The following is a 134899-nucleotide window of genomic DNA, read 5'->3' on the forward strand; positions in this document are numbered from 1 at the left end:
CTTTTAAAACAGGGTCTCTCTCTCTCTCTCTCTCTCTCTCTCTCTCACAGTTCTTATCCACATTGACTATTCTAGGTTTTAAAAGGTGGTAGAAGAATAGTATGTATCAATTACATACTATTACATTTTTTTTTTTGATGTGATAAAATATCATGTCCATGTCCAACTTAGAGATGAAAGTGTTTATTTTGTCTTATGGTTCTAGAAGGCAAGAGTCCAAAATGGCCGAGACCAATAGCAGCAGTTAGCCATAGCAGCAGCTTATCACATTTCTTTGGCATACAAGCAAACAGTGAACTTGGAGTAAGGGAGTTGTAAACTCCGGCTCATAGCGACTATATTGTCCAGTAAGGTGCCGTATTCTAAAAGTTCCATAAACTTCTCAAGCAATGCTATCAATTTGGGACCAAGTACTTAAATACACAAAACTGTGCAGGACAGTTTTCATTCAAAACCAGCACAACAGATGAGTAAACTCTCAGGTTTGGTTTATGAGTCTTCCTCCTTAGCACATGCTAGGCATATTGCATATTCAACCCAGACTTTGTTGTCCCTGGAGTCCCTGTCTCCTTTCTTGGCAATTTCTCATATTTCTATGTGCACACGGTCATTAACCTTTGAGGCCCACTTTGGCAGTGTATTTTTGAGCCACCACCTTCGTAGGGCGGATGGCTCTTGTCTCCACTCTGGCGAACCATTTTGCCCAGATTGGAAAGAAGTATACTTAGGGTTTGTGGGAAAGCGACACATTTTTTTAAGTGTGTGGTTGAATTATGTTAAGTTACATATACCTTATACAGACAATTTGCAAGTTTATTTTTGGCCCTGGACTCACTTGTAGGCCAGGATGGCCTCCAACTCACAGCAGTCTACTTGCCCCTGCCTCCCTGAGTGCTGGGATTAAAGTCATGCACCACTACTCCCAGCTCCAGAGTATGAGTATTCTGGTTGCCTTACATTAGAATCATAAAATAATTGGATCTTACATGTTTAATTAATATAATTTTAAGGTTTACCAGAATGGTATCATTGCACGTCACAGATTACATTTTAAAGCATTCATCCGTCAGCGGTAACTGGCTTTACTTTTTGGCACTTGTGTATAAACCTGTAAGCATGAGTATATGATTGACTGTTGAAATCTCTGCTTTCATTTCTCTGACTTTCTTTTCAGGAGTAGAATAGCTGGATCATATATTAACTCTTTAATTTTTTAAGGAACTTTTATGCTGTTTATACTAACAGTGAATGAGAGTTAAAGTTCCTATACATCTTTACCAGCAACTGTTTCTGTTTTTGATTTGTTTTGATAGGAGCTCTCTTTTCATATATTAATTTTTTTTCCCTTTTCTTCTCATAAAGAAGACAGGGTCTTTCTGTGTAACCCAGGCTGTCCTAGAACTTACTATATAGATAAACCAGGCTGGCCTGGAACAAAGAGATCCACTTTCCTCTGCCTCCCGAGTACCTGTGCCACCATTCTCAGCCTTCTGGGACTGATAATATTGTTTTGCCTTTCCTTAATGATAGTATTTTTCATGTGCCTAATAGGTATTTTACTTAGCTTTGGAGAAATGCCCCCAAAAGGCACAGATAACATGATCTGCAAAATCCTGTATTATGGTTCACACTTGTAGGAGCCTGAGGCAGGAAGATCAGGAGTTCACAGTCATCCTCATCTACATAGGGAGTAAGTTTTAAAGCTCTCTTAGTTTATATGAGTCTATCTCAAAACAATATAAACAATATAAATAGAGGGGTTTCCCATGTTTGGGTTGCATTTTAACTGTTGTGTTAATTTTGATGTGTTCGTAGTCAATTTTCTCAATTCTCTTTCACTCTTTTTGGTCCTTGTACTTCTGTTATATCAAGTAAAGCATTGTCAAAGCCAATGTCATGAACACTCTTAGAGTTTTCTTCTAAGTTTTGGTTAGGTCTTTAATTATTTTCTGTTAATATATATGGTTTTGCATGTTTTTATATTTGCATTGCAACTTAACAGTTACCATGAGCTCAATTGTTTTGATATGAGATTCTTTCTTTCTGTCTGTCTGTCTCTCTCACTCCATCTTTTTGGTTTTGGTGTTTTGAGACAGGGTTTCTCTGTGTAGCCCTAGCTGTCCTGGAACTCACTGTGTAGACCAGGCTAGCCTGAAATTCATAGAGATTCACCTGCTTTTGCCTTCTGAATGCTGGGATTAACTGCATGTGCCACCACTGACTGGCTGATAGGAGATTCTTCTTTTTAATTAAGTTTAATTTAATTTCTGTATGAGTGCTCTATCTGCGTGTACACCTGCATGCCAGAAGAGAGATCCCAGTATAGATGGTTGTGAGCCATCATGTGGTTGCCAGAAATTGAACTCAGGACCTCTTCAAGAGGAGACAGTGCTCTTATCCCCTGAGCCATCTCTTCAGCCTCCTGATAGGATATTCTTATATTTAGATTTTTCTTTGCTATTCAAACTTAGCTTTTTAAAAGAAGTAATTTGGGGGGCTGGAGAGATGTCTCAGTGATTGAGAGCACTGTGTGCTCTTCCAGAGGACCCAGGTTCATTTCCCAGCTCCGACATTGCAGCTCATATGGATGTAACTCTTGCCCAAGGGGACCCCCCCCCCCCCACATATATACATGTGTATCTGCATGTATAAACTGTTTTCTGTTTAATGTTCTTTCTCCTTTGAGGATTGTTTATGGTCCAGAGTTCATATCCCCTAATAAAGCTGCTTTCTTTTTTTAATATAATTTTTTTAATATTAGTTACAGGTTATTTACTTTCTATCCCAGCTGTAGCCCCTCCCACCCAATCCTACCCTCCCCCCTCATCTCCTCCCTGCCCCAATCTAAGTCCACTGATAGGGGAAGGTCTTCCTCCCTTTCCATCTGACCCTAGCTTATCAGCTCTCATCAGGAGTGTCTGCAATGTATAAAGCTGCTTTCTAAAGGGTAATTTTGTTTTTGCTTCTCCTGGACCAAGTGATACTTTATCACCTCTACCCCCCCCCCCCCCCCCAAGACAGGGTCTCTCTATAACAGTCTTTGCTGTCCTGGAACTTAATATGCAGGTCAGGCTGGCCTGGAGCTCATATAGATCCCTCTGTCTCCTGCCTCCTGCCTGGATTAAAGGTGTGTACCACCGCGACTGGCTTATCACTACTTTTTAACAGACCTTGTCTCCAAAAATTAAAACAAAAATGCTTTTTCAAAGAACACAAATTATTATGTTTTTAAAAATATATGAATTACTGATACCCCAACTAAGGGCAATGCATGGAGAGGACCTAAAACCTCGGCCTAGATGTAGCCCATAGACTCAGTCTCCAGGTGGGTTCCCTAATAAGGGGAGCAGGGGCTTTCTCTGGCATGAACTCAGTGACAGGCTCTCTGATCACCTACCCCTGGAGGGGGATGCAGCCTTGCCAGGCCACAGAGGAAGACAATACAACCAGTCCTGATGAGACCTCATAGGCTAGGGTCAGATAGAAGGGGAGGAAGACCTCACCTGTCACTGGACTAGGGGAGGGGCATAGGGTGAGAAGAGGGAGGGAGAGTGGGATGGGGAGGAGACGAGGGAGGGGGACACAGCCAGGATACAAATTGAACAAATTGTAATAAATGATAATGTTTTTAAAAAAACATATGAATTAAACATGGTGACCCACACCTGTTACTCTAGTATGAGTTCAAGGCCTTGCTGGGACACAAAGTGACATTATTTCTCAATGCTTACCAAAAAACAAGCATGGGTGAAAGTTCTTGTTAGGTTTGGGCTTTAGCTCAGTTAGCTCCACATCTGAGTGCTTGGCTTGGTTTAGTTTTTGCATGATAAAAAGCAAGGTCCATTCGAGTAACCAGGTTGTGTTTTATGTTCAAATTTTGTGAAGTTATTGTATTTGTTTTGCTATTTTAAGTCATCTTTTTGCTGATAAATCTAGGCTACCTTTAAATGTGCATGTGCCTTTAAACATAGCCTTCAGAATTTCTTTTTCTTAAAGATATGTTTATTTCATGTATTTGCCCTTTTGGCTGCATGTATGTGTGTACCATGTACATAGAGTCTGGAGTCCATAGAATGTTAATACCTCTGTAACTGTAGTTATAGACAGATATAAGCTATAGACATATAAGCTGTCACGGGCTGCTGGGAACTGTACCTGTGTCCTCTACAAGAACAGCAAGTACTCTTAGTTACTAACCATCTATCCTGAAATTTCTGAAATATTAAATTTAGAATAATATGCTCTTCTTAATTAATTTCCATCTTTTTGTGGTAATAGAAAAAACGTTATAAGTGAATATTTAAGGGTGAATTTTGGTTATGTTTTAACTTTCATTTATTTAAAAGCTTATTTATTATATGTGTTTATGATTGGAAGTTTGAAAGTCATAGGCCACCACTGTGGAATCTTTTTTTCTCTTTGAACCTTCATCTCGGTTCTAGGGATAAACTTAGTTTTCAGGCTGGTCTCACAAGTATTTTTTTTTTTTAATCTAGTTAGTTATCTCATCATACTTGGTTGAAAATTAACTTTGAAGCTCTTAAGAAATTGGACACTTAGACCTAGGAAAGAATAGTGTCTGCTTTGTCATCTAGGATATAGAGCTGTTTGAAAAGGTTTTCTTTTGTTTTAAGACAGGGTCTTTGTAGTTGAGGTTTTTACGAAACTGTACAGCAGGCTAGCCTCTGCCTCTCATGCTCTTGGGCATTAAAGGCTTACACCACCAAACTGTGCTTTAAAAATGCTTTAAAAAGTACTCTTGTATTTTAAGTGCTGCTTCAGTGTGTTAGCTTATTTTATTTATTCCAGTCTGTTTTTGTTTTTTTGAGACAGGGCTCAGTTTAGCCCAATGTAGCCGACACCTTTTTACCTAAATGAGCCTTCGTTTGAGATCTTGCTTTTTTTTTTGTACCAAGTGCTAGTGTGAAGGTTTTACAGCACTGTGCCTGGTGGTGTCAGCTCCTTTGTAAGCATGATGCTAGGTTTCCCCGATTGCTTTAGTTTCTCTAGAATTCTAAATTGATGAACCAGCAAGTTCCATTCTAAATTGCTTTATATTAGGCCAAATTTGGCCTCCTGACTTTGTCTCCCAAGTAGTAGGATTATAGATCTATGCTGCCATGTCTGCCTTCCTAAGTTCATTTTAGAGAACTATGCATAGTGGTTATTTTAACACAAGAGACACAGACCAATATTGTATTTACTTCATTGGTGTAGAACAGTTGTTGTCAGTTAGCTTAAGTTGTAAATTACAATATTTTTCAAATACTATCTTTTGTCATTGGAACATTTGTTCAAACATTTGTAGCTTCTAATGAGCAGGTCTGCAATGAGGAGAACTTTCATTTCTTTTGTTTCTAAGTCATTAGCTGAGCATAAGTAATAAAGTAATCTGTGCCCTTGGGAAGGTGAGACACGAGAATCCAATTCTTTATCTGTCTAAGGTGAAATAGTAGACATTGTCCCAAAAAAAACAAGTTCCTCAGTCTTGCTAATGCCACTTATCAGGGGAAGAAAATTTATTGAAATTCAGTGCTTTAAAATATGCTGTTTCTAATAAAATATCTTTTTTGCCTAAACATTTAGGATTATCTTTTTATGTATTGTATTATTCATGGAAACTGAAAGTAGTCACTAGGTTTTTATTTGTTTGTTTGTTTTTAGCAATCAGGAATTCTACCAGAAAATGCTGGTTTAAAATAATCATTTGTAATAATAAAAATAAAAGAATATCTTTAAAAAAAAATTGAGCACAATAGGCCTAGAGGCTCAGTAGCAGAGTGCCTTTATGAGGCCCTGGATGACAGACAGCCCAATACCTCAGAAAGAGTGTGGTCTTAGATTCTTCACTATATATTAGCATTATGTTCATTTTTATTTCATTTATTCATTATTTTTTTGAGACAGGGTTTCTTTGTGTGGCTCTGGCTGTCCTGGAACGAGCTCTGTAGACCAGGCTGGCCTTGAACTCACAGAGATCCACCTGCCTCTGCCTCCCAGTGTCATGTTTCACCACTGCTTAGCTGTCATTGTAAATATTTCAATCATAGTGAAGGAAATTTTAAACAAATAATTGCTTTATACAGAAAAAGGTTTTTGTTGTAAACATATTTAGGAGCATTATTTAAGTGATAACATTTATTTTTATCTCTAAGTATGTATATTTATTGGTGCAGGCGTATATGTAGTCCATGTGGATGCCTGCAGACCCCAGACAGCATCAGAGCCCCTGGAGTTACAGGCAGTTGTTAGCTGCCCAGCTTGGGTGGTGGGACCTAAACTCAAGTCCTTTACAAAAGCAGTACACATACATAATGGTGAGCCTCTCGCCAACCTCAAGTGTAATAGTTTGAATAAAAATTTGTCCTATTTTGGAATATGATGGCCTGATTATAGAACCTTTAAAAGGCAGTTTATTAGCTTGCTTTATTTATTATGCCATTAAAAGAGTTGTAGGGGCTGATTTGTGGTTAAGGCATGTACTGCTGTTTGAAGAGTCCAAGTGGAATTCCCAGCACCCATGTTGGGTGGCTTACAACTGTAACTCCAGCTGGAGTAGATCAGCTGCTTTCTGGCCTCTGTCGACACCTGTACTCACTCATGTGCACATGTGCACATACACAAACATGTTTCTAATTAGAGATAATAAAAATCTGTTAAATCCCACAGATTATTATATTATTAGTAATAACTTTAACCCTTTATTATGAAATATGGGTAAGGGGCTGGAGAGGTGTTTAGTGGTTAAGAGCATGTGTTGCAGAGTTTTTGGCTTTGCTTCCCTGCAGCCATAATAGTGGCTTAGAATCATCTTTAATTCCAGTTCTGAGCTTTCTGGGCACCAGGTATTCAGGTGCCGACATGGAAACAGAAACTCACACGCATAAGTAATAAAAACATGAATATTTTGTTTAAGAAGGAAATTAGTTAAGAATGAAGTCAGTAGATAAAGCTTACAGGATAGGTAAACATAACAAGTGGAGAAAAGCAAGGCCAGATCAGGGTGAGGTGATTTGAATTGTCTCATTGTAATAATAAAAATTGAGCTGTGTGGTGGTGGTGCATGCCTTTGACCCCAGCAGAGGCTAGTCTGGTGTACAAAGTAAGTTCCAGGACAGCCAAGGCTACACAGAAGGAACCCTGTCTTAGATCACCCCCCTCCCCCAAAATCCCACAAAAAATTGGCAATTATTCATACATATTTGCTAGCTATTTAAATTTTAGTTCCAGTATATTTTTATTTCTGCTCAGAAAACATACACGTTTATGTCCTTCAGAGTCCTCTTTAAGTGGGGTATTTTCCTATTTTGAAATTTAGGGCAGCAGCAATGACTCTGCGCACGGTATTATTGTCATTGCAAGCACTGTTGGCAGCTGCAGAACCCGATGACCCCCAAGATGCAGTAGTAGCAAATCAGGTAAGAAAGCAGCTTTTTGAAGGACTTTCTTAGACTTGTGTATTGGGACTAAATTTGGAAATGGTTTCTTTTAATAAAATAATTTTGTCACACATAAAACAAATCATGTCACTTATAATAAAACAGATGAGCAAGCAAACAAATAAAAATTAGGTAGGAACTCTACTATCACTGATGTCCAAATGCTTCATGATTTGAGCTCTTGAACACTTTCTCTTACATGTTATTCTTTGAGCTCATTAATTTTTGAGATTATTTGTCATTTTTCTGTCATTTCATCTTGTTTTCCTTGCTTCCTCTTTGAAGAAACATTTATCAACTACTGTTAAAAATTTTTTACATGTGCTTTTTTGGATGGAGAGATGGCTCAGTGGTTAAGAGCACTGACTACTCTTCCAGAAGTTTTGAGTTCAATTCCCAGGAACCACATAGTGGCCCACAACCATCCGTGTTGTGATCTGATGCCTTCTTTTGTCATACAAGTGTATATGCAGATAAAGCACACACACATATAAATAAACAAACAAATAAATATGTTTTTTATATGCTTTCTTGATGTTTAAGTGTGGGCAGGAGTTTCTCACAGCATGCATGTGTGGGTCAAAGGACAACTGTTACCTCCTTCCTTGTTACCCTGTGTGTCAGGCAATTACTTTAGCCAGGCCGTGGTGGCACATGCCTGTAATTCCAGCACTCAGAAAGGTAGAGGCAGGTGGAGCTCTTTGAGTTCAAGGACAAGCGTGGTCTATTGAGTGAGTCTAGGAGAGGAGAACCAAGGCTACACAGAAACCGTGTTTCAGAAAAACTAAACGTAAGACTTACTTTTAAATTATGTGTCTTATGGATCTTCAGGAACATGTACTTGAGTACCAGTCCTTGTAGAGGTATGAGGAAGGTTTTGGATATACTTTAGTTGAAACTATAGGCTCCCAATTGTTGGGAATTCTGGTTCTGGAAGAGCAGCAAGTATTTGGAGCCACCTCTCCAGGCCTCCTTTATGGCTTTAATTTACATATATTTTCTTATTCCTCTTTTGCGTGCTTCCTTAGTTCTACTGCTAGACTTAAAAGTGCTTGGAATTACAGCTTTTCTCAGTTTTCACATTTCTGCTTTTTGTTAAGGTTTGGTAGCAGAAGTCCTTTTGAGAAGTTTAGCTTTGATTTTCGTACAAATTGAGATTTCACATCAAAGGTGACTTTTAACACCTAAAATAATTTTGTTGTTTGAAAAGTATTGCTTGAAATTCATTTTGCTATGTAATAGATTATCGACCTTGTACTTTGATAAGAGCTCATTATTAAGCGGTACTTAATCCCAGCATTCTAGTTCAGCCAGGGCAGCATAGTGAGAACTTGTTTTAGAGAAAGGAAGGAGAGACGGAAGGAAAGGATGAATTTACTGGCCTTATGCCTTTGGACTGGAGAGCTGGATGGCTCAGTGAGAGTTCCCGAGGCTCATGCAGAAGACCAGAGGTTAGGGCCCAGCACCCACACTGGACAGCTTACTACTGCCCTCTTCTTGGCTTTCCTGGGCACTTCCACACATATACTCCTAACACAAACATAATATGTACTTATGTAAATAAAATTGTAAAGATCTTTAAAAATAGTATTGCTAAATATTAAAATGAATTTACATTGTTAGTTTATACTTTGTTTTACATTATTTTCACAAATGAATTTACTCCATCTTTCTAATTCATGTGGCAAATCTTACTGTCTAAAAGGGCTCTTCTTCGAGTTTTTAAATTACGAAGTGGTAAGTTAAATTTTTGAGTTTTGGGTTTACTTGGATTACTGTGCAGTACATCTCTAAGAGAATCTAGCTGTGTCTCCTTTTGAGCTCGGCCTAGTAGCATGATTGATTGTATTTATCAGCTGATGTTAGTTACATTTATCAGCTATGTTATATTTATGTAACTTTACATATTACTCATTTTGTTTAGTTATGTAATTTCCTGTACAATGATTAGACCATTTCGATAATAGTTCATTTAATAATAGATGCTTGCTTAAAGTATATTAACTTTGTCTTTTATTTTCACAAAGCTTCAGTTCTTGAGTAATAATACATCTGCAGTGGAAAATGAATCACCTTTGTGTTTTCGCACACAGGGTGCTGGTGGTTGAACTTCTGACTTCGGGCTTACTGAGCTAACACTACCATTGATCTCCACAGCTCAGCCCAAATGATTACATCTTAAATATACATTTATTTTCTTTGGATAAAGCAGATTCTTATTTGAGCTGTTATGGTAACTATCACTGTATTGTCTTATTGATTGTTTTTTTCCCCTCCTTATAGTACAAACAAAATCCTGAAATGTTCAAGCAGACAGCTCGACTTTGGGCACACGTGTATGCTGGAGCTCCAGTTTCTAGTCCAGAATACACCAAAAAAATAGAAAACCTGTGTGCTATGGGCTTTGATAGGGTAAGTACAGGATTTGATTTAAATACTCATTTTAAGCTTCTGTTCCCTGTCCTTGGGACAAGTGGGCTAGCAATTTTTTAAAAATCTAGTTTGGGTTAATAGTGTTTTGTTATTGAAATCAGTGATGTTTATCTCTTTCTGTTGATCGCAGTCACTGGTAGAGGACGGAATCCATGATTCTCATGCAGAGAGAGGATTCCATTTCCTTGGGATGTGATTGCTCTTGTTCTCTTCTTTACAGAATGCAGTAATAGTGGCCTTGTCTTCAAAATCATGGGATGTAGAGACTGCAACAGAACTGCTTCTGAGTAACTGAGGCCGGGGAATTGCTGCCAGCTACACTCGCCTCTCCTCAAGGAGCACCAACACCTGTTATTTTTAGGATTCTGCATAAATTCCTTTTAAACTGGCATTCTTGCCTAATGATGTTATCTAGGCACCATTGGAGACTGCAAAAAAAAAAAAAAAAAATCCCTGCTCTGTAAATAAAGCTAATTAAACGTCTGTGTAAATTTAAAAAGGGGAAATACTTTAGTTTTTTTCTTAATAGTGTAAAAATTCTTTGAGCTAAGCTAAAACTATGGAAAAAAACATGCTACTTTAGTGTTTAGCAGTGTAACAAGACTAGCGAGTTTGCTTCAGGGTTCTGTTGACTAACTAGGACAACACTCGAGTGTCGGCCGCTCACATTGTGGTGTTGCATCACAGCTACCTTAAGCGTTTGAACGTGGATCCTCTGTGCCTGTGAATTTACTTGCATGCTTGTACTTGACTTCTTAGAAAGGGTAGCTGAAAAGACCACCCCCTCTTAAGCATTAGGAAATTCTTGAATTAGGAGATTTATCCAGATTTAAAGATGGTGACCCAATCAGAGCCTTTCGGTCCCCGAGAACAGGTAGTGACACTTTTTTTTCCCCCTTGTCACCATCCATAGCTGAGATTCTTATGGTAAATTTTTCTGTGTTTGGTGGGAAACGTGCTGAGGAACAGTGTCCCTTGTTCCGTTTTTAGCTCGTAGGTTTAGAATGTTTTTTTCCAGGTTCTTTACTTTGTAAGTAGTAATGTAAAAATGGGGCTGCCGAATTCTCATTTCTCTACAAAGAAGTAAATACTTAAATGTTCCCAGAGTTAATAAAAGGACCACATTTAGTTTTTCAGTGAATTTAACATTAATTTTTAAACTGATGAAGTCTTTGGGAGCTTGAAGGGTGCAGCCATCTCTTTCCAGTAGTGTTGGGTCTGACTGGGGCTTCATAGTTTGCTTTTGCCAGCCAGAATCACTTTTCTTGCACTCTCCATGTTGACACATGGAAGATGTTAGCGTCTCACTGTACATACCAGATGCACATAGGAATGGGGTGTGTTCTAAAAATCTAGCTTTCTTTATGATGCTTCAGATACTGTGAGAATTGAAACTTTACTTTCTCTGTACATAGATTTCCTGTTCTTACTGTCACATCTTTCTAAGTTCCAAAGTTTGAAAACTCTTAGTTTTGCAAACTCATTTAATTCAACCATCTTTATTAAGGGTCATGTGAATTTATGTAGGCAGTTGTTACAGAGTAGATACAGTTCTAAAATTTGAGGACCAATGCACAAATTGCAGAAATGTAATGGTATCAGACTGAATTAAAGAAAGGCTGTATATTGAAAGTCATTCTAAAAGGTTTGTTTTCTTGAAGTGTTATTCATCTTATAGTCATGAAGTGTTTGGAAAATACTTTTGAACCTATTAACTCAGCACAACTTCATTTGACTTTTCCATAATTTTGATGCTACAAGCAATAAAAGAACCATTTAAATATATTGTAACATTAAAGATGTGAAGGTTCTTCCAGCAACGTGTAAGGCTTTCACGTTCATAGTGGCTCTTAGGGTCGCTATACCTGCACACTAAACTCAAGCTGCTATGTTGTATGTGTTTGCGGATGTACACATTTCCTGTTGCAGCCACATCCTTTTATTCCTGTAGTTTATTTTCTAAAGATGCCAAAGGAAACAAGTTTTTATTTATTTTAAATAGCTAAAACTTTGTACTTTTCTTTATATTCTGAGATAAGATGGAATTGTGTGAAATTATGGATGGTTTAGCTACATTGTAGATTAGAAAGTTTTTTAAATGGAGGTTGGCTTGGTAACAATATTTGAATATTTAAAAGTATAAAATACATTCTTGGAGTTTACTCTTTGCCTATATTGTCAGGGTATATTGTCTGGTTAGAGGTAGATGAAAAATAACTCAGATGTCAAAAGTCAAGTATTATCTACTTTCCTCTTTGAGGCAGCTATTTCCTGCCTTGATTGTCATTATTTTTTTGCATATTGCCTCAGACTGGCTCCATCCTGTATGTACGGAACACACTTACTTGCCCCTAGCACCCAGGAAGCTGGAGAAGTATGACGTTTCATACATTTATGTGGTTATACCATCATAAAAATTTTCAGCTAGGCATATTGGCAAGTTCTCTTGTGATCCCAGCACTTGAGTACCAGAACCATTCATTCAAGGATCCCTGGGTTACACAATCAAGACTCCTTGGGATTTCTCATTTTCCCTTAATGTAATAATAGTCTTTCTAGGATATTTCCTCACTTGGGCTCTGAGTTTTCTCTTTTTATTTCCTGTCTGGTAGGTTTAGTTCAGCAAAAAATGATGCGCAGGCTTTTTGTTTTGCTTTTAAATACATTTAGGAAAACAATCCTAAAAGTTGAGGCATAGTAAAAGTACCCCTATGTAAATTTTTATAATTCTGCTTTTGAGAATTTGTCATTTTAAAAAACTTCTAAAAGAAAATTTACTGTTTTGGTCTGGGAGTGGTGGAACATGCTTTTGGTACCCAGGGTCTTTAGCTGCTAAGGCAGACAGATTCTGTGAGACAATTTGTGGGAGGTGTGTCCCCGCTCAGTCATTTTAGTGAAATCCCACTTAGAGCAGGCAGATTCACTAGAATTTATTGATCCTCTAATAGGCATTTACATAGCCTGTGCCTGACTTTCAGTAGAAAACTTAGTTATAGAGCATGTTGGAAAGGTCGACTCAATGTCCAGGGTCTAGAAACTTAAGGCACACTGGTATAAATAAGATGCCCCGAGTTTGCACTCTCAAATGTTTTAGTTTACTTAAACACACACCACCTTCAAAAACGTGTTTGGAATGAGATTAAAACATTAAAAAATTTAAATATTCCTGATTGTTAGTGGCATTTAACACTATGCAAAAAATCTTTCTAAGTATCTGCAGGAAGGAATTAGCAGTAGGTTTTGCTCATACACCACAGAATGCAGTAGATCATATATGAGGATTAGGCTGCTGAGTAAGTCTATCAGTGAAAAGCAGAGCTTGGGTAATTGAATGTGAACCTCATACAGCTTTTTAACACTGCAGTAGAGGTAGGGTGTTTTTGCAATCCAGTGTAGCTGCACCAGAAATCAAGTTTTGGTGAGGTAAGGGTTTAAGATGAATTTTCGCAGAGAACAGTGGAGTCAGACATATTGTACATAGCTGGAATCAGTGCTTAGATAGGAAAAAGTAAGGTGTTTGTTCACTTACCTTTATTTCATAGACCTCGATAAAGTGGTTATGTATTAAGTGCTTTTTCTAGTTCCAAGGAGTTGATGTTTCAAAGTTATATTTCCATCTTTCAGTACCTTTTTAAGTAAATGCGTGCCCATCAGCCTGTTGGTGTCACTGAGAAGGCGACTTGAAGCTCTCACTGTTGAATAGCCTTTTCTGAAGCATGACTTCATGTCTACACATGTGATATACTGTTGGTACTGTTCTAATAGAGTACAAACCCATGGCCTAAGGTAGGGGAGTGTTGCTGTCTCCCTTGCCTATCTTGTTCTGTTACTGCTTTCTTACATTGCTAGAACCTCTGAAGCCTACAATCATCACCAGAAGGTGTCATGATTGTGTTACCTTTGGCTTGGTAAATCCCACCATGCTGCTGTGATCAGGTGTGGCACAGATGTGTTTGGTTCTGAGGCAAGCGGATCAAGTCATTGCACTGTGCCCTTACTGCTCGTGTCTGCTTACTGTCACCTACTTTTTACAGGCATCATAATAAAAGCTAGACAATTTCTTTGGGGGAAAAGAGACTTATTTAATGTAATTTAAAGACTTTTCCAATAGAAAATGAAATATTATTGAAAATAATATCTATTTTTTAGCTTTCAGCAATTGATGGTGCTTTGTTGTGGTGTCTGCTGGAAGTTACTGCCATTATAGGAATTTTCATTAACCTCACTGGGAAAGAACCTTGCTTGTTAGCTTCTTTAGATCTCTAAACAGTTTGTTAGTGATGGTAAATTCCGTAGGAGGCTCTATTCTGAGCCATTAACTTCCTGTAAGGGGAAAATGGGCTGGTTACCAGAAACACCATTGAAGCAGGGTGGGCTGTGGGTGTTGGGTCGGGTGTTTGTCTTGAGAATTAAAACTACGAAACACTTTTGTATACAACTGAATTTTTAAAAAAAATAAACACATTTTTAAAGATGTTGAATTTTCCCCCTTATTGGGAATTTAAAAATAAATGCATGCATGTTTCCCCCCTGGCACATGTTTTATATCTTATTTCGGGGTCTTATGTCTGGACAAGGAATTAAGCCTTCACATCAAAGAATCAGGTAGATGTCCTCAACATTTATCATAGTGATGTATGTGCTAATAGATTTTGTGAATTGTGTAAGAATTCAAGGTCAGGATGGATTTAGGTTTAGAGCTCTAGTTCACTTTAGTTGGTTAAGGCAACACTATTCAGGTTCCATACATGCACACATTGTCTTCAGAGGTTCATGGCATGAAGACTGGATGGTCTTGGTATGTCCTGGATTCTCCGCTTAAGTTGACTGAGCTTGTGCCAAATTTGTTGGTGCACTTTTTTTTCTTTTTTCTTTTTTTTTAAATTTCAGCACCTATGAGGCAGAGACAGGGAGATATCTGAGGCTACCCTGGTCTAAATGTCCAGCTCCAGGTCTTGCCAGACTACAAAGACCCTATCATAAAAAGCCAGGGCTTTTCTGATCCTGTTCATCTAGGTAAGTATTTAGTGTTTTGCCTCATTTATAAAAATAAGATGAGATGGTCTAGCTAGCTAGCAGTTACGGTGGTACACTGTTCAATATCAGCACTTGGGATGTAGAGCCAGCAGGATTGGGAATTCCAGGCCATCCTGGGGCTACATGAGAGCATGCCTCAATAGAGTAAAGTGTTAGGTAGGCAAAGAGCTTCCTACAGACCTTAATTTTAACACCAATTCTTCGCCAAACATTCCTTTGGGTTCAAGCCTAACACAGCAAGAGTGGCTTATTTGAAAGTTGGTTTGGCAAAATAGATGTCATTGATAACATTTGTCCAGGGTGTGAGCCCCAAAGTTAGGTTCTCTGCAGTACTCTGGAGCACCCATGGAATCACTGGAGCTTACTCTTTCTGCCAGTGACTGACCTAATTACATGATAAAACATTGTAGGATAAGGAATTTAGCTCACTTTCCTAGGTAAGTTTCAACACACAGGACTACAAAAACACCAGCAGTGCCAAATAGGATTTTTAAAACTAGTACACACAGGGCTGTTTCTGTTGCTTGAAGATGGACTGGAGTGAGGAGTATGAGGTGTTTTTTTCATAGAATAAGGCTGTTTAAGTGTGACAAAGCAAGCTCGAGCAGAGTAAAGTGGTCAAATTAAAAGGCCAGGGAACATTTGGTGTTTTGATTATTAGAAAATAAGCGAGTAATAAGACAGGGTTATAGTATGTGAACGTACTCAGCCCAGTGGTGGAGCACTTGAATCCCTAGGACTGACTTTGAAAGGGAAGCAAACAGAATAGTGGTGCACACCTGTACCTCAGGCACTCGGGAGGCTGAGGCAAGAGGATTGCTGTGAGTTGGGGTTGATGAGCTAATACTCTATAGGGTGACATTAAAAGGAAATGCAAGCTGCAGTTCAGATCGAATGGCCTGCTTACATGATACTAGGATGATTATATTAAATTGTTGCAAATGTTCATTGTATTTTTTTTTTTTAAATCTGTAATAGGGAGCCAGTGTTGTATACTCAAGAGGCCTGAAGCAAGAGGATCTTTTGTCAACTAAAGGAAGATTTGAGATACTTTTTTCCGTGCTACTGATATAACTAGTTTTGTGTTTGATATAAGGGCATGTGAGTGCACCTGTGGAAATCAGAGGATTCTCTTTGGTCTCCCCCTTACGTTTTTTGTTTTGTTTTGGAGACAGGTTTTCTTTTTGTTCTGGCTGTCCTGAAACTCCCTCTAGACCAGACTGGACTTGAACTCACAGAACTCTACCTGACTGCTTCCTGGGAGTGCTGGGATTAAAGACCATGGGCAGTTCTGGCACAAACCTATAAGCCCAGCACTTTGAGTTCGAAGTCAACCTAGTCTAGAGAGAAAGGGTGTCATGTTAACTCATGTCCCAAATGCTGGAATTACAGGTGTGTGCGTGCATGGGACCCAAGCTCAGACCTCCTGTTCATCAAGCAAGCATGCTAAAGCATGCACTACCTGAACTGTCCCCAGTGTCTCCATAGCTTTGTCTTCACTCTGTAAAGGAGGGCTGTTGTAAAGTGGGACTGAAGTAGAGCAAAGGACAATAACTTCAACTGGAACAAGGGTAAATTAGACAGGATAGGCAAGGAGATGGTGCAAAGGGAGGGGCAGGCACTGAGTCTGTCAGCATTGGGAACACAAGGAAACTTTTGGGCTGTTTTTAATTATAAATTTGAGAATCCTCCCTTTTGTCCTTATCCCAGTTTTGATGAAAGCAAGCTGGCACAGGAGCTCAGTTGTAGCATGTGCAAGGACCTGGGTTTTATTCCCAGTACTGTGCACCCCAGCCCACACCAAGACCAAAGCCTGTCTTCACTGAGCACCTCTTACTACCCTTGATACTTCTTTTCTATTGGTCGTTGTGTTTCTACTTAGCTATCCTTTTTGTGTTTTTTTTTAAATTTGCTTGTTTTGTCTTCAATGACCCCCACCTGAATTACTGCAGCCACGTATTCAAGCGGCTGAGGGAAGAGGATCACCAGGAATTCTAGGCTAGAGAGATGTATAGCATAAGTCTATATGAAAAGTAAAACACCAGACCACCACCACAAGATGGACCCAAAAGTGCTTTTTGGTTGTCTATCTTATCCTTTCTCACAATTGAGTCTGGCCTCCATCTTTATGCTAATATTGATGTGAAAATCTGTAGCCTTTCAAGTTAGACAAAAAACATGAAAGAAAAAAAAATCAGCATCAGCTGTTGTTCTGGGTTGGATATGGCTACCCAACAATTGTTCGTATGCCTGCCCTCAGTGTGACAATAATGGAGCCACTGAGCCTTTGAAGAGGTCGTTGTTACGAAGAAGCACTTTCCAGGAGCAATGATGGAGCCCTAGTGTAGGTCTTACAGGAAGCCACACTTTGTACCTGGCCCATTTGTGGTGTAGCCAGTGGTGTCCTTGCCAGGGACAAGCATCATGCTCTTTAGACAAATTTTAACAATGGAAAAGTGCGCAAGCTGGGCATGCTGGCACACACCTTCAATTCCAGCACTCCGGGAGGCAGAGGCAGGTGCATGTATTTGAGTTTGAAGCCAGCCTGGTCTACAAGTCTAGGACAACCAAGACTACCTTGAAACAAAATAAAACAAAACAAAGATGCGCTCAATTAAATAAACATATGTCCTAGAACTTGCCAGCATGGCTTTATTTTGAGCTGTATAGTTGTGATTTTTTTTTTTTTTTTTCCGTTTAACACAGGGTTTCACTTCATAGTCTAGGGTGGTCTGGAACTTACTCTAATAACCAGACTGGTTTCAAACATGCGGAACATTTTCTCCTAGAACCAGGATTACGTCTATGTGACCCATCCCATGCCTCACCACTGTTATGCCTTAGAGGAATACTTGGATAGTTATGACCCGACCAGTGAGCAGGGCTGTCATATAACTGGTTAGGTGTGCAGATTGATTTCACTCTTGTAAAGGACAGCATGGATTTTTAACTCCAGATGTGGTGGTCTCAGGGCCACAGAGAGTTTTTCTCAAAACAAAACCAAAAGCTGATACTCTGAGATGTCCTCACCAGGGAGAGAACTGATGGGTCATAAGCTTGAGGCAGCTGTTGCAGGATGCAGGGCTGTGAAAGAGATTTGGCTGAAAGCCCAGGTAGGATTTAGTTCTTATGGAAGGAAATTCCACTTGAGACACATCTTCAGAGATCACAATAACAGTATGAAAATGACCAAGGCGTCAAGTTTCCTGGTTAGTACACATGTGTGGGTGTGTATTTTGTCCAAGGGGCCAGAAATTAACCTTGAATGTTCCTCAGGAACCATCCCCCTTGTTTGTAGAGACAGGGTCTCTTACCGGAACCTGGGGCATGAAGGCTGGCCATCAGCTCGGTGACCATCAGCTAGCTAGCCTTCCTCAGCCTTTTAGATGGTGCTGGGTATTGAACTATGCCCTCACAATTGGGAGGCAATTCCTTTGCCATCTGAGCTATCTCTTCATAGTTTCTACACTGCTAGCAGTTAAGCCTCAGGGAGATCATCTTTTACTGAAAGGGGTTCAGTGAGAAAATTAAGTTCATACATGTGAACTTCGGAATATTAAAGACTCCAGAATCAGCAGAGGACTGGGACTCAGTGGTAGAGCACTTGCCCAGGGCTTAAAAGGCCCAGGGTGTGACAGCACCAGTAGAAAACAAACACAGACACCACTAGGGATGTGCTGCTAAGTTGGCAAGCATTTGTAAAGCCCTGATCTCAGTCTTCATTTCAAGAAGAGGAAAGGTAAAGAAAGTTATGTAAAAGATTTATGCCAAAGAAATGCTCACCAGGACTTCTGAAAATGGCACCAAGCATTAATGACCATGGTCATCAGTACAGTGAGAAGAAAACCTGAAATTGTAACTTCCCTGAAATATACCTGCATCCAAAGCCAGGCATAGTGGTAGATGCCTGTAACCCTGGAGTTTGGGAGGAGAGCCTGGGCTCTCTGGGCTACAGAGAGTGAACCATCCAAGAATAAAGTACTGAGCACAGGGCAGCCTGAGCCACATAACAACAGTGAAAGTCTGTCTGAAGCAAATAAAAGGTTGTTTTACCAGTGTAATGTTTGTAAGCGCATTTTGTTTCACAATATTAGTTAACAGTAACCCGGAAACAACTTGGAATTTGGGGAAAATTTTGAAAATAAAACACCATTTCTTGCTTGTGGAAACGTCCAAGTTTTGAACGCAGTGTACCTCTTTTTTTTGTTTTGAAAGATAGCTGAGTTGTTTGTTGCCTCTTGTCCAAAGTGCTGGGATTCCATATCTGTGTCCAAGACCGGCTTGATTAAAAGCATCCTAACTATGACTTATATTCCCAGCTGAAGTGCCAGCACAAAATATTTCTAGATGTTCAAGGCCTCAAACTTAGTCTTCCATTTGGATTTTTTGAGGAATATTAACAATATGGAGAAATCATGTAAAGGAAAGATGAGTTAGATAGAACACGGTTATTTCTGGTAGTAGTGAAGAAGTCTACAATGGCAGCTGTTCAGCAGCCCTGAGTGCTGCCCTCCAGTGTGAGTCTGGACCAGACATCACTTCTTATGAGAGAGCAAGAGATTGCTAGGTAGACTTAGGCAGGTACAGTGCTACACTATCATCAGCTGGAGTGGAAGCTAAGAACTAGCAGTAGAAAGTGTATTCTATCTTATTTAACAAAAACAGAAAACCAAAGAGGTAACAATTAGAGGAAAACCTAAAAAAGAAAAAAAATCTTACTTGAGGTATTAGGGAACCAATAATACAGTTAAAATGCAAACTTCTTGTTCTCATGAATTGCCAATGGGGGAAAAAAAAAAACTAGCAAGGACACACGCGATAAAAACTTAAATGTTTTTAAACATCAAGTGTAACCAGACCACAACATAAGCAAATGTTTTCCAATTTGTCTCTAAAGAAGAAATGTGGGTTTGTGTGTTGACATTTGCTGTGTGAAGGCTAGGGTGTAGCTCAGGAACAGAGTATGCCTAACATGCAGATTTCCCCCTCTACCACAATCAATTTAAAAAGACTTTGTTCATTACAGAAAATATGGCCGCCAGGAGTCATGGTACTTATTGTCATGACATGATCTCATGAAGCCCAGTTTGGATTAGAAGTAGCTGTGCCTCCATACCCCATGATATGGGGTATGCTAGTGCAAGAATACAATCACAGCACTAGGGATGTAGGGGCAGGCGGATCCAGGAAGTTTAAGGTCGTGTAAGGTATGTAGCTAGTTCAGTATCAGTTCAAGACACAAGAGAGCCTGTATTGAATAAGAGTGGTCATATTCCTGCTACCTCCTCACCCACACTACTGTGCCCCCACGGACTCAGAAGTGTGCCTATTTCTGCTCTTTAGTAAGTCTGTTGGTTCTCTTATAAAGCAGTCGTGTTAAGCTTGCACAAAATACTTTTAACCAAATCGAGAATAAACTTCCCATGTTATTAAATACAAGACTTTACTATCCCATCAGCTCCCAGCTCCCTTCCTCCTCTTTTTGTAATAAGGACTCCACTATGTAGCCCTGGCTGGCCAGGATGGTTTTAACATTGAGAATCAGCCTCCTGGGGTTGATGGCATGAGGTACTATGTGCACTGGATGCCCCCGATCCTAACCTTATAATAAACTGCCCCTTTTCTAGTTAGTTCTCTCTCAAACTCCTTCAAAAACAATGAATATATAGCACTGTTTACAAAGAGAATGGATTTTGTTTGGAATACATTTTTTGCACAGGTGTCAAGGGGAGAAAGGCAGATTTTAGCAACAGGCTTTGATAAGGAAACAGACCACCTGAAATCCTGATCATCCCCATGGTCCAACAACCTGAGAAATGAGACATTGTGTCTAAGAAGAATTTGAGGCAAGACAAAAAAGACAACCAGGTTATTATTCTTATTTTACTTAAGGGGCATGCAAACTTGAAGTTCTGATTTCCAGGTGTGGGGTTAGCAATCCCAGCTCTCTAGAGGTAGAGGCAGGAAGATTAGTTGTTCAAAGTCCATCCTCAACTACATAATGAGTTCAAGGACAATTTGGGCATAAGACTCTCCATTAAAAAACAATGGTAACTACACTAGGGTGGGGGTGTTGTTAGAGAACATTTAGAAATTAAGAGCACTTATTCTTGTACAGGACTTGGGTTTGATTCCTAGGACTCATCTGGGGGGGAGGGAGGTCACAACCAACTCCAGTTACAGGGGATCCAACACTCCTTTCTGGTCTCCCAGGGCACCAGACATGCATGTGGTGCACAGGGATGCATGCAAACACAACACTTATAAATTTGGCATCCTGATGGCCACATTAACTGAGCAGGCAGCAAGTGCACTTGTCAGAGCTGGTAGAGACATCTGGAGATTGATTGAGGCCTATCCTACTAAGCCCCTTTGTGATGTTCAAGACCCATATGAAAGGCAGCAATGGTCACATAAGACTGACATCAGTTCTCCCTCACTCATAATTCATCCTAACAAATTGTTGTCAAAAAAAAAAAAAAAAGTGCCACATGGCATATACTGTATTGTTTAGAGACTAATGATAAAAAAATAGCACAACTTCACCCCCCCCTCCCAAATATTTTTCACCCTTAGTGTTTTTGACCAAGTTACAGAAATAATAACTTGCCAAGGGGTCAACTATAGGGAATATCAGATATAGAATAACAAACATATTAAAGGTAAACCATAAAGCCAGGCGGATGTCTCCTCTCAGTTCTCATTCTGTCCATCTCTCATTCCATCCACCGTGTCATCTACTCACTCTCCATTATTAAACTAGTACATAATGACTACATTATGTGAAATTTGTGACAGATTTACCACAGAACAGTAGGAAACAAAGATCATTTTTAAGTTCTTTGGTTAAACAAGATTTGAAAATTTCCCAAACATCCATCAGAATCGGTCCTCATGTACTGCTTCAGTCACTCTAAGCGTTATCAGAGGCTTGAATGTTGTGTGTGCAATGAAGCTTCACCAACCTTTGATATGGGGGCACATGAATATTCAGGTTTCCACACTTCTGTATAATGCTGCATTTCTTGGTTTTATTTGAAACTGCATATTTTTAAGCATTTTATGGAAGGATTTTACACTTGTCATTTACACAAATTACAAGGTTCTGCTTAAAGTCTTTAAAAAAATTCTAAAAATCCAGCCCGTGTGCAGCACAAGAATATGCAAAACTACTTTACATTATACACACTTTTATCAAAGGAGATACAAAATTCTGGCTTGTAGTTTTAGACAAATACAAGAAGCTTCAAACTAGACACAAAGGGTTAACATTGATTCTCAAATATAAGTCTGCACTTTTGTGTTGTATTTCTCTGAGATGTAAATACCAAACTCCTAAGAGATTTTACATTTTCTTTTTCAAAGAAAACCTGACACATTTCCAGTAAACAAGTCCCTTTCCATTTGCGTAATCCTTGACCAGTTTATACTCTCCTCCCTTAGTGCCAGAGACCCCGTACCAATGAGGAACAGACCCTGACCCTAACCATTCCACCGCAAAATTCCAAAGAGCCCTAACGGAATGTGAATGCTTCTGCACCTAGGAACCTTCTTTCTTCTTAATGACTAACTGCTATATAGTTCACTGGATTCCAGCAGTGAAGGTTTGGTGGTGACCAAGTGGTGGCCCTAAGTCAAACTTCTAAGTAGAATACAGCACTGATTGAGTGAGGGACCTGACTGACCTGTATGCATAGATGCTCTGTCGGCAGACTGGAGGCAACAGTTTATATTTGTTAAGGGTTATGAAGAGGCAGAGTAGAGCTTTTGTGCCCTTTCAAGAAATATTGTTTCTATCATTGGTATCCATTGTTTTTAGCCATCTTCTGACACAGAAACATGTATATGTAAAATGTATACTTAAAAGAAGCCCACCTTTCTTTCACACAGAGTCAATTTATAGCCAACTCTCAATTATCTATGAGAACCTAGGTGATGTATACTATCCATGAATTTCATTCTGGAGAAATCTGACACTTCAATGATTTTTGAGACCAAGTCATAATGCAAATATAGCAGCAAATCCCGCTAGCACTTTGGTGACAAGCCAAGTAAAAACAGCAAAAATTCTGAGGATATAGACAAAAAATAATTTCAAGCTTTTCCTTGTTCTTGCATGTGCCTTCATTATCCGTGTTGAGGCACAATCACTACTTTACATAGATAAAGGAGAGCTGGTTCTAGTCATGTCCTCCTCTGTGATTTTAGCCCTTTCACATAAAAATTTCTAAGAAAGTAAATCATGATAAAAAGATAAGACTTCCATAAGACATCTAGAAGCATTTATTTTATGCAAAAATTAAATATGATCACGTGCACACAAATAGTGTACACGCTACCTATGCTGAACAATGAATGCCAAGGAACATAATATGGATGTAACAGTTGCCTGTAAAATAAAAATTGAGCCCCAATTATCAGACAAAAATAAAATGCTTATTTCCCAACAGCATGATGCTAGAAGTTGACCCTACACATCTCAGTTTCCTTATAAAGCTGCCAGTGTCCATCTACTTCTATTACTAAAAAACAAAACCAACCTTTTTTTACATTAATAATAAAAATCTGATGATGACAAAAATTATAAACCAAATCCTGGACAGTCTTTACTCCCTTAAAATCCCAAATATTCCAACATAATCATAGGAGTTAAAATCATTTTAAAGTGATACGCATTATGAAACAATATGTACATTTATTGCAAATTATATTAAACTAAAATGGGAGAAATCATAATATGAAGTGTTTACTACTTGAAAAATCAATAAATTTTAATTATTTTCTCATTCTGATAAAAATCAGAAAGCAACATTTATAAAATTGCCACATTACTTTTCATAGCAGGGAACAGAAATCTGTACATCTCATTTTTTGCAGAAAAGTAGACAGGCAGAAAGAATAATACATAAGTTTCCAAAAGGAAAACAAAGAAATATGCCATCAGCTCTCTTGTAAAGACTCAGTTCAGTAGACACCTGCTCTCCTGTGTGGCGTGGGGTTCCTGGCTCTAGGATAGATGAGTTCTCAGTTAGTGTAAGGACAGCCTGCTCCGCTCTCTAAAATGAAGACTGCAGCATGGAAACAATGGGTGTTATGCCTTAAGCTCCAGATATGCAGGAACTGGAACCACGTGTTAAGCAATTTGCTTAATTATTGACTTTTCAGAGGAAAAGTCTGGGGGAGGGGAGAACAGAGATGCTCTTAGCCTCTCTCGAGTCTTTGCTGTACATTTCCACCAAAGGACTACGACTGTGTAAAAAGGAAGGCTAGCTTCTTTCAGTTTTCAAGGCAGAAAGTGTGTATTTGAAGTGAGCTTCATATTCTGTTTGGGGACATTTGAATCCAGGTTTTTACAGAACCAGGAATCTGCTTCTGTTTGGCCATCATTTTCTCCTTTTACCTTAGGAACAGAAGAATACAAAGTTAGAAGATATGGAAGGACCAGCCCAACAGAACCATCTTCATTATGTAAACTCGTAAAATAAAATTTTCCTTTTCTTACCTGGAACTTCACTAAGTTTAGGGAAATTGACTCCAAAGCTACATTAAATCCAAGATGCCAACCTGGAAGTTTCTGCCCTACTGTCCAGTGCTGTAGTCAGTGCTGATCTGTTTGCAATGCTAAAGCCTTCATCTTAAATAACTTCAGGTTTTCAATCAGTTCTTTCAAAAATGAAATTATAAGACAAAGACTACCAGACCTTAGACAGTAAATTTACAAATAACAAAGTAAGTCTTGTTTTCTGGCCTGTGTAAACAAACACAATTCAGAATCTAGTACACTAAACAAGCAACCCTCCCAAAACAGAAACCACCCCCACAACCCCAACAGTAGTTGAGGTTTCTTGGCAGTAATCCCTTTCTGACAGGTGGATGACTATGCTTTGGGGATTTGTTCTTTTTCCCTGAGAGGAGCAACTACTTTCTGTTCGGTGATGGCTGTTTAATTTAGAGGCAAGGCATTCATTTGTAGCTGACACAGATGGATAGGCAGTGCAAGCGATGGAACACAGAGATTTGTACATGCTTAACCAATGCTCTCATATTTTTCCATATTCTTGATCAGTTTAATCAGTATTAAGAAGACTATGCCTCCTTTACAGTTCACCTTGGGAATACGATAGAGTCCTAAACCCATTAATTTTACAAAGATGGAATGGTAAAAGTCACTACCAGAATTCCCAGAGTCTTCCAGATTAAATGTCATGCTGTTCAGGAGCTTTGTTCAAGCTGCCCATTGCTTCCAAATGTACAGAGCTCCTGGCTGCTCTAACACTGGCCTATGAGATGAATCATGGCAAGAACTGGCTAGACTCCATCCAAAAGAAAAATGTTCATGCTATTTTGATTAAAAAAAAAAAAATTACTTGTTACTGAAAGTATATTTATATCAAACTAATAATGTAAGTCTGGCATGGTGACACAAGCCTATAATCTGCATATTCAGGAGGCTGAGGCTAGATAGTAACTTCAAAGCCCAACTGTTTCCAATAAACAGTTGCTTCACAGGAGGTTATATCATCTTCTCATTGGAAAGTAAATCAGTAAATCAACCCTTCTGCTTGAGAAAGACAAAAATTCCAGATCTTTAAACTTCTAAGATCCTATACAAAGCATGACAAGTCAGACATGGATCTAAAGAAAACTGCCATCTATTATTAAAAATATATTCTTTTTAGGTTAAAATTTCCTGCAAACCCTAAATCTGAAGACTTTTTGCTTACCGTCTTGCCTGCTTGTTATACAGATTCTCACATAGCTCAAGACAGCCTCAAAATCCATTCAAAGCCAAGGATGACCTTGAACTGCTGAAACTCTGCCTTCATCTTGGGAGGATTAAGGTATGTGCCATCATGTGTAATTATTTAATGCTGGGGATCAAATCCAGATCTCTGTGAATGCCAGGCAAGCATCCATCAACCAAGCTATATCCCAACCACAGCCACTGATGTTTACCAATAATTTCTTCATTAATGGAAAAATCTAGACTTCAGTGTAAGCAAACCATTTTAAGAATCAATGATATTTACTAGTATTTCTTATTTATGCTTTCTTCTTAATTTTTTAAAAATATTTTATTTTCTTTTGGTTTTTCAAGACAGGGTTTCTCTGTGTAGCCTTGGCTGTTCTGGACTCACTATGCAGATCAGGCTGGCATCAACTCAAGAGATCCACTCACTTCTGGCTCCCTGAGTGCTGGGATTACATGTGTGTGCTGCCACGCCTAGTTTTGTCTTTTAATTTTGTATTTTTTAAATTTATTATAAGGGCTGGAAAAATGGCTCAGTGAATAAAAGCACTGACTATTCCGAGGACCCACCATGTTTAATTCTCAGAATCGAAATGGCAGTTCAAAACTAACTATAGCTCTAGTCCCAGAGGTTACAATACCCTCTTTTGGCCTCTGCAAAAACCAAGCATGCATGTGGTACACAGACATACATGCACGTAAAACCACCATACACATAAAAAAAAAAAATGAATAAAATCTACAATGTATTACATTTGCTGTTGGAGTACATCTGTGCAGGCTCCAACATCACACTTAGTTCTCTTTCCACTATGAGGGATTTGGAACTCAGTTGTCAGAGTTGGCAGCACGTACCTTTATAGGCTGAATCATCCTCACTAGGTTCCTTGTATCTGAATTTTTTTTTTTTTAAGTTTGAGTACTAGCTGCCTTTGAACTTACAGACATAGGCCTACCTCTACATCTTAGGTGCTGAGATTAAAGGTGTGTATGGCACCTCCACTGGTCTTTGAGGTTGGTTTTTTGAGACAGGGTTTTGCCATGTAGCTCAGGCTAACATCAAACCCACAACACTACTTTCTTTCTGTTTAATTTTTATTTTATTATTTTTTACAATTTATTCACTTTGTAACTCAATTGTAGCCCCCTCCCTCATCTCCTTCCGGTCCCATTCTCCCTCCCTCTTCCACTCCTAGTTCACTTAAAAGGGGGAGGTCCTCCTCTCCCCTACTATCTGACCCTAGCTTATCATGTCTAATCAGGACTGCCTGGACCTTCTTCCTACTCTCTGTTTTTCCCTTTCTTTTGAGACAGGTTTCCTTTGTGTATCCTCCGGCTGTCCTCGACTCAATTCAGGTTGGCTTAACTCACAGCAATCTGCCTGCCTCTGCCTCCCTCATTGCTGGGATTAAAGCAGGTAACACCGGCTACACTACTTTCAATGCAGAACCTAGTTTGCCTTTAGCTAACAGTTCCAGTACACAATGGAAAAGTAATTGAAATAAACTAAAGAAACATGCTTCAAGCAACAAAATTTAGAGCCAAGACAAACACCCAGCTATTAAGATACTGCTGCCCTATCTGACAACCTTGCTAACGGCTAATTTTAGGCAATTGGAAAGTGCTTTCTCAAAGTACAAACTATTCTAAATTTGCACTAAAACAAGAACAGGGCACTTACTGGTGCTCATTTACAGAGCTGCTGGAAAACTCTCTTCTGACAAACACAAGCACACATGTATGCACTCATGCACAAGAATGTGGAGATAACGCACATATTATGGGCAATTCTTGCTCCTCCAGAGGACCCACGTTCAGTTCCCCACATCCACATTAGACAGCTAACAAATGCCTGCAATTTCAGCTCCAGAGCATTGGATACTCTTTTCTGACCTCTTTAGGCACCCCCACATACATGGCATAGAGACACATGCACACAAAATGAAGACTAGAAAATAACAGAAATAATAAGTGAAAGGTCATTCTTGAGCTCAAGGCCAGCTCAGGCAATAAGAAAGTCCTAAAAATAACATTAAATAAAAAGAAGAAAAAGAAAAGAAACCTTCTTTTAGGTGAGCCTGGTGGCATGTGCATGTACACTCAGTACTTGGGGTACAGGGGTGTGAAAGGTGAGAAATGGGTACAAAATGAGCTGAGGGCATATTCTTTTTTCCCCAAGTAGAAAATTGGACATGTTTAGTCATGTCTGAAAGTCTAGCACTTGACAGGTAGAGAAAGGCAAACTGCTGTGAATTAAAAGCTAGCTTGTCTATACAGTGGTTTCCACTCTAGCCATTGCTACAAAATAAGACATGTTTCAAGAAAAATGAAGGAGTGGGGAACACCAACAAAGGGAGAAGTAATAGGCTACTGAATGCCTACAGGATAAAAACATTCCCAAATAACTAATTTAGAAAAGAAAATCTGCAGTGGTTAGTGTTACCAGGCTACTAAGGTAGACATGAGGATGTATTTGAAGCAATGGCCACACTTCCACACTCCTAAGGTAGCACTGGCCTAATATACCATCTTTCCGCATTACTAGCATTGTTACTAATTATATATGTATATAAAATCAGCCATTATGCCATGTACCCTTTACACCATTGGTTCTAAACTTTCCTAATGCTACAACTCTTTAATAGAGTTCTTCATGTTGTGGTGATGCCCCATAAAATCATTTTTGTTGCTACTTTATAATTATAATTTTCCTATTGTTATGAATTATAATGCTAATATTTTGGAGATACAGGGTCCTCAAAGGGGTCATGATCCACAGGTTGAGAATCACTGCTTTATGGGTAAATCTAAAAAACTTTCACCACTGTTTGTTTGTTATCATTGGGTGTTTTCAACTACTCTAAGTTTGCCACTTCCCATTTTTTTCTTTAAGTGGGGGCTTTTCTCTGAATGTATTCTGAAGGAAGTTGGCAACATATTTAGAGTCTAGCTTAAAATGTGATTATGTTAAATTCTTGATGTTTACTTAACAGTTATTAAATGAAAACATTCCATTTCATGAGAAGGATCACACAGGTGAACTGCAATAGCTAACATGTAAATTAATGTATTCAAAGCATTTATAATAACAAACATAAACAGCAGTAGAATTAACCCAATTTAATATTCAAAGCACAGTATTTTAGCATTATAACACTAGAATCATACCGTGATAATTTAATCATTCATATAAGCAAAGAGATGGAAGGCTACACTGGCCCTCTTAGCATGGGACAAGGACAGCACATGCCCACATAGAATTGCTTTGAGTTCCATGCATGAACACATATATGGGGCTTAGCACCAAGCTTGGTTTGCAGGAGAACTGTATTAGCATTAGCTATTCTAATAGGTTACTTGGCCCTCATCAGAAAACCATGAAATGCTACAAAAAGGCTGACTTGCAGCAGTAGTGGAAAATTACATACCTGACTTCAAATGATAACATGTAGTAAAGAATATATACTAAAATTACCAAAGGAAATTTTCTTCATTCCTTTCTTATTTTGAGTCTTGTTTATCAAGAGTGATCTTGAATTTCTATGCCACCACACCCAAGTTTAAAAGGTACTGAGACCAAAGCCCCAGCATGTCAGATGAACAATATCAACTAAGATACATTATCAGCTCATTATTTTCAGGATGTGTGTATAAATACATAAACAGTCAGATAAACAGTAAGCACTTGAGAAGCCAAAGCAGGAAGACTGCCAAGAGTTAAAAAGGTCAGCTTGGTGTATAAGGTGAGCCCCAGGACAGCCTGGTCTACAGTGAGATTGTGCCAAAAGAGGAGGGGAGTGGAGGGGAGGGAAGAAGAGAAGAAAGGAAGAAACTAACAAGGAAGCAAGTAAACAAACAAAAAAAGTGCAGGCATCATAGCACAAGCCTTTAATCTTTAATTCCAGCATTTGGGAAGGAGAGGTAGGTAGATTTCTGAGTTTGAGGCCAGTATAGTCTAAAAAATGAGTTCTAGGACAGGCAGGGCTATACAGAGAAACCCTGTCTCAAATACAAAAACAAACAAAAAACCAACAAAATAATCCACCCACCCACACACCCAAACATACAACGCCCCCCAACCAAACAAGCTGAATAAAAAAAACCTGTAAATTTATGAAACTCAAAATCTGAAATGATTTTGCTTCCAGCATCAGAGAATAAACAGTCAACCTAGATTTTTATGCAGCAAACATTTTCAGTATACAATTCCGTGGAGTTACATATATTCACACCATAATGTAACAACCATCAGCAACCATTTCTAGAACCTTCTTGGCACCCTCAACTGAAACTTTATAAGCATTCCTAAGAGCTGTTACCTTAGTGTTCCAGAGTTACTCCTGTAGAAATCTCAGAGGCTGCTAATCCCCAGGTGCAGGCATAGTGGTTCAGACCTGCAACCCCAATACTCAAGAGGCTAAATTCAAGGCTTGCTAACAACAATACAACACACACCCTGAATCTTGTCCTTTCAAGACAAGATAATGCCTTCAAGGCTCATCAATTTCATAGTTCATTCAGAAAGGTATTTCAGTAGTAATTTAAAAACAAGTTTAATTCCCATGCCACTTCTGTTTTTTTGAGACAAGGTCATGCCCACATTGGTTTCAAACTGATGAGCCCCTTCTGAGTCCAAGGGCTAGGATTACAGGTGTGCACCATCATACTCAGTCAAGTTTTATACATTTATTTTGCCAATACACATAGTGAAAATGTTTTCTATGTCCTATGAAATGGGTAACCTGGGGAAGAATGCTCTTTCAGAGCAAGAATCTATCCCACTTTGAATACTTTGGTATTACCAACACTGTACAAGGTGGGGATGAATGGGGTACATTACCTTTGTAAGTCAATCTGTCTCTCTGCTGGTGCTGCCTTTTTGGCTCCATCTTGTAGCTTGGGTGCTTTGGCATTACCTGCTTCCAGACCCCCAGGACTCTCCTGGCTGCCTGCAGCTCTCTTCCTTCCCTTGCTAATGGGTTTATTTAGATCATCATTTTTGGTTGCATTGCCCTGAGATTCAGATTTGGGGCGACGTCCTCTCCTGGGTTTGGAAGGGGCAGGAGGTCCTGACTCATCTACTTTTTCATCTGTTTTTTGCTGGATATTCTCAGCACCAGCTGCCGTTACAATTCTTTTCTTTCCTCGGTCACTGCTGATGTTGCCTTGGGTAGGCTGATCAGAATTAATTTCCTAAAAGAGTATAAAAACAAATTTGTACACATAAATTCCTTAAATGTCTGAGCATACTAGAAAAAGATTATGAATTAAAACAAACTGATATAATTTTGTGTTTGTATGTGTAGAGCCTTATTTGTGTGTGTGTAGAGCCTTAAGTGTAATAGGTATCCTCTTCAATTCTCAACCTTATTCCAGGTCTCTTCCTGGACCTGGAGCCTGTGATTTTCTGATCAGTTGGTAGGTAGCAAATCCCAGTAGTCCTACTGTCTTTCCCCTTGACCCCCTGGCTGGGGTTACAGATGTACATGCAACCACACCTATATGAGCGCCTGGGTATTGCTCAGGTTTTTTGTTGTGCAGCAAATGCTTTTTACCACTGATTCATCTTTCTAGCTCCTAGAAAGCACTTTAAACATGTTACTACATTTTACTTGTCTGTTGTGTGTGCAGACTTCAATCCTATGGCACTTGTCTCAGGTCAGAGAACCACTTACAGGAGTCAATTCTGTCACTGACCATGTGGGACCTAGGGATTGAACTCAGATTATCAGGCTAAATGGCAAACATCTTTATGAATGGAACCATGTCCACAGACCCCTTGAAAGCATTTTGAAGAAGTTAGAATGCCAGGGTTTCTGACTGCTCCCAGAAGACAAGGACTGTGCCTGGAGCCTACCACCAAGGTTAAGGGCTCCATCACAGAAGAGGAGGGAGAAATAATGTATGTACTGAAGGGTGGGGAGAAGTGCTTTCAACTCTTGAACTCACTGCAATTCTGAGTTACTGCACATGATCAAGTGAACAAGATGTGGGAAGATTCCAAAGAGCAGCACTAATTTGACTGAGAAGGTTACAAACACACAAAAAAGCTCCAACTCCATGAAAGCCCACATCCTTTCTTCTCTCCTCCTCTGGCAGCCACACACACACACATACACACCTTAAAGAAAATCTACTTGGTTATCCCATCATATCTGATAGTTCCTTTTTTACTACGAGCATTCTGTAAATGTATCACTTTTTATGGAAGGGACATTTTTATAATTCAACGTAGCTTTATTATGTTGCCTCTGGGTAATAATTTTTGTTCTAATTTCCTTAGTTTCTGACCCCATTCACTGAAGTTTTTTTCCCCTTTAATGTGAAATCAATCATTAGCCCACTTTTGCTATTAAAAAAAACCCCCAAAACATTAATTCATGTAAAATGTTACAAGTAATAAGATCCCATTTCATCAGGTTTAATGGGCTTTGGAAGAAGCAATGATAGGCAGAAAGAAATTGGCCTTCTCATAGATGGTACTAAAGAAGCAAATTATGATTTTAATTGTTATAATTCTAATCAATTAAAAGAAAAGAGAAGCTTGGCTTGACACACACTATAATCCCTGTATGTGAGAGGTTGGGGTAGGGAATGATTGTTAGTTTGAGGTCAGTACTGGTTGGTTACAAAACAAGTACCAGATAAGCCTGAATTACATACATAAAGCAAAACAAATGAACCAACAAACAAATAAAATCAACAACCAACAAACAAAACACCAAATAGAAGAAAATGACTATGCCAAAAAAAAAAAAGCCAAAAAACCCCCACAAACCCAAACTTTTCTACAATTTTCATTGTTCCCAGAAAAATAATTCCAGAATGAATGGGGACATATTAGAAGTCTTCATGCTTATGGCAACATCCAGAAATCACTGTTACACCCTATGCTTTATTTCAAGTCTTCTTTTGAAAGTATCGGTAATCCAAAGTGCTGGCCTAAAGTAGTACACATGAACTGCAACCCAGCAACGCCTAACAGATTAGAACAGGATAAATCTGCCAGGTCATTTTGAAGAAACAATGTGTCAGTCACACAGCCACTGTTTGTTGACTGGCTCAGGGCCTTGTCCAGGGCCAAGCCCTCTATTACTGAGATAAGCCCCAAACCAACCAAAATGTAGGTGCATGTGTGTGAACCTAACATTAGGGAGGCTGATGCACAAAGATTTCAAGTTTGAAGTCAACCTGAGCTATAAAGCAAATTGCCCATAAGGTCACACTCACTTATGAGAATTATGTACATATATATATGCAAGTGTAAGGAAAAGCAAGTAAAAAGCTAAATGTGGAGGGAGGCAGTTCTGATAAGGTCCCTCATCTGAATCCATGCAACTTGGTTCTTTGAATACATCCTGTATTCATTCTTTATATTACAGTGCACCCAACAGAACAAATAAAAATAGCAAATACACTGATTTATAAATATACATATCTGAGTTGGGTGTGGTGGCACATACCTATAATCCTAGCATTTGAGAGAGTGAAGCGAGAAGATGGCCTTGATTTCAAGGGTTTAAATAATAAGTACCAGGGCAGTTGGGACTATGGATTAAGACCCTGTCTCAAAAAGAAAAACAAAACAAAACAAAACAAACAAAAAAAACCTTCACCAAAACAAATAACAAAACAGTAACAAATACACACTTTATATATCAAATTTCCTGGAAAAACTGGTTAGCAAGAAATACTCCCTTTACATCTCTAATTACAGAAATATAGTAAGCCTAGAGGTATGAAGGTCAAACCTGAGGAAAACCTGAGATTTACAGTATCAATTTAAAAATACCTGATTGAAGCCAGGGGAGGTGGCACACTGTAATCCAAACACTCAGAGAAAGAGGCAGGCGGATCTCTGGGGGTTCAAGGCCAGTCTGGTCTACAAAGTGAGCCCAGGAGAGACAAGGCTACACAGAGAAACCCTGTCTCAAGAAAAGAAAACAAACAAAACAAAAAACCACCCCCCTACCCCTTCAAAAAAAACCTAACTGAAGCTGTTACATTTTTTTGAAAATTCAACCCTGTCATATCAATCTTAAGAACATTCTTTCGAAGTGTAAAAAGTTGAATGAAGGGTTCAGTCTGCTATTTCAATTCAACCAGAGTAAAGTTTTGACCTTTCAGAAATTAGAATTTACATGTTCAACTTGCCTAGGGTTGTAGCACAGGTATAGGTAGAGGACAGTGACTACAAGCCCATGAATGCACTACATCTAATTATTCTAAGCATATGCAACTCAATGTCTGTAGCAGTATATGTACATTAAGTTTCTTTATGCCCAACCTAAATTGTGTACAGGATACCATAATAAGCAAATGTATTGGTTTCTACATTGCAAGAATTTTGGCAGTGAGATGTTTTCTGTCTAGATTCTGTTTTAAGACATTCTTACTTACATGAACTAATAATTTCATTAAACTAGTGAGTGGCAGAGCCAGAATTAAAGCCAGATCTGACATGTCTGCTCAAAAACTGGTAAGAAAATGGGAGGGGGCTCGACGTGTTTGCTTAGTGCTTAAGAGCACTTATTACTCTTGCAGATGAACTGTGTTCAGACCTAGAACCCACACTGTAGCTTACAACCACCTGAAATTCCAGTTCCAGAGAATACAATACCCTCTTCTGACCTCTGTGGGCACTTGGCACACTGACATATACAAAGCAAAATAGCCATACACATAAAACAAGATTAAGTCTTTAAACAAGAAAGAAAGCTGGGAGGTAGGAATTACTGTTCTTGCACAGGACTCAACTTCATTCCCAGAACCCACATGACAGCTCACAACTTTAAATTCAAGCCCCTATGAATTTATCTCCATTTCCTGGCTTCCACAGTCACTACCACACACATATACTCAATAAATAAGTCCACCTTCTCCACAGAGGAAGACTAGGGAGATAACTCAGCACATAAATGTGCTTGCTGGGAATGGGCCCAGTCCCCAGAAAATATGCATGACAAGCCATATTTAATGGCAAGCATTTGTAACAGTGGATTGGGACATGGAGATAGGTGAACAGGATAGAGCTCAGAGGCCAGCCAGCCTGGAGTAAGCTGAGCAGCACAAATAAAAAGAGACTTTGCCTTAACAAGGTAGAAGTTGAGAAATGATTCTTGAATGTTACCCTCTGTCATGTAGAAAACTGAACTTGTAGCCTCTAAAAGATCAGCTGGTACTTAATTGCTCAGCCATCTTTCTAGTGCCAGCCTCAATCCCCAGGCACTACAAACAAATGAATAACAATTACCTTATTCTTTACAGTATCAATATTCTTTACAGGTGTGACAGAAATTATTCTCACAGGATTTTCCTCATTTTCACTAACTCCAGTTTCGGATGCCTCTGAACTCTGTTCCCTAGTGGAAAAACAGACAAATAAACAAACAAATAAACAAACAAAAATAAAATCAAGGTCTTTTCATTTCATCTACTTTATTACACATTTCTATTCAATATTAACAGTGTAAGAACTAAATCACTGCCTAAAACCAGCTGACAATAAAAAACAAAAACAAAACAAAAAAAAAAAAAAAAAAAAACCTCAAGAAACGGCTCTAAGCATTTTCTTCTCGGGAAAGGAGAACCCAAAGTGAAAATAGTCAATCTTATTTATTCATTGACTATATTGGCTATGAATCCACTTGCCTGGGAGGTATTAAGTCCCTATTTGTTTAAACCATAGCTGTTCTAAAATTTACTTTATATTTTTGGGGTGTACTATGTTATGTAGTATTTTGGTTTGTAATTCCAGTACTCCAGAGGCTGAGACAAGAGGTTTGCTACAAGTTTATAGCACACAGCCTGACTATCTAACAAGAAGACACTGTGTCAAAAAGCACTCTTTAAGCCAGATGTGGGGATACACACCTTTAATCCCAGCATCTGGAAAGCAGATGCAGAGGCAGGTAAGTCTGAGGCCAACCTAGCCTACCTATCAAATTCCAGACTAGAAAGTACATGGTGAGACCCTGTCTAATTATTTAAAAAAAAAAAAAAAAAAAATTCCTAAAACACATGAGTATTATTTTATGCCACTTCTACAGAAGCCCATTGTATGATTCAATGCCTTGGAAGTAAGTTAAAATGTAAGCCAAGCAGTGAGCCAGAGAACAAAATGTATTCAGAGAAAATAAATTGCCTTGAACGACTGCCGGCCGAAGGACTCAGCTCTGAATTGGCGTTAATACTGCTTCCAGTCTCGGTGCCGGTGCTTCTAACATAAGGCTTTCTTCCTGTAGCTGATAAAGGCTTGTTTACTGTACCTAGTACTCCAGTAGGCTTTGGCTGCAAAAAAACAACACACATGTTAGTTCACACTGTAGGGAAAGGAATACATAAAAATTTAAAAACAGCTATAATGTATGCTTTAGCTGTTAAGGCAAGGGTTGCCATTCTCTTGGAATGTTAATAGAAAAGATAATTCTAAAAACTTGTTTGGCTCTTTTAATAAAAGCAAAAGCGTATGAATTACCTTCAGTTAATAATGAGGCAGTATGTATTATGTGCTTTTTTAAATCTCATTTCTTACAACAACACTACCTCTAAAATACATGGGAAGTAATGATGCATTTAGCTTTGAAGTAGCATAATCTACATCACCTTATTTTTATGAAATATAATTTACCTATCACATTAGTGCTTTGAATTATTTGCCTTTATTATCTATTGTTCTATTACTTAGGAAAATATGCTCTGATTTTTTTTTATAAATTGGAGCTTTTCATCACTGCTAGAAATATGTGGCAATGATTCTGAACAGTGGTTAATTGCAGAAAAATATCTGAGAACTCAGATGCTATACAAACTCATAAGTCTTCCCTATAAATCTGGAGGCTTATAGCAGAAATAATACAAATTAAACAAAAATCTGAAGCGAAAAGTTTAATACCTTTCCTGTTAATAGAAGTACTCTTGTCTCTTCTGAAATATAGCTTTTGTCATTACAGAAGTCCTATTAAAAACAAAAACAAAAAGAACAACACTATTGTTGCTTAGTAATGGAACACTATTAACATCTAAATAACATTTCCAGGCTCTACCTCGAAACAGCAACTATAATTGTGTTAATACGTACTTATTGTATGTGACTTGGGCTAATGCAGAAGGTGTATTTTCCCACTTCTGCACCAGAGAACTGCACATAGTAGACAAGAACTTTCCATGACAATCTTTCAGCATCTTAATTTTTTAGTTTGCTCGTTTTGAGACAGGGTCTTTTTACATTGCCCTGGCTGTCCTAGAACTGACTTTGTAGCCAAGGCTGGCCTCAAATTCATTGAGATCCTGCTGCCCCAGCCTTCAGAGTAATGAGAATAAAGGTGTGGGATACCAAAGCCAGCAACAAATATTTTGTTTTCATATGTATGAGTGTTTTGCTTGCATTTGCATTAAGTGTACCGTGTGTATGGAGTGACTGTGAAAATTACTTCAGCAAGTTAAACTTCATTCCTAGTTTTTCCATACTGTTCAAAGTATTATGCTGGTAAAGTAGACAATACTTATTTGTTGGCATCTTAAATTTTTATTTTTAAGACAGTCTCATGTAAGAGTAGCCATTGGGTCTCTGATCCTCTTGCTACACCACACCAGGCGTATCCTAGGCACTTATATTCATTAAAGAACTCCATACTCTTCAATTATATTGGAAAAAAGAGTACCTGGCATCTTAACTAAAAATATTTTGATCTGGGTAGAGTCATACATGGTTATATTTCCAGTACTGGGAGGTGGAAGAAAGAGGATCTCAAGTATGAGGCTAGCCTGCACTATAATGACCTTGTGTAAAAAGCAGGTTATTTACTTTATATAACTGTAAGACCTGTGTTCAAATCATGTATAAAAACTCACCATGTAGCTCAATAACCAATTGGTTTCCCATAGTAAGGGGAACAGGGACTATCTCTGACAGGAACTCAATGGCAGGCTCTTTGACCTCCCCACCCCCCAAGGGAGGAGCAGTCCTGCTAGGCCACAGAGGAGGATTTTGCAGCCAGCCCTGAAGATACCTGATAAAACAGGGCCAGACGAAAGGGGAGGAGGTCCTCCCCAATCCGTGGACTTGGAAAGGGGCAGGGAGAAGCTGAGGGATGGAGGGAGGGTGGGATTGGGAGGGAATAAGGGAGCGAGATACAGCTGGGATACAGAGTTAATAAAATGTAACTAATAATAATAAACAATAAAAAAAACCTCACCATGATACTATAAATGTAACAGTAGTGATACTAATTAGTTAATAAGTTAATTCAACTGTCAACACTGATATTTTCCTGAATTATGTCTGTATCTAAGTTTTTTGGGGGTGGAGAAAAAGAACCTGGTGGACCTGGAGCTAGGCATGTAGACGAGGCTAGTGGTGGACTCACAAGAAGACTACCTGACTCCCAGTGCTGGGATTAAAGTTGTGTGCCACTATGACCGTGATGATTCTCTTTATTAAATATTCTGTAATTAAAAAATTAAGTACAATAGTGTCACTAAATCAACAAATATCTGTAGCAATACAGAGGCCGAAGCAGGATGCTCACTTGCCATCAGGAGTACGAGAGCTTGGGCAATTAGCAAGACCTAATCCAGGAATAAAAACAGGTGGGCGGTAGGGGTGCAGAGAACTCTCTGATTCTATTTAAAAACACATTTAACGCACACTGCACACTTGCATGAAAATGGCCTTATACAACACGGTGTAATTTAAAAATACATTTTTCTTTTAGAAAATGTACCCGCACATAGTTGTATGATAGATCTTCACACAGGGCTTAAATGCATATTTCTGTGCTTGGTTCCCTGCACACCAAGGGTCTTGTGCTATTTATTTAGCCTCAGTTCCTTAGTGTAAGTTAGGACTATAAGTGTTTGCTACCATGCCCACCTCAGCTGTGCCATTTCTTAAAAAAAAAAAAAAAAAAAAAAGCCTTAAAGGTAGCTAAAATAAATTCTAAAAATTCCAGATACCAAAATTTTCTTACTTTGCTTATCAAGAAATATTACAACCTCAACATACTTACAAGAACTTGGTGTTCTAATATTTGACATTACCAGAGTAAAAGCATTATATAAGAAGAGAGAAGAGAGAAAGTGGCATTTAAAAACAGAAAAGCTGGCAGGCAAGATGGCTCAGTGGGTGAGGTTGCTTGTTAGAGGTCTTCAATCTGAGTCTGAGTCCTAAAACCCGCACAGTGGAAGAAAAAGAGTATTGACTCAAGTTGCTCATTAACACTTTATTTTATATTTAGATGTACTTGTCCTGCCTCAGACTTCTGTGTGCTGTCATTCCAACAGTGCACATCTTGCCTGACAACACTGTTCAGTCTGTACAAATCTCTTCAGCTGGGAACAGAGTTTACTGCAGAGCTTCTTGCCTAGCATGGACAAGGTCCTAGGTGTAATTCCCAGAACACACACACACCTAGTATTTTAATAAAAAAATAATTTAAAGTTTCTTCTTGTGCCCAGAATGAACATCAGAGCAATAACAGAGAGCCTACCTAGAAAAGAATGACAATCTTTCATTCATCAATAAGTTTAGAAGCTTTTTTTTAAACCCTGACCTTAACTATCTAATATTTGCCACTGAATTTGATGATTGAAATTTATATCCATTAGTGTGCTAGAAAAACAAAGTGAGGAAAATTACCTTTTCAGGCTGTGTAAAGAATTTCATTGGGAGGACTGGGTCCTTTGGTGAGTCTGCATTGCACAAAGCACTCTTACTATTGATAACACACAGAGCCACGTCACAAACTGTATAAAGTTTCTAGAGAGTAAGAAAAAACAAAACATAACAAAAAACAGAACAATTAGATATCTTCCACAGTTGCATAATAAGTACAGTTCTATCAGATGTATAAATTCAAGTTGAAAAAAACATGTGGCCACTTGTTCCTTGAACAAGTTTCTGCTCAGTATTCTTTAGACTCCCTATAAAGACGTCGAACCAGAGTGTATCCGTTTTCTCTCTCTAGAAGGAGGTTTCTTCTACAAGACTGCTGTAGGTTTTATCAGTTTGTATTTTTCCAGTCTAAGCATTAATATCTTTTTAGATAGTTAGAAGTTTCCCCCCAAAAAACCAAAACAAAACAAAACAAATTTTGTGATTATAGGCATTAAAAATAAAGTCCAAATCTGGGCTGGAGAGAAGGTTCAGGAATTAACAGCATTCGTTGCTCCCATAAATAACATGAGTTTGGTTACCAACAACTACATGATAACTCACAACCAACCCTAACTCCAGTTCCAGGGGACCTGGTCTTTCTTCTGATCTCCATGGGCACCAGGCACACTGGTACACATTCATACATGTAAACCACTCATACACACTGAAATAATTTGAAGCAACTATAAATATATTTTAATAAACTAATTATCAAGAAAAAGAAGAGTCAGTTGGTGTAAACTCCTGTAACAACCATCACCTAGCACTCATCTTACCTCATTTGTTTTGGATTCATCTGGAGATTGGGCATCTCTGGTCAGCTTGATGTTCTCTGCCATCTTTTTCATAAATGCATGGCTGTTGTTTTCATTCTTGGTCATTAACACTTCAAGCATAAACCACAGGCACCTATGTGGAAAATATATTAAAGAGAATAAATTTTTATATTTTGCTTAATAGATTAAGCAGTTACTTAAAAGTTTGTCAGTAGAAAAAAATAGTATATAATTTTACTAATGTTACCAATTCAAGTGGATTTTTTTTGAGACAGGATTTCCTGCAACCCAAGCTTGCCTCCAACTCACTATGTAGCTTAGATAGCTTTGAACACATCTTCTCTCTCTCTATTTTATGACTGCTGAGTGTTGGGATTATAAGTATAAGCACCATGTCTGGCTCAAAAGAAAAATTAAGTTACAAAAACATTTAAAATAAAACAGCTTACTCTGAGATTGTCTGACAGTTTCACAAGGTACATAAAGAAAATAGAGGTTCTCAGTAAACATTTAGACTGTGATGTGTTTCAAACCACAGTGGAGAAGAACATATCAACATACTGCATACCACTGGCACTGTGCAAGCTATGCAGAAGGTCTGTTACTGGTATGTAACTTGTGATGAGATGTGTCAACTTTCATGTATTATGAGAATGTTATGTGTGATAACCAGCCATGTAGCAAAGTGGTCCCTTATAAAACCATACTTGCAACTGGTCAGTAGTGGCACACATCTTTAATCCCAGCACACGGGAGGCAGAGGCAGGTGGAATTCTGTGAGTTCAAGGCCACCTGGAGTACAAAGTGAGTCCAGGATAGCCACAGGTACACAGAGAAACCGTGTGTGTGTGTGTGTGTGTGTGTGTGTGTGTGTGTGTGTGTGTGAGAGAGAGAGAGAGAGAGAGAGACATCTAATAAAGCCCTAACCATTTTTGTTTTTTAGTATTAGAAGTTGAATCAAGGGCCTCACGCGCATTGGTCAAGCGTTCTGTTACTGAGCTATGCTACCCCCCTCAACTCCCTCTATTCTTTTTGAATTTTTTTTTTCATTTGAGAAACAAAAGGGTCCAGATATGCCTTGAACTTGTGATCTTCCTGTTTCAGTCTCAAGAAGCTGCTCGCATCATAGGCCTGTAGCTACAACCCGCCAAAGCTATTTTTTCTTTTCTTTTCACATAGGCTTCATTTCCAGTATTTCACATCTAGAAGCACTGTCACTGCAGCAGTGTTCACAAGTAACAGGTTAGTGTTTAAAGGGAACACCGAACAATATAAAGGGAACACCGAACAGTATAAAGCAACTCTTCTAATTTCTAAAAGTTTGATACCATTTAAGTAGCCAAAGTGATGAGACAGCGAAATGTTGAGTTCATTTTTGCAATAAAACTTACTGATTTGGTATAGAAAACTGTAATATTTTAAATGCAAACAAATGGTACTAATTTAAGAATGCAAAACAAAAACAGCAATGCAGGTTTGGAGAAATGGCCCAGTGGTTACGAGCAATGGCTGTTCTTCCTAAGGATCCAGGTTCCATTCCCAGCTTCCACATCAGCTCACAACCATGTAGTTCCAGGGAACCCAGGACCCTCTTTTAACATCCACAAGCACTAGGAACACACATGGTAAACAAATATACAGGTAGGCAAAACACTCAAACATACAAAAATAAGTAAACACACATGCATGCACGCCAATCAAGTATGTATTGCTTCAAAGTATCTTAGAGTTCCATATGTACAATTCTCAGCCTCCTTTAATCCATTCATCCTATAATATATGAAACTGTATTTTATAAATAATACTTCAATCAAGTGTTTTGCAATTATGTATAGACTTGCCTCAGAGCACTTCATATAAGGCACAAAGTTCTTGAGGTTTTTTTTCTTTTGTTTTTAAATTTGAGTTTTTATTTATATCTACTTAGAAATGAAAAGTTGAATAAGGAACACATTTTTAGTTAATTTATTTTTTATTGATTACAGTTTATTCACTTTGTATCCCAGCTATGCCTCCTCCCTCATCCCCTCCCAATCCCATCCTCTCTTCCATGCCCCTCCCCAAATCCATTGATAAGGGAGGTCCTCCTCCCCTTCCATCTGTCTCTAGCCTATCAGGTCTCATCAGGATTGGCTGCACTGTCTTTCTTGGTGGCCTGGTAAGGCTGCTCCTCCCCCAGGGGGAGGTGATCAAAGAACCAGCTACTAAGTTTATGTCAGAGACAGTCCCTATTCCCATTTTCTAGGGAACCCACTTGGATACTGAGCTGCCATGGGCTACATCTGTGCAGGGGTTCTAGGTTATCTTGATGCATGGTCCTTGTTTGGAGTATCAGTCTCAGAAAAGACCCCTTTGCCCAAATTTTTTGGTTCTGTTGCTCTCCTTGTGGAGCTCCTATCCCCTCCATGGCTTTCATCTCCCCTTTCTTTCATAAGATTCCCTGCACTTTGCCCAAAGTTTGGCTATGAGTTTCAGCCTCTGCTTTGATACCTTGCTGGGTAGAGTCTTTCAGAGGACCTCTGTGGTAGGCTCCTGTCCTGTTCCCTGTTTTCTCCTCCTTACTATGTCCTCCCCATTTGTCTTTCTGAGTGAGGACTGATCATCTTACCAAGGGTCCTCCTTCTTGCTTAGCTTCTTTAGGTGTACAGATTTTAGTATGTTTATCCTATATTATATTTCTAATATCCACTTATAAGTGAAGTGAGTATATACCATGTGTTTCTTTCTGCTTCTGAGATACCTCACTCAAGATGATCTTTTCTAGTTTCCACCATTTGCCAGCAAATTTCATTCTTTTTAAGATTATCCTCTCTTCAACTCCTCCTAAGTACTTAGTACTCCTTGTTCTCTTTCAAATTTATTGCCTCTTTTTGGAGATAATTATGTTTTTTATCGTGAATGTAAAAAGATTACTTGTTCTACCCCCTTAGATTTTTGAGTTAGGGTCTCAAGTCATCCAGCCTAGCTTGAATCTGCTAAGGAAGTGAAGACTTCCTGGAACTTCTGACCCTTCTGTCTCTACTTTCAAGTGGTAGGATCACAGGTCTATGCTACCATGCTTGGTTTATGTGGGGATGGGCTCTATCAAAGCTTCATGCATACTAGGCAATATATTCTACCAACTGAGCCATAACCACAGTCCTAAGATACTTTTAAGGAAAGTTGTGGGTCTATGTGTGTATGCATGGACATGTGTGTGTGGACACATGCTGTTAGGAACTACCACAATCCAAGAAAAATGTTATAGAAATAAGTTAAAAAATTCCTAGGCCATGAGGAGATATTTTCATCACATACACTTATAAGTTACCAAACTGAAGACCATTGTAATATAAAGCAAATAACATAATATAAAACCCAAATAAATTATTAATCTATTTCAAGACAGAAAGTTAAGTATCTAGAAATAGAAATCAAATAAAAGGGTAGGAAAGGGATGGTTAAGTGGGAATAGTCCTGAAAAAATTTTTTTAAACTTACAACAATAGTAAATTAGGAAAATTCAGAATTATAATAAAAATTCCAATGAGAATAATAACTAAAAAAAAATTATGAACACAATTTGTAGAACTCCTGATACACGACTTACTCTTTAATATCACGAAGTTGATCAACATCTTGTGATCTTGTAAAATCAGGATCATGGGCCAGCAGGTGAATCATGTATGGAACCACATACTCAGGCAGCAATGATAATAATTTCTCTAAAATGAAAACATCATGGTTAGCAAGAATAGCTTTTATAAATGCCATCTGCGTTTGAGTTCTAATCATTTGCTTCTATTTTCCTCTCAGTTATTTACAAACAGAAGGGAACATGTGTTCAGATGACACTGTAATGCTTTTACTTCTATCCTAAAAGAAATCAAATCCAAAGGACAAACAAATTATACAGCAGATGACTGGAAAAGTTAGAAAAAAGTATAAACTCTAACATCTGAGCAATGTGTGCAAATTAAACCACATTGATGATTGCATAAGAATTAAGCTAAATAAATATGACTTCAATACAAGATTTCAGTTTCTACACATACTGCAACTATAATGATAGCACTCTATAAAATTAACACTTTTAGTACAAACTATGGTGAAAACATGGTTCCCTTCTCTGACATACATACCAGTAGCTATAGGGTTCTGTTTAATGTATTCCCTTCGTATGCTGATGTTCTTTAGTAAACACTGGCGTGCATGTGCTCTTCTTTCTTTCACAGGGTCTTTGGCACACAAAGCAAAGATTGCCATATACTCCAACGGGAGCAGTAATTTCACAAGTGCTTTATGAAGCTTCTGAGCAAATATCTGCCTGACTTGGTAGCACTCATCCTATATCAGTAGAAAAACAAAGATACACAAGATGGGTAAACATTTACACACACACACATACACATACACACACACAAGCACTTTAAAAGTATTTTGTCTTTGTTAAAAAATTAAAATGATTGGTTATATTGAAGCAATGGACATAACAATCTCTTCTGTGTATATATCCATACAGCAAATGCATCTGTATTCAAAGAAAAGTACATGCATTCAAATTGAAGACAAAAATTTGAAGTAAGTTTTCCACTTACATTAATAACAAGCGCACAGAGCTGAAACTGTTCTGGGGTAATAATTTCATGGTAACAAGGTTCCTGAGCAAGCTTCATTATGGCACTACCAGCAGCTAATCGCAAGCGAGACATATCAGATTTACTATAAATAAACAAAAAGAAATAAACATTTCCTATAACCATTATTAATTGCTTTTTTGAGTGAGATTGGTAGTAGGTTACTAAATGTGCAAATAAAGGCAGTTACTTTGTGTTTATAAACTCAACCCAGGAGAAAAAGGCTCAAGTTACTGTGGCTTCTAGCCATGCTCTACTTCCAACTTTTCACCCAACCAAGTGATTCTTCTTATTTTACCTATCAAACTACTTGGAGTGCTAAGAAAAGCCAGTTTCATTACAATCTGTATCCCTTATGTAAAGAATACATATTCATTGTGAAACTTGATTTAAACAAACCAATCATTATTTTAAATTCACTTGCTACATCACATATATTTATACATATAATTAAGATTCTACATTAATTCCACACATAAATGGAAGTGAAACAATTATAAAGGATGAACCAAATACAGGAAAGGATATAGAGATTAGAATATGTTTATATGTATATTTTGTGTGATTATTTCATTAAAAGGGCAGATATAAAATGTTTCACAGTCCTACAAGGATGGAACAACCAACTCATAATGAGAATAAGAACAGAACTCATTTTCTTAATTCCCAGTGAGCAAAAATTCCTTAATTTTCAATTTGGTAGGGAAAAATTATTAATTGGGTCTAGAGCATGTAAGTATAGATGACTTAGTTTAGAAGTACAAAGAATTAAACATTTTTTTCCAGGTCACCTGGTAATATTCAGCTATCAATTACATTGTGGATTGTGGGTATGTATCACCAAGTTGTAAGATCTCATACAAGGAACTTCAGTACGCTATAAAGGTAACCCAGATATGAAGTTTTCACTATTGGCAACCCAGCTCTACTCATTCTGTTGATATAAAACTCCTGTTAGTTTACTCACCATAAAAAAGTTGGGTTTTATTTATTTTTGTATATTGCTTCAATTTATTAAAGCGTTAAGTATAATGAACTATAATTGCCTATATAGTTTTTCAAGCAGGTCTTACATTTTTTAGAAGAAATAATTAATGTTATCTTTAAGTAACACAGCAGGACCTAGTATCTAACAATGTTCAGTAAATATTTGAATGCATAAAAGAAAAAAAAAAACAAAAAAACAAACGTGTCCTCTCACACAAATTTAAGTAGAAATCATGAGTTATCACAGTGTTGGTGCTCTTGATGGCAAGCATTTAAAAGAAACAAGGGAATTCACAATTTCTTCATATGAGGAACAAAAAGGAGACAGTAATTTCACTACATTGAAGAGTGGGAATGAATTTATCCATTTTTTTCTTTTTGCATATATAAACTTTTCTTGAAATCACCAGAAGGCTTTTACTCTCCCTTTTTTGAGCCACCACTGTAAGTCATTCCACTTGTTCAATCATACTATATGGTTACCTGTCTTTCCTACACTTCTCATAATGTTACAAAGTACAAATTTCACAAACAATTGTTCGATTATCCACCAAATATGGATGTTTAGTAACTCTGAGCTTATTATAACTAAAAATTTATTAGCAGAAGTTCACAGTTTTTCAGAAATGATAAAAACATACATTCTTCAATGCATTCAAGAGAGGTCAATCCAAAGCTTCAGTGCAATTACAATACTTAATATCAGTCAGGGAAAGAACTCTATGACACGTTTACCCAGTATAGGGGACAAAGAAATTAGAAAGAAGAAAGCTCACCTGATCCTCTTCTGCTCTGTCAGGTCACCCTCACTAACCAACATTGCTGATAATAACCGAAGAGTTGAGTTGGCAGATTTAGATTGGTTGTTTTTCATACCCAACAGCCACCTTACCAGAAGTTTAATTGCCTGTACCTATAAAATATTAACATGCTAAAAAAGAAAGCAACTTAACATAACAATTAAAGGGAAGATTATTTTAAACTAAATTAATGACATTACTTACCATAATCAGTGGATACTTATTACCCAAAGCAATGGGATAAGAAGAATAACAATAAGGATACTACTCTGTTCAATCTATACTATGCACTTTCCCCAGCTGTACATGCTTTTATACCAACAGAAAGGACAAATGACACATTTACTCTGGCTCATAACTCATTCAAGTCTGGCTCCCCAGGTTTTTAACACTATTTATCTAAGCTTTTTAAATTACTTTAAAAATATAATTTAAAAATAAATATTTAAAACTGGTTACTAGCGATTAGGCAGGCGGGAGAAGGTGGATGCTAATTGGTACAACAATGTACTTGTATAGATGTAGTAACTATTTATTCATTTCTTGTTTTGTTTGCTTGTTTTTTTAAACTCAGGATTCTCTACAAAGCCCTGGCTTTCCAGAAACTCACTATGTAGACCAGGCTGGCCAAACTCAGAGCTCCACCTGCCTGTGCCTCCTGAAAGCTGTGATTAAAGATACCCGCCATCAGACAAGCCGAAATATTAACTTTAAATATAATCACAAATAATTATGTTTAACAATGATAATTGGACATTTTAATGTACCTAGTAGAGGGCTATAGACATTCTCAATACAAAGAAATGATGTGCTAACTATCCTGATATAACCATTATATATTATGATGTAACTCCATAAAAAGTAGACTAAAAATTAAAAAATCTTCAAAAAATTAAAAACATCCACTATGCTGATTAAAATGATTATTTAGAAGATTTCATACTATTGTATTATCAGAAAATCTTTGAATAAGTCAAGTTTGGTTTATCTTAAACATCTTGACTAAAATGTTGGAGTTTACATAATTATTTGTAGTATTAATTATCTGAAAGATTATTACCAATATATATAAAGAGCCAGCTAAAGATCTAAGTATTATTTTGTATATTTACTGACAATGTAACAAAAATCAGACAAAAATATTTGACTAAAAAACCAATACTGGCTCATATATAAAGGGCAGAAGTGTATTCAGTTTTGGAACACTGGCCCAGCATAGGATAGTGTTATACTCATTAGAACACTGACCCACATAGGATAAGGGTATGCTCAGTGTTGGAACAGTGACCCAGCACAGACTAAGGTATACTCAATGTTGGAACACTAACCCACATAGGATAGGGGTGTACTCAGTGGTGGAACTCTGACTCAGCATAGGACATGGGCATACTCAGTGGTGAAGCACTGACCCAGTATGTATTGTTAAATCCCCAGCACCAATTCAAACCTCCAAACCTCCAAACCTCCAAACAAACAAAAAAAAAATCAACAAACAATAGCAACTACAATTTTTTAAGAAGTGTTCTTTTACAATGACTTTTAAAATTAAGCACCTTGAGGCTGGAGATAGGGCTCAGGAGTTCTGAGCACTACCTTAATCTTCCTAGGACCCAAGTTTATTCCCACCCACATAGGCTAAGTTAAAACCACCTGTAACTCTAGCTTTAGAGGGATCCGACTACCTTTGATCTTGAGAGAACCTGTACTCATACGTACACATGCTTTCATGTGCACGCATGCATACATGAGCACACACACACTTAGCCCTTAATAAATCAATAAAGCAGCCCACTAGACAATGCTTGCTAACTATTATATTAAAAGGCTCAGGATACCCATAAGCATTCCTTTTTTTCAACATAAAGGTAATTAAAGACCTATCTGAATTTACCTTTGCTAGTACTTCAGGAGAAACCTCCTCATCTGGAGACCATAATTTTCCATTCTTCTCACCTGTTGACTATAGACAATTGATGAAATTTAGTTTTTGATACTGAGTAATACACAGTGTGAAAATATATAGGTAAAAAAAACCTTAGAACCAAAAAACAAATTTGGAAAAGTCACTTTCTAATTTTAAAATATACTATAGACTTATAGTAACCAACACCATGAAACAAGACTAGAGATATAGAACAATGGAACAGAAGAGGAAAATAACCCTTCTTATTAAAAAGCCCTTTTATTATATGGGTCAATTCATTTTGACAAGGGCAGAAATATTATGTTTGGGGGAAAGAACAGTTTTTCAACAAGTGGTGCTGAGAAAACTGGGTGCCAACAAATTAACAATGACACTAGACTGTCATACCGTCTACAAACATTACCTAAAAAGGAAAACAATACGAAGCTAAAACTATAAACTTTCAGCAGACAACACAGTAAGAAATCTTTGTTACCTTGCATTTAGCAAATACCCAGTGTTTAATATCCAGAATGCATAAATAAACTCTGTTGTTACAGTGTTGAATGCCTTTAACCCCAAAATTTGGGAGGGAGGCCAGCCTGTTATATATAGAGAGTTTGAGCCCAACTTGGCTACATAATTTTGGAACCAACAAAACTTACACCTCAAAAATATCAAAGTACTATAGGACCTGACCATACCACTCTCCAAGACACAAAAATACCAAATAAGAACATAGAAATGATTCTAAATACCCTTAAAAAAAGAGAAAACCACAGCCATAATAAAATACCACTTTATTATATTTATTCTCTCATAAAGATGTGGAGAAACTGGAACCTTCACACTTAATTGGTAAAAAGGTCAAAAGGGGACAGAGGGTATGGTAACCAGTTTGGTGGAATCCAAAAATGTTCAATAATAATCACACGACTCAGAAATCTTATGCTCAGTACACATTAGCATTAATTACAATTGTATAAGGTAGGAACAATCCAAACTGTTAGTTAACAGACAAAATGTGGAATATGCAAGTAAGTATTTTTAAGCAGGAAAAAAATATATAAAATTTTGATCAATAATATAATAAAAAGAATCTTGGAAACACACCAAAATAAAATAAGCTAGATTATAAAAGACCAAGTTTTATTGGACAATAAGATATCTAGAATAAATCCATAGTCAGTGGTTTTGAGGGGCTATGTTTAGGAAATTTGAGTACATTGCTTAATAGATAAAAGAATGTTTCTATTTGGGAATATATCTATCTTGAGTGCCAGACAAAACACCTTGGGAGAAAAAGAATAGCTGCCAAACCTAACAAGTTGAGTTCAAGCTCCAGGACCCACGTGGTGGAAAAATGACTGACTTCATCAGATGCCCTCTGACCCTCACCAGTAAACTGTGATTCACTCCCTTGACTAAATAAATAAATGTAATAAAAACTTTTAAAAAGATCAGGTATAGTAGTACATACCTTTAATATAGCACTCAGGAGGAAGAGGTAGGCAGATCTCTGTAAGGTTAAGGCCAGACTGATCTACACAGTGAGTTCCAGATCAGCCATGCCTATAAACAACAAAGCCTTGCCTCAACAACAACAAATCTCTTACTTTAATCTTAGCATGTGGGAGGCAGAGGTGGTCACTACTAAGTTAGAGGCCAGCCTGTCTTGAAAAACAAAATGGAAAAAAAAAAGCCAAGGAGCAGGATGAAGAATGGAAGTGACAAAGCAACAATGATGGAAACATGAGTTAAGTTTTATGTCAAATATTTATCAAGCCATGTGTGGTAGCTTAGGTCCTATCCTGAACAAGAACACAAACCACACTTAATATGGTGGATCACTTTGAATGATTTGTTGTTAATTAACCCCCAATTTCTCTAATTTCATGAGAAGTTGGAGAGCTCAATGTTACACTAAAGACATTTCTAAATGTGCCTTGGTGCTTGTACCCTCTCTAATTCTAGATTATTAGATCCTTAAAAATACAATGTAGATGCTACAAAGATGGGTCCGTGGTTAAGAACAATTGCTGCTCTTGTAGACAAACTAGGTGCTATTCTCAGCATTTACACTGAATTTTTCTAGTCTGCAAGGCATTACATACACATGGTACACAGACGTACATACAACCAAAACATCCATACACCATATACGTTAAAAAAAACCTACAAATTTAAATTGACAGTTATATCAGTAACTTGTACATAATGAGTTAGATCCTATTAGGTATACTAGTCACCTCAGATCTAACGTGAAACTCAACAAACACTCCCCCTAGATATTGAAAAAAAGTTATTTCTATGATAAAAATAAAGACAGTCTTAAACTCAAGACTCTAAATTTAATTAAATTAGATACTTACCCTGTCATTCATTAGAAGGTCTTTAACAATAAAGTTTGCCACTACAGATTTCATTGGGGAAGCAAACTGATCTGGTGCTAACATGGAAATGTGGCCCAGTGAAACTAATGGTGTTATAAGTTGTTCTGGTACATCAGCATTCAGACTCCTACTAAGCGGCTATGGAAATAAAACAAAAAATTACTCATTGGTGTTACAAGGATTTAGATATTCTACAGCCCTCATAATTTTACCATGTCCAAGTCAATCTGTTTTACTGATATGATCATAATTAATTTTAACCATCTTAGACATTAGGTTATTTCACCTACTGAAATAGGTGGCGATTCAAATGAGAATGGCCCCCACTGGTTCGCATGTTTGACCAGTCCCCAGTTACTGGAGCTGCTTGGGAAGATTAGAAGGTATAGCCCTACTGGAAGATGCAAGTCAATGGGAATGGGCTTTGAGGTTTCAAAAGCCCACATCAAGCCGTGTTTCTCTGCTACTTTTGTCTGCCAGCTGCCATGTTCCCCACCATGACCCTCTAAAACTGTAGTGCTCAATTAAATGCTTTCTTTTGTAAGTTGCTTTTTTCATGGTGTCTAATCACAGTTTTGAGAGTAGATAAAACAGTAATAAAATTGAAAAAATACAGAAAAAAGATAAAGCCTAAGTAAAAGTATTATTCTCCATCCCTCTTCATCTAATTTTATGTTGGTGGATTTTTTTATGCTAAGACAGTTTAAACAACCTTGAATTATAAAAAGTAAGAGTCTGTGGAGTCATATCTCCAATTTATAACAATAGGAATGGCATTTAGGAAACAGTCTCTCCAAGGACCATACACAGAGAACTGACAAGAGGTGTAGCGTTCAGGTATTGTTGTACGTACTTAAAGCAAAGGCAGTTCAGACATCCATTAAGAGTCTATGAGGATAAGCCAGAGCAGACAAGACTAAAGATAAGGAGAATGTTCTCACATATAAAACATCTGTCTGTATGAAATGTGTGTACCTGGACTAACAGCTGAAAATATAGTGCTGAGCAGATAAGTACTGAACAAAGTTACACTTTAAGAATATAAAAAGCCTTAAAAACCTAGATTCTCGCTTTGCCAAACAAGAAACTGACACAAACAAATGGAAGCATATTTTATTATTATGTATACCTCAAAAATCTGTGCAAGCTGGACCTCCTTATTTGAGAAGATGGCATGGATACAGTGCACAGCCTGTTTTGCTTGGTGTGGAGTACCCCTCTTTGCTTTTTGATGTAAAATGGGAATTAAGGTTCTGTAAAAAATAGTAACACAGTTGTATTTTCTGAAGCATACAAATCCCTAAGCTTCTTCTTATTCCTCATTTCCCCTATGTGGTCAGATGTGTGCCAGCAGAAAAGCTTTGTTAGAAATTATTTGACTGGAACCAGGCGTGGTGGTGTACAGCATTAATCCCAGCACTTGGGAGGCAGAGACAGGTGATCTCCCGTTAGTTCAAGGCTGGCCTGGTCTACTAAGCGAGTACAGCACAGCCGAGGCTTACACATACACTCCAGTATTTATTTGGAGGTGGGGTGTATATGTGAATCTGAAAATAAAAGTTGTTTTCTGTTACACAGAAAAACCCTGTCTTGAAAAATCTAAAGAAAGAAATAAATTAAATAAAAATACTTAACTGATAGAAAGATTTAAAGTTCCTTCTTTGTCTCGAGACATAAAATAGCAACAATTTCATTTTAAAGCTAATTCATGAATCTAAAAGAGTAACAAACTGGCCACTCTTAATTGATAATCAACAACTTGCTCTAGGATATATATTCACATTTTACTTCTAAATAGACATTTTTAATTTTCCAGTTTCCCTTTTATAATTCTCTTCAGTTATTCCAACGTAGCCAAAGGAAAAAAGTCACAAAAGGCCAAGTTTTATTAAACTGCTGAAATGATACCAGCGAAAGTGAATAAACAGATATATTTATACAGTTTGGTAAAATGAAACTAAAGGTTTCTAATAATCACTCAGTACATGTGTAGCTACCATTTGAGGTATTTTTAACATGGATTAATTCAACTAATGAATATTAACACCTGAAAAGAAGTATTACAGCACAGCAAAGGTAAGAAAGCTGAAACATAAGAATGTACTGAAACTGCTAAAGGTTACACAAATAAGAAAAGGTGAAGCTGGATTTTGAAGGTAAAAATTTTTAAAGAAAGGGCCAATGCATTTAATCAATACACTAACATGAAAGATAGAAGTATTTCTATAGAACCATATGAAAACAAATATAAGAAAGCAGTAAGTGTTGACCATATAGCAAAATATGTATATGAAGAAAATATGTTCATATGAGCCCACAAAATATGCACATATGAAGGAAAAGCATCCATAAAACATTAGTAACAACTCTCTTCCTTTTCTTTTCCTAGGCTCACCCATATACCCAACCTCAAAATGCTGGAGTGTGTGGGTGAGCCTAGGAAATGCTGTGGACTCACGGGCCTTAGGCATACTGTATAAAGACTACCATGAAGCCAAATACTCAGCCTTAGTTTAAGCTTTTAATGATAAACATATACTTTAATAATCAGATAATTACAGCAACAAAACTCTATAGCAAATGCTATATTTTCAATACAAATAGAAAAGGTCCTATTTTATAAGCCAAAAGTTGATGTCATCAAATGCAAAAGCCTGTAATAAAACACTTTTTTAAAAGTCTAAGAATAGCTAGAATTTAATAGCAATATTCAAGACCACAAGCATACACTAATACCTTTCTCCAGGAAGAGCTGAACTGTGGGAAAGGGATTTCTATGTCTAACTATCCTTGCTAGTTTGAGCACCATGTGGTCTTTTGTTCTTAAGCTCACTACTATTAATACTAGTGAATAACTAAAGAAAATACACTTAAATATACTTTATTCTCATCATCGTCACTATCTCTTACCAAACAACTAGTAAATATTTTATGATGAACAGTATTTAATTGCTTTGTTTGTCTTTGTTGGGACAGGAAGGTGGTAGCTACTGAATTTATAACCAAATTGCAAGAAAAAAATTCATAGGCTACATGGACATATTAATCATAAATATTTAATTATATTTATAGGCCTGTAATGGCATGTACACTTGTGTGTAGATGCCTGTGAAGGCCAGGTCTCAAATCCCCCAGAGCTAGAATTACGGCTTCTGGGAACAAAACCTGGGTCTTCTGCCAAGTTTGGTTCCCTGCAAAAGCAGGGCATTGTGCACTCTTAGCTGCTGAGCCACATCACCAGACCCAAAAGATAAGTTTTGATCAAGCTGTAGGTATATGTAATATTAACTTTTTAAGCAATGCTGAAATGATTCAAAAAATAAAGTAACATTTCTCTGTTTTTGTCTAGTGTGCTATAATCCAAAGGCACTATTTGCGTTGTTATTAAAGTCTTCGGTGTGTTTTTGCTTTTCTGTGATTGTTTCTTTTATCCTCCACTATTCTAAGAACAAAAGGTTTTCTTCTTTGATTCTAAAGTTAACTATTTCACCTATATCTATTTTTCTAGTGCTTTTGATACAGCATTCTTTTAAAAATAGGACTCTTGCCTTAAAATATATCTAAGCTTGGAAGAAGATGGCATAAACTTTATCCTACTGCGTTAATGACCTTTTTTCCTTTTCCGTACACAAGGGTTTGAACCAAACAAGTATTCTCTCACTGAGCTATATCCTTATCCCTTAACCCCCATCCCTGCAGCTCCCTGTTAAAAAAAAAAATTTTTTTTTGAGAGCTGGACAGTGGTGATGAACACCTATAATCCCAGCACTCAGGAGGCAGAGGCAGGTGGATCTCTGAGTTTGAGGCTAGCCTGGTACAGAATGAGTTCCAGGACAACCGAGGCTACACAGAAACACTGTCTTGAAACACTGTCACCCCTGCCCCCCAAGAGAGAGGGACAATGTCTTCTTGCCTAGAGTTGTAACCTACGCCACCAAGCCTGGGCCAGATAATCTTTTTGATTGTATGTACAGATATATAAACAATTTAATTTTTAGTCCACAGCTCTTTGAAGACAGACTATGTAATCCTTTTGTACCACATAAAGTTTAACGGAACCTCCAGGAGTCCATTTGTTCTATTATTATTGCATTATGAAACAAATCTTGCTTGTATTTGCCATGAACTATTTACACATACAATGAACATCTGATCCAACAGACAATATCAATGCGTTCTTCCATGTATCCCACCATTTCCACAAGGGTAATATCAAAATTTCAAATGAAAATATAAAATGTACTTTAATTTTATGATATTGTCACCATTATCATTACAAAGCAACTAATAAATATTTACGATGAGCACTATCTAATTGCCCTATTTTTCTTGGAACAGGAAGGTGATAGCTATTGAGTTTATAGTCTATTTGAAAGAAAAAAATACATAAATTAGAAAGATAGACTAATTCTGTGTAACTATTGATTTCCAAAACTTTCAATCAGTTTTACAGTTTCAGTTTTGTTCCTTTACATTTACCCTAATTGTGGTAGGGTTAGAGAAGGAACAGAGAGACTAATGGAGACATAAAAGTAGCATGAAAGTAAAAGTTTTCTTTCTGCTTCCATCTTCTTCCATGAAAGAGAAATCATGATTCTATCACTCCCACATATGGAAACTTTTGGATTTACCATGTAAAAAAAATATACTCACGATCGTATCTGGGGAAGGTCTGTTTCTATTTTGTGGCCTGTGTTTCTAAAAATTTGTATTGCAGCTTCTGCTACCTTGTCATCCTCCATTCTTAGGCACTGTAACAAGGACTCATATGTCTCTGCAGAGTGGAACGAGGTAGGATGTGTGAAAGACAGAACCTGGAGGAACAGATACACCTTTAGAAATATAGACAACAGTTCTAATGTATTAAAAACAAGATTTCTTCAACAACAATAACAAAAAAAGTAAAGTTCTGGGCACATATGCTAGCTACACACATGGACTATAGATAACGTATGTTAGCCACCATTGCAATTACTTTTTCTCATGAGACATTAACAGGACTACTGTGTGGTAGCTTCCAGTCACTTCTCCAAGACAGTTGATATGCCACCTTTGCCCTAATCATTTCACACCTCTTAGTGTATGTTATTACTTAGAGTAAAGAACATCTTTTCAAAAATTAGTCATTTATTTTAATTTTTTGTGCACTGGTGTTGCCTGCGTTATGTCTGTAATGGTGTAGGAGGATCCTTTGAAGCTGGAGTTACAGGTAGTGGTAAGCTGCCATGTGGATGCTGGGAAATCAATGTGGGTCCTCTGGAAAAGCAGCCTAACTGCTGAGCCATCTCTCCAGCACCACCTTTAAAAAATCATGTCAGTGTATGCGCATGTGTGTGTAGGTACATGTGTGCACTCATGCCTGTGAAGGACCAAGCACAACTTTGGTTGTCATCTTCAGGAACAGAGTTCAGTTCAAAATAGGACTTCTTATAGCTTTGGAACTCACTAACTAAGGTAGTGAGACTCTGTGATCCTCCCCTGTCTAGGTTCCTGGCACTGGAATTACAAGCATGCTATCAAGCCAGGTATTTTTATTTGGGTAGTGGGGATCAAACTCAGGTGCTCATATTTCCAAGCCGACTGAAATAGCACATTTCTTATTGAGAGTGATCTTACAATAACAATAACTACTCTCGGTTTATACATGTGTTTAAGTATGAGGATTTTTGTTTGAAATAAAAGTTTCAGGTTTATTGATTCAACTTTTATATGATGTAAACAAAAAAATACAGATTTGGCTATCAAAACGATACCCTATGTAGGAATGTCAAGTGAATCCATCACAGAAAGTGCATATATCATAACCACCAACAATGAAGACATCACTGTGAATTTTAAATGATGAACATATAATTGTTAGCTTGTTTTGGACATGAGTCCTACCCAGTCTAGCATTACAAAACTTATACCAGCTTATATAAGAAATCGCTACAAATTCTGTGTTTATAATGTGGGCTAGCCTCTATCAGATATAAAAGCCAAGGAAAGAGGTAAAAACTGAATATTCCATCTTCGTGTTCTTAAAAAGTAAACTGCTTATATCATAAAGCACAGAAATGGGCTCAGTGAGGTTTTTTTTTTTATTTACAAAAAAACCCCAGAGAACTCTATTTTTAAAATGAACAAAAAGTAGTAGATTAAAACCATTTACCTCTGGGCTGGCTATGTAGCCTAGAGGTTGAACACCTGCTTATACGTCTAGGGCCCTGGGTTTGATCCCTGACACCCCCAACATTCTCACTTACACCAGGTTTGTCTCTTCTTCAGTTTGTCTTGCTGTGACATCAATGTATTTTTGCCACTCTTTTTACTCGATTCAATGAGAGCTATATCCAATATTGTGGTTGGACAAAGGCACACTTAAAAGCCCCTACAACAATGTCCTGCTCCCATGTCAATCTGTTACTTGTAACCGATTATCCCTTTCCCTACTCCTGAAAGCAACCCCTCCCTGAAGTCATATGGCAAAGTCTTGACTTACATCTTGCTCTTTTTATAAGTAATTTTAATTATTTTGCATTTATTAAGATCATGAATAGCTTTAAAATGTCCCAATCATACAGACAATGTTATAAAACAACTTCAGTTGTCAGTCAACTGCCTCAGATACAACTGCCTCAGCTTCTTTTAAAGATAAGACTGGATTATCTAGCATACATAGTCAAAAGTATAGCAGAATACAAATGGTGATCAGAAATAGAATTTATTTAAAAAAATGCAACTGTATAACAAAATAGTTAGATTGTGATACAAAAATTGTTTTTTATAAGTTCTTATTTCTAGCCATGCATGGTACCAGACATCTGTAATCATAGTACTTGGCAGACAGAGAGGCAGGATTAGAGTTCCATGCCAGTCTGTACTATAGAATGAGACTCTGTTTAAAAACAAAACAAAACAAAAAAAAAACAAAAAAAAAAAAACAAAAGAAAAACCCCACAACACTAAAAAGATGTAATTCCTACCAGAAAAATGTAATCTTTTGACTAAAGTAAGATAAACCTGCTTATGCACACCACAAAGAGATGCCTTTATATCTTCAGAAATAAATGAAGATGAAATTGTTTTTAAAAATACCTTAAGAAGTTCAAGTCCTGAGCGAATTGCTGCATCTGGACTTACACCCTCCTCTTCATCATCTGCTGTCCCTTCTATTGATTTATTCATCAGTTTTACTAGTGCACTATTAACAGAAAAAAAAAGTAAGTTAAACACTGCTTAGACTAGTAACTGTAATCCCAACTAAAATATGATAAACAGTCTAAAAAAAACATGGCCAAAGAAAATCTGTGTAGTAAGAGGATCAGTGTTTACTACTCGACAGGAAAGCTTACTTTTTATGTTACTCTCCCCTAAAACTTAATGTGTAATACTAACAACAATCTGACTGAAAAATAAGCACTGTAATATTAATATTAGCTATTTCAATGTCCACATATAAAGAGACTAATGTACTTTAATACAAACAATATAAGACTAGTTGATAATTGGGGAAACGGCCATCCAGAACAAAATTCAGTTAGCAGGGGCAGGCAAGTTAGCTCAGTGGGCAAAGGTGCCTGCTGCCAAGCTTTATGCACTGAGTTTGATCCCTGGAACCTATATAATGGAAGACAAGGCTTTCTGAAAGTTGTTCACTGACCTCCAAATATGTGCCACATGTACGTGTGCAAACACACAATGAATACATGGAATTCAAAGACCCAGAGGTAAACATATACAGGGAAAGTAGTATTAATTGTATTAGCAATTTAATTCTAAGAAATTATTAACAGAGAAGCAATTAACCAGAAACAAGCTTTATGAAACATGAAACATTATATATTTATAAACAGATGCAATTAGAAACTTGTGTAACTTAAGAAAGTTATCTTTTCAACATATTTACCACCATAAAAAGGAACATTACCTGATCAATAAATATCAAATTATCTTATCTAACAGAATAGACCTATTTTTTTGTTTCTGAGACAAGATCTCACATGTATCCCAGACTGAACCTCTTGGTTCTTCTTGACTCAATCCTTGAGCGATAGGATTGGACAGGACTAGGATTACAGGAATCTACTTAACTAAACTGGTAGCATTTAAAATAAAAACAAATATGAGACTGGGAATGTAGTTCTCAAGTAGAACTGCCCAGTTTGTCACGCTCTGGGTTTGATCCTCTGTGCCAAAAGTGGGTGTGGCAGAGGATGCCTGTAAGTTTGGCATAAGAGAAGTTAAAGTGGGACGGTCATGAGTTCAAGGCCTGACTACCAAGTCAGCTAGGGTTATATAGCAAGATGCAGTCTTAAAAAACAGGGAAGGTGTGTGTTGGGGGGGGTGAGAGACAGGGTGAGACAAATTCTTTTCATTTGATGTCATGATTTCTTCAATCAAATTAGTATGATTTGTTTTAAAAGACAGGATCTTTGCATATTGCCCAGACTCTCCTTTAACTCAAGTCTTAGAAGCTGGGCTTAACATATGCCACTTGTGGCAATCAAGAAATTTTTGTTGTTGCTGAGACAGAATCTCACCAGCTGGCCTTAAATTCAATGTATAGCAGAGGGATAACTTTGTCTCTATATGCTAAGAGCCAGAATCATAAGCAATGTTACTATTTCTAGCTCTAATAAAGATTAAAAAAAAAAAAACCCACAAAGAACGAACCTGAATTATGTGGTAGACAAGTGCAATATTAGCACTTGGGGAGCTGACCGAAGAAAATCCAAATTCAAAAAGCCAGAATGTACTACATAAAAAAATGAAATCATGAGGGTTTGGAAGGATGGCTCAAGTGAGATCACAAATGATATGTAGAAGAGCAAGGTTTGATGTGCAGCACCTTGATCAGGTGGCTCAAGACCGCCTACAACTAACACTAACTCAAAGGATCTGACATCCTCTTCTGGCTGCATAGGGCACTATTCAACTGCACAAATCCAACACAGACACACAATTAAAATTAAACAAAATCTTTTATTATTTAAAAGGCTTCCATTAAAAAAAAGGTCAAGTTTCTTCAAGCCTACTCACTTGCCATAACTCACTTTCTCTTTTACCTGAAGTGTCTATACTTGTTGTCTTACATTCCATTACATTTAGAATTGTGAAAAAACCATATATTCCTTTGATTTCTCAAACTTCAGTGCAGCTGAGGGGAACCACAGTTCTGCATTCTTCTGTGCTCAAATTCTACCATTTGTTTTACCATTTGTTTTATGTAGCACACTGCAGCTGCTCCTGAGTCTCTGTGACTCAACAAAGGTCTAGATTCACCTTTGATATCCCAGAGTCCTTTCCCTTCTTTCTAAAGCTATCAGAGACTTTTAGTACTTATTTGACCCCTAGGTAGCCTGTGAGCTCTCCGTCTTTTAGTCTCTTTAAAGGTTGATTTTTATTTTTGTGTGTATGTATGGTGGCTGCAGAGGCCAGAAGGTGGCATTAAATGTCCTTGAGGTAGAGTTACAGGTGATTATTGGCTGTCTGACATGGGGACTAAGAACTGAACATGAGTCTCCTGCAAGGCCAGAGTATCCTCAAAGTCTGGCATGAGAGCGCTCACCTTCAACCCCAGCACTTAGGAAGCAGAATAGGTAAATCTCTCTGTGAGCTGGAGGCCAGTCTGGTCTACAAAGTGAGTGTCTGGTAATGTAGACAGACCTTTTGTGGGGAGGGAGAAAAGGAGGAAAGAAAAAGAAAATGGTATATGCTCTTAACTGCAGAATCATCTTTCCAACTTCCTTGACTTTTACATGTATTTATCATATATCTCTGTGTTTACACACATATACCATGGCACATGTAAAGAGGACTTGGTTCCCTTTCTACCATGTGGGTTCTGATGATCAAGCTACATCAGGGTTAGTGGTAAACACTTGTGTGTGCTCAGCCATCATGTTAACCTAAACTTTATTGCTTCCATAAAAATAATTTTCTAATTTTTGCCATTCCTGCTACAAAATGTTTTCACAAGATAACATCATTTCCTCAGGATTCAGCTCTTCCTCCTCACCTCTACCCACTTTAATGTTATCCTCATTCATTCCTGGGTTTCAACCATTATCACAATGACTATTGCAGTTTTAACATTTTAAAATTATTTCAGTGTGGATAATTTTCTGCTACTCTTAAATCTTTTCTTTTTCTTTCTTTCTTTTTGGTTGTTCTGAGACAGGTCTACGTAGCCCACGCTAGCCCGGAGCTCATGCAGATCAAGTTAAGCCCCAAGGTCACATAGGTCCACCTGCCTCTGCTCCCAAGTGCTGGTATTAAAGGAGGGCAAAAACCATGCCTGACACCAACGTTTTCTTTTAAAATCCTACATTATAAGCTGTTCGTGATGGGTGGTCGGACACACACACACTTTCTACTACTCAGTTATAGCTCTGGCCTATCTAAACATCTATTAATTCCTTTGTCCTTTTTTCTTTGACTGCTATTTTCCCCTAAAACAATTACTAATATCAGCACATAATACATGAGGCATGTTACCTGTATTCAATTTTGTTTTATGTATTATTTAATATGAATGATTTAAACTCCTCCATAACTTCAAAAAGTAGTAATCATTATTCCTGTAATTTTATAGAACTGGAAACTGAAGCTCAAGGCACCTAACTGACCCTTTAAACTCCTGCATAACTTCAAAAAGTAGTAATCATTATTCCTGTAATTTTATAGAACTGGAAACTGAAGCTCAAGGCACCTAACTGACCCACAGACTCAAGCCTAGTGACCTGGACTGTATTCCCAGAATTCCTCACTTTGTTAATTCCTGTAATTTCTACTTCCTTTTAATACTCATCAGATGTGCAGCTTATTTTTGGAGACTTCTATAACAACGCACCCACACACACACTTTGGGTTATGTAATTTATTCTTCACTAGGCACACAATGTGCTTTATACATAGCTTTAAAAAAAAACAAACCACTACCTTTCAATAATAAACCTTTATTTATATTATAGTATTATATGAAGATTTAAATAATATAAGGAATGTGGCTTTTTCTTTTTGGAGACAGTTTCTCTATATATCCCTGGTTGGTCTGGATATCACTATGTAGATCAGGTTAGCCATGATCTAAGAGATCCATTTGCTTTTTACTTTTTAAGTGCTGAGATTATAGGCCACAACTCCAAACTATAAAAATTAATAAACACTGGCAATCTTACAAAATTAGTCTGCTAGAAATCTCAACCATGATGTTCTTCTTTGAGATCAAATAACTTATGAGTTTTTCAGAAGATTCTGAACACTGGGAATCAAACAGTAGTAATTTGCTGACATAATGAGCCCCTGTGAGATTTCCTGATGCCACTGCACATCCCTTTCAAAGTTAATATGCAGAGTCAAGAGTTCGTATTTCTACTACATTGTATCTTTAATCTAACTAATTATAATGTGATGCTACAGAGGCAGGGGTGACCTGATTGATAAGATCATGCACTTGGCATATGAAAGGCCCGGAATTCAATCTCCAGCACTTGGGCGCCCGCATACACACAACTGAACAGAAGGCAGGGGAGGTAGAAAGTAAATGGTACAGATCAAAGGATACTAACAAGAAATAATGTCTACATTTTTGAAACTAATAATGGACAAACATATTTTGATCCAGCCCTTTTTTTTTAAATTTTTTCAAAGAAGAAAATTAGATCAGAAAATCCTAATGTAAAAATAGTAGAACTCATGTTAGTGGCTAAACTGTTCCTCTATAACTCGTAGATTCTAGGCACCAATAATTCAGAATGTTATCTGGATTTAGGGCATTAAAGAATATACAAAGTAAAATCAAATAGATGAGCTTAATCTGGGATGATCGCCATTTTCAAAAGAAAAGAAGAATAGGACCTTTATCTTAGGCATGTAGATTTATCTTAAGCATGCAGAGAAAAGATCTTTGAAAATACAGTGAGAAGCTGGTAGCTGTCTAAAAGACAAGAAAAACTTCAGAGGGAAAAAAAATGTTGATGACTTACTAGGACTAGGTCTCCAAATCAGGGTATATTTGGCCTAAGAATCAATCAGTGCTACAAATTATTCCAACGTGGAAAAAAAATTATCACTACAAGAAAAAAAATCATCCAAAAAAATTAACAATAGTAAATCATTAGAAATAAAATGCATGGTGGCACATGGTTGTAATCCCAGAAATCAGGAAGGCAGAGGCAGGTGGATCTCTGTGAGTTTGAAGCCAGCCTAGTCTACAAAGCAAGTGCTGGACAGCCAAAGCTACACAGAGTAACCCTGTCTCAAAACAGTCCTCTTTTTCAGTGTGCCATTCTGTTCTCACATAGCCAGTGAACAGAGATAAAACAGATGTCACAGAATGTCATGTGAATGCTAAAATGTTTAAGAAAACTCAGCTGTTAGTAGATAATCATACAGAACTAAAATTTTCTTTCTTTCATTTTTGGCATGTACCTCTATACTGAGTGTTTCTGGGGTGTATGTGTACTGAGGGATTTTTAATATTAGCATATACAAAATAAATCTAAATGTAAGGACTCTTAAAAAATAGATACTAAATAAAACCATGCCCATCCTTCTACTGGAATGATAGGTACACTTCTGTCATTAAAGAAAGCTAAAGGGATGGTTACTACATCTCGATGGGTCCAGCACTTAAGCTCACAACTATGCACTTTGGATGAGAATCTATTTATTTTATATACACTTCCTAGCTTACCTTATGGCTTCTGAATCAATATGCACGGGAGCAATTCTTTCCAACAGAAATTTGACCATCTCTAGAAAAGGGTTGGTCGGCTGCTTAGGATTTGCAAGTTTCCGAGCTATTTCTCTCTATAAAAGAAAAATGTTTTACTGTCACTTAAGTTTTGAACAATAAGAATGATTATAGGTAGAGGAATCACTGAAAAATTCAAAACCCCAAAGTGAAACCAATTTCTGTTTTAGGCCCTGACTCAAAGTTATTTAAACAAACAATTATTGTAAAATCCAGACAGTGAAGAGAGATTAAATGGTTTTAAATGATTTCTGATGTTTGCCTTACACTTTTGCTATAGAATTTTAATTTAGTGTAATAACATAATTCTTTATTTAAAAAACTTTTTTCACAAGTATGGATAAATGGCTTTATTATTTTATAATTTAATAGAATACTGGCTTTCAGCCAGGTGTGGTGGATCTCTGCGAGTTCGAGGACAGCCTGGTCTACAAAGTGAGTCCAGGACAGGTAAGAGAACCCTGTCTTGAAAAAAATAAAACAAAACAAAAAAAGAAAAAATACAGGCTTTTCTTTTAGTTAATCTCCTTTAATAATATTATATTCTTAACATTATGTGTATATCTGTGTATGGGTTTGGGTACATGAGTATAATGCCCACAGGTAAGAAAACAGTATCAGAGCTATTTATCTCCACAAAGGAAAAACATTACAGGAACTGATGTTGTGAGCTGCTCTCAGTGGGTTCTGGGAGCTGAACTTGAGTCCTCTTCAACAGCTTTATGAACTCATAAACAATACAGCCCTAATTTCTTTTTTTAAAAGGAAAGGGGCTCAGAAGATAAAGGGGCTTGCTGCCAAACATAATGACCTGAGTTTGACCCACAGGATCCATATCTTGGGAGAAAAAAACTCACTCCTCTGACCTACATGTCTCCCCTGCACCCAAGCAAAACAAAACAAACAAAAACGCTGAAAAGAGAAGGGATGTGCAGCAAGGTACAATAGCACATGCATAAATGTGGGCTACTATGGAAATATCAAGCCCAGAAACTTCAGGTCAGCCTGGTCCAGGGAGACCTGGTCTTAGAAAGCAACCCACAAAATGGGGAGGCATGGGCTATATTAAAAAGTAGATGAATGTCTGGCAGTGTTTTTCAATTCTAGAAAAATACAAGAGAGAAAAAAAAAGTAGTCTCCCAGAATGTTAATAATGTGGGCATAGAGCTACACTATTCTGAATCCATGAATAAAAGCAATTGTCTCTAATTAAGCTCAAATATGGCAGTATTATATCAGAGAGCTCTGCCAAAGAATGGCTCTCTTGCTGGAATATCTCCTTGTTTCTTCTAGGTCTTCCAGGTGATATAACTGTGCTAATACTTATCAACCAGGTCCAAATCTCAGATTTCCAACCACAAGTAATATAGCACATGCAGGTATCTTCTGTTTTATTTATTTATTATTACTAGCATATATGTTTTATGTGGCTACATGTGGAGGACAGAGCACAAAGGACAGTCTTCAGCAGTCAGTTCTCTCCTTCCACTATAAGTTTTAGGACTGAACTCAGGGGAGAGCTTGCCACTGAGAACCTACTTATCGTCTGTTACACAGAAGAGTTCATTCCCCCAAACTAGAAATGCAATAGCTATTCCTGACACAATGCTCTAATTCCAGCATATTCTTTAAGACTCAACTCAGGAGTCACTTATTCTAGAATAAGTCATTCTCTGGCCTGTTTTCTATCCCTGCCTGAGATGAGTGGTGCCTCTTCTGTATATGGTTTTACTAGAACACTTAGCACATTGTGCTCACTATCAAAATAGTCATCTATTTCTGTCATCTACAAATTGGATAAAAGAGAATATATATAATACAAATTACTAAAATTGGGAGTAAACTAGCAGTGTAAACTTGATCAAGGGACAAAATAACATTTAGACTTTGAAGACACAATGTATAAATGGATAACCCTTTGCAGAAATCTTTTGCTGTTTTTTTGTTTCTGAATTGTTGAGAAAGGGTCTGAAGAGATGGTCTCCCAAGTACTAGGGTTGGAAGCAACATTCTGTACAACACAGTTGATGCCAGCCTCTAACAACTCTCCTCTCTCTCCAGTGCCACATAAGCACCACCCTTAGCCCCACCCCTCTCCAATTTACAAGGTCTTGTGCTTCTACTTTAAATAAAGAGCTGAAGTAATTTAAGTTAATATATACAAGTTACATGATACTTGCTAATAGAAAGCCGAGAAAAGCAAAAACTATTAGCATCCTCTTAAAATTACATTTATTTTGTAATGTGTATGCATATAGGCACATGCCATGGATGGCTTGTGAAGTAAGCGGATAATTTAAGGGATTCTGTTTTCTCTTTCAATCACATGGGTAAAGGAGCAAACTCTAGTTTTCTGATTGGCTCTGTTTTGTCTTGTTACCTTACTTACTTAATTCAAGAAAGCAGGATAGCACTATGGATTGCAGATTGGTCATGAACTCATGATTTTCTTGCCCTCACCTCTTAAAGGCTAGGATTACAGACAAGCACTACCATGCCTAGCTATCAAGCTCTTTTTCAGTACAAATACAGTCTTTATCTCCATCTTCCTGATTCATAAAACCAGAAGCACGGATTGCATTTCTTGCTTATTGTATTCATTCCAGAATATTTCAATTATAAATATCTGGGATTTATTTTTAAGATTTACATTTATTTATTCACTCTTTATCTATTTGTGTACTTGTGTGCTCTCAAGGTATGTCAAGTCATTGCACTGTATCAATCCAATTACATCAGTAGATTATCTGCAACGTACAACACTTAAATTCTAAGTATCAAAGTGGTACATGTAATCTTTAAAGCAGCAAACTATTCAGCTGAATGCAAAGGTGATGAATAAGCCTAAGCAAAGTTCTCTTCTGTAAGTGGGTCTTGCAACACATCCTCTTATATATTGATCTCTTTAGATTCCCCAGAGTGAATAAAAACTATTTTATGCTCCCATACCACTGTGTAAGAACATCTATTATAATCTTTAATCCCTCATTACATATTTAAATTATCAACTCTAATCCTTTTCAGAACAAAAGTAAAAATAAATAGCCCAAATGCTTATCTTTTATTCATGTTAAGCATCGTCTTAGCATTATGTATCACATCTGCATAATAGCATTAAATACAGAAGACAGGAACAAAACAAGTTTCTTCCCTACGTTTCTGTAATGATATTGGTTTCTTAGAAAATAAAGAGTGCAAGAAGACAGAAATCTACATTGGAATTTACTTCTTCTATAAATGAAATCCCATACATGATATGACAACTAAATTATTGGCAGGCTTTGTTCCTATGCTCAGAGACAAAAGAAGGAAACACATGCATACAAAACACTTCTTATATAAGGAAACACACATTAAATAAAAAGTATTCTATCCTTGTAATTTACTAGTGCCAGTCTCTCTGGCATAGATCTGAATTTTTCTTTCTTCTTCTTTTTCTTTTTTTTCTTGGAATATGGCTGGAGAGTGTTAGAAAAAGAGAATTTAGTTCCATTTGAATATAGTCCTAAGTCCTATAATAGCTATAAGAGCCACACAATAATATATATAATAAAATACAGATTTCTGCTGGTTGTTATGGTAGAAAGAAGGAAGAAAGAGAGCGAGAAAAAGTCAGAGAGAGAGAAAGAGAGAGAAAGAGCAAGAAAGAGAAAAGACAGAGAGAGAAAAAAGAAAGAAAGAAAAAAAGAAAAGAAAGAAAAGGAAGAAAGGAAATACAGATTTCTGCAAGTTATTAGAAAGAAAATATAGAAGCATAATTCACTAACCACACAAATGTCAGCTTGCTTGCATGAACAGGTTGGGCTGATTAATAATTCCAACTGAGACCGCAGTTTCTCATCATCACCAAGAACCTGGTTAAATTTCTTTACAAAATCTTGTGCTTTCCCAGGGTCAGGCAAATTTTCTATGAAATAAAAAAAATAAACATTAGATAAGAAAGGTTAACTACACTAAAAGTCTCTGTAAAACATTGGCAAGGAGCTTGAGAGATGGCTTAGCAGTTAAATGCTTACTGCTCCTACAAAGGACCTAATATCCACACAGGTGGTTCACAACTGCCTGTAACAATAGCTCCAGGGGATCTGACATCTCTGGACCCCACAGGTACATGTACCCACCCACCCACCCACCTACCCACACATGTGTACACATAATTAAAAATAAAACAAAATATTATAAAGTAAAAAAATATTGGTAAACCACATGGTACACATAAACAAGATTAACATAAGGATTGTCCTTTACTACTATATATCCATAGTATCACTGGCTAAATTAATAACCTGTTTTGAGTGGGCTGGAGAGATAGCTTGGTAGGTGAGAGCACTTAGTGCTCTCAACAAGGACCCAGGTTTGATTTCCTAGTACCTCTTTGTGGGCTCACAAGCGTCTGTAAGTAACTCTAATTCCAGGGAACTGAACATCACATATATCATGTTAATATATACATGCAGGCAAACCATTCATACAAATAAAATAAAACATATATGAAAAAGATCTATCTTCATATTTATTAAATGCTCATTGGGTAAATAAACAAACATACTTACTTGCTATGGTCATCAGTTTCCCAAACATGGCAGAACAGTTAGCCTCTGACTGAAATTTAAAAGATAAACAAAAAAATTAGTCATCCACATTAAAAAATTTCTTTGGGAGAAATTAATACTCACAATGGAGTATTAATCATAAACTTACTGTGGGCTGCTTGTGTAAATCCAACAGTTCACGTACATGGCTCCGAAGCATGTTCTGACATTTCCACATTTCATTCAGAGCTCTGTACACAGTTATAAAAGCTAATGTGTTCCTTAGCTTTATATAAATCAGAATCTAACTACTAAAACATGGCTAACCTCCCCTCTCTGGCATGTCTGGTATATTGAATGAGTGGGAGAGTGTGTGTGTGTGTGTATGTAAGAGAGATAGATTAGCAAAGAACAGTGGAAAAGCAGTCAAAAAATGGTAGTAGGAGAGCCTCAAAAGACCAAACAGCACAGTGTGGTAGCATGTTACCTTATCACTAAGGCATTACTTGAGCCCAGGAATTCACTCACAGTCAGCCTAGGCAACATGACTAGCCAGCTTAAGCTCCTGCTACAGTGCCTTCCTGGTTTGTTGGGACTGTACCCTAAAACTGTGGGCCAAAACAACCCTTCCTTAAGTTCTTTTGATCTTATCAGCTATTCTGTCACAATAGTAAAGAACTAATGTACAACTAAAATCTCAGCTAGCAAATGCTGAAAAACAAAGGCTGTCGGGAGTTTAAGGTTAACCTGGGCAACACCACAATTTCTAAAGCAGCTTGAGCTATAAACAACAACAAAAACAAATTAACCAATGAACCAAAAAAACACCTAAGAAAAGAAACTAACAAAAAAGGCAATTTATCTCTGAAAATTGCTTAACTGATACTTGGAAAATAAAACACCTTAAGATACTTTAATTACATAGTACTATAGAAAAAGTAAACATGGTTTTGCAATCTGTGAATTAAGACAAAAATCATAAACTTACTGTGGGCTGCTTGTGTAAATCCAACAGTTCACGTACATGGCTCCGAAGCATGTTCTGACATTTCCACATTTCATTCAGAGCTCTGTACACAGTTATAAACATAAAAAGATACATTATTTAACAACACTGCAAACTTTATGACTTTTTAAGTGTGGTATTTCTACATTCAGAAATAAAAATTTTAAGCAAGATTTTATTCGAATTTAAGAAAGTTTAATATAAGGGCTTTCAAATGAAAAATTAAAAAATGTTTTGAAATGCTTGATAAAATCTGGGCTCTTAAGCATGACAGGTACTTTATCACTCAGAGGGATTAATGTTTAGGTTCCAAAAGGTCAATCTTTCCAGGGAGGTGAAATAAGTCTAAACAGAGGTAGCTAGAGTTCTGTTCTAATAAAAGATAAAATGTCTGAGTATACAAACACACAGATATTTGTAACAGGATTTGCTACTTTATGGGTTCTTCTTTCTTCCACCTTTCTGCACCCTTTTAACCCCCTAACACTAGAAAAAAGGAAAGAGAAGAAAGGTAACAGATCCCTGAATAAAGTCAAAGGTTGGAAAATGGGCAACGTTAAAATTAGACTACTTCCTGCTGATTAGGGGTGTCAAGTTCCTTAGGGCAAGTTTGATCTTCACTCTCAGAAGATCTAATTTCTTGTTTCTTCTTCGCACACAACTACCTAAAACAAGCCGAAACCCCCCGGCCCCCAAACGACCAATATCCACCAATCCCACCTATCAGGGGCTCTAGCATTTATATTCCCTCTGAAAAGTTTCCAGAATTCCAAAAGTCATGCAATTGCAGAAATTATCTGCAGCTGACAAAACCACACGTCTGTCGGGGCATGAGACAAATCAGTCAGCTGCTGCAGACAGCCTGAAGCAGCCCCAAATTCCCACACCTGGTATTAAAATAAAAACATTTTTATAATAGTTCTGTATTTTAAACAAAACTAAAATTCCAAAATTCTCACATTTCCCCTCTTCTGTTTGAAGCCATTAATTATGCCAGGAGCAATGGGAAATTATAAACAGATATTTTCAAAGAACTAAGTGCTTTTCTGGTTAGTAGCCAGTTTTCACGAGAGCTCTGCTGCTCAATTTTAATCTTTATCAGTATTGATGGTACCCACAACTTTTCATTTCCTGTGGAAATATAAATAAATCCACATCCCCAGTGCAAAACTTGGTGAGCTTCCATTCTGATGTTAACACATTCTTTTAGTACATAGGCAAATTTAATTTCACAGTTTTTCCTATAACCTAGTGACTCTCAGCTGCTGTTATCTGAAAACAGCTCATGATTTTTGCAAGGCCTTGAGGTAGGGCTCCCATTTTGATTGCTGATGGCAAGAAATTACCTTAAATGATCTCTTTTAGATCTCTCAGTGGCAACTCTTTCCACATCACCTATACACCCTTGGAAGCCTAGATCTTTTTTCTGGTTTATATTTAGAAAAACTATTGCCCTTAGAGATGGCTCGTTTGCAAATTTGTTGCAAATGACCAAATTTCCCCCACAATTAAAATATGGAGCATTTTGAAATATGAGACCTTTAGCAGCTTGGTCACAGTCTCTTTGCAAAAGTCTGTAATTGAAGCACCAGGTATTTTGTTATCGAAGACCTTGAGTTATAATGACATATGTTATCAACATGGTACCAGTTAGTAACAATATTAGTCATATCCCTTAATGCTGCTCACACCCCTAATGATCTAGTAATATTTTACATTAGCTATTCACATTTTCCTACACCATGGTCTCTATCAACACCTGTCTGTGTCAGGGTCTGATACAGGTTTGTTCACAGCTGAGACTAATCAGAAAAGAAAGAAGGAAGGAAGGAAGGAAGGAAGGAAGGAAGGAAGGAAGGAAGGAAGGAAGGAAGGAAGGGAAAGAAAGAAAGAAAGAAGGGAGGGAGGGAGGGAGGGAAAGAAGGAAGGAAGGAAGGGAGGGAGGGAGGGAGGGAGGGAGGGAAGGAAGGAAGGAAAGAAAGAAAGAAAGAAAGAAAGAAAGAAAGAAAGAAAGAAAGAAAGAAAGAAAGAAAGAAAGAAAAAAACAGTGAAGGCTTCACCAGAATGTTGTATAATCTTTGTAAAACAAGGTGAACTTTTTCCCCGGCCTCCTCAACTTTGTCCCAAGTGCTTAAAGCCACTAAACAACATTGTTCTATAGTAGTGTAATCAAATTGAATGTGTTCTTGTAGATCAAAGTTAACACCCTTCAATCAACAACAGATCTTTTACTATATTCATTCCCCTCACTCTATTTTGCTGTTTAATATTTGCAGCTTCTTCCTTCCACCATGTTAACCACTGCAACTGTGGATTGGTCTCTAGTACAGCTGTCACTAATCCCTTCCAGTCTTGGGAAATAATTCTTTTTGAGTAGCCCAATTATTTAAAATGTTTCACATAAGGCAAGTGTACCTCAATATGAAACCACAGCCTGTTTAGACTGCCTTGGACCTATCATTTCTATAGGACGCTATCCTCTCTCATCATAACCTTGTTCCACATCAGCAGCAGGCATATGCTGTATGACTACTGGGAAAGCTGATGGTGGTGATCTCATAAACCACACTCTGGCAGTGCAGTTGGTTAACCCGTTCTCTCTAATGGGGTGTTCTGCTTTTTCAGCTTTTTTTTTTTCTGATCTTACAGCCTTCCAGCGCAGTTTCGTTCCTTCTCCTCCTGCAGGGAAACTCCCACTCTCTTGCCCAGTCACCAATACTTTCCTGTGCTCCCAATGCTTCCACCTCCACCCTCAAACTCTCCATTTTCCCTGACAATTTTGCAAAAGAGAGAGTAGAGTGACCCTTTTATTTTCCCATTTCAGCCATGTTTTGTTTCTCAGTCCCCTCCATTTTCAGTCGCAAATTTTCAAACTGCTCAGCCATTCTCCCAACCTTTTTTTGAAAACAGAATATAGGAAGAAAAAGAAAAAAACCGAAAATCCCCTATGGGAGCAAAGCGGAAGTATCCCAGTGGTAGCAGCCCCAAAAATTTTTTTGCTAATTGTCTTGGGGGGAAAAATCGACCCCTTCATTCCCTGACTTTTCTCTATGACATCTGAAACCAAATTTCCCATTCTGCCTAGCTCCATCACTGGATGACACTTGTAACTAGACTTTTTATACTTTTTGGGTTCTTTTTTTCCTGCTATTCTCCTCCCACACCTGGGATTAAAAGAAAACATATCTTTATAATAATGTTTTTTTGGTTTTAAAAAAAACCCAAATTCAAAAATTCTCACTACAGGTATAAAGACCTGGAATACAGAATATAAGTATGTGTTTGGGAGGTAATACAAATTGGAGTACACTATAGATAAATAAATAACAAAGGATATTTTTTTGAAAAAAATCTCACAGATTTATTCATTCATTCATTTATTATGTGGCATTCTGCCTGCAGATCTCATTATAGATGGTTGTGAACCACCATTTGGCTGCTGGGAATTGAACTCAGGACCAGTGTTCTTAACCTCTGAGTCATCTCTCCAGTCTCACAAAGGATTATTAAATGCCAGAAAAACAGATCTATGAGGAATGAAGACAGCTAAGTGTCAGCTGAAAGCTTCCTCCCTAAAAACTAGCTTTCATACTACCAGAAAATGCTACATAAGCTCCCAAAAGAAGGAAGCAACCAATAGTCCTAACCAGCTGTGATGCCTATAACTAGCATGGCACAATAACCCTAAGGGTTTAATAGTTGCATTCATATCTTGGTGGTAACCAACAGCTCTGTAATTATCACTATCCTTCAACAGGAGGGACAATCTTGACTGGCACTAGAAACTTAACCAACACCCAGGGCTAATTAGGTTATGAATCTTAGAGGCGTATCTATCACCACTTTATTAAAAACTGGTATAATTCCTAACTATACTCTAAATATTTATTTCACAGGTTAACATAGCTGTCACCCTTCACCAAAGAAGCTTCTCTTTGCAACAGATGGAGACCATTACAGAAAATAACAACAATCAAAATGCAGAGGACAAGTGACCCCGTTGTGACCATCTCAATTCACATATCTACAATACAGCCACAGCAACTAAGAACATCAATTAGGGAACATCATAGACAAGAGACCAGAAATATTTTAGGAACCAAAGCACCAAGAACTCTGGTGAGACTGTATCTCTTGGAAAAGACAGAGAAATTGTACCAATGCTACCTCAACATTATGACTGCCTAAACAACACCTGAACAAAGACAATACCAACAGACATGCTAACATGGAAGAACACCCCTAGACAAAACTATAAGCAACTAAGAAAATGCTGAAGAAAAGAAGTAGTCTTCCCTAGGGATGAGGTGCCTAATTCGTTATCTAATACCAAGTAGTCAACCCTAAAACCATTTCCATATACATAACACTAAACAAACTCAGCTGTATGTATCTATTTAGGCACAGGTGTGCACGTGCACATACTATCCTTCCCCCATTAAGATATAAAGAAAATAGCCATAAATTCAAGAGGGAGTAAAGAGAATGAGGCACATGAAAGGTTGGAGGGAGGGAAAAAATCATGTAATATTAACTTAAAAAAATTAAATGCTAGGCTAGAGAAATGCTCAGTGGCAAAGCATTTGCTATATAAAAATGAAGACCTGCTTTCATATCCCAGTACTCATGAAAAGCATTAATCCACGTCAGTAATCCCAGTGTTCCTATGAGGCAGAGACAGGAGAATCCTTGGAACCTTGAGGGCTAGCTAGCCTGGCATATACAAAAAATCCTGTCTCAAACAAGGTAGACAGCAGGGACTGACACCTGATATTGTCTGTTGGCGCTTACATAGATACTAGTGGACATGCATACTGGAACTCACACACATGCACACAGACAATCAGACAACAAAAAATGAAGAGTTTGTTATCAGGCATGGTGGACATGCCTGTAATCCTAGCACTTGATAGCCAAAGCAAGAATATCACTATTTGTCCATGGGAGCCTGACCTACATGAGACCCTGTCAAGACAAACAAAAAAGGGGAAAAAAAAAAGGACCTACGTCATGCAAATCCCCTCTGTATTCCAGGTGTCAAGAGAACTTCTAAAAATTCCTGTATGACTCAGTATTACCGACTAGATATTTAAAAATTAAAATAGGTGGAGGACTGACAAGCAGTACAGTACCTGTTTAGCATGCACAAAGCTTTCGGTCCCATCCCCAGCACTCTATAAACTGAGTGTTAAAGGTACCTGCTGTAATGCCAGCACTACCATTAGAAACTAACAGGTGTGCATGGTGGCGCACACCTGTTGATCCCAGCACTTGGGTAGGCAGGCTGATCTCTGTGAGTTCGAGACCTAGTCTAGAGAATAAGTATAGCCAAGGATACACAGAGAAACTATGTCTGGAAGAAAAATGATAAATAAAGGTCATCTGCAGCAATATGCCAAGCCTGGTCTGGTCTCCAAGAGATCCTGCTTAAAGGGAGAAAGGAAAAAGAAATTAGCCACCTGAAAGGAGCCTTAGCTTCCTTCAAATACTGATGAATAACGCTGCTGAAATCATCTCAAGGTCACAGCACTGGCTTCATGGAATTTCTTCTGATAATACATAATTTCAATCAAGCAAGAAGAAAACACTGGAAGAACCCAAACTGAGGTCAAAGTATACAAAATAACTGAATACAATACTTATGGAACACTTCCAAAAAATGTAAAAACTAAATATATAATATGTAACCAGAGTTATGTTGTCCAGGATGGCCTGGAACTCACAGAGGATCCACTTGCTTCTGACTCCAGAATGCTAAGACTAAGGGCATTTGCCACCAAGTCTGACACCCTAGTCCACTTGTATATGTCTCTTTTCACTCAAGATCTTGAACATCTATGTGAGCATTAAACTCACTATGTAGCAAAGGTAGTTAATTTTAATACCCACACACATAAACTTCTACACTATTGCTTGAATACCTAAAACCACATTATTAACACTGTTATCAAAAGTGTGTGCAAACAAGCAAAATGAAGACATGCATCCTGTATTAAAAATAAACAAACCCATCCAGGAAATATATGAGACATTGAAAAGTAACTTACTTTACAGCATTTGGATCCAAGCTAGCGTATAAATAATATAAGCATTTCATTCTCTCTTCTGTTTCCAGGTTATGGGGAACAAGATACTGAGCAAAGATTTTCTCTACCAATAGCCTATGGAAAATAAACACACAAACAATTATGCTATTTAAGAAGTGAAAAGTGCATTAACCATTTAAAAGATGAAAAGTGATTTAACCATTTTGTATGAAGTGTATTGTGTATACACCAATGCTTATCTCATCAAGGGTGAGAGCTATACGCACACAATGAAAAGCTTCAGTATACAGTCACTCTTTCACTCAAGAGAGTTGCAGTAGTTATTTTATATTTAGGTATTTTGTATTTGTGGCTTATTTCATTATATGTCATAAAACATTTGTTCTAGAATGCTTGAATGTTATTCCAAGGTAAGAGGGTCTCAAAGGCTGGCCTTGAACTCAGGGAGACCCTCCTGTCTCAGCCCTTCTCAGTGCTGGAATTATAGGTATGAGCACTGGCCCTGCCTTTTTTTTGTCAGTTCTGGAGAAGGAAAAGATTGGTGATTTTTGGGGGGTTGGGGGTTGGGGAGATCAAATCTCATGTATCCTAGGCTGGTCTCAAACTTGCAATGTGTATGCCAAGTTTGCCTTGAATCTCTGTCTGAGCCTCCAAAGTGCTGGGATTACAGGACTGTATTGCCAAGTTTTCTTAAATATCATTCTTAAACACAGGTGTCTGGCTGTCCCAGAGAATCTTCAGCATGCTGAAACCACAGACTAAGTTAAGTAGCACTACACAGAAAGCTCTAATACCAAGGACACCTAATTATCAAGAAAACTATTAACCTCCTCTGACTGCAGTTACGCTTCTTTCCTATGCTGTCATGTAGTAAAGACAGGAGGATCTCCCGTCATATTACTTCCTAAAAATTGTACACATCTGACTTTTTCTTCTCTCCAGTCTAAATTCCTATTATTCAGTATCATTAGAGTAAAAAAACCACAAGAGCTCTTCATTAACTAACACAATACATATATTCAGTGATGCATAAGTCATTCTAATTCAACAAAACATTGCAAAGTATGTTACAAAAATCAAAGTGGTTTACAAAAACAAGAGTTCTTCATTAACCAATATAATATATACATTTAGTGATACATAAGTCATTACTATAATTCAACAAAACATTGCCAAGTATTTTATAAAAAAAAAAATCAGCATTATAAAGAGAATAATAAGTAGCATTCAGAAAATGAAAACAGTTTCTCTACTGGTTGTAATAATCTGGCAAAAAGGAAACTATTGTTGAGAAGGACTACCAACCAGTGCTTTACTCAGACACTGGGCCTGGGTGCTATACACTTACTACCTAAACCCACAGGACAATCCAATAAGGAAAGCGTTATTACTCTTCCTTATTTTATAAAGCTCAAGTACATAAAAATAAAATGACAGGCTTGATGTAATATACGCTTTTAAGCACAGAATTCAAGAAGCAGAGTTTAGAGGCCAGCCTAATCCAGGATAGCAAAGGCTACACAGAGAAACCAAAACCAAAATAAGTAAACAAACAAATACGATAAGAGACAAAATGTTCCGTCTGTGTCCTGCCTTACTTACCCCAAGTTCATGCTTATTTCACTACTATTATGCTACTTTACAATCTCGGAAAGAATTATATTTAAGCACCATATGTATAAATATGCACAAAATTATTTCTATTTATTTAAATTTAGAAATAAATTATGTAAACATTAAATAGAAGTATTTAAAAATGAAAAGCAGTTTTGCCAAAATACTACTCACTTGTCATCAATGCTATTCTGATAATAGATGTGGAGAAGTTTGTCCTTTATCCAACTGACTTTCTCTGCGGCTTCCTTGCCTGCTTCACCATGAAGGCAGTATTTCTTATAGAGTTGAGCCAGACCCATCATGGCTTCTTTTCTTACTCGCCACTAGAAAGGATAGCACTTATGAGATAAGGAAGACATCAAAATTACATTAGATCTATAACCTGCAATGGCTGTACTAGGCTATGCAGTAGTTATTGTGTGCATTCACAGATGCACAGTGGATCTTCTCATAAGCACCTTTGACAAATTGCTTTTTTGCACCTAGTTCTGGTATGACACCAGAGAAATAACTATATACACTTTTCAGTAAAGTACTGTAGCTAAATGACCTACCAACTTTTTAGTTCCCCTCAATCCAAGCAAAGTAGTTTCATTCAGTTCAATTCTTTAAATATATACTGATGTGAATAAAAAGGTAAAAATAAAAATTGTAAATTATGTAATTTATTCTGTATATAAAAAGCTACAATACTTTAGTTAATTATATAGCCTTTGAGTTTTACTGTCAATACGAACAAAGTTCTATTGTTTTTAACAAAAGACTTGGGAACCAGATGCTGGGGTTAAAGCCTCCTCACTCAGAGCAGCAGAGAAAGCACCAGCTGACCTTCCGCAGAGAAGGAATACCCCTTCTCTAACACCTGCCCGTCTCAAACAAGAATCAAACAATGTTCCTCCTTTCTATTTTCTGCGCTTCTCTCTATCCATCCTCCTGACTCACTTTTACTCTTGTTTTCTTTCTTAATAATCCTATGTTCACTTCCTGTCAACTGGTTGCTTGCTCTGCCTCTTGACTTATGGTTGACTTTATGTAATTTTGTTTACAATATTCAATACAATTTCAATATTCAAGCAGAAAGCTCTTGTTTGCTAAGGATGAAACACATCACGACTAAAAACAGGTTTTTCTAGTAAATAACACAATCTTGGGGTCCACAGTGTGATCAAATAACCTTCAACAAAGTTCAGCACCAAGAATTCTGGAAAAGCAAAGTTGGTAAAAATATTTTCATATATCTTAAGTTAACTTCTTCACTTTGTAGACTTGCAAATAATGGGACTAGTGAGTTGGTTTAGCACGTAGGGGCACATGCTGCCAAACCTGGTGATTGAATTCAATTCCAGGACCACATGGAATCCTCAGACCTTCATGTGCACTCATAGACATGCACACACACACACACACATACACACACCAATAATAATAAAAAATTCTGTAACAAAAATGTTATTTAGGGTCTGGGAATACACCTTGGTTAGAACAGTGCTTGCCTAATATGCATGGACCCCTAGATTTGCTAGATAGGTAATAGCAAGTTAAAACGGGGAAGAGGAGATTCTGTAATGCAAACTCACGACCACACGCACATTTAAACTAAGGCAAAACAACAAACCAAACTAATAAAAACAAAAAACCACCACACCTCAAAAGTTTTAACTACTAACACTGTTAAACAAATTAGTGTTCTTTTCTTTTTTCAACATCTGCCACATGACTATTTTAAAAATAAGATGAAAACCACCTCTGGTAGTATGTCAAAACATACTGATACACCCTAAAATCACACCCAAATTATGCTTTTCTAGAAAACAGAAGTTTTTCAACAATGTCAAATGAACCAGTACAGTGTAAAGTAATCGCTGTTAAAAACAAGTCTGGCTTGGGGCTGTAGAGATGACTCAGTGGGTAAGATCACACTGGCTGCTCTTCCAGAGAACCTAGGTTCACTGCCTAGCACCAACATAGCAGTTCACACTTTCTTACTCCAGTTCCAAGGGACCAAAGGCCTCACACAGACAAACATGCAGGTAAAACACCAATGCACATTAAAAAAGCAAAACCAGAAACAAAAACAAAACAAAACCAAGTTTGGCTCTTGCTTAAGGCTGACTCAACTCTCCTTTAGTAACTATAATGGTTTGAGACATTACCTTTCCATATCAACCCATGTTTCTAACTGTATCCAATGACAGAAGCAGCAAAATAAAGTAATCACAATGCCATTTCTTCTCTTAGCAGGCATTATGGAAATAGTACTTTCTTAGAAAGTATATTCTTTTAACTGAATGATAGAGACCCAGCTAAGCTATACAAAATATAAATAAAAAATATACATAATCAAATGACTTGCCTTTTATAAACTAAAATGTGCAGAAAAATCAAACTATTTCATTACCTATTTTTCTTTCTATAGTAATGATACAAGAAAAATCCATTCCCATAATATAAAAAGATTCAGAAGCCAATATATTTATTCATAAAGATAAGTAAAGAATCTGTAAGTTCACAGCCAGCCTGTTAAGTTCCAGGACAGCCAGAGCTATAGCAAAACCCTGTCCCTATACCCTACCCCCAAAGACCCCCAACAGTTCTACATTTAGCGTTTTTCTGGTATACAAATTCCAGACATGCGTAGCAAACAATTTGAACACTGTATGTCAGGGAAGAACAAAACTCTCAGATCTTACCCGTTTATCCAGTGTCCTTTCCCTGACGAAACCAAGCAACTGATCATTTACTAAGGCAAGGTCCCTTTTGGCAGCTGTTATTATAGTAACAATGACATCATGACGAATGGCTTCTTCTGGATCATGTGACCTAACTTTCAAATATTCTGTGATTGAAAAAGAAGAGTTAATCTAAATGTTAGCTATATAAATTGTCATGATTCAGAATGATAAAAACAAAAGTTTTGCCCATGTTAATGTTTATAAAATACAGGATGATTTAAAATCACCTATAAAAGAGGACTGAGTACCCTTTACTACTCATAAAACCATGCTTATTACTTCAGAGCACATTCTAATAAATAATGTATTTTGGTGGAAGGTCAAATGACATCATAGTACTAGCTTTACAGTTTGGAAAGTCATTTATAAATTAAACAGTACAAATACTCATAAAACAAATGATATATACATAACATAAAATAGAATATGACCTTTTAATAAATTATAATAAAATAAAAGTTATTTCTTCTGTTTTTAATAAATGGTTGATAAAAGTGTTTTATTTGATACTGCCTATTTAGTAGGTTTAAATACCTTAAATTGAATAATAGAAAGCCAGGTGATGGTGACTACTCCTTTAGCCCCAGCATTTGGGAGGCAGAGGCAGGTGGATCTCCAAGTTTGACACCAGCCTGGTATATAGAGTGAGTTGTAAGACAGCCAATGGCTATGCAGAGAAACCCTGCTTTGAATGAGGACCCCCCCCAAAAAAACCCCTAATAACAAAAAGTTACAATTTAATCTATAAGACAGCCCTCATTTTTCTCCACACATTTGGTATTTTAGTATACTTAATAATGTAGATGTGATTTGTATCTATTTATTTTGAGACAGGTCTCACTGTGTAGCCCTGGCTCTCAGAGATCACCTGCCTCTTCCCAAGTGCTGGGATTAAAGGTCTGCACCACTATATCCAGCTGTGATTTGTATCTAAATTCAATGACATAAGGATTACATTATCTCAAGTTATGATTTCTGGAAAAAAAAAAATCCCAACAATCAATACATGAATCTTTCAAAGGCAACTTTACTTTATAAAAAGGAAATAATTTTCCAGCCCACAAAGCATGAAACCATCCTAGAATCAAATCCTTTTGGAAACTAGAGTTAGGTTCAGGTCACATTTAAGTGTTTTTTATAGTTAATGTATGTTCATATGTGTAACTAAGGAGCTTACCGGTGAGATCCTTTGCTAAATCTGGGTGATTCATCAAACAGTGACTGGCAAATTTCACACTTTCTAATCTCACAGGAACATGAATGTCATTAAATCTAAACAAAAGGATTGTTAAGTATTAACAAGGCCAAATAATTATTTTCAAGTAAATGAAATAAAAGTGTTTATAAAAAACAATGGATACTGAGTAGAAACTGTGTTAATTACACTGACAGCTAAAGTGTTCTATGGAAAACCACACCTTTAACCCTCGCTCAGGAGGCAGAGACAGGAGGAACTGTGTGTTTAAGAACAGCCTGGTATAGTGAGTTTAAGACAGCAAGAGCTACATAAGAAGACTAAGAAACAGAAGATACATAATTCTACAGAAACATTTTACAAACAGAAGATACAAAATTCTATAGCAACATTTTACAAAGAGTATGTAACATTTTACCATGTTGAAACCAAATCTAGCATAAATATATTCTCCAATTCAAGTAACACATTTTACAGTCCCAAAATTACTAGAGCTTGAAATTTTACTACAAAATAAAGAATACTCAGAACACTCCCACATGCTGTGGCACTACCCTCCACACCCACACACTCATGTACAAAGTGTTACAATGAATGAGTAAGCTTTCTTCATAAATACTTTGCTCAAGAAACTTATCCTAAAAAGAAACAAATATCAATTAATGCTTTGGTATGTGTAATCTTAATCTCATGGACTCTGAGAGCATACAAAATTCAAAAGTCATGCCTTCTTACCGCCCAAGAAAACACTGCCAAAGAGGCCGATTCTGTGTTGCTAAATCTGAATCTTTAGAGCCAAACAATTTAGCTAGTAGTCGAACCACAGCTAATCTTTCTTCACCATCGTTGCTCTACAAAGAGAAAAGACAAAGGGAGCCTGCCCTTTATTTCCTAAGTAGCAACAATTTTATATTTCAACTTATATGATGAATAATGTAAAATATTACATGCTCTTGTTTACTATGGAATTTTTTTTCTGATTCCATGTTAGATCATCTGGCTTTCTGACCTTAATTTATAAATACTTATATTATGTTAGTTTATACCTACTTTACAAGTTACATGTTGACTATAGACACTTTGTATAAATAGAATCATTTTATTAAATCTTTCGTCTAAGACTTTAGGAAAGCCTGCCAAGGACAAAGTGACAAATAATTCCTACCCTAGTAAGCTTCCTTCATAAAGGTTCTTTTTTGCAAATGAAACATCAACACAAATACAGATTACTTAAGGTTCTGGTATACAGTTTTGGTAATGATTCTCCACTGACTACAGAACATGACAGAATAGAACAACACTATTAAGAAGAATGGAAATTCAAAAATCAAGTTAACCATTCTCAGGAAGTTTTTGGGCAATGAGAGTAAAATATGTACATTTGTACAAAATGATGTAAAATGACGATTATGTAAGGCTTTAACACAGTAGTAAAATGAAAAATTTTAAACTTTTCTCTAGCAAAAATAAAACAATGCTGAGAAATATCAGCATTTAGTATGTCCAAAATTTACTAGTTAATCCATTTTACTTTTTAATGGAAAATTAATGTCTTAATTGTCAAACAGTAGATTATATGGAAATTTTGTATTACATGAGAGTGACTATATTTACAGACCTGTGATTATTTCAAGTAATATGACATTTCAAATTTATAAACTACTATTTATAAAACTGTTAAGCTAGCCAAGATTTAACTCCCTGCTTCCATCATTGTAAGATGTCAGTAAAATGACCTTTAGGTGTAAAAATGCTTGTTATTGTTGACATACAAGTATGTTGATATAAGTTACAATGAAGTATTATCTCATGATGATAAATGCACATGTGTGTGTGTGTTAAACTGACAATATGAATAAGTAGAACAAAAATTTAAAAATTCGGTTGGGTGCAGTGGTGCACACCTGTAATTCCTGCACTCAGGCAGATAGAAGCAAGTGGATCTCTATGAATTTGAGGGTCCGCTAGTCTACAAAGTAAGTTCTGAATAGCCAAGGCTACAAAGAAAAACCCCCGTCTTAGAAAAAAACCAGAATAACAACAACAAAAAGATTTTAAAATTCTATATTAAGGTTATCCATTATTTTTCTAATATTACATTTATTGTGTACATGACTATATGTGCATCCTAAAATACTAAATCATAAAAATGATTAAAACCATTATAAATTTAGTATCTACTTAAATACATGATTATTTAATACTGAAATGCTGAATATTATAAATTTCAAAGATGTCAATAATTTCTTCTCATTTATTTATTTAGTCATTTTACAGCCTGATCCCAGCTCCCATTTTCTCTTCCAGTCCTACACTCACGACCGCCATGAGTGGTCGCGACACTAATGTCACTAATGTGACATCACCATGACACTAATGTCACATCTCTTGTGTTCACTAGTACATAACAAGCAGGCACATAATGTTACATGAGCTAAACGAGATAAACTAGACTCATTTCAATTCCTTTAAAATTACAGAAAAAAATCTTCAAAGCATATTTTTTTTTCCTGTAAAGCTCTGTACCATACCTTCAGTTTGAATTCAAGCTGCGGCATGACAGATAACAATAAATGAGGGTCAATAGCGAAAAGTTCCTGAATCAGATCAAATACATGCTCAGACAGATCACTGACTGACGATCTTCCCAGCACCAGGACTTGATTGAAAAACTAGAGGAGACGTGAATATTAAAAAATTGTTATTTTACTTAAAAATTTAAACAGTTTTCTATAAATATACACGTAAAGAATTACTGAGCATTATACATACAACTGAAAGGAATGATAAAGATTAGCTACTAAATTACTAACATGTAAGTGGACAGTCATAAACAACAAGAAACAACCTTTTGAATATTATCCAATCATGAATGTTATAGGGAGAAATTAAAACAGGTAATTGGCTGTGACATTTCTGAAAACTTTAATTTTCACTCAAATAAAACAATTTAGACAACATGTATAATTCATTATAGGAACATTTATAATTCATTATAGAAACATACAAAGCAATCACTCAGGAGTGAAAAAAATTTAAAGTCTCAGTCTGATTTGTATTTGAAAATTATTCTATTTTCCTTTCTTTGAGTTTAATGATAAATACTACTTTAGGGCAGACTAAGTCTACCTTAATTTAAGTTTCTACATTCTCTTGTTTTATAGCTAGTGAAAGTCAAATGCATTCTTATTCAGAGGATAAAAATAAAGGTTCAAGATGCAAAAGCTAGTTGATAATTTTACATGCTTTTAACTGGTGTAGAGTTAAGAGTATGCACTGCTCTTGCAAGTTTACTTCCCCAAATTCATTTATGTGGCTCACAACTGCATGACACTCCAGTTCCAGTTCCAGGTGATATAATATTGGCCTCCTCCAAGGGAATTAATTGCATTCATGTGTACCCACCCTCCACCCCACTGATACTACTAGTGCTGGAAGAAAAAATATAATATGATAGTGTAAAAATTATCAATCACCTATATAGAATGCTTGTTACCTTTTATATTGATTCATTTTTATTTGTGTAAGTGTGTGGGTATCTTGAGCATATGCCAATGTGTGACCACGGAAGACAGATGTGTGGCCTTGAATACACTGGAGGTAGAATTATAAGCAGCTGTGAGCTGTTGGGACATGGAAGCTGGGAAGGGAATTTGGGTCCTGTCTCAAAAAAAAAAAAAAAAAAAAAAAAAAATCCAAACCAAACCAACCAACCAAAAAACCCAGTTCTATGCAAATAAATATTTATTTTTAACATCATAAAGTTTTATGTATTTCTTCTGAAAAGTAAGATAAATTAAAAGTCAGAAAATATTCATATTTAGCATAGGGTCTCTAAAAGGGGTCTTTTAAAATTTGTATTTATAGGTAGCTGGAGAGATGGCTCAGTAGATGAGGGCACCAGTTGTCCTTCCAGAGGTCCTGAATCCAATTCCCAGCAACCACATGGTGGCTCACAACCCTCTGTAATGGAATCTGATAACCTCTTTTGATGTGCATGAAAAGATAGAATGCTCATAAATGTAACATAAATAAATAAATCATTTAGCATAGTGTTCAAAATATATACAACTGGGGATGGAGAGATGGCTCAACAGAAAAGAACACTGGCTGGTCTTCCAGAAGACTCAGAAATACCCACATGGCAGTTCTCAAACATCTGTAACTGCAGTCTCAGAGGATAGGATAGCCTCTTTCTGACTCCTATGAATACCAGGTACACATATGGTACACAAACATACATTCAGTCAAACCACCCATATACATAAATTAAACGAACACATGAATATACACAAATTAGCATGGGATGACACTTATGGAAGTGTATCTCAACTTATTGATGGTTTATTTCTGAAAACAAGACACTCAAGGTAACCTACTAAAATCTTAACTTAGTAACACATAGCAATTTTACATAATTTAAATTAATAATCCCTCTTTTTTACAATGAGGCAATTCCACAACAGTAGTATTACATTCCCAAAAATGATCTATAAAGAAAAACACTGATAAAACCTTTAATACAAGGCAATAAGGGAAAAGGGAATGTGTCAATTTATAGTCATTTGTAGTATTAACAAAAAGATGAAACACGGAACTAGACATAAAAACGAGATGTCCAAGAGTATATTTGTAAAAGAACTGTTATTTTAAGGCAGTAAAATTATAAATTTTTATCAAATTCGACTTCTTGACGAAGTGAGATTTATGTTTGTTAATTACTTTTCTATTAAAATAATTTATTAATTTATGCACCTGCTTGTATATATTAGGAGGCGTGCTTGTCAATTTTTAAAATTTTTTATTTTTTGGTTTTTCAAGACAGAGTTTCTTTCTATAGCTTTGATTATCCTGGAACTAGCTCTGTAGACCAGGCTAGCCTTGAATTCAGAGATCCCACCTGTCTCTGCCTCCTGGGTGCTAGGATTAAAGGCGTGTGCTATCATTTCACATCAATGAATTTTTAAAGACAATATTTTTTCTTTTATTTTTTACTTTTTCTTTTTCTTTTTTTTTTTTGAGACAAGGTTTCCTCTGCTGTCCTGGAGACCAGGCTGGCCTCCAACTCACAGAGATCCATCTGCCTTTTCCCTCCTAGTGCTGGGATAACAGCATGTGTTTCCACACCTGGTTAAAGACACTATTTATAAAGCTGGAGCAACAGCTCAGCAGGTAAAAGTCACCTGCTCCAAACCTGATGAGCTTATAGTTTGATCCCCAAGACACAGTGAAAGGAAGAACAAAACTGACTCCTACAGGTTAAACTCTACCCCCCAGCTCCTCTCCACACTGTCTCTTAAAACATATTTACAAATACCTGCTCAAAAAGAAGAAAGAGGGCTTCAGAAGAACAAACTTAAAGACACAAAGAAGAAAATGTATACAGATAAGGACAGAAATCAAAAGGTGGAGGCAGGCAGATCTCTGAGGCCAGCCTGATCTATCTAGTATGTCCCAGGCCAGCCAGAGCTACATAGTGAGACCCTTTATCAAAGTGGGAGGAGGGACATACAGAGACAAAGTCAAAGAGTTGGAAGGTAAAATGACAAGTGTGAGTACAGATGCAGAAGAAAGGGTGAGAAGTATAGTTAGATTTTTAAGTCAAACCCATCACTTATTCTGGTCTGAAGACATTTTGTTTTTAAGTTTATGCTATATTTCTATAGTTTTGGTCATGTTCACATGCAAGCTTTCACATTTTATCTGAATAAAACTGTTAACATAATAAATATATTTGTATGTGAATGATTCTAATAAATTCATATAATACCTCAAGAATTAGAGTTCTGAAATGTATACAGAAATACATACATTGGCAATGCATGCTTCAATAGTCTGGACCGTCCTTTTCAACAGGACTTTTGCAAGATCGAAGGACTGTTTATTTAAGTTCTGAAAAACAAAACATGGAAAGCTACAAATGAATTGGTGAATTAATGAGACAGCATCATTTGAACAGTAAGTATGCAAATATACCAAAACATGAAAAAAGGGAATTCCATTAGTTTTACACAGAAGGTACCAAATGAACTCAACAAGTCAAATACTAAATACATTAGACAGTCAAAAGTAAAGCTATGTAAAGCTTTACTAAACTAAAACATATGCCAAGGTTTTTGAGTGTTTGTTAACCAACATGAAGTTACTACACACTTATCCTAAATACACCCTGCCTCCAAACCACAAACCACCATGCTAAATATTTCATTGTTTAATCAATGTGTACTTGGAGAAAAGTCCTGGGGATGTGATGCAGTGGAACAGTAGATTGATCATATAACATTCATGAGGCCCCAGATTCAAGTTCCTGAACTACAGAGACAAAGGAGTGTGGAAGTCCCTTGACCAGCTGTATTTTCATCCCCCCCCCCCCCCCCTTTTTTTAAGACAGGGTCTCACTATGTAGCACTGGCTGGCTGGCTGGGTACCTATTAACTAGATCAAGCTAGCCTCATAGATTTGCCTGAGTCAGTTTCCCAAGCCACTACAGCAAAGGTGGGTGTGAGTCGTCACAGCAGATCACCTGTTTTTGAAATGAGGAATATTGTTTCCTTAAGTCCCAATGCACTATAACAAATTAAAGGATGTAAGAAAGATGGTAGCCATTGCATATATTTAAATTTTAAAACTTACTGAAAAAACAATTATTGTTTTAAGAACACCTGTTAACATAGATTCTACTGAATCTGTTAAATAGATTCAGTCTTATTCATCCTGTGCCTCTCAGAAAAAGCTGGAAACACTATCCTTTTGAGGCCAGTGGTTGACAGCACTGGCTGCTTTTGCAGAGGATAGGAGTTTTATTCCCAGCACCTACATAATGCCTCACAACAATCTCTAACTCCAGGTCCTCTTCAGGCCTCTATGGGCATTGCAAACACAAAAAGTACACATACATGTAGGTAAGATACCCATATACATTAAGTAAACAAAGAAAGAAAAAAAAACCTTTCAAATACTTTAATCAACTTATCTTCTAAAGATAACAGCTATGCTGGGAGCAATGGTGCACACCTGTAATCCCAGCACTCAGGGAGGCAGAAGCAGGCGGATCTCTGTGAGTTCAAGGCCAGTTTGGTCTACAAGGCAAATCCAAGACAGTCAGGGTTGTTACACAGAGAAACCCTATCTCAAAATAAAACAAAACAAAAAAAAAATTTAAGATAATAGTTAAAAGACTAATATGAGCAATTCTAGGGTCAGAATAGGAATTATTATTCCAAACTGCAAATGGACAAGAGCCAGTAACTGATTTCTTTAGGTAAGTTGATCTTTAATGATCTTAAATATCTTGATTCTATGCATACCTTGTGTGCAGGAATGAGGTTGATAAGAATAGAATCCAATAATTCTTGAGTAACTCCATCACCTTCCATGATGATAGAACTCATCAAGTCTAACATGTGCATTTGTACCTTCTTATTGTGGTTATTGCTAAAAAAAAAAAGGAAGAAAAAAATTAAGGCATGTAGAAAGACAAACTTCCCAGGAATCTGTTTTCCTTCATGTACTTGTTTGTTTACTGGTGACAAAGTTTTGCTATGTAACCCAGATTGTTCTCAAACTCAGGTTGTACCTCCCCACCCTCTTAAGTGCCACCATGCTTGTTAAAATTTTCAGTTTAAAGCAATAATCTTAAGACCTGGAGGCAGAGACCTATAATCCTAGTTCAGGATACTGAGACGGGTAAATCATAGTTTAAGGAAAGCTAAACTTATTAGGCAAGATTCTCTGTAGGGGACAGAGTAAGGATGGGAAATAATAGCTCAGCAGTAGATCCCTTACCTAACACATATGAAACCAGGGATTTAATCACAGTACAACATAAACAATCTAAGGTGTAAAAAAACTTTTACTTGAGAGATCCATGATGACAATGGCAAAGAAAGTTCAGCTGTCATATTTACTTCTCCCCAAGGCCTGCTATGATAACTGAACCATGTTATTATAAAGTACTCTACCAAAACAAATACCACCCTACTTTCTAATGACATATTCTCTACAATTCAGTTACCCATATATATTTACATACAATAAAGAAATCCCTTTAAAATGTATAACCTATAGAAAAATGTAACCTATATTCTATAGTATAAACACAGAGGTTTAAAACAAAACTGAAAGACTGAAAGGTTTAAAATATTTCCTGAAATTAAAAAATAATGTTTGACCCATTTAGCATTTAATGATGAATGAAAACATATAAACTTGTAAAAGTTGGGGAGTGTGGGTTGCCATACTGTTACAGTTTCCCACAACTCTTAGTTCTTTCGCATGTACTCTCCAAAATATCTTACATAGTTTCAAAATGGCAACTGTGAAAGACTACTGAGAACACAATTCTCAATGTGTCTGTCTAGTGTGTGTGGAAGGAGAATGTGCTAAAGAAGAGTATAGCTATTCAGCTTGATGTAAAACAACACAAAACAAAAATTTGACTGCTTGGTTCTCAGATCCATATATCCTTAAGGGAAGGATACAGAGAATACAGAGAAGACAGATTAAAAAGGCCTTAAAAACTTATTCCAAGCCAATCTTGGGGATGCACGCCTTAAGTCTCAGTATGTGGAGGGCAGAAGCGGGCTGTGGATTCAAGGCCAGCCTGGACTACACAGTGAGTTCTAGGTCAGCTACACAGTGAGAGAAAGAGAGAGAAAAAACAAACAAAAACAAACAAACAGCACCTTACAACGTTCAGAGTTCTGAGTAAGCAACCATGCTATGAACCCAGGAAAGATAGCCCTGATGGTTCTCCCCAGAATCCACACAGAATAAAGTTTGTAGAGCTGCATATCAGTGGGCAAAGAACTACTCAGAAATCAAACTCAAAGAATCCAGGGCTTACTGATCAGCACATGCATGTGAGAAAGTTCCCTCTTTGTATCTGGAGAATAATCTTTGTACTTCGTATGAGAGTTTGGAAGAGCAGTCAAAAGAAGATAAGACCAGAGTCTAGAAACTAAGGAGCCCCAAGTACAAAACTAAAACAAAGCCAGAAGTTCTATAATATATCATAATCAAATTTGCTGAAATGAATTATCAAGTATTACTAAGTATACAGTAGATTTTGTGTTTGAGGTTATAGAAGGAACAAAATTGTTAAAGACAGTAGCCATAAATTTCAAAAGTAAAGCCTATGAAATGGTGGTACAATGTAAACAGTGGTGTAAATTGTACTTTAAAATTTTTTTATGTGTGCATCTATGTATAACATATACATGTGTGTACAAATACTCATTAAAGCATGGATGGAGACAGGTCAAACTCACAAGCCACCAACTATTTTGGGGGAGGTGGGTCCTCTCACTTGACTCACCAATAGGCTGGTTGACTAGAAAACTCCAAGTTCTGCCTGTCTCTATTTATCCAGCATTGAGATTAGAAGCATGTGTCATTGAACCTAGCTTTTCTACATGGTTTTGTGGTTTAAACTCAGGTCTTCATAATTGCACTTTACAGCAAGCATTTTACCTGGTCATCTCCCCATAAACTGTTTCTGAATGTCACTTTTTAATGATGTTCCAGGATTGGTCTATCTGATCAATCCTGTAACCTAGATTTGCCTATGCATCTTGCTTAGCCAGTAAGACAGAAGCTCCTGAAGGATTACAAAGTTCTATTATTCTACAGCTTGCTTTTCTTGACATTTTTTTTTTAAAGTTTACTGAGTATATGAAGATACTGGGTCCGGTCTGATAGGTGATAAAAGACATTTTTATTGTTCCATTAACTCAACCAATTGCCAGGTGTCCTGCTAAATAACTACAGACACAACAGACCAGACTGACAAACTGCCAAGCCCAGAATCATGGGCTGAAGGAAATGGTGGATTCTTACACTATCAGACTCCTAGTACATTCTTTTATACACAAAATAAATACAAAAGTAATTTTTGTCACTTGTTCAAACGACTTTCTGGCAGTAAAATGCCACAGGAAGCTCTTACGATGTAAATGATTTAGCTTCCAACTTTGAACTAACCAAATCTGTTTATTCTAGTTAACAGCAAATCTTCATTACAGCAAAGAAAGAAAAAAGTTTTAGAAATGCACTCTAATATGCAACCTCACAAAGCCACATCCTAAAAGGTTAATTCTTTTGGATACAATGAATTAATGAAATGAATTTCATCTACTTCTTCCTACATGTCTTAATGTGGTAGAGAATTTAAAAGTAACACAAGACTGGTCTCAAACAAATAAAGAAAAAGTTAAAACAAGACATACTTGCATATAATATAATGCTTTAAGACACATTTCATAGATGTTTGCTATAAACAAATAATAAAACTACTGGATGGAAGTCAGTTTGGACTCTCCTGACCAGTAACTATGCTGATTTTCTTTTTTCTATTAGTTTCTCCAGTCTATGAAAAGCTGATTTAAACAATGTTTATGCCTTTAACGAGTCAGGGGTATAATTCAGTGGCAGAGCATTTGCCTAGTATTTAGTAAGTGGTGAAGCCCTAGATTCCATCTCAACACTTTCACAAAATACATATATTACTTACTTATATACATACATACATGCATACCTCAGTCCAAAAAGCAGACATAATCAACATGAATGGACTAATCTGTTCTGCTCCACAGTACTTCATTGTTTCATGTCTCATGCCTTTTACACAACAACAGTACTAGTACTTCTACTGGTTAAGTTTCTTCAAAACAAGGGGTAGGATACCTCCTTCTGACTTATTGGTTAGGGAAGCCCTAGAGTCAACCCAGCAACACAGACTATTTCCATTGCTCCTAATTATCCACTATAACTAGATAAGACTCTACCCCTGAAGACACAATATACTTTGTTTGCAGGACAAAGAGAAGTCCAGTTGGAACTGATATTCCCTATCAGGTAGCTTTCATAGTGCCAGAAGGTACAATGCAGGCAGCTGAGCAAGAATAGTCACCAGTGTGATTACAGAATAGTGAATCCTGAATGCTGCAAAACTGACAATACCCACAAGTACAATAATAGTGGCCTGAAAATTATGAGAGTAGCTAATTGCTTTCTGACTGAGACCTATTCCATAGGAGAGAATACTTGTCCAGTATAATAAATCTGGTCAAAAGTCCATGGCTCAGAAATTCATGGGCCCTGAGGATGATAGGTGATGAGAACTTACTCTTGTCGTTTTGTTAAATAGAAATGTGGTCAAACTGTGACCTAAATCTTTATGTTTATTTCCACAGAACAATGCTTCTCTAAACCTTGGCCAGAGAAGCTTCTAAAAAGTAGGGAACAGTTAATGCAGATTCATAACTGGTCAAAGTGCTGAGAATACGTGATGGCTGAGTCCCCAGCTCTAAATGAAATACCCGTACCATTTACTGCCCTCCCCAAACCAAGACGTGAGGAACATCATGTAAGAAGGGATAGAAAGGATGTAAGGGGAAGGACTATTGTGGATGCTCTCTTCTGAACGTGGCATGCCAACTGAACTTGATGAACTCATTGCTCTATAGTTACCTACACAAGATCAAGCCACAAAAATCACTCAAAATTCCAGCAGAAAGTATTCTAGGCCTAGGTTATGTTGTACAGAGGCTAGAAGCTTCCAAGATCAGGCCTAGGTTAGCAGGAGATAGCAAGTCCCAAGAAAACAATTATAAAAGCTCCTTTTAAAAATGGCACTCAACATAGTTGGTAAGAACATCCAACATGATTGCATAAGAAAGCCCACAAACGCTGCAGAAGCAGAGGACATCTGAAAGAAACATCGTAGGGTACAGGAGACATCTGACAAAAAGCAGCAGAGGAGAAATCCAACTGGGATCATCTCCAGAGAAGATTCAGATGCCCAGAGAGACTAGGGAGACCTCAGAGTAGCAGGAGCGTTGAGCCCAGGGCAAGGAATGATGCAGAAGCCTCTGAGACATTGAATCACAGTAGGCCACCACTAAAAGATAATTTTAATTATATAGACAGAACTTTCTTTCATTAAAAATGGGAAACCATTTCAGATCCCTTCAGAACCAAGAATAGGAGCTGAATGATAGAAACATTATTTGAAAAAGCCACTGCAATACTCATTGCAATTATGACCACCCTCGGAATAAAACCCTCTCTACCGTCAATTGCAATCTTTATATTTTTCCTCTCAAAAAAGGTTGAACAAATAGCTGTACAACAAGAAAAAATAGCTATGATAATACAAAGGCTTCAGAGACAGAGACAGAGGAACTAGGAAAATAGGAAATGCTAAATTATGAACCTATGGTACCTAATGAAATTGAGGATCAAAGTAGACAGCCCATTGATAATGGATAAGAAGCTTGGCTCTCTGAAGTGGATGTTTTAACATCATAATGGAACCCAGGGAATATGTTATGTTGGGGAAGAGGTTTTGCCTATATTTCCATAAGTGATTAAAGACTGTAAGTTGCATCAAAATTGACAAAGATCCCATGTGAATAAGAGAAGCTTCCAAATGAAAGGTATGACTCAAAGAAGAGATGCAAAAAGACAACAATGCACACAATGCAGAAAGTAGATCCCCCTACATGAAGACACCTTAACAAACCAGTTGAAGAGGGAGAGATGATCAGGCTGGCAGATTGGAAAACCTTGATGCCGAAATGGACTGCTTGCTGAAAGACAGATGATCAGGACTGCAATTATGGAGGATCATCTCATCAATGGCTGAGTGGATCTTCATAAGGACATTTGTACTATTAAGTCTGTGGAATTGATAACTGTTTCTATTGTAAAAGTTAAACTGTGTACGTTTTTCTTTTACTTTTTTTTTTTTTTTTTTTTTTACTGTGTACAATTTTTACTTAAACAGAAAGGGTGAAGTCATAGAGGAATTTTAATTCAGAAAATGGCTGCTCTGGCAAGAGATCCTGCTGAAATACAAACATACCTTTAATCTAGGAGTCAGAAGCAAGCAGAACCAAGTTCAAGGCCAGCCTGATATAGAGCAAGTTTCAGGTAAAGAAAAGCTTAGGTCCAGGCATGGTGGTACACGCCTTTAATCCTAAACAATGAAGGTAAAGTTAGTTTGTAGAAGCAAGCACCCATGTTTGAAAGTGATGTCTAAATGAGTGACAGAAAAAGTAAAAAATCAGAGAAAGATCTGACAGAGTAGGCTACATCCAACTTTCACAAGAAGAGAAAGGGAAGTTACTTAATGGGCAATGCAAAGAGAGACAGAGAAAGGAGGGTGGGTAGGCAGTTTTACCAGGTAATAGAGAGAAAGGTTACATAGAAAGAACACAGGTGAAGATGAAACAAGCCAAAAAAATGAGAAGAAGCCAGAAGCTTAGAACAGATTGCTGGAGTTAGTTTGAGGCCAAGCAGAACAATTCAGAGGCTGAGAGAAAAGTTAGACTGAATAAATTGGCTGGGAGAGGAGTCTGAACTAGAAAGGCTGATTTGAACCAGCCAGCCCAGAGTTAATTAAGAACAAGAAAGGGTAAGCATAAAATCTCAGATGCTGAAAACATTCTAGGCCCAGGTTAGATTGTATGGAAGCTAGAAGCTTCCAGGACTAGGCCTACGTTAGCACACAGAGGCAATAATTTCTCCCTAGACAACAACTGAAACAGGCAAATAAAAGTTCCTTTTACACAGGACTCAGTGTAAATACCAGGGAGAGTGGGGATATATTAAAAAGGACATGAAGGTATGTATCCTGAGGGTAAACATAATGTGTGTGTATGAAATTTTCAAATAAATAAATTTTTAAAAAAATTCCAAGAACTCTGTTTTATGATCCTCTATTATTATTTAGTCTCAAACACACAAAAAGATTCAGAAAAGTCAACCAATTAATCTGTATCATAAATGTTTAAGGCAGTGTAAAGCCAGGCTCAATCCTAATAATCCCTATGACTCAGGAAGCTGAGACAGGAGACTTGCTGCAAATTTAAGACCAATCTGGCAACTTAAGTTGCAGTTCTCTCAGAATTATAAAGTAGCCCCTATCTCAAGGAAATAACTAATTGGTTCAATGGTAAGGACATGTCTCAAACAACAGGATTTCTTTATTTCCACCTCTGCATCAACTTTATAAATCTAGGGAGTTTATATAGCAAAGTATACTACACTTTAATACATACAATAAGAACAAAAACAAGCTTTAAAAAAAAAAAAAACTTACTTGATTACTGAGAAGAGAGTCCTAAAAAGCTGAATAAAAATTTCATTGCAATCTTCCAACTCAAAGCAGATGTTATATGATTTAACCCAAGCTAAATTCTTAAATCAATAAATAAAAATAATTGGTTAATCACATATACGAAGAACTGTTACACAAAAGCACATTGGTATAATTTAATTTTTATAACTAGGATTCATGATAGTAAAGTCTACAAAGACTCAATGTACACAATTACAAGTTATTCTAATCTTTAAAGACATGACTGGTGGCATCAACTTTCTCAAGTTGAAAAGTAGTGGTTAGGAGTTATTACAAATATATATCTATATATACATATATAGAAAAATATCAAATGTCAAATTAGTTTTTCAGTAGATTTACTTTTATAAATAGGAGAAAACATATTTCTTATAAAATATAAGACAGTTTATTAAATGTTATGTATAAAAGTTTCACTTTATATCACAGTTATAAGAATTTGCAACAACATGGAATTACATTTATTAAATAAAGTATTATTTTTACCTCTAATAAATAAAAGTATCTATTAAACTGTGGACTCTTTGTATCTTCCAAACCTTTTAATTGTCTGGTAATAAAGAGAAATATGTCCTGTTAAAAAAATAAAAAATGAAAACTATATTAGCTGAGACACTGTTACTTGTCATATGCAATATACTAAGTGCATACCTACATGTATACAGAGGTGTAAATATATAAAAGTAATTGCAAACTACAAAAAAGAAAGTTTTCCTTAGGCTGTGGAACAGCCTAGTCCATTATTTTAAATGACTGAAAAAGGTTAGAACCAACAAAACAAGATCCTTTTCAAGTAAAACTTTAGGTCTTCTCATTTAATACATTCTCTGTCTTAATACATTCTCTTCTGTCATAGAGCTCTGGTCATTCACTGTCTCTACTTTCATCGTGGCAAACTTCTGTCTTCATCTTTAAGAAATTTAACAAGACTTTTCATTAATACTCTTGACATGTAAGCAAGTAGTTTTCAGCCCATGGTTTTTATTTGATATATGACAACAAAGTTGTATGGAACAAACCCAAGATATTGATGTGAGGGCTGAATGATGTTTTCATTCAAAAGGCATTAGTATGGTACAAAATGACTTGTTTTACTGTGATCCTTAAAGTGGATGCTTTTAATGTATTTTGTGTTTTTCTTCATATACATATTCATGATAAAGTTTATTCTATAAACCATGTACAGTATGACATGAATAAAAATAACCACAAAATAAAACATTATTAAAGTTATTAAAAGGGCCATTATTAAAGTATGTCTTGAATAGAAACACTAAGACACTACTCCAGTTGCTCAGGTAACCAAGTGATTCACTAAGTGACTCACCAGACAGATGGTATATGTCTCAAGAGGAATAAAGTATGACAGTGAACTGCATTATAATCCTCAAAACACTATCAAATTGAATTTATGGAATGTTATTTCTGGAATTACGCACTTAATATTTTGGAGCATGGTGGATCACAAGGGACTGAAAGTATAGAAAGAGAGGCCATACTAACTGTACTTAAAAAGGGGAGATGGCTCAACGGTCAAGAACACTTGGCTTGAGAACCTGAGTTTGGTTCCCAGAACCTACAATTTGGTGGCTTGCAACCACCTGCAACTCATTTTAAAAACTCCAACATCCTCTTCTTACCTCTGCAAGTATCAACATGCAGGCATACACAACATACACAAATAAAGCTTTAAAAACAACAGTCCGAAGTTTACAGTTTTCCCAGGAATTATTCAAAAGTAATATATACAATCAGTTCAATAGATCACTTTAAAAACTATTGTTTTGAACAAAGGTAGAACCACCAAAATGAGCATTTTGAATATTTAATTGTCGGCATTTAATAACCTGTAAGGGCAAAAGTTATTTGAATAGACAATTCTAGTATATTATCAGTTTACTATCATTAAGCCTTATTTATCATTTACCTCTATTCAATTTGGCTTTCCTGATGGACTAACAGGAAGGTTAAATATGAACAGACCAGGACAAGTTCTGATCTTTACCTTTCAAAGCCTCATTCTGTACCCATCATTTCTGTAGATGATAATTATATGAAACCTATGATCAAAACCCATGTTTATTTGACAAAAATAGAAGTAATTCTGTAAACACTGTATTTACCTTAAGTTTATCGTGGGAAGTATACGGAGCTTCTGGGGCATAGATTCGGAATATATCAGCCAAACAACATGCTACGAGAAGGCGCACATCTTTATTAGGGTTCCTGAGAAAAAATTCAGATGCGAGATGCAAGGCTAGTGGCAGATACTGTTGCTTTTCATCTTCTGAATCCTGATCCATATCCATAAAAGTTTTCACTACCATCTGTAAAAAAAAAAAAATAATAATATCAATCTGTAATATTTAGTAATCAGTAAGAGATATCCCTTCTTCCCTTCTTTTTGTAAGTCTGCGAAAATAGAGCTGGAAATGTATAGGCTAGTGGTAGAGTACAAGGTCTTGGGCTCACTCTAAACCACCACAAGCATGCATAGCCACGCTCCCTAAAATATGGACCATAATCATGTAAAGCATGGTCATGTAAATCATGTAAACCATAGCACACATACCCTAAAATATGGACCATAATCATGTAAAGCATGGTCACAAAGAAACCTATGAAAAAAAAAAAAAAAAAAACAAGTAATCAACTTGTAGGTTACTCAAGACCCCTTATTTATTTACAACAGATTTTCTTAAAGGAACTTAAAAACTTCCATTAGTAATCATATTTAACTATTTATTTAGATGGGATCTTGCTAAGTTGTCAGAGCAGAACCAAACTCCTGGCCTCCAATCATCTTTCCCACTTCTTTGGATTCTCAACCAGCAGGAACTAGAGGTGTAAGTCCACATGCTTGGCTTTCATACACACACAAAACTTACTAAAAAGGTTTTAATCCCATATACACAACTGATCTGATTATTTAGCATCTTTTATATAATTTTCATTTCATAATCAAAGTTGCATTATATAGGCTCCTTAAACCTACTTCATTTGAAATTTTATTGACCTATATATAATTCAAAACCAGATTTAAATGTTTCATGTAATTGTTACTGTCTGATTGAAAGTTTTAACTATAAATAAATTATGCTGAGTTTCAGACCAACTTGAGCTACAGAGCTAGTTGGAAGTCAGTTTGAGTTATATAGCAAGACTCGGTCTTGTTTCTACTTTTCAGAGTACACAAGAAAGGTGCAATTTTTTTCATCTATTGCTAACAACACCCCCCCCCCAATGAAGCACCTTGAAACAGTAATTATGTACTTATCATGCAGTTAATATTGGGAACACTGCTTAGGCTTGGAATTTCTCAAAAGGGTACACTATGACAAAGATGTCATCTGAAGCATCTGAAGCCTTGAATGAGTCTGCAGGATATTTCAGTACTAGCCCATATTCATGGTGGCTCTAATTTATACTATTTCATCAAAGGAATGAGGTTCTCTCCATGGCCTCTCTAGGTAGCTACAAAATAAGCAAGTGCTATGACTTCTGCAAATATCCTCATAGTTACTAAGGTCAGAACTACTCTGTATTAGAAAAGACTTCACAAAAAATATAGGAAAACAGATATAATTTCAGGCAACCTTGAAGATGACTATAATGTACCAACTATATTTTATGTCAACTTGACACAAACTAGGTTCACCTGGGAAGAATCCTTTTCTTTTTTAATTTTATTTATTATTTTGTATATGAGTTATGTATGGTGCCCTTGGAGACAAGAAGGCAGCACTGGATTCCCTGACACTGTAGTTACAACAGGTGGTTGTGAGCTGTCATGTGGGTCTCTGGAACTGAACCTTAAGCCTTCTGCAAGAACAGCTGATGTTCCTAATTGCTGAACCATCTCTCCACCCCATGTAAGAAAATCCTAACCCCCCCCCCCCAAAAAAAAAAAATGCCTCCAAGGGACTGGCCTATAAGTAAGTCTGTAGAGCTTTTTCCTGATTGATGTGGAAGCACCCGGCTCACTTGGGTGCTGCCTCCTCAGCACCCCTCCATGATGCAGGTGGTCCTGGATAATGTAAGAAAGCAGGCTGAACAAGCCAGAATTCAGCACTCCTCCATGATCTCTGCCTCAGTTCCTGCCCTGACATCCCTTTGATGATGAACTATGATATGGAACTGTGTGTAAGCTTCCTTCCCAAGTTGCTTATGGTTATGGTGTTTTGTTACAGTAATAGAAACCCTAAGACACAAACAATCCCTCATCTTTAGATCTAATGTGGTTCTTTCTTTTTCACAATGGCTCTGGGTATGGCCATATGACATATTTGACTAGAGGGACATTAGCTAGCTTGATGGAGTTGGTAAGTACTAGCTTACCGAGGCTATAATGGTCCTTATGGGAACACAACTCCCATAATATTATGAAGCATCTCTGTCTAAAGCAGACAAGCCACATGCAGTACCCCGGGAAATTAGACCTCACAAAGGCCATGTACAGGAAAACAAGGAGAGTGATATCCTTCTACCTAAAGTTAAGCTTCAAGAAAACATGCTTTTACATTCCTATGGTTTATGTATCTATACCACAGTTTTGATTTCTGTAGCGCCCCCCCCCCAAGCGTATGGGTGTGCTATACAGAGAACCGAGAGGCTTGGCAAGTTTTGAGGGAGCTCAGAGCCACAGTGCTGGGATTAAAGGCCTGAACCACCACATCGGGCCTAGGTTCAGTTTATTAACTTTTTTTCTTTATGGTTTTGCAGATTGTGTTCTAAGAAGTCTTTGCCCAATCAAGTTACAAAGATTTTCGTTTAAACTTACTAATTAAGTTCTATAGTTTTAGGCCAGACATTGATCTCTACAGTTCCCTTGGGATTAATTTCTATATGTGCTGAAAGTTTTGGGTCAAGTACCATGGCAACATTGCTGAACATACACACACCACCACTAACTCTACCACAAAACTGTGATCTGAGGTTGGAATTACAGGCCAGCTACAAAGCTCTCCTGACATTTATTTGGCTCTGGGTATCCAACTGCCAGTACTCACATTTGCCCAGCAAGTGCTTTAAACACTGAGCCTTTTCCCAGATGCAATTACTGTAGTTTTACCGTGTATTTTGAAAGCAGATAGCATGTGAGTTGTCTACTCAGTATGAAAATGGGGCTGGATAGTGGTGGTGCATGCCTTAAATCTCAGTACTCATGAGGCAAAGGCAGCAGATCTCAGCCTGGTCTATATAGTGAGTTCCAGGACAGCCAGGGCTACACAGAAAAAACCTACCTAGAAAACCCAAAAAAGACAAAACAAAACAAAAAAAGAAAGAAAGTTGGGTAAGAGTTTAAATAAAAAAGAAAAACACAGCTGGGCAGTGGTGGTTCACACCTTTAATCCCAGCACTTGGGAGGCAGTGGCAGGTGGATCTCTGTGAGTACAAGGGCTGCCAGGCCTACATAATGAGTGAATCTCTACATACATATAGAGCCTCTCTCTACATACAGCGCTGAATCTCTCTACAATGCTACATAGAGAGACCCCACTTCAACCTCCCACCCACAAAAGAAACATGTAGTGGTGGCAAAAATATAAAATGGTATTATTGTGAAAAATTTCAATAAGATGAAGACACAGGTGCTAGAGAGATGGCTCAGTGGTTAAAAGCACTTGCTGTTCTTGCAAAGAGCCTGACTTTGGTTCTTAGCACCCATACTGGTCAGCTCATAACCATGTATAACTCAGTTCCAGGGAATCCAATGCCCTCCTCTGGCCTGCCTCTGCAGGCACCAGACACATATACAGTATATAGAGATGCATGCATGAAGCAAAACATACATACACATGGCTCAGTGAGCAGAGCGCTTGCCTAGCGTGCCCTAAGTTTAATCCATAGCACTACATAAGCCAGACAAGGTGGGAATACCTGAATCCTAACTCTTGGGAGGTGGAAGCAGGAGAATCATCCTCAACTACATAACCGATCAAAACTAAAATGCAGGCTCTTGTCCAGACTACCCTGTATACCCTGTCTCAATCCACTGTTCTGCCTCAGACTCCTAAATACCAGGAACTACAGGTTACCCAGGGTACTTTTAAATACTTAACTGAAAATATCACATAAAGACTCATGAATAATTTCTTATTATCATATTAAGACTATCTCAAAATTGGGGCTGGAAAGATGATTCAGTGGTTAACACTTGTAGAGGACCTGGGTTCAATCCCCAGCACACACATAGTAGCTCACTCCTGTCTGTACCTCCAGTTCCAGGGGATCCAATGTCCTCTACGGGACTCCTCAGGCTTTGCACACAAAACACTCTATTCATAACTTAAAAAAATGAAAAACTAAAATTTTTTTGGAATCTCAAAATTGGAAATATCTGTTCATCAAAAAGTAAATGACAAGTGGGCATGGTGGTGCATGTCTTTAATTCCAGAACTCCAGAGGTAGAGGTATTTCTCTGAATTCAAGACTAACCTAGTATACAGATCCAGGCAAAGGCACTTTATCACCAAAAAAAATAAAAAATAAAAAACAACAGCAAACAAGTAAAAAAATACCCAGACAACTCTCATACTGCTTATTTGTTGTAGTAAATTTAAAAAATGAGTATTGTGTATATATTATTTATTATTGGCTCTAAGATTATCACAGAGGTATTATCTAACCCACTATCATAAATAATAAGACAAAGATACCTGTTAAGATTTATAATTGTCTCATTTACCTTGGGTCAGGCAGACATTTCACTTACACTGTCTCAATATCCTCACCATCCATCTCCCAGCCCCCACCCAATGCCACCCTCCTTAACCATCCACCTTCCTTCCATCTTATAAATACTCACTTTTATTTTTCATCTGGGCCTTTCTAAGCCATTATTGGAGTCCTCCCTCTAGGCCCATATGATTTCTTCTCTACTCTAACCCCTCATGGCATCCTCCTTCCTTCTCTCTTCCCATCTGTCTGATTCCTGTGATTCTCTCTTGAACCCAAAAGCCAGGAAACCTTAGCCATGCCTACCCCACTTTGCCCTGCCCAGGTATAGGCTGTTTAATCAACCAATCAGATATAATGACTTAGGCAGGTTTACAAAACAAGGATAGGTGTAACTAGATCTTGAGGCCAATAATTAGCATCAGACTAACCTCTAACAAATATTCATATAAATGAATACTAGCTGGCAATTACCTGTATCAATCTTTAAAATATGATGCAATGAAGTCTGACATAGAAAACTGACAAGACTAAAGGAGATAGGGGTAAAATTCCTGAGGATGACAGATATTCACCGTCACAATGGTAGTAATGATGTTAGAAATGAATGCACACACACACTTTTGAATATATATATGTGTGTCAAAGCTTATCAAGTTGTATGTCATGACATCAATTCTCTGACATCAAGTGAGTGACTCAACAATAACTTTCTGGAGTTAGTATAGATCTCACAAACTTCTGCAGCTGGAAAGATGGCTCAGCAGTTAAGAGTGCATGAATTTCATTCCCAGGAACATGGTGGCTCACAATTTGCAATGGGATCTGATTCCCTCTTCTGGTGTGAATGAAGACAGGGTACTTATATACATAAAATACGTGAATAAACAAATATTAAAAAAAAAAAAAACTTCTTCACCAGATTCTCCTCTGCCACTTGAGATGCCAGCCACAGTCTTGTGGAAGCACAGTACTTCTGACAAACCAGCTACAAATCTAGGGTTACAACTCCTTCAGGTTCAGTAATTTGCTAAAAGAATAAACAATGTGTATCATTTACAGTTTTATATTAAAGGATGTAACTCAGAAAGTCAAACTGAATGGGCAGTGCTTAAACTTAAAATTACTTTTAAGAATTTTAAGGGCTTGAGAGATAGCTCAGTGGTTAAGAGCACTGACTGTTCTTCTAGAGGACCTGGGTTCAATTCCCAGCACCCACATGGTAGCTCTCAACTGTCTGCAACTCCAATTCCAGGGGATCTGACACATTCATACAGACATAAATGCAAGCAAAATACCAATGTACATAAAATAGTAAGAATAAAAATAAAAAAAAAAGTTTAAGGCCTCTTATCTGTAATTTTTTCACTTGGGAGAGAGAAAGATTCACCATAAGATGAAGGATAGCCTGATCTATGTAGTGAATTCCCAGACAGACAGCAAGGCTGTGTCTTAAAAATAAGCAAACAAAGCCCTTTGGTAACCTAGGGCAGAATACAATGAGGATGTTGAGTATCTCCTTCCAAGTGCTCATGTGCTAAAAGAATGGTTTCCCAAAATCATGCTAATGGGCTATTCATTTGCTTCTCTGTTGCTGTGATAAAACACTGACCGACCAACCTGGGGGAGGAAAGGGCTTATTTGGCTTACACTTCCAAGTCATAGTCCATGGCTGAGTGAAGTCAGGGCAGAAACGAAGGCAAGAACAAGGAAGAATGCTGCTTACTGACTTGCTTAGTTTCTACACCTCCACTCTCAACCTCCTTTTCTTTTTTGAGACTATAAAACCCTGGCTGGCCTGGACTACTATATGTAGCCCATCCTGGCCTTAAAGATCTTCTCAGAGATCTTCTCCTGCCTGTCTCCCAAGTGCTAGAAGTCTGTTAGCTTTCTGAGAGGCAACTGTCTTGTCCTTGAAATTGGTATATCATTTACTTTACTTGCAAATGAAATAAAAACCCTGGCTGGTTTCTTTCTTGTGAGCTTGTTTGAAGGTTCTAGCAGGGAGCACAGCTACTCATGTACCCAGAACTAAAGAGTGGTCCTCCTCTATGTTGGGAAGGTTGTCCTCTTTGACTGAGCACACAGCTTCCGAAGGGACGCACATGGAGTGGCAAGGGAGGAAGGGAACACCTGCCTAACCAACTAGATCAGCCAAATCAACCCCAGTAATCAATGGGGTGACAGATGTCACAGTCAGATCGCCCTCACAGCCTGGTTACTTTCTCTTAATTTCTTTTGTTGTTGTTAAATGGATTAAGAAATAGAGGAAGGAAAAAAATTGAGATTCCTTTAAACAAGTATGTATATGTGGAAAAAGACAGATGGAATTAATTATGGTCAAAGCTGTAAGAGCCAGAGGAAAATCAACACAGGAAAATTCCCTAGAAACAAGATGAAAAGGAGACTACCAGGGAATGGAGACAGTGGCCATGAAACAGAAGCAAAGCTTTCCTACACCAGGTGTCACTTCCACAGGCAGGTAGTGAAACAGGAACTAAGTAGCCAGTTCTTTGAATAGCTTAACAGAATTAACAACTCTCGCTAGCTAGATTAACCAGGAAGAAATTACTAAATTCACATTCAAATGAAAGATATATCTGACTGTACAAAAATAAAACAATTATAAAATACCAACAAGTTACATAATGGATGAAACGCACAAATTCCTAGGAAATCACAAACTACTGAAATTAACAAGAGAAACAGAAAATGTGAATAGATAGTAGTAGATAAATGCACAAAAAAAGATACAGGTTTGTTATTGGTGAGTATTACTTAATGAGTGCTTTAAAAGTACCAATTTTACCAAAATTCTTCCCTCAAAAAGTAAAGAACATTTTCAGATCATTATAATCTGATTTTAAACAAGACAAGAAAATTACAAGAAAAATAGTATCTCTTATGAATAGAAATGCAATAATCTTCAACAAAATACTGACAAACCAAATTCAGCAACTCGGGTTGGTTAGTTTTTGTGTCACCATGATAAAAGCTAGAATCATCTGGGAAGAGGGAACCTCAATTGAGAAAATGCTTCCATCACATTAGACCATAGGGCAAGTCTGTGGAGCATTTTCTTGACTAATTATTGATTTGTAAAGGCCCAGCCCACAAATACTCAGGAGGCCCCGAGTTGTGTAAATAAAGCAAACTAAGATCGAGTCACAGTGTTGCATGCCTTTAATCCCTGGACTTGGGAGGCAGATGCAAATGGATCTGAGTTCAAAGCCAGCCATAGTGAGTTCCAGGATAGCCAGAGCTACATACTACGATCCTGTCTTAGGAAGAAAAAAAAAAAAAAAAAAGGCAAGCAAGCAAGCTGAGTGAGCCATTAAGAGTGAGACAGCAAGCAGCACTCTTTTATAGTCTATGCTTAGGCTCCTGCCCTGCTTAAAGTTACTACTGCTTTGGCTTCCCTCAATGATGGAGGTATAAACTGTTCTCCCCAAGCTGGTTTTGGTTATGGAGTTTACTGCAGCAACAGAAAGCTAACTAGAACACACACACACACACACACACACACACATATATATATATGTGTGTGTGTGTGTGTATATATATATATATATATATATATATATATATAATTTACTATGACCAGGCAAGATTTATATTAGGAATGCAGGGTTGGCTTAATATCTGAACACCAAGCAACATAATCTAATATAAAACAAAATCATGCAAAGATGCAGAAAAAAATATTTCACAAAATCTATTATTTTTTATGATAAAATAAAAAAACCTCAAGAACTATGAGGATGGAGAGATGTTTCCTTTTTGACATTCTGCGAGAGAAAAGAATCAAGGTAAAAAATAAGAAACTATATTCCAAAGTATATATTGGAATCAACAGGGAAGTGGCATCACAGAGCAAAAACTTGGGAAAACAAAAAGGCAACATAAGAAAAGTAGGAAATAGTTTATAAATTACTATTCCAATTCTGTCTACCAACCCAGGGTGAGGAGGGTAAAGACAAAATCAAAAGCTAAGACTTGCAGCTCTGTGACAACTGAGTCTTAACAACCAGAGAGACCCGCACTTCTCAGAAGCCTTAAGTCCAGTGCAGAGATTTATATGTGACATTATTGATTCCTGCAATGACAGACCAGCACTGGAGACGTAATCAACTTACTGCTGCCCCCTATAGCTTGGAATGTATCAGCGTGGCACCATCATGGAGGGCACCTGTTTTTCCTTTGGTTTGTTTTTGAGGACTGGGCTATTCTAAAACTCTATAAACAAGTCAGGGAGCCTACGGACATCAGACTACAATATATACATACAGGGAAAGCACAACAGACAGCTTGGAGAGAGACAGAAAGGGCTGACCGTGGGCCCAGTGAGTTGGAATAGCAGAGAGCTCAGGCTATAGTGGCTGACTGTTGGTGATCCTGCCCTTTCTGCCAAGGAGTAAAACCAATTATCTGTGGACTACAATGGAGAATATGAGCTCTGAGTCACGTCCAGATATTGCCCAGCCTCTCATGCTACCTCATTACCAAGTACAGTTTGCTGCACAGCAGAATAGAGACCCCTAAGCCCAAGCCTGGTGAATCTGGATCACTGCATTTCTGCAGCTTCCTCCCTTCAAAGGATGGTTTACAGTAGCCAAAAGGCATGAAAACAGTACCTGGTTCCCTCAGATCTGCTCTCGTGTAAAGCTCAGTGCTGTCTTCTACAGCTCATATGTACTCAGAGGACATCCCTCAACTTGGCCATCTGCTGCTCCCACAACCCACCCCCAATTGTGAACAAGCTATTAGACCTCAAGCCAGTGAGAACCTGACCAGCCCATAAACCTACAGCTTGGTGGAACAAGCAGTGGCAAAGAAACTTCCAAAGATTAACCAAAAAGTACAAAGGCATTTTACCGATTGGTTTTGTTGTTGTTTTTTTTGGTTTGGGTTTTTTGTCAATTTGACACTAAAGTCACCTGAAAAGAATTTCCTTCCCTAGATTAGCCGATGGGGCACTTTCATAGGTGTTAATTAATGTAGGAGGGCCCAGCCCACTGTGTCTTCCAGGCCTCTAGGACTGGGCCATATAATAACAGCAGCTAAGCAAGCAAAGAGAAGCAGCCATTCCTCTGTGATTTTGGCTTCTACTTCTGCCTGAGTTTGTGCCCCGACTTCCTCAGAGATGGATTGTGATCAGGGTATGTTAGACAAATAACTTCTTTCTTCCCCAAGTCGCTTTTGGTCAATGGTGTCTATCAGAGTACTAAAAGCAAACTAGGAAATTTGTTATAACTACTTTTAGCAAAGTAGTAGGATTAAAAAAAAAAAAAAAATCAGTGTTTGTGTGCAGTAACTAGTAATCCCAGCACCAGAGAGGTGAAGACAGAAGGATCAGCAGTTCAGATCACCCCTGGCTAAACAGTTAAAAAGCCTGTTTGTACTACATTAGACCCTGTTCTGGAAAAAAGGAAGGAAGGAAGGAAGGAAGGAAGGAAGGAAGGAAGGAAGGAAGGAAAAGATAGATGGCTCATGATTAAGCCATCATGATCATCTTAAGATGATTAAGAGCATTTTGTTGTTGCTCTTGTAGAGAACCCTGATTTGGTTTCTAGCACCCTCAGGGTGGCTTCGTAACCATCTTCTGTTTTTTGTTTTGTTTTTCAAAACAGGGTTTCTCTCTGTAGCCTTCTCTGTCCTGGACTCACTTTTGTAGACCAGGCTGGCCTCAAACTCACACAGATCCACCTGCCTCTGACTCCTGAGTGCGGAGATTGCAGATGTGCACCACCACGTCCAGCTTCACAACCATCTTTAACTCCAGTTTCAGAGGATCTGAAGCCCTTATCTGACCTCAGAGGACATCAAACACACATGTGGTATACACACATACAAGCAGATAAAACACTCTAGAAAATAAAATAAAAATTTAAAAATATCTTTAAGGAGGCTAGAGAGATGGCTCAGAGGTTAAGAACACTGTCTGTTCTTCCAAAGGTTCTGAGTTCAATTCCCAGCAACCACATGGTAGCTCACAACCATCTATAATGAGATCTGGTGCCCTCTTCTGGTATGCAGGCATACATGCAGACAGAATGTTGTATACATAATAAATAAATAAAATCTTAAATACATATATATATTTTAAAAAGTGAGAGAAAGAAAATAATCCTACCTAAAAATAGGAGCCAGGAAAATGGCTCAGTGGGTAAAAGCATGTGCTGCCAAGCTGGAGACCTTAGTTTGACCCCTAGGTTCCATGTGGAGGAAAGAAGAAAAGACTCCTACAAGTTGTTCTTGCCCTTCATGAGCACACAACTTTAAAAAGAAAAAGAATCTAAATCCTACAAATAACCCTAATGAAAAAGGTGAAAGATTTATTTCTACAATGAAAACTGCTAAACACTGAAGAAGGACATTCAAGAAGATACCATAAGACAGAAAGGCTTTTAATGATTAGGGATCAGCAGAATTAATGCTGTGACAGTCATATTACCCAAAGTGATCTACATATTCCATGCAATGCCAAAACTCCAATGACTGATTTTACAGAAATAGAAAAACCAATCCTAACATTCATATGAAACTATAAAGACCCAGAACAGCCAAAGCAAGTTTAAGCAAAAAGAGAAACTATGGATACATTAAACCCTTGTTTTCAAATTACACTTCAAAACCACAAACAGAAAACATGTCACTGACACAAAAATAGACTTAATTGATGACCAATGGAAGACAACAGAGGAATCAAACACAAACCAGTCCAATGACAGTAATCTAATACTTGACAATGGTGCTGATCTTCGTAGTATCTGCCTTTAACCCCAGGACACCACGGGCAGATATAAGAAAAACATGACACAAATAAGAAAATATATATATATATTAATTTTTGTTAATAGACAAAGGATTCAATCATTTTTCCCAAGAAAGATGTACAAATTGCTAATCAACACATGAAAAGATTCTCACCAGAGAAAAGCAAAGCAAAACTACAAGGAAGCTGGTGGCACACATTTCTAATTCCAGGGCTCAAAAGGCAGAGGAAAGATCAAGAGGTACAGCCTTAGGCCAGCCCTGGGTATATACGAAATTGTCATGGACTAGGATGGTAATCCCAGCACTTGGAAGGCAAGATGCAGAAGCAGATGAATCTATGTGAATTCAAGGTCAGCCAGAGCCACTCAGTGAGACCCTATATATTAAAAAGCCAGGCGTGGGTAGAGATGCACACCTTTAATCCCAGCAATTGGGAGGTGCACCTCTCTGGGTACTAGGCCAGCCTGGTTGACAGACAGAGTTCAGGAAAGCCAGGGCTACATACTAAGACCCTGTCTCAACATAAAAATAAAAATAAATCATTTTTAAAAATAAGCAATCACTGCCCTAGAACATGAAAGCAAAACTATATTATGACATCTGTATAAACTTTAGAGCCTGACTTTTGTTTTAAAAAATTTAATTATGTGCATAAGTATTCTGCCTGCATGTATAAATGTGCACCATGTATATGTGCTTGATGGCCACAGGAGTCGGATCTCCTGGAATTAGAGTTATGGATGGTTGTGAACCACTATGTAAATACTGGGAATTGAACTCTACAAAAGGAAAAAGTGAACACCAGGAAAGAGATTTTTATCTACATCTTCTATTACTGATAAATATTAAATCCAAGAATAGATACAAATCCTCAGAAATTTTCTATATCGAGTTCCAAACTAAGAATTCTGATTTCCAATTAATTAGAGATCAAGGATTCAATTAATACTTTGACTTTCATCACTCATCACAGAATGACCATGTGCCTCAACCTGCTCCAGAAAGACCAAATTCATACTTGTGGTCTCAGCTTAGTTATTGAAAGCACCTCTCATTAATTTATCTCACTAGTGTTCATCTTTATCAAACCTTAGTAGCACCTGGAACTCTCATTTCAAAATGTTTTATTTCCAGGACCCTTAACTGTACAATTTCCTTTTGTAAGAACAGGTCTAATAGTCAGGCGGTGGTGGCACACACCTTTTATCCTAGCACTCCAGAGGCAGAAGCAGGTGAGGCCAGCCTGGTCTACAAAGCAAGTCCAGGACAGCCAAGGCTACACAGAGAAACCCTATTTTGAAAAACCAAAAACCAGAAAAACAAACAAAAGAAGTCTACCCATGAACTATTTGTTTATCCTCAGTAAATCTATTATTTTTCCTTCAATATGAATTCTAAATCTCCAATCAAATTGTATAGTCACTCTTCCAAACGATGTGGAACTAAACAGTTATTTTAATTGTGCTCTAACATGATGCTCCCGAACCAACGCCCTGGACTTCATTAAGCTTCAGCCCTGGATAGTTTCTACTGGTTAAAAATACCATGCCACTGTGCAATACATAGAATTCTACTCCAGTCTCCAAAACTAACCTCTTGCTTCTAGCACAGAAGGATACAAGCTAGATTTTGGGTTTGCTCAGATGTCAGGTATCAATTCAATTCTGCCTAAATTAAATGTTATTCTTCCTGTGGCTGTAAAACAAAGACAGAAACATAAATCATGTAAAATTGTGGTATTTAGGCATAATAGAAACAAAGTGCCAGTTCTGGTATCAGCAGAGGAAAAAAAAAAATCCCATACTTCATCACTTCTTCTAAGGTTACTATTTTAATACCTCTTGAACTGAGATTTGTTTTATAACTGGAAGCAGATGCAACGAAAAGAAAACGTACAACTTATCCTCATACAAATTTCACTATGAAAACCCTGTGCTACTAAGCATAGCATTTACATGTAATCCAAACACTTGAGGCAGGAGGATCACAAACTCAAGGTCATCCTCAACTATACATGGCAAATTTGAGAGCATATAGGGTTACATGAAACCCTATCTCAAACAAACAAAACAGAAAAAAAAAAAAATCCGTACCAGTTAACCCTAACCCTGATGATAACATTATTGAGAAAATGCATACAATGACTAGGTTTTAAAAAGATGAGGAGCTGGGTGTAGAGGCCCACATCTTTAAGCCCAGAGGCAGAGGGATCTCAGTGGGTTTGAGGTCAGCCTGATTTACTAGAGAGTTCTAGCAAAGCCAGGGCCACATAGACACATTGGCTCAAAAACAAACAAACAACAACAACAAAAAAGAGGAACCAGTAAGATGGCTCCGTAGGTAAAGGCATTGCTTCCAAACCCAGATTTGAACTCAGTTCCTGGAACCCACATGGTAAAGAGAAAGACAAGTCGTCTCCATAAGTACACATACACAAAAAATACAATTAATTAAAAAGTTTTAAGTGGGAAAAAAAAAACAAAAACAAGTGAAATGCTGCAAGCTAATAATCCCAACACTTAGGAGGAGCAAGTGGATCTGAGTTTAAGGTCATCCTTGAAACCCCATCTCAAAAACTGAAATTCTCAAAATCAAAATGTGAACAGTTTTAAGAATAACAACCAACTATTTCAATTTTTATCTTATTTAGGAAAAAATACTAACAGGAAAAAAAAATCAATCTTTCTAAGGAAATTATTTACAAGTTCTTTTTAGCAAGTATAAAAACAAATAAAATTGGCCAGGCAGTGATGGTGCACACCTTTAATCCCAGAGTTCAAGGCCAACATGGTCTATAGAGTGAGTTCCAGGACAACTAGGGTCACACACACTCACATACACAAAAAGAAAGCAACAACAAAAACCCTGCCTCAATAAATAAATAAATAAATAAATAAATAAATAAATAAATAAATAAATAAATAAATGAATGAATGAATGAATGAATGGATGAATGAATAAATGTTTGTTTGTTTGTTTGTTTGTTTGTTTATTTAGTTAGTTAGTTAGTTAGGTAAGTGCAGGGAGCATGGTGGGGCATACCTATCAAACCCAGTATTTGGGTGGTCACACCAAATCTAGGCAAGACTCTTCTTAAAAACCAGGAAACCAAACTAAAAAAGAATTTCTAAATATTGGAATTCACCAGGTTAGAACTGTGACAAGTTCTAGGTCTTAGCACCCCATGATCTTTGCACCTATTCCAGTGTTCACTGGTGAGGTTGTCCAGCAGAACGCTCACTGTTACAATCAGATATGTGACCTCATCTGTGAAACAGTAAGGTTCTATTTTTAAACTGTAATATATGCTCTGGACTAGTGACAAACTGCTACTTCTCTCACTGAACACAGGTATAGAAACTGAAGGGTAGAAATCAGAGGGCCCCTTTCATTATTATACTTAAGACCAAAGTCAATTTTTTTGCTTCCACCTTAACATTTGGTCAGCTAATTTATGGTTTTGGTTTCATGAGAAGAATATATCTAATAACCATTGAGTCCACACACTGAAATTGAGATTGCCACCTAACAACTTTGTGCCGTTCAGGCAGATGAAGCAGCTGAGGATTTCACAGCAAGGGCTCAGGTAAATGATCCCAAGAACTGTAAGAAAACCGGGTAGCTGTGAAGGAGGAACAAGAGAAAATCTGAACTTGGAAATTAGATGGTCTAGACACATTTCTCAAATCCTTCATGGTATAAAGTCAAGTGAGACCTTTTTTACTTAATTCTAATATACTTACAGCACTGAAAATGTCCTGTAAACATTTATGTTTACTCTCAATTTCTATGATTATCCTGTTGTGAACTGGAACTATCAGAAACTAATGTATAATGTACAGTACTAAAAGCTTATAGGGGGCTGGAGAAATGACTTACTAGTAAGGAGCACTTGTTGCTCTTCCATAGGACCTGGGCTTGACTCCCTACAAACACACAGGGGACACACAACCATCTATAACTCCAGTTCCAGGGGACCCAATGCCCTCTCAGGTACCAGGCACACACATGAAGTACATACATGCAGATAAAACACATACACACCTACACACTTTAAGTAAATATGTAAAATTTAAAAGCTGAAAGAAGAGAAAAAAGCTCATAGGTGATTCCAGGCATGGTGGTAAAATGCTTACTGTATTAGCATGAGGACTTAAGTTCAGATCACCAATGCCCATGTAAAAGTTGGGGTAATGGTGACTTACCTAAAACCCCAGGAACGAAAGATGCAGGAATTGTTAGAGACAAGCAGCTTGCCAGTAATGTCAAAAAGATGAACGCCATATTCAGTGAGGAGACCCAAGAAATAAAGTGGAAACGGGATAATGAAGATACTTAACAGTAACCTCTGGCCTCCACACCTACTACCATGTACACATAAATGCATGCACACACAAATAAAATGAAACAACAAACATTAACAAGGGTAAATGAGAAATAGAATTGATATTAAACTGTCAAACAACATTAAGAAATTAGAGAAGAGGGGGAAAATAAGGAATAAACATTTGAAGAGAAAAAAAAGTTGAGTGTTTCTCAGAAATAACAAAAGATAGGCTAGGCGTGGTGGCACACACCTTTGATCTCAGTACTTCAGGGGCAGAAATAGGTACCTGAACCAAGGCCTGGACACTGCAGTCACTGCCTAGTAGCTTGCACAGGCCAAGGAGAAGCCAGAGGTGGTGAAGAAAGATCTGTCTTTGCAACATGGTCATCCAGCTGGAGATGGGAAGCACAGTTGGCTTGTACATGACCTTCACATGTACAGTTGGCTTGTACCTTCAACCACTCCGTTTTCTATCAACTAGACAAGCTCATGAAGCATGGCCAGACTACACTGGTGCCACCCAGTCCTCCCACTTCATTCCCTCAAGGAGCTGTGGCCAATGAAGATTTGTGTCCAGTCAAAAGGGAGGTAAAAGATGAATGCCAATGTCTCTAGGGAGCTAAAGCTGGGGAATGCAACTCAGTAGAGTACCTGCCTTGGCTCAATCTTCAGTCTGAAGAGGGGAGATTCTTTGGCTGGACTGTGGTTCATGAAATCTCAGAGGCAGAAGAATTAATACAAATTCCAGGCCAGCCTGGTCTACACAACAAATTCCAGGACCAAGTAGGGCTACACAAGATACTGCCCCCCCCCCCCAAAGGCACTAGTATTAAAAAGGATACCAGAGCCAACACACTCATTTTGGACAATCTGAACCTCATCTTAGAAAACAGTGAGTTTAATATTTGTTTCTAAACATGGTCAATCGTAATGGTTTTTGTCAACTTGACACAAATTATAGTCACCTGAGAAGAAAACCCTCATCTGAGGAATTGACACCATCAGATTGGCCTGTAGGCTTCTACAGACAAACTGTAACCTATAATACAAATAAACCCTTCTGCTAAATTGCTTCTGGTCAGTCATTTAACACAGCAATAGAAAAGCAAAGTAGGGCAGCTGGAAAACAAGTTATTCTAATAAATTATCTCCTAAACTTATCTTCACAATGAAGAGAACTGACCAAATGTGAACAAGCATTAACAACTGTAACTAAAAGGACAAATGACATGTTTCCCAATATAATGCAACAAAGGACACAGCTCTCTCTGAACAGTGTTACTTCCCATAAAACTTTAAACTAAGTCTAAGCAGGAGGAAACAGGAGAACCAGATTATAGAACTTTAGGACACACGGCATGTATGCTTTAAAAAAGTTATGTAAGTGGGTCAGCAGTTAACACTCGATGTTCTTCCAGTGTTCAATTCCCAGCACCAACATGGCAGTAACAACCATCTCCAACCCCAGTTCCAGGGGATACCATGCCCTCTTTTGACCTATGTGTCTGCAAAGCATGCATGGTATACAGACATGCATGCAAGCAAACTGCTCATACACATAAAATAACTATATCAAAAGATAAAAATGGTTATGTCAGAGCTAAGGCTGTAGCTCAGTGTGAAAGCACTTGCCAAGCATGAACAACTCTCTTGAGTTCAAACCCAGTACATGAAAAAAGGAAAGATTAAAACAAATATGAAAAAGTAAATCTGGACGGTGGTGGCACACGCCTTTAATTCCAGCACTAGGGAGGTAGAGGCAGGAGAATCTCTGTGAGTCTGAGGTCAGCCTGGCCTACGGAATGAGTTCTAGGATAGCCAAGGTTCTATTACATAGGAAAACCCTGTCTCAAAATACAAGCCAAAAAAAAAGGAGAGAGAGAGAGAAAGAAGAAAGAGAATAAGGAGAAATGACCAAAATTTAAAAAGATTAAAAAGAAATATCATGTTTATAATCCTATGTTAGAATTAGGGTAGAGGGGGGAACTTTTAACATCTTAATTTCCCCCCAAACCAACACCTTTTCAGCACTCTTAATACATAACTAGAGAGAAAAACTGCCTAAAAGTTGCAGGCCAACTAGCCTGGAGTAAGAAGGATAGCATAAACAAGAGAGACCTTGCCTCAACAAGTTAAGAGATAAAACTGACTTCCAAAAGGATTTTCTGACATCTGCAAGTGAGCACACGCAGATAATTTGTTTTTGTTCTTTCAAGACAGGGTTTCTCTGTGTAGCCTTGGCTATCCTGGACTCACTTTGTAGACCAGGCTGACCATGAACTCAAGGATCTGCCTGCTTCTGCCTCCCAGAGTGCTTGGGTTATAGGTGTCCACCACCATGTCCTGCTCATTTTTTTTTTTTAATTTAAGAGTAGGAGAAATTTAAATTTAAAATCCCCCTACATGAAAGCATTTAGTCATTTAACAAATATTTTTTGTATCTAACTATATATTAAGATGGAAAAGTATGCCTTGAGAAACAAGTGAACAAATCTGATCTCGTGCCTGTATTTGTAAAGCTTGACCACAACAAATCAAAGAAACAAATGAACCAATATAATATCACAACTTCAGGTATCTGACCGAAGGAGTTAAAACTACCAAATATGAAACCTAAGACAGTTCCCTTAGTAAGAAATAAGATCTATAGACAAACGATGTACTAGGGCTATATAATAGGAAAAATCTATTAAAGCAGAAATTATGCCAGTATATTCAAGGGGACCAAACCAAATATAACAAAATACATAAAGTAGTTCCTCAGAAATAGAAATTAAAGTTTTACTATGTCCAGGAACTAGGGTGCATGATTTCAATTCCAGCACTTCAGAGGCAGGCCTCTGAATTTGAGTCCAGCCTGGTCTACATAGTGAATTCCTGAACAGCCAGGGGTAGGAAAAAAGACCATGTCTAATTTTTTTTTTTTAAACTATGCAAACCTGGGGCTGTCCTTGTTATATTGACCTAAACCCAGCAAAGAGGAGTGTCTGCTTATAATGCCAGTGCTTGGAAAATAGAGGCAGGAGAATGAGAAGTTCCAGGTCATCCTCAGCTACAAAGCAAGCTTGGAGCCAGCTTTGAATTTTATCAGTCAGCCTACCTGCCTACCCTCCGCATCTCAAATTACAACTCTTGAGCTGTTGATATGGCTCAGGGACTAAAGGCAACTGCCAAACCTGACAACCTGAGTTTGACCCCCAGAACACATAAAAGTGGAAGAACCAACTATAAAAAATTGTCCTCCTGCCCCTCCAACACATGTGCTGTAGACATGGACCCCCACACACAAACCATTAAGTACAAATTTTTTTAACCATGAATCTTTAGTTGTAACTAATAAAGATGCCTTAGAAGCAAGCTACATCAGAACCAAAACAAAATTGACACCAGTGTCCTGGATCGGTCACCAATCAACTTAATAACTGCTCCTGAGGAGTGCTATTTGGTATTTAGCTACTAAGGACCTAATTTTTGTCATCTGTTAGGAAGAGGTTGCAGAATTTCTTTAGGATCCTACTAACTTTAAAACTCTGGAGCCAGTAGTAAGTAAAGGTACTTAGGAACAAAATACAACCAAGTCTGACCATCTGAGCTCTATCCCTGGGACCCAAGTGGTAGAAAGAGAAAACTAGTTCAAGTTGTTCTCTTACCTCCATGTGAAGCTATACAAAGTCATTTTTTTTTTAAATTATGGAGCCAAATTCATGTAGCAGTACATGTTTCTAATGCCTACGATATAAGAGGATCAAAATTTTGAGGTTAGCCTGAGCATGCATACATAATGAGAGCCTCTCTCAAAAATAGACAATTTGAAGGGGAACATAAGTAACAGGCTGTGCTAGGCCACAGAGGAGGACTTTGCAGCCAGTCCTGAAGACACCTGATAAACCAGTATCAGATGGAAGGGGAGGAGGTTCTCCCTTATCAGTGGACTTGGAAAGGAGCAGGGAGGAGATGAGGGTGGGAGGGTGGGATTGGGAGGGAAAGAGGGAGTGGGATACAGCAGGGATACAAAGTTAACAAACTGTAACTAATATTAAAAAAAAAAAAGAAAAGAAAAGAAACATAGGCTGAAGATATGCATCAGCTGGTAGTGCACCAGCCTAGAATGCATGAAGTCCTACATTCAGTCCCTAGGCATGATGGTAAGTAATCATAGCATTTCAGATGTGGAGTTAGAAAGAGCTTAAGTTCAAGGAGAGCCTAGGCTATGTGATTTTGTCTTTGGGAAAAAAAAAGGGAACGAGCTCAGTGTGGTGCCGTACAACATACATACTTGTAATTCCAGTACTTGGGAAGCAGAGGCAGGAAGATCAAGTTTGAGGGCAGTCTAGGGGTCATATCAAGTTTGTGTCTTAAAAAAAGCAGAAAATAAAAATTGATAAAAATGTCAACTTTATCTTGCAAAAGTATTCATAATAAATGGACAATTAGCCCAGTGCTAACCTTGACATTTCACAGTTAAGAATAGTTCTAATATTCAATCTGTCTTTTTTTTTTTTTTAATCTGTCTTTAAGTGGAAAATGTAGTCATAGCTTTCTAAAATTTTTAAATTTTTCATTACATTTTATTTAGTGTGTGTGAAAGAGTCAGAGAGACTGTGGATGGCTTGCATGTGGACGTCTGAGGAACAATTCGTAGGAATTCATTCTCTTCACCATATGGGTTCCATCTTAAGTTGTCAGATTTAGCACCTTTACCTACTAAATCTAACTACTGGTCCCAATTTTTCCTATTTTTCTTTTAAGATTGTTTATCCCAGGGATTCAAGGTTTGAATATTCCTTTATTTAATTTTATTTATCTTCTGGAGACAAGGCCTCACTGTATACCTCTAGCTGGTCTAGAACACATTATGTAGACCAAGCTGGTCTCAAACTCACAGAGATCCTCCTTCCTCTTAAATGTGAACACCACCATGTCTGGCTATTTCAATTTTTTTGTTTTGTTTTGTTTTTGAGACAAAGTTTCTGTATAGCTCTGGAACCCAGGCAGTGTAGATCAGATTGACCTCGAAACCAGAGATCTACCTGTCTCTGCCTCAACCCCCACCCCCACCTCTACCCCGTGCCAGGATTTAAGGTGTGTGCCACCACTTATTTCAATATCCTTAATTTAAACATCTGGTCAAAACTAGATGAGCGCTGGGTTTTGTGGCACACACCTGTAATCCCAGCAGTTCCAAGTCAGGTGCTGAGGAAGAAGGATTTTTGAGTCCAAGACTAGCCTGAGTTAAACAGTAACACCCTGTCCCAAAACTGGGATGGATCAATGAGCATATATATCTCTTTAATCCCAGCACTCAGAAGGCAGAGGAAGACAGCCAGATCTACATAGAAAAACATCCCCTGGAAAAAACAAACCAACCTTCCGTGAGAGAATGAAATAAATAGGACAAAACACATACATACACACACAATGTTAATATTATTAAGCAGCTTTATTTTTTTCCTTAATTCAGATTCTTACTCAAAATACACAATATAATCTTAGCAAACGTTAACATTCTTTAGTAGCAAGATTGGCCTTAGGGAGCTGGGGAGATAGCTAAATTGACTAGCGCTTGCCTCCTAAGCATAAGGTATACCTGAGTTGGAGCTCCAATCCCTAGCACAGGCAAAAGTGCTTCATGTGGTAGCAGATAATTAACTGTAATCTCAGCAGGAAGATTCTGGAGGCTCACTGGAAAGCCAGTCCAACTTAACTGGTGAGCTCCAGGCCAACCAGAAACCTTGTCTCAAAGAAGGTGACAATATTTCTGAGGGCAATAACCAAGATTGTCCTCTGGCCTCCATAAACATACACAAAAGTACCTATGTACTTAAACATAAATATGCATATACATGCATGAACAATGCACACACACAGCCATATATACATTCTCACATTAAAAAAAAAGAGTTTAGTTGAGCATAGTGGCACATGTCTATATTCCCAACACTTCAAAGGCACAGAAAACTGAAAGAAGTTGAGACCAGCCTTGTCTACACAGCAAGTTTTAGGCCAGACCCTATCTTGAAAACAAAAAGATCTGCTTTAGGCTGGGTATAGCTCAGTGGCAGAGCAGAGCATAGGTTTAATATACACTGACCGCACATGACCCCCATACCACCAGTAAAAAGGAACAGAATGAAAAGAAAACAGACTGAGTCTTTCAAAGGGGCAACAAATGAAAACTAAAACACAGGAATACTTTAAACACAGGCACTATACTCAATTACTAGGCACTATACTAGATTCTAAGATCAAGCCCTAAAAATACATTTTATAAAGTTGCACAAGGCAGAAAAGTTGTCAACAAAGTTTCTTGCCTAGCCTTCCACCAACTTACAACTTTGAAGACAGTGCCAAATGCTTCCTAATGCTTCAACCCTTTAATATAGTTCCTCATGCTGTGGTGATGACCACAAAATTATTTCATTGCTAATTCATAACTGTAATTTTGCTACTGTTATGAATTGCAATATCCGATATTCGACCTCTGCGAAAGGGTCTCTCCACACAAAGAGGTCGTGACCCATAGGTTGAGAACAACATTTGGGGCAGGATGTAGTTATAACTAGGATTTGGGAAGTGAAGGCAGGAAGATGGTTAAGTTCAAGACCCAAACAACTCATCCATTCTCTGTCTCTCTATTCCAACTGTCAATGCCCTACTTCAATAGTTTAAGATCTTTCACCCACACTCTTTCCTAGGAGGACTCATTGCCCAGTCTCCCTAGTACACACAGCCCCAATTGTGACAACCAAAATGACTCTGAGATTGCCTACAACATCCCTGGTGAATCAAAATTGTCCAAAGTGACAGTCACTGCTTGAACCTGATTCCATAACAAAAACAACCTTCATTCAGTAATGAAAACCCAAAACTGACCAATGCAAGATTAAAATAGACAACACTGAAAATAAACCTCACAGAAATATTGATAATCCAGTCCTCAAATTTCTTGGGTATACATGTACTTAAGTCATTATTTTACTTTAAGCTCCAATTTTGAAAGATCTGTATACTCTGTAAAGTTTAGCCACACTGTATGACCAGTTAAGCTTCCAGATATTAGAAAGTTATGAGAAACTAAGAGGGTGAAAATGTGGCTTGTGCTCAAATCAGTATTTTAGAGTTGATGAAAGTAGGAACATTTGGGGCAAATCACTGTCTACACTTATACACAGCACTTAAACAATATTCATTAAATAATCACAGAAAGCGAAGCAACTAAACATGCGTTCTTATGCTTAATAAACAGAGCAGAAATAACCACTTTTTAAATTTAAATTTCCCATGCTATTTATGGTCCTTTCAGAACTTATCCAAAGATGTCTACAAGTCAGAACAATACTTTGGGGGGTTGGTTATGAGAGAAGACGATAAGTTATCTTAAAAAACTTGGTACTAAAAACTTCAAAGGCCAGGCTGAGCAGTCCAATCAAACCACATTTGTCACAAAGCCACCCAGAGCACAGCTCATCGACCCAGATCCTTACCTTCAGGCGTTTGATCATTTCGTCGGTGGTGATCTTGTCGGTGATCTCCTTTACTCCCGGAGGGTAAGCGATTTTCCCATCTGCACTCACAACACCACAGAGGGCAGCGGCAGGCTTCGGCTGAGAGAAGTCCATCCTGGGGGATAACTTTTCTTTCACAGTCCTCTACCGGCCTCTATCGGTCAGAAAATCAAAGTTCAGCGGGAAAGGGGCGACTTTGTAACCTCTTTTTCATTTCAAAAATCTCTAATCTGGAATGGGCCCTTTCTTCCCCCGAGGCCTGGGACCCCGGAATCTCGCTCCTTCCCTGGGGATTCGGATCCCGCTAGGCGTCCGCGGCTCCCACCCGCGCCAGCCCCGGTAGCACAGGGCTCTCGACTGCAGCAGCCGCGGCCACGGGAGGCGCCGAGCAGCGCCCGGAGTTTCCTAGCCCCCTTTTCACAATGAAATGCACCCCCGAGCACCTAGGTTGGAAGTTTGGTGGCCTCGGGGGACCAGCGACGACCCAAAAGCCCCAGCTCGGTCCGGGAGAACCGGCCGGGTGACCGCCTAGACAGTCCCCTCCAGAAGAGGAGACTCGAGGCCTAGAGGGTTCAGCTTAGGCCGCAAAACTAGGTATCCAAGAGGACCCACGCGCGGCGCCGGCGCCCGGGAGCAGAACGCCTTGGTCGCGCCGAGCCCCGGGGGCCCCAGCGTCCCCGCCGCGCGGCAGCCCCTCCCCGGCCAGCACGCCACCCCCGCCAGCCGCCCGCGGCCCGAGCCCCGCGCCAGGAAGCGGAGGACGCGGCTCTGCACTTCGCATTTTGTTCCGTAACTTCGGGGACCGAGCCCGGCGGCGTCTCCCGCCCCTCGGCCGCCAGGCGCTACCCGGCATCACCGAGGCCTGATCCGCCGCTCCGGGCAATCCCGCCGGGCCTCAGCGCGCGCCCTCCCCTGCGGTCTCCCCTTCCGTCCCTCCCTCGCTGCCGCCGAGGGCGCGAGCCCAGCCGCCGCTTTACCTCCTCCTCATGCGGGCGGACAGTGCAGCGAGCGCCGGGCCTCTGTCAGGTGGTTGCGCCGCCGCCACCGTCGCCGCCCCTCGTCGGGCTGCACACAAAGCGGCTCCGTGGGTCCCGCCGCCGCCGCCGCCCGCCCCGGAGCGGCGCTGGGGCTGGCGGTGCCGAGGAGCAGCCGCCGCGGGGGGAGACGCGGGCCGAGCGTGCGCCGGCCGGGGCGACACTGCCGCTCTCCGTCGGGCTGAGGAAGCGCAGCCTCGGCCGCGGCTCCTCCGAGAGCCCGCGCGCGGGTGCACGCCCGCGCGCCCCCCGCGCCCGCCCGCACCTCGCGCCCACCGGGCACCCGAAGCCTTCTCGCCGCGGCGCGCTCTCGGCCGCCCGTGCCCCGCGGAGCCGGAGCGTCGCGCACACCCAGGGTCCGTCACGCGAGCGGCGCGAGAGCACGCGAGAGCAACGCGCGCCTCGCTCCCGCCCCTTCTTCCGCCGGCCGAGCCCCCGCCTCCGTTGAGCCCGACGCGGCCGCGCGCGCAGTGGACAGCGCCGCCACCCGTTTGGCGCCAAGACCTGCCGGCGCGGGCGCCTCCGGGAGGCCGGCGGCCGAGCGGGAGCCCGGAGGAGGGGCCCCGGTGGCGGGAAGCGGACCCCGGGAGGCACCGGTTTGCGTCGCTCGCGGTCCGCACGTAGTTCGAGACTCTTCTTGGAGGCTTCTCTGGGTGGGGACGTGAACCGGACCGGTTGAAAAATGGTTAATTCTTCGGGGAAATTGCTGCTTTTCCCGGATCTAGTGGCCGAGGTAAAGTTTTACCACAGGTCACGACGTGGGCTGCTCATTCTTGTGTCCCCTGAGAGTCGCCCGGTCTCGCACCCTACGACCTTAAACCCCTGACGTTGAGATTTTCAAAGCTGCAAAATAGGAAGTTGCATTGAGACGCTATGGTTCCTGGGCTTCTGGCTTCCCAGTCATTTTGGGTACAGGCTGAAAACACAGATCAGGGTTCCTGACTGTGAAACAAAAACAAACAAAAAACAGGGGCGGGTGTGCTTGTACAGATTTACAAATTACCTAGGGGAGTCGTGTGAATTTAAAGTTGTAAATACACCAACGCTAAATTTCATCCAAAGGTAAGGATTGCCAAGGAAAACTCAGCAACACTGTTTGAGCAGTTTAAGGTAAATATTAAAGTGAATGAACTTGAACAATACGCACATAATTTTAGGAAACGAATTAAAAAGAAATGATAAGCCAGGCGGTAATGACACTTGCCTTTAATCCTAGCACTTTGGAGGCAGAAGCAAGCGGATCTCTGAGTTCGAGGCTAGCCTGGTCAACAGAGCTAGTTCCAGGACAGTGAACAGCCAGGGCTACAAAGAAACCATGTCTCAAAAATAATAGTAATAATAATAATAAGGGCTGGAAAGATGGCTCACCCGTTAAGAGCACTGCCTACACTTCCAAAGGACCTAGGTTCAATTCCTAGCACCCACATGGCAGCTCCAGAGGATCTGACAACCTCACACACAGAGACAGACATACAGGCAAAACACCAAAGCACATAAAAATAAATAAAAAATGTTTACATCTTTGTCATTTAATATAATAATAATAAGCTGGGTAGTGGTAGCACACACCTTTAATCCCCACACTCAGAAAGCAGGTGAATCTCTGTGTTTAAGGCCAGCCTGGTATACATAGCAAGTTCCCGGATTGCCAGGGAAACCCTGACTCGAAAAACCAAATACTAATAATAAAACCAAAAACTGGGTAGTGGTTGAATTTATGCAGTGTTCTTTAAAATACCCTCCTTTTAACCAGCCCATGGTTGCAGCTATTCAAGAGATTGAGGCAAGAGGATTTCTTGAGCTCAAGACTTCCAGACCAGCTAGTAATATGAGGCAGGTCTCTTTGGATATGCCCGTGGTTCCAGTACTTGGAAGACTGAAGTAGAAAGTTTGGGAGACATAAAGAATGAAAACGAGAAGGAAAAATGTGCATTGTTTGATTGAGGCAGGGCCCCCACCATATAGCTGAGGCCAGCCTGGAATTTACTATATAACCCAGGCTGGCTTCTCAATCTTCCTCTCTCCACTTCAGGATTACAGATAGGCAACTACTTTCCCAGTATTGAGGGGTATTTTGGTATATGAAGGTAAAATATAACTTTATGCAATGTATTACTGTTACTATTTGTCTTAGCCATTGTTCTGCAAATGTGGAGAGACACCTTGACCAAGGCAATTTTTTTCTTTATTTTCTGTTTTGTTTTGTTTTGTTTTGTTTTGTTTTGTTTTGTGACAGAGTTTCTCTATGTAGGTTTGGCTGTCCTGGACTCTATAGACCAGGCTGGCCTTGAACTCAGAGATACACCTGCCTGCCGCAATGAGTGCTGGGATTAAAGGGCTGGGCAGCCGGCCATTCTTACTCAAACCTCCTATTATATAATGTAAGCATTCAAAAGATAGTAAACCCTGAGATTTGTAACATAATTGAAACAAATTGCAATACTGTTTACAATATCTGCCTTTGTCTAAGAAAGCAAAAAAGAGCAACCTCCCACAGAAAGTTATTTATTGTTTTGTTGCTGCTGCTCTTGTTGTTTTCAAGACATTGTTTCATTATGTAGTCCAGTCCAGCCTGAAACTCTCCATACTCCTAGCTCAGCTTTTCAACTTCTGCATACCTCCAGGACACTGCCTGACTTTTTTTTATTTGTGTCTTTTTAAATTTTTTTCTTTTTATTTATTTCTATGGGGAGTTGGTTTTAAAATGCCACAGCAATCAGTCCTATGGCAGTTAGAGGATAACTTGCAGAAGTTCTCTCTTGCTACCATGCGGGTTCCTGGGAGTTAAACTGAGGTTGGCATGGTTGGCACAAAGTGCCATTTACCTGCTGAGCCATCTTGCCAGCCCCTGACAATTTTGCTTGATTGGTTGGTGTTTGTTTTTTAGAGACAGGGTCTCACTATGTAGCCCTGACTGATCAGAACTTGCTAAATAGACCAGGTTGTCCTTGAACTCATATATCTTCTCCTGTCTTTGCCTCCTGAGTGCTGAGATTAAAGGTGTGTGCCACCATGCCTAGCTTGGTTTTCATATTTTGAGACAGGATCTCACTGTAACTCAGGCTGGCAAGTTAGGCTCAAACTGTCTGCAGTTCTGAGTGTGAGGATTCAAAGGTGTGAATCACTATGTTAGGCTCCTCCTCCTTCCTCTCCCTCTCCCCCCAGTTTTTTTTTTGTTGTTGTTGTTGTTGTTGTTGTTTTTGTTTTTTTGTTTGTTTGTTTTTTGAGACAGGGTTTCTCTGTGTGGCCCTGTCTTGAACTCACTCTGTAGACCAAGCTGGCCTCGAACTCAGAGATCCACCTGCCTCTGCCTCCCATCAAAGGCTTGTACCACCACCACTCTGTTCCTTCTTCCCCTTTGAGATAATCAGTGTTGAACAGGCTCGTCTGGAACCATTAAGCTCAAGGAATCATCTTGTTATGGGGAGAGGTGTTCATAAAGCCCTACTCTTCCCTAAGATCCATATAGGTAGTTAATAGTTGGTAGGGGAAGAAGAGACATTTTGCTACAGTGGTGAAGCCACTAATAAGTTGCCCTTGCTCCTGAAACAACCCCTCATCCATGTTCCTGTAAGCAGTCCTATATTAAACTCATTGAGTATATAAAGGTCAGTAGTTCCCAATCTGTGGGTCACAATCTCTTTGGAGTTGTATATCAGCTATTTACATTACTGTTTATAGCAGTAGCAAAATTATAGTTACAAAGTAGCAACAATATAATGTTATGGTTGGTGGGGAGAGAGTATCTACAACATGAGGAACTGCATTAAAGAGTGGTGGCATTAGGAAGGTTAAGAACCACTCATAGAGGTATACGTGCACACACATACACAAGACTGGTAGGCAGAAGGTGGACCAGCTATTTTTTTATTCTTTCTTTCATTCATTCCCTTTTTGTTTCTCTTTTGTTCTGAATCAGAATATCCTGTACTCAGGTTGGCCATGAATTAGGTACTTAGCTGAGGATGACTTTGAGTTTCTGCTTCTTTCTCTAAAGTGATGGGATTATAGACTTAGGCCACCAGCTTCAGTTTTATGTGGTACAGGGCATGTTAGACAAGCACCATATCAACTGTCATCTTATAATAAAAATATTTTTAAATAATCAGTAAAACATTTTGTAGTCCAGGCTGCTAAAAAAGCTGAGACAAGAGGGATTGTTTGAGTCTAGGCATCCAGGGTCTATTTGGGTAATACAGTGAAATCCTGTTTCTTAAAATAATTTTTAAATTAAATTAAAAGACATTATTTCTATAGGATCATTGTTAGTGGCTACTATATTGAACAATGCAAAAGTGGAACTTCCTATTGTAAGTTTCTGTTGGACAGTCCTGCTGGGCTCTCTCATGCTCCTGTAGATAACCGCTCATCCAAATTTCTATAAGTAACCCAATAAACTAAATATAGGAAAAGTTTGTGGCTAGTAATATGTTTAATACAGGGTTTGTCCTGAGGGTGCACTAGATACCATTTTTGGTTTTTTGGGTTTGTTTTTGTTTTTGTTTTTGTTTTGGAGGGGTGTGTGTATGTTTGGTTTCTTTGTGTAGCCTTGACTCTCTTGGACCTGCTTTGTAGACTAGGCTGGCCTTGAACTCACAGAGATCCACCTGCCTCTGCCTCACCAGGTGCTGGTGTTATAGGTGTGTAACACTGAGTCCAGCTTAGGTACTCTTTTTACATAGATTATATGCTTATATGTGTGGGTACGGAAGGGAACTGATACTGGTGGCTCCTTGGAGCTTATTGGCTGGATGTCTACCTGGATCTACAAGCTCCAGGTTCAGTAAGAGACCTGATCTCAGAAATACAAGTAAAGACATCATAGATGGACCTCTGGCTTACATGAACATGTACTCCTACATATGTACACACACCCATATGGACATGTATATACACAAACACAGGGAGGAAAGGAGAGGGAAAGGAAGTAAAAGCAAAATAAGAGCTCAAGAATAGCCCAGACTACAGAGGAGATTCAAAGACAACCTGGGCAACTTTGTGAAACTCTGTCTCAAAATAAAAAGTAAACAGGTAAATTAGGCATATTACTCAAAAGGCTGAAGCACTGAAAATTGAAAGTCCAGCTTGGGCTACATAGTTCAAGGCCAACTGGGGCTTCATGAAACCTAGTCACAAATAGAACAAAGCAAGGAGTGCAGATACAGTGCTTGTTGCTCTTACAGAAAGCCTGGCTTTGGTTCCCAGTATCCACAAGGTGGTTCACAACTGCCGTAACTTTATTACCAGGGGATCCAGTGCCCACTTTGGTCCTTGATATCGGTAGGCATGCATGTGGCACATATAAATGCATGTAGGCACTCACACAGTCACATAAATTGTTTGTATTTGTTTTTTAAGACAGGGTTTCTCTGTGTAGCCTGGGCTGTCCTGGACTCAATTTGTAGACTAGGCTGTCCTGGAACTCACATCAATATGCCTGCCTCTGACTCCCTGAGTGCTAGGATTAAAGGCATGCACTACCATGCCCAGCAAAATAAATCTTTACAATAAAGAAAATCCCCCAAAACAAAAAAGAGCATAGTGGTGAGGACAAAGGAGGAGAGGAGGATGGGGAGAGGGATAATCAGAACAAGAATTACCATTGAAATAGGGAGAATTGTTTTTAGTGCACAGTAGGACATCCAGGGTATTTAGAGGTGAATTTAACAGTTATGGAGCTCCTGGAATGGACAGGGCATCAACCGGGAACCAGGGACACTGATTTGTTTCTTTGTTTTAAGACAGAGTTTCTGTGTAGCCCTGCTTCTCCTGAAACCAGACAGGCCTCAAACTGACAGAGATCTGCCTGCACCTGTCTTCTGAGTGTTGGGATTATAGGCATACTGAATACTACACCATGCCCAGTACCCCTCCTTTAGCCTAATTTATATTTTTTACAAAGTTACCCAGGCTGGCTTCGAACTCACTCTGTAGCCCAGGCTATTCTTGCATTTTTCTTCTTTTCTTATCTCCCTGTCGCTCTCATTTTGCCTCTCTCTCATTTTTTTGTGTATTCAGTATGTGTACACGCTCACATGGGTGTGGGTACATGTGCATACATGTGTAAGCCAGAGGTCAACCTCTCAGGTCTTCATGTGTATTTCTGAAATCAGGTCTCTCATTGAACCTGGAGTTTGTTGATTTGAGGAAGCTGACTGGCCAACAAGCTTTAGGGATCCACCTGTATCTGTCACCCAGTGTAGGGATTACAGATGTGCACTGCTGTGCATACTTCTACATGGTCTGGGGACCTGAACTCAGCCCCTGTGCTTGCACTGCAGGTACCTTATCAACTGAGCCATCACTCCAGCCACTCTCTTTCTCCCTAGCCCTTGATATAAACCTCGGGCTTTATATATGCACTGTGCCATTGAGCTACATTCCCAGAGGCCCCCTCCTGCCCCTTTTGAAAAATATGGTTGTCATTCAGTAGGTGCCTGTGCCAAGCAGATTATTTGTCTTTCTTTTGTTTTGTTTTCTTTTCTTTTCTTTCTCTCTCTTTTGTTTTTTGTTTGTTTTGTTTTGAGACAGGGTTTCTTTGTATAGCTCTGGTTATGCTGGACTCACAAGACCAGGCTGGCCTTGAACTCAGCAATGTGCCCACCTCTGCCTCCCCGAGTGCTGGGATTACAGGCATGTGCCACCACCCTGGCTCAGATCACTTGTCTTCTATGATACTTTGATTCTTTCAGTTCACTAAACAATGTGTCATTTTGGCAAGATGTCTGCTTTTATTATTATTTTATTCTTGTTTTGTTTTGTTTTTGAGACATGATCTTACTATGTAGCACTGACTGACCTAGTTTCTCTCTATAGTCCAGGCTGACTTTGAACTCTTGGCAATCCTCTGGTCTCAATCTCTCAATTGTTGTATTATAAGTATGAGCCCCATACCTAGGTGTATTTGCTTTTCTTCTTTCTTTCTTTCTTTCTTTCTTTCTTTTTCTTTCTTTCTTTATCTCTCTCTCTCTTTCCTTCCTTCTTTCTTTCCTTTAAGATTTACTTATTATTTATACAGTAGTTTGCCTGCATGTGTGCGTGCGTACCAGAAGAGGGCACCAGATCTCATTATAAGATGATTATGAGCAACCATGTGGTTACTGGGAATTGAACTCAGGACCTTTGGAAGAACAGCCAGTGCTCTTAACCATCTCTCCAGCCCTGTACTTGCTTTTCTAAGATAGTATCTTGCTGTATAACTGGCCTGTAACTCCTGCATCTGCTTTGGAGTTCTGGGATTGTCGGACTATGGGTATGCCCATGATAACTAACAGAAAATCTCTTTGAAATCATTCTCAACAGATAAATGTAGCCTAGGCTACAGGGTGAATTCCAGGCCAGCCTGTGCTACAGAGTGAGACCCTGTCTCAAACAAAACAAAGTAATTTTACTCTATTGATTAGAGCCTGTCCCAACCTGTGAGTCAAAACATTCAAGAAATTACAAAGTCATATGATGGATCCTAAAGGCTACTTTGGGGTGGCTGACAATTCATAGGAAAGAATGGGAGGGACAACAGAAATAGGAATGAGTCTTATTGCAGAATCAGATGTCTAAAACAGAATGGATAATAAGGAAATGGGCAGTAAATGATATTGCTAGGTGGAAACTATGGCTTTGGAAAACTTTCTCCATCTGATCTTTGCCAAAAGGCTGAAACATATTTCTTTTCTCTTTCTCTCATGCTTTTTCTCTCCCTTCCTCCTAGTCTTTCTCTGTCTCCATCTCTTGTCTTGTTGTTCTTTTCCCCCCCTTTTTGTCTTTTTATGTGCTTATGTCGGGAAATTATCAAAGTTGGTCAAGAATATCTCAGAGCCAAAGCTGTAATTTGACTGGTGGGCACAGTTTGGGCATTTAAGACCTGTTAGACATACCACCAAGGGCTGGAGAGATGGATCAGTGGTTAAGAGCACTGTCTGCTTTTCCAAGAGACCGGGATTCAACTCCCAGCAGCCACATGACAGCTCACAACTGTCCGTAAGCAATTCTAGGTGGTCTAACACCTTCATGCCAATATACATAAAATAAAATAAATTAAAAAAAGACATACCACCAAAAAAAACAAGACTACTGATTTCCTCTAGTTCCTCCAATAAACTGCTCATTCTAAAAGCCTGGAGTTCGTCTTTTTTTTTTTTTTTTTTTTTTCAATCCTTCAGTACAATGCTCTGCCCATTGCCCTGCCAGGGACCTTCATAACTGTTAGGTTAACCTTTAAATATCTTGAATGTCCTGCTGTGCTCCGAACACAATCCTCCATACCTCAATGGTAACTTTATTGCTTTTTGCTCTCTTCTCTCCTCTCCTCTCACTGTGTTTTTGGAGAGTTTGTTTTGTTTTAAAGGTTTATATTTATTTTATGTGTATATGTGAGTACCTGCAAATATGGATGTGCATCTCTTGCATGCCTGATGCCTTCAGAAGCCACACTAACACTAAAGCCAGCTAGCCAGCAGGAAGAGGCAGCTGCATGGCTGCTTAAGGCTGATGCAATAGCCGAGCTATCTTACAGCAAGACATCAGGTAATCACACAAACATGAGAAACAAGATCCTTGTCAAAACCAGATGACACCTCCAACATAGCTGTCAACTACTAATTTTTTTTGCTTCATTATAATAGTGCTTCCATAGTTTATTAGCACAACAGTTTTAAGTGTTGTCAACATGTGTATAACTCCATGAAACATCTGAGAAAATCTATATTAAGACAAAAAGAGGAATCGTTCATACCATGGAAATACACCACCTTTGTGCCACCTTAACTAATGAATCCTTTCTGCCACTAAGTTAACCTATGAAAAATGCTGCCCCAAGCCACATGTGGTGGCCTGTAATTCTAGCCCTACTTGGGAGGCTGAGGCAGAAGGAACAACCTAAGTTTGAGACCCGTCTGATCTATGCATCAATTTCCTGGTGTGCCAGAGCTACAAAGTGAGACACTTATTATTTTTTTTTAATGCCTGGTGTCATGGCACATGTCTAATCCTGACACAGGTGGGTCTCTCTGGTCTACATAATGAATTCCAGGCCAACCAGGGCTACACAGTAAGACCAAAAGGCAAAAACAAATTTGCTTCAAACTGAGTGTTATTCACTCACCTCTTGAGTATGCATCTTTGTAATAAAATTTTCCCCCAACGTCTTATTTTGAATCACATCTAAATTTATTCTCTGACAAATTTAAAGAACCCTGAGGTAGTGGTTGGAGGTTTTTCCATCAGTTCCCCAACTTCACTACCCAGCATCCCCACGAGAGGACACAGAATGGGACAGTGCTGGCCATCATGGTACATTGTGGAGATCCTACATAGCACAACCTCTTTCTATTTCTCTCCTATGGTTTTGTTCTTGACCTTGGGAAACCCAAGAGTGATTGAAAAATAGGATCCTTAAGAAATAAAGTAAAATATATTATTATTGTGTATGTGTACATATGGTGTGTAGTGCAAGAGTGTTCAAGTGGCAGCACATATGCATATGTCAGAGGACAACTTTTAAAAGTCACTTCTACCCTTCAGCCATAGGTTTGGAGGATTCAGCTCATCAGCTATCAGGTAAATGTCTTTACCTTTTGAGCCATCTCACTGCACAGGAGCCTTAATTTTAAATAACCGAGTATGACTATTACATGGTGTGTTCCAGATGACTAACATTAGAAATTAAGAAGTACATTTATGCTAGGTAGGGGGTGCCAGCCTGGTCTAAAAGCGAGTTTCAGGACAGCCAGGGCTACACAGAGAAACCCTGCTTAAAACAAGAAGACAGAGTGATTGCTCAGTGGTTAAGAGCACTGTTTGCTCTTACAGAGGTTCTGGGTTAATACCCAGCACCCACACTCATGTAACTTCCATTCCAGGAGTTCTGAGCCCCTCTCCGGCCTCTGTAGGCATCACTCAGAGCACAGACATACAGGCAGGCAAAACACAAAATATCCAAACATAAAATAAGTGCCAGGAATGCACACACTTCAGTGGGTAAAGTGAGCACTGACCTAGCACGCAGGAAACTCTTGAGTTTGGTCACAGCACTGCATAAACCCATCATGGTGGCATCGGCTTGTAATCCTAGCACTCGAGGTAGAAGGGGGAGGATCAGAAGTTCAAGGTTAAGAGAACTTGCTTCTCTTCCAGAGGACATCCTAGCACACACTTTGGTCAATTAACAACAACCTCTAACTCTAGCCCCAGATGATCCAACTCCCTCTTCTGGCCAGGGCTCCTTCACGTATCACACACACGCACACATACTAGGCTTGCTGGTCATGCAGGTTTTTCAGAGATTTCCATGCTGAGTCCAGAAAACGCTTTGTGTGCCCAATTCCTTAATGGACTCCATCCACAATGAACTCAGTAATCCAGTTAAGAAACAAGCCAAATTGGAAAGCCACATATCTAACTAAATCGGTCTCCAAAATATGCCTTCACAGCTGGTTTCTTTGAACAGGCTTTTGAATTTTCTCAGAAGCCCATCTGTGCATTTCCTTGTAAAATCTGTAGTGAGGTTGATTTCTGTTGTCTCTGAGTCCATTTTAAACTCTCTCTGTGGCTGGCCTGACTGACACACACAGACTGAGTGTGGCTGTCACCATAGGAACAAATCATGCCCAGGCCACCCCACAAGGGCATTTGCCAGTATAAACAAATGTCCTAGAAGAGGAGCACTGGTTGTGAGTTTAGGCTTTAGGCTGGCCACGTAAATGACCATCAAGATGAAGAAGTGTTCTGTAAAAGGCAAGTATAAACATGTGCCAGGGTTCTTGGATTCACTTTAAGGCAGGGCTCAAGTTCACAGCCCCTCCCCAGAGAGAAACCTCAAGGAAAATGGAGTGAAATGGATGTTTTGTCTGCCGAGTGATCTTTGGGTCACTTAGACCTAAGAGTTAATGCTGCAGCCTATGTATAATTGACCTCTGGCAGCACAAAAGGTGCCCTAAGCACTTTATTAGAGAGGGCCTGAATTCTTACTCAGTGCCTTTGAAATGTAGATGCTTTCTACCTTGGAGTCATCCCTTTGGAGTTACAAATTTAGACTTGCCTTGCTAACAATTCCTTAGGGACGTGAACAGGTGACTGAAATATTGATGCTCTGAAAGGTGGAAAGAAACTATTTGGAAAGCAGTAAATGAAAAATCTTAATGTGGTAAGAGCTGTCTGTTTTGATATATCTATATATATATTATATAGGTGTTATTTTTCTACTTAATGATGAAAAAACTTAGAAAAAGCTGCATTTTATTGTTTTAAATGACATTTAAGCAGGTTTAATAAGTAGCTTGGTGGAGGAACTCCTGCCTAGCATGTTGAGGCCCTGGGATTGATTTCAGGTGATACCAAACAAAAGAGAACATTGATTTAAAAAAGAAATAAAGGCATGGAGGTACATGTCTATAATCCCAGTACTTAGGAGGTAGAGTCAAGGCTACATAAGTCCCTGTAATACTGCTTTCACCTCCACTACAAAAAAATGAAGTGGGGGAGGATAAAGTTGAAGGAAGTTGAAGTAGTACTGTGACTGTTCCAGAAAACTAGAAATGGATTGACATATTTTAGTTCTTGTGACATGGGCTAATCTTTGGTAAATAAACAATAGCCACATGTCACTTGTTAGTGAGGTACCTTCTGACAAGTACATTGTTAAATGCTTATTCAAACGTCCATTTGCACAAACCCAGATGTATATAGGTCAGTCATGTGACATGGACTTTTTCTTTTTTATTGTCTGAATGTGTATGTGTAGACATGCATGTGCATGGGACAGAGGGAGATCAGAGGACAGATTTGGAAAGTTAAGTTCTTCCTTTCCAGTATGTGGGTTTTGGGGATTAAACTCAGGTCCTCAGGCTTGGCAGTGAAACCCTTTACCTGCTAAGCTGTCTCAACAGTGCTGACGTGGCCTCTTAATCGAGGCCTGTGAGATTCCAGCCTGTATAACATGATATTCCCTGCAAACTTTTGTTAATAAGGAGATGAGCATAGATATATTGGTTCATCTCTATAATCCTAGCACTTTTGATGTGGAAGCAGGAAGATCAGGAATCCCAGAGCAGCATAGGCTAAATGAAATCCTATCTCAAAAAAACAAAGTAAAATAAAATGACTGTGTTAGGAAATACTCTAAGATAATGATAAAAAGTATAGTTTAAAAAATTAATAAAAATGATAGCATATTAAGTATGTAAACTAATAACACAGTCATTGATTAGCAAGTATGTACTGTGCATGATTATGTATTGAAAACATTTACACCTTGGGCCTCCTACACATATGTACTTGATGGGCAGCTTGTTCTTCATGTGGGTCTCCTGGTAAGGGGAGCAGGGGCTGTCTCTGACAAGGACTCTGTTGCCTGCTTTTCAGTCACTTCCCCCTGTCAGGGCTGCTTTACCAGACTACTGAGGAAGAGGATGCACTCAGTCATGATGTAACTTGATGTGCTGGGGTGGGTTGATGGGGGTTCCTTTTTCTGAAGGGGAGGAAGGGGGGATAGGGGAAAGAGGGAGGGAGGGTGGGACCTGGAGGAGAAAAGGGAGGGTCCTACAATTAGGATGTAAAGTGAATAAATAAATTTAAAAAAAAGAAAGAAAATGCTTACATGACTTAGTATAGTACCACTTATACCAGTATCACCACAAAATGTAAGGATGTGTTCTGCTGCAGTGTTTCATTGGCTTTGCTATTCCTGGGTGAGAGAACATTTGCAGCTCCTTTGTTAATCTCTTTTGTCTCTTTGTTAGATTTTATTTATTTTTATTTTATGTGTATGAGCATTTTGCGTGCATATCTTACACCACATGCTTGCAGTGCCTAAAGAGGCCAGAAACGGGTTTTGGATCCTCCAGAACTGGAGTTCCAGGTGTTTGTTAGCTGCTGTGTGAGAGCAGGGAACTGAACCTATGCCCTCTGGAAGAACAGCCAGTGGAGACATCTCCTTAGCTCCTTTTGTTTTGTTGTTTGAGACAAGGTCTCTCTGTGTAGTCCTGGCTGTTCTATAACTCACTGTGTAGACCAGGGATTCAAGCTCTCAGAAATGTTCCTGCCTCTGCCTCCAAGTATTGAAAGCAAAGGTGTGTGCCACCATGCCCAGCTCTCTTGTTTGCTTTTTATTTTGAGACAAGGTCTCACAAAGCTTAGGCAGGTCTTGAACTTTAAATGTTCTTGCCTCAGCCTCCCTACTAGCTGGGATTACAGATCTGCACCACTCAACCCAACTTAGCTGAGTCATTTCTAAGTTAAATTACTGAAATCTTAATTGTTTTAACACCTTATTTTTATATGGAATAAGGAAACTAAATAAGTTTGGGTCTGTTAGTAAACATGGGTAAAACAGAATTGCTCTACAAGGAAATATTTGTTTCTAGAAATCGTGAAATGGGTTTGGCAAGAGCAGGCAGAGCGCAGTGAGCTCCAGACCAAACAAGTCTACATAGTGAGTTCCAAGCCAGGTCTATACAGTGAGACTTTGTTAAAACAAAACAAAACAAAGACAAAACAAACAAACAAACCTAAAACAAGTCACTTCAGAGACCTATACCATGAAAATATTGTATATTTAGGGCAATTCTTTTTGTTTTTTGTTTTCTAAGACAGGGTTTCTCTGTGTAGCCTTGGCTGTCCTGGACCTGCTTTGTGGACAAGGCTGGCCTCAAACTCATAGAGCTTCACCTGCCTCTGTCTTCCTAGTGCTGGGATCCTAGGCATGTACCACCAAGCCTGGCTTTTAAGACTTCTATTCTATTCTATTCTATTCTATTCTATTCTATTCTATTCTATTCTATT

The 134899-nt window shown here is 38.2% G+C and overlaps 2 protein-coding genes across 3 annotated transcripts in view; one reads left to right on the top strand and one right to left on the bottom strand.

Annotated features, from left to right (window-relative positions):
* Ube2k (ubiquitin conjugating enzyme E2 K) overlaps positions 1-10378 on the top strand; it is a 55000-nt gene extending 44622 nt beyond the window's left edge. For both annotated transcript variants that reach the window (XM_055623844.1, XM_055623843.1), the window contains 3 exons: positions 7319-7418; positions 9723-9851; positions 10093-10378. In XM_055623844.1, the coding sequence (XP_055479819.1) occupies positions 7319-7418; positions 9723-9851; positions 10093-10167 (304 nt within the window). In that variant the 3' untranslated portion in view covers positions 10168-10378. The remainder of the gene's footprint in view (positions 1-7318; positions 7419-9722; positions 9852-10092) is intronic.
* Positions 10379-30495: 20117 nt separating this feature from the next.
* Pds5a (PDS5 cohesin associated factor A) lies at positions 30496-121466 on the bottom strand. The gene is made up of 32 exons (XM_055623911.1): positions 121067-121466; positions 120069-120243; positions 96926-97129; positions 95289-95375; positions 94764-94861; positions 87967-88093; positions 86471-86551; positions 83191-83331; positions 81395-81510; positions 80642-80736; positions 79423-79568; positions 76904-77055; positions 75116-75229; positions 69051-69132; positions 68084-68132; positions 67298-67437; positions 63471-63586; positions 57869-57974; positions 55445-55605; positions 51921-52044; positions 50771-50929; positions 48387-48455; positions 46472-46608; positions 44670-44793; positions 44214-44418; positions 43682-43796; positions 40093-40225; positions 39299-39418; positions 36554-36616; positions 35804-35949; positions 34913-35021; positions 30496-30852 (listed from the first exon to the last, which is right to left on the bottom strand). The coding sequence occupies exons 2-32, from the start codon at positions 120201-120203 to the stop codon at positions 30496-30498; spliced, it is 4011 nt and encodes a 1336-aa protein (XP_055479886.1). The 5' UTR covers positions 120204-120243; positions 121067-121466.
* Between the last annotated feature and the right edge of the window lie 13433 nt (positions 121467-134899).

This window comes from Psammomys obesus, unplaced genomic scaffold, assembly GCF_907164565.1.
Source record: "Psammomys obesus unplaced genomic scaffold, mPsaObe1.curated_primary_1811, whole genome shotgun sequence".
Classification (NCBI taxonomy): Eukaryota; Metazoa; Chordata; class Mammalia; order Rodentia; family Muridae; genus Psammomys; species Psammomys obesus.

What these genes read in the sequence shown, in the direction of transcription:
- Pds5a (XM_055623911.1), bottom strand. Translation starts at nt 120,203, where the DNA reads ATGGACTTCTCTCAGCCGAAGCCTGCCGCTGCCCTCTGTGGTGTTGTG. An exon ending in ACTCTCTTCTCAGTAATCAA is followed by an intron (nt 88,094 to 94,763) that starts GTAAGTTTTTTT and finishes TTTTTTTTTTAG; the next exon opens with CAATAACCACAATAAGAAGG. An exon ending in ATTTACACAAGCAGCCCACA is followed by an intron (nt 68,133 to 69,050) that starts GTAAGTTTATGA and finishes TTTAAATTTCAG; the next exon opens with TCAGAGGCTAACTGTTCTGC.